At 31.5% G+C, this 129910-nt stretch overlaps 4 protein-coding genes across 32 annotated transcripts; 2 read left to right on the plus strand and 2 right to left on the minus strand.

The window, feature by feature from the left end:
* The first annotated feature begins 4239 nt into the window (after nucleotides 1-4239).
* LOC148627575 (uncharacterized) lies at nucleotides 4240-42004 on the plus strand. Of its 7 annotated transcripts, XM_088575022.1 has the most exons (18): nucleotides 4240-4433; nucleotides 10254-10356; nucleotides 11640-11716; nucleotides 13204-13338; nucleotides 14845-14916; nucleotides 15527-15738; nucleotides 16104-16170; nucleotides 18768-18845; nucleotides 19813-19914; nucleotides 21088-21124; nucleotides 21830-22900; nucleotides 25792-25811; nucleotides 27029-27107; nucleotides 28150-28181; nucleotides 30969-31091; nucleotides 32466-32492; nucleotides 37007-37061; nucleotides 37600-42004. In XM_088575022.1, exons 1-18 carry the CDS (start codon nucleotides 4320-4322, stop codon nucleotides 37668-37670), a joined length of 2475 nt encoding a protein of 824 aa, XP_088431148.1. In that variant the 5' UTR covers nucleotides 4240-4319; the 3' UTR covers nucleotides 37671-42004. The 7 variants fall into 7 exon arrangements, with proteins under 7 accessions (XP_088431148.1, XP_088431197.1, XP_088431166.1 ...); XM_088575071.1 differs by lacking the exons at nucleotides 30969-31091; nucleotides 32466-32492 and adding an exon at nucleotides 28981-29017; XM_088575040.1 differs by lacking the exons at nucleotides 30969-31091; nucleotides 32466-32492 and adding an exon at nucleotides 29205-29270.
* Nucleotides 42005-47821: 5817 nt separating this feature from the next.
* On the minus strand, nucleotides 47822-50100 carry LOC148627576 (uncharacterized). Its single transcript, XM_088575263.1, has one exon. The coding sequence runs from the start codon at nucleotides 49986-49988 to the stop codon at nucleotides 47958-47960; it is 2031 nt and encodes a 676-aa protein (XP_088431389.1). The 5' UTR covers nucleotides 49989-50100; the 3' UTR covers nucleotides 47822-47957.
* A 5411-nt stretch (nucleotides 50101-55511) lies between these two features.
* LOC148627577 (protein DENND6A-like) lies at nucleotides 55512-73186 on the minus strand. 3 transcript variants are annotated; one of them, XM_088575279.1, is made up of 20 exons: nucleotides 72994-73186; nucleotides 69447-69485; nucleotides 68684-68726; nucleotides 68148-68257; nucleotides 67712-67792; nucleotides 67167-67272; nucleotides 66754-66833; nucleotides 66102-66164; nucleotides 65090-65145; nucleotides 64753-64813; nucleotides 63600-63661; nucleotides 62487-62582; nucleotides 61959-62053; nucleotides 61388-61450; nucleotides 61107-61171; nucleotides 60699-60788; nucleotides 60120-60173; nucleotides 59165-59377; nucleotides 58398-58472; nucleotides 55512-58022 (listed from the first exon to the last, which is right to left on the minus strand). In XM_088575279.1, exons 1-20 carry the CDS (start codon nucleotides 73174-73176, stop codon nucleotides 57903-57905), a joined length of 1755 nt encoding a protein of 584 aa, XP_088431405.1. In that variant the 5' UTR covers nucleotides 73177-73186; the 3' UTR covers nucleotides 55512-57902. The 3 variants fall into 3 exon arrangements, with proteins under 3 accessions (XP_088431405.1, XP_088431417.1, XP_088431412.1); XM_088575291.1 differs by having other exon boundaries at nucleotides 57757-58022; nucleotides 60081-60173; XM_088575286.1 differs by lacking the exons at nucleotides 55512-58022; nucleotides 58398-58472 and having other exon boundaries at nucleotides 59251-59377; nucleotides 60009-60173.
* Nucleotides 73187-73333: 147 nt separating this feature from the next.
* On the plus strand, nucleotides 73334-120058 carry LOC148627578 (uncharacterized). 21 transcript variants are annotated; one of them, XM_088575080.1, is made up of 33 exons: nucleotides 73334-73399; nucleotides 75043-75261; nucleotides 84161-84317; nucleotides 87556-87622; nucleotides 88903-88990; nucleotides 89573-89668; nucleotides 90944-91015; nucleotides 91313-91390; nucleotides 91797-91859; nucleotides 92557-92694; nucleotides 93396-93506; nucleotides 93938-93995; nucleotides 94542-94664; nucleotides 95076-95135; nucleotides 95616-95657; nucleotides 96612-96674; nucleotides 97145-97207; nucleotides 97700-97765; nucleotides 98052-98069; nucleotides 99099-99161; nucleotides 99545-99703; nucleotides 100243-100305; nucleotides 107320-107445; nucleotides 108146-108208; nucleotides 108634-108696; nucleotides 109598-109660; nucleotides 110944-111006; nucleotides 111820-111975; nucleotides 112685-112760; nucleotides 113229-113502; nucleotides 117444-117476; nucleotides 118451-118585; nucleotides 119493-119741. In XM_088575080.1, exons 2-33 carry the CDS (start codon nucleotides 75073-75075, stop codon nucleotides 119589-119591), a joined length of 2988 nt encoding a protein of 995 aa, XP_088431206.1. In that variant the 5' UTR covers nucleotides 73334-73399; nucleotides 75043-75072; the 3' UTR covers nucleotides 119592-119741. The 21 variants fall into 21 exon arrangements, with proteins under 21 accessions (XP_088431206.1, XP_088431272.1, XP_088431214.1 ...); XM_088575146.1 differs by having other exon boundaries at nucleotides 113229-113388; XM_088575088.1 differs by having other exon boundaries at nucleotides 111820-111963.
* Nucleotides 120059-129910: the final 9852 nt, after the last annotated feature.

Here is a 129910-nt window from a genome sequence, read left to right on the forward strand (position 1 = left end):
TCAAAATTTGTCATGGTAACTGATTATTATTTTTTCAATTCTATGAGAGCTACAGATATTATGACAAAATATTACTATGAGAATTATTATCATTTTTGTTAATCTTTATAATTTATACTTATTGACTGGGTAAGGGGGAAAATAAACTTACTATTCCCCCGAATATACAGTCAGTAAGTCGTGTATTATTATATAGAAAGAGACAATAGACACAAATTTATACCCAAGACTGAAAGAGACAACATACTAGATCTCAAGAAAATACATTCAGAGTAACAAAAATAAATGGACTCCACTAAAAACTGGGAGCATGTACCAGGTTCCAGTAGGGTTAGCGTCCTCTGCTTTTCTAGAAACACCCACCGAGTTACTGACAAAGAGTCAAGTCCGGAGTAGACGAAGGATGAAAACTATAACACGTTGAACAAATCAGTTTTCATAAACAACACTTGAATCCATGACCGAAATTTTATTCCAAAGTTAAATTGGCCTCAAACGCAGTTTAACCATCCCCGTTCCAACGTATCAAAAGTTTTTTGTTGGTCAAGAAATATCATTAGTCCTTCCTCCTTGTCTCACCAACAAAGTCAAGTATGTCTTGAATTTGTCTATTTGTGTCTGTAATATTTCTTCCTGTTCCGTCATTGTAAATTAGCTTAGGAATAACGGATCTGAGTCTTTCTGCAAGTACTTTTGGGATAACCTTATTATCACTGTTTAGTAGAGCTAAAGGGTGCCACTTACAGATTTCGTCCTTGTTACCGTTTTTATACAGAAAAGTTATTATTACTATATAGATAGCAGTGATTTACCGAATGTTCCAGATGTAATTTTTTTCGACAATTCAGACTGAAAAATAAAGTCGCTATTTCACTCTCGCACTTTCTCCCTCCAAAACGGCACAACACGAAAATCAACCCGCCGTTTACAAAATTTTAAATTCATGTTGAAAATAGCAACGAAAAATGGAGAAAATCTATATCATAAATAGGATAATCAATCGTGAATAATCAAAATACTCGTACCAAAAAAAAGAGAACACATTAAGATTTAGATTTAACTCGTGCACGGAACAAGTTCCGCCCACTCGTTAAATCTAGGCGTTCTTCTGTACTCGTGATCATATTTTGGTTATTCACCCTTTCCAGTTAATTATCCTATTATAATTCCTTTGTTTTGGGAATCACATGGGCGGTTGTTATCGAATATTTCTTGCAGTAGTGACATAAATTCATGTTTTATAACATTCCAGTTTAAAAGATAGAACTCCGAGATTATTCCGTCTTCCATGGTTGATTTGTTTGGTTTAATGTTATTATAACCTTTTCAACTCCATCTTGTCCTCTCTTTATTCAACAGAGTATGTAAGTCTCGTTCTAGTTTCATTTTCTTTACCTGAATTTACGACGTAGAACATATGGAAGACCGATCTGCATTTGATTGTTTACTTCCGGGTACTCGGAACGCTGTATAACAATGCAAAATCTTCTATTTTATGTTTTTTTCTTAATACTTTTATCACGTAGAAATAGATATTTGTCATTTTTTATCGATATTTTTTACACAAAAAGATATTTTTCCCTCAACACTGACCCAACGCTCTCTAAATGACAAGTTTCTATGCTTTTAAATGGTAGACTTTGACTCATTCTCGTGAAATCACAGTGTCACATGACGAGACTTACATACCCTATAAGACATGTATGCATGTGGCCATGGTTTTCGCTCAACTCGTTTTCGTTGTAATAAATCAGCATAAAATTTAACTTGTTACTTTAGAATAGAACCAGTGTTATATTTATAGGTATTATCTGAACACTTGACTCTTTCATGTAAAATTTCTTGCCCTCATTTCTTTTCAAAATCGAAGAAGAACAGAATGGGCCTTTCACCCACTTCAATCTGCTGTGCCATTCACATTGATTAATGTAATAGTTTTTAACGGATTTTCTATAAGAATATTTTTTCTCATTTTCACTATCTGGGTCAGAACAATTAGATATTGTAATTGGTTTTCTATCATGTTTATTTCCCCTTTATTTTTGCTTAAACGATTCTGTCTTATACTTATATCAGATCTTACAGCAACATTCCTTGTTTAATGTCTGCATTTCTCTTGTCCTTGATTAATTGGCACAACAAATTAGAATTAATAAGGTACAACATGATCGGGGCGAATCTTGAGTCTTTAGGATTAAAGGGGGCGGTTCAGAAATATCAATAGGCTTTCATTTCTCATAAAAATAAGCTAACGGTGAGGAAGGATTTATATATATAGTTTAACTCCTTGCGGCGAGCAAACTTCCTTTCTGGAGAAAGCCCACGAAAGCTTGTTGATTATTTGATGATTTCAAAAACAATGAGAACTGAAGATGTATTTTGGTATCTTTCGATTTATTATGATCATCAGGTTGTATAGGCATAATCAGACATAAATATACAATGTAATTATATAAATTAGTTTGAGATAAATACTGTAATCTGATTGGTTAAAATAATTGTTATATCTCAATAGATAAAAATATTGACACGCCTCTATTCAGTTAATTTTAGAGCTACTTTGCTCGTGTTTAAAGATAAAAATATGTTTTAAAATTAATTTATAAGAATTGGCAACAATAAAAATTTTGTCTATTGAAAAATAACATAAATTTTCCATGAGCATATTTTGTTTGTTGCACTTCGCGCTATCAACAATATGCACATGGAAAATTTGTTATTTTTCAATAGACAAAATTTTTATTATTGCCAATACTTACATATAGCTGTTCTATTATAGCGAAGCGGTGTGAGCTCTACCGTTATTACGTGTGCGTTCTAAATTTCCCTTCAGGTTCCCCAATATACTAATGAAAAAAAAGTATTAAAAAAAGTAATGTCCCGGAAGTAACAAAAAGTGACTGTCCTTACGGAGAAAATTCATCATTTCCTTCAGTCAAACAAATAAAAAAATATTGGTTATGATTACGTTTCAGTAAAAATAGATTCATCTTTTCTGATAGTTTTCAAGTCTGTTCTAATTTGTTTTACTCATTTAAGAAGTGAATGTTATGTTTATATAAACTTCCGGAAAAACCACGTGGATGTACGTACGTCTACCTCCGCTGTTCCACTGTTGCTGTCGTCAAGAACCTAACCCACCTCGGAAAAAGTATAACTCCGATTATTTTATCAAAATCGAAGCATAGCATTTCTAAGATAGGAAAGGCAATCATGTTCTTGTTTGGAATTTGCAGCTGTCGTCTGAATTTTGTTTACGTCACATGATATGTGTAAAATATTCCCACCATCCGTGGAGAACTGTAATGTTTCCGGTATCTGTACAGATTGATCTGACAGGCCAAAACTAAAATTGATGTTGCTATAGATGCCCTTAAGGGATAAGAAATGTAAAGCATTGCGAAGTGCTATAAATTTATTGACCATATTGAGAGCGAGGGGAAAGGGGGGTATGGGGTTGGAATTTTTGGAAAAAAAAATTGTTCCAAGTTATTCATTTATATTGAAAAAAAAACTCCCCCATCAATTAACAAGACATATCTTCAAATAGAAATATTGATTTTGCTTGCTGGTTAAATATAAATAAAAATATTGCACTTGCGAAGCAAAAATTTTCTTCCGGGTCACCCCCCAACTTTGTAATGTCCATTACTATTTTTACGAGTCTCGCAGACGGTAAATATATAGTAAAGCTCATGGTGTTCGCTGGTTTAGGCATAGCTGCGAAATCGTAGCTCTTGATCTTTGTTTTTTTTTTATTTTGCTATCTAACGTTAAGAAAATACAAAAAAATAGTTAGAGCTACGTTTCGCAGCTAGTTTAGGCAATGCCTATCCCATATTGAAGACCTTGCTTTAACTTGTAACTTTATAGACCTTAGCTAGAAATTCTAATGCAAATAGTATTCCATAACAACAGTGTTCTAGGATTCCTATTTCCCGTTACCCGGGGCAAGTGAAATTTGGGGCAGGGAAAGTTAGGTACTTAGTTACACTTTCCCGTGGCAAGTTGAAAAATTCATATGCTGTAAGGATTTGTTTTGTTCAGAAAGCTGTCCTTGACGGTGGGAAAGTTGATTTCATGTAGATTTTTCCCCAAGGAAACCTCAGTTTCTGAAAAATCCTAGAACACTGAACAATTTGTATTTTAAAAGGTAGCAGGCCGGGTGCAGTATGCGTAGGTAGAAATAACGAAAAACAGAAACTGGTTATTTACTGATCACGTGACTCTGAATTTTAGCTTCCTTGTTTGTTTTATGAGAAGAAAACGTCCGGTTGTGTATTGGCAAAATGTTAAATTAAGTGTGACACATTTGGACAATGGGTGATCGAACGGAGCAGCTACTGAGAGCTCTTGAAAAGTTTATTCGTCATGTCGACAAACTGTCAGAGGAAGACGACCCTGCAGGAAACGGTTTTCATCGAGAATATAGGGTAACAATCATTGTTGTTTCATAGAAAGTTGAAACTTATTAATAAATGTATGCCTGGTAATTTATATATCATGACTTAAGTACAAATTTATTTTCATGACATTTGCTACACTTTACAATGTGCTTTTATCATTCTATTCAGCAGAAAATGGATTGTGAATGTGTAACATTTTGAGTTGTGCCCCTTTGTTTTAGCCCTAGGCAGGTGGACTAACATTGGTTTAATGTATATCATTACTCATCATTAGCTTTGCCAAAAAACGCACACATAAATAAAACTTAAATGACTAGCCTTTGATAAATTATTTTGAACATGAATTAAAGGCCATTTGTTTCAAAAGCTGAAAATAAGGTTAATTTGTAAGGAAATCTTGTTGACACAAGGGACTTTAAGAGAACAACAAATCTAATAAAATGCAACTTTTCAGAACTCTCAAGTCATTTTATACATGATATTTTATCTGTATCAGTTAAAAAAAGAGCATTACCTGAAGAATGCATCCAATGCACTGAAATAAAGTGCTATTTTGTCAAACTATTTTTCTAAAGTAATCGAAAGTAATCGATGATTACATCATATTTTTTTGCTGTAATCAATACAATTACAATTACATGTTATCGAAAAGTTAGTCGATTACAGATTACTGTAAATTACTTTGAAAAATGTAATCAATTACAATCGATAACGATTACATATTACGATTACCCCATCCCTGATGACTACATGCTATAATGAAACCAAAAAGTTAGGGGTTTTTGTCAATTTTTAGGATCTCTGTAATATATGTGCCATTGATTTCAGAAAAGTGCACCACAGGGGCTTGCTCCTGTATCAAATTATTACTTGATTATTAGTGAATGAATTGTTCTGAAATTGTATAAAAAGGTACAATACCAGCAAAGGAAGGCTTGGATTGATTTTAGAGGTTAAGATGTACTGTTTTTAGAATAAGGGAACAAAAAGGGGCCCGAAACAAGCATTTTCCTAATGTTCAGACAATAAGGAAGATTTTGATTGATTTTGGAGGTTTCGACTTCAATCATTTAGGAATAAAGGTCCAATAAATTGTTATCAAGTTCTTATCCTGTGTCAAATATCAAATTATAATCAAAATTCAAAGCTGTGTGAAACTTGAATGGTGTGTCCATTCTTGCATCAATTGTTCAGGGTTCAACCTCTGCATTTGTATTAAGCTACATCCTGCAAAGCATTTTATTGACATTGAAAGCATCAGGAGTCCTTTTGAGTGAAGCTGGAAGTAACAGTTGGTTTTCTACAAATGTATGTGTACATGTGTGTATTGTCCTCCCACCTACTGTTAAAGTTATTAAGTGTGAGCAGCTTTAATTTGAAGTGTTCATGTCTGGGGACATGGTAATTTAGCATCACAGGTGTTACATTTTTAAGCTCAACTGGCCATAGGCCATTTGAGCTATTGCCATCACTTAGTATCTGTTGTTGCCATTGTCTTAGCTAACAATTTTTCTAAACTTTTCTCCTTTGAAACTACTGGACCAATAAGAACCAAACTTGGTATGAATGTTTCTTAGGGTCTTATGCACAGAACTGATAGGGAGATTTGTTGAAAAACTTGGCCGCAGTTACTTTTAGAACATATGGGTTAGACAGAAGTTTTTCTAGTATATCTCCTAAACCGTAAGGTTTAGCCAAATTATTTTAGTTACCAAAGTGATCCTTATGAATAGGCCTACAAAACTACAAAAGTCTGCAATGGATCAAAGATCTCGGAAGACTCCTTATTAGAGTTATGTTTAAATGAAATTATCCTTATGATAAGGCCTACAAACATCAGGATTGAATTAAAGATGTTGGTTGACTCCTTATTAGAGTTATTGCGCTTGAATGGTGAAAAATGATGTTTTAAGCAGTTTTCAGGCAATATCTTGAAAACTATGATAGATAGAAAGAAACTTTCAATGATGAAATGATCCTTACAATATGCCCTACCTAAGATTTCTATTGAGTCCAAATTTTTGTTCAACTCCTTGTTATAGTTATTGCTCTTGAAAGGCAAACATAGAACCAGGTGAGTGATTTAGGCTCCTTGGAGCCTCTTGCTTACATGTATCAGGAACATATTTAGTATCACGTCACAGTTTTGTGTAAACCACTGCCTCAGTTGTACTACTTTGATAATGTTACTTATAACTATTTCTCTTATACAAAAATGCAAATCTGTAACGTTACCTGTTCTTTCAGCTGAAAGTCTTCATCATAACCTTATATTCATAGCTGAATCCCTTTTATTCTTGTCTGTCTGAGGTAAATTGGTTTCTGCTCTGTAACTTGAACATTTTGTTTATAAAACATCTTATTTTGACATTGTTGTGTATGTATGGTCTTTGTATATTTGGATTTACAGTTTTGAAGTTAGTGCCCTTTACTTGAAGAAAAAAATACTTTTGATCATTTACTTGCTTCAGATATGTACATGTATGTGACCTTGCTTGCTACAAGTACTTATTTTTAATTATCTCTTAATCAAAATGAATATTCAGATTATATTTACAGCCAGTAATATAGTTACAGTAACTTCAGCGAATAGAGTTGGTCTTCCCTTGAATGAATGACCATTACCTGAAGAACTGCCTTAGTTAGTTAACTGGACACTGAACTTCGTATCATCTCAATTTAAGTTTGATAGAAAGTTTAAATCCCTTGGTCATTAGGACACATGACCCTGTTAATTGTCTATATGTACATGTAGTGATAAAAACATGATGTTTTTGTACGCCAATGTGTTACAAATTATGTATACCGGTGTCCGTCGTTTACACTTTGCACAATAACTGAAAAATCCTGCCATCACTTTTTGTGAAACTTTGGTGAATTGTTTCTTTCTATTGATGTGAGCTCCCTTTTAATTTTTAGAAATTTCCAATTTTTTCTTTTGTGAGTTATGGGTCTTTATTTGTTAAAAAATGGAGAGATTTAATGTTTTGGGACTGTAATTCAAAAACCCTTTCTGCAGTGTCAATGAAACTCTTGTGAATTGTTTATTTATATTGATAGAGTTATGGGATGGGACTTTGTTCATAAGAAAAGGGGGAATTTCACAATTTTTGGACTGACTCGGATATGGTTGTACCAATTATCATGAGAGCTAGGAAAATATTTATTACTTTTGATGTTTCTTTAATTGTTATGAATTTCTGATTTTATTCATAAAAAAGGGAGATTTGCCACAATTGCAGAATAACTTTAATACTTCGCAAGCAATTTGCATGAAACCTGGTTGAATTATTTTTGGTTGCTTTTTTCATTTCATCTTTTAATTTCTTGTTTCCTATATTCAGAGCTGTATCAACCTGGAATTTTGTGTCCATATTTGACCAGTGTGTATAGGGTTCAACCTCTGCAGGCGTATTTACAGTACCTGAATTGATCTGTGCAACTATAATTGCCATCAGTCATTGATCACTGATCCGTTTCCGATCAGTCATCAATTTGATAAACAGTTGATCGTATCATGTGACCTTTGAGTGATAAATATATTTGGCGAATTCCATTGTTTCATTTGTCAATTTTTACACATATTTACTTAATGCAGTAGATATCAATCAATTACTTTTATTTTACATATTTTTGAGAAACAAATCATGGAAACTTCATTTTATCACTATTATACCACAGGCTAGCCATTTATGTTATGTTTGCCATGAGAGATAGCAAGGGGTTAAATAACAAAATAAATTGCTAGTCTGGGGTGTAGCAATGATAAAATAGAGTTTCGGTGATTTGTTTCAATTCAAATAAGACTAGTTTCTTCATATTGTAGAATAGATGCAGCCTATGTGTTGCATGAAATGTTGGTCATGTGTTTATCACTTTTTTACCATGGCTGTGGTCTAAAGTTCTTGAAGGCACATCATATTAGAATGACTTTAACAAAATACGATGTGTGGATTTAATATGTCAAATTTAAGATAAATATAATATGGAATTATATTGGATTCATTACAATGAAAATTCTCAAATTTACAAAACCGGATCATCCATCATTTTACATAACAAAACTGTGACCAGATTGGTCCTGGGTCTTTCAGCGTTTAACATTGACACTTTCTTGAGGATTTCTGATTTTCTTCAAGTAGCCCATTGATGAGAGTTTTGTTCTTCAATTTACTCCACAATCATTCTGCCTGATATAATGGCAGTTAATGCTCACAATCCCAGTTTTTACCTATTTCCTACTGCATTTACTTGTAAACTTCCTGCAGAATGCTCCTTTGAAAATCATGGATACAACCTTAAAAGCACCTCAATGAAAACTTACTGTAAGGTTAAGTATATGTATTAAATGGACCATGCATCTGAATTAAGTAGTAGTCTTTATAAAAGTCAGACTGCAGGTTTTTCATGCATGACAACAAGCCATGGAATTCACTTTTATTTCTATTTCTGAAACTGTCACATACCACATAAACCGTCATAGTTTGTCATTTGGTTCAGGTTGTTGCACTTTTGAGTTAAAATTATCAAGATTGTGTATAAATTTAGCACTTTGCAAGAGTTATTGGGTTTGATTTGGTTGATTATAATTGGAGATGAATATATGTTTTTTCTCAAATATATAGTTTCTTAGAAAACTATCTTTATGTAAAAATTTATAATATATAGACTGAAAAAGCATCATTTATTCCTTGAGTTTTTCTGCACCATGAATCATCTGTACCATAGACAGTGTCTAAACTTTATATGGACTGGTACTTAAATTGCCAGTATTGTCAAGATTTATCTGAAGTGAATACTATTGTTACAGGAAATGGGATGCTCCTTTCTATTTCCAACCAGGAAGTTCATTTGTACTAATTTACTTACGCACAGCAATAATGGCCTAAGATCTTTATTAACTGGTATTCTTTAACACATACTGTTACTACTATAATACAATTTAATTACTTTGTGTTCGAGAACTACCACTACTATTAAACCAGTCTCCCTTATGTAACTGAGAACTACCTCTAGTAACCTGTCTCCCTTATGTAACTGAGAACTACCACTATTAACCAGTCTCCCTTATGTATCTGAGAACTACCACTAGTATTAAACCAGTCTCCCTTATGTATCTGAGAACTACCACTAGTATTAAACCAGTCTCCCTTATGTATCTGAGAACTACCACTAGTATTAAACCAGTCTCCCTTATGTATCTGAGAACTACCACTAGTATTAAACCAGTATCCCTTATGTATTTGAAAACTACCACTAGTAACCAGTCTCCCTTGTGTATTTGAGAACTACCACTAGTATTAAACCAGTATCCCTTATGTATCTGAGAACTACCACTTGTATTAAACCATGCTCAATATTTTTTTATGATTGTTTATTTAGATATCCTTGTTACTGTTGTTCAGAAGTTCTATTGAAGTCAGGGCGATGTTCCATTTTGAAATTTTTTTCTCTTATCTTTTTCTCCTGTATGTCTTGTGTGTATGTATCAGTTATTTTTGACCAAATAAATACAATGTATGTTATAGTGTACCAGCCTAATCAAATTTTTTTTTATAATTTCTTATGAATAGTCTCTTTTCTTATTTGTTGTTCAGAATCTGAAAACTGAGATATTTGATTTTGAATAGGCTTGTTAAGTCTCTCTGTAATATATCTGTAATACATCTCTTCAAATTTTCGTTCACTCTCTGTTCTGCATTACAGATACTGCAGCTGGATAGTGAACAAACATTTGATAGTAATGATATTTAATCAATGAACATTTATATTACAGACTTTTAGCAAGTTTTGAATTAAATATAAGCTAAGATTCTCTATTGTTTGTTATTTTGAAACTCTTTTCAGGACCTTAGAGAGATAGCAATAAATAATAGAGAAACAATACCAGCAAAACATGGTAAATTACCACACAACATAAGGAAAAATAGATACAAGGACATTGTGCCATGTAAGTATCCTGAGTACATGTATTATGAATGAACAACTTGTTTAACAATGTTACCATTTAAATTTACAATACATGTATAGGCTTTGTTCTGGTAGAGTACATTTATGATAATGAAAAATCCTTTAAAATATTTTATAAGTTTTGTAGCACATGTATATAAAAAAAACACAATACATGTATTGTAAATTTTGTTGCATACATGTACATTTTATGTGTTCAACATACATGCATGTTTAAAAACAGCAACAGGAAGTCAACTTAGTCTTATATATACTTGGTTTATGTGATTTTATTGGGGAGGCATTTCATATTAATGCAATTTTATGGGGGGGGGGGTTGGACATTACATATATATTGGGTAATGTGATTACATGTATACCCCCTGCAAACAAAGTTTAGGGGGTACAATGTATATATTTTTCATCGTATCTGTTTGTCCATACTATTTTCTAAGCAGCTTGCAGTGTTGTTGTAAAACTTAAAGGGATGTAACCACATGGACATGTGCATACTGACAGGAATATATGTTTTGACTGAAATTGTAATAATGACAACTGTTGGACTCAGACATTTATTCAGCAGAACTTGTTCTCATTTGTTGTCCACAACTTCTCCTCATCAACTTGCAAGATTGTTATGAAAATTGATGGATGTAAAATTACCATGTTCGGATGTGCACATTATCAGGAATTTATGTTTGGGAAAAAAATTGTAGAAATGACAGCTGTTTGAACTTAAGTGGTTTTTTTTCAGAAAAATTTGGTCTACGACTCCTTAAATATTGTATCCAGTATAAATTGTATGTCCGGATTGTTCCCTAGATTTACTGGGTTCAACAGGCTGCTGCAGGGGTATTAGTGCTGTTTGTGTCTACTTTTACCTGGGGACATTTCATATATATATTTTTATTTTAATTTTATTTTATGGTTTATGTGATTTTGTTCTTGGAAAGTGTAGTTGCATATCAATTTAGTCTCTCATGTATTTTCTAAGTGTTATTAACAATTACATTTATTCGATACATTTCACAGGGTATTGATTTTTCATGCCAGTTTCAGATGTCTGTATTAAAAGGAAGTTTATGTAATGAAACATATGATATCATATATAGACTTCCTTACTCCATTCATCCAGAATCTGTGGTCATTAGGCCTTAACAAATACAGAATGATACAGGTGAACTGTTGTGTATACCTATGACTTACGTGTTTGTAAAACTCATTTGTCATGTACATGTATGTATATTGAAAATGATCATTTTTGAAAATTCATTTTTTTTGTAGTTGATGAGACCAGAGTGATACTTAATGAAATTCCAGGTCTGGATGGGTCAGATTACATCAATGCTAACTATATACTGGTAATTTCATTTTTAAAATACATGTATCTAGAGGCCTGTTCTCCATATTTTGGTAAGCAAAAGCACATGTTTTGTTTATTTAGGTTCAAAATGCGTAGAAATTACTACAGAACTAATTGGATGATTCTGAGATGTTTCAAGTTCATTTAAAGTTTGGTAAAGACAGTGTTAAGGGTTTTATGTGTTTGATTTACACAGACTTTTAACTTCTTTCAATGTTTTGTGTCGACATGTTTTAGGTTACTCCAGGTTGTTTTTGATGAAAACTCTTCAATCTTATGGCTTTTTAGCCCTACCCCAGATTATGACAGCTATATTTAAATGTGGAGAAAATAAATTGCCTGGAGAGAATCTTTGATTTTTGACATATTAACTTGATCACCTATTGCCACCCTCTTTTTGCTGATGGATTAAAAGTGGATGACTTGCCACTGTATATGTTTTTTTTTAATCCTGATCATTTACACATTAGATCATTAGCATTAGTAATTGTCAACTGTACTTTCAGTTCCTGTTGTTAAAATTTATGTTCTTTTTTTTTCTTATTTTTTTCATTTCCTGAGTTTTAGATAATACATAGCAGTCCTATTCATTAATAACTGAATTTGGTATTTACAATGGAATATCACAGTCCTGTTTATAGAAAGATTGTTCCTCTTTTAATTTCAATTCCATATTCCTGATTTCCTAGTATTTTATGTATTTTAGACTAGAATGAAATATTTTCTTAAATTTGGTTTGTTGATATATCTTATCTTGTGAGGCTACATATATTAGAACCATAGATTCAGGACAGATCCAAAGATTTCAAAAAGAAGGGGTCCAAAATGAAGAAGATTGCAGGCTATTATTTGTTCATAATTTTGCCCAAATTTTTCGAAATTAACAAAATTTATAAAAAACAAAGTTCAACCCCCAGACTCCCCCATCCCACCTCCTATACACACACTAGATCTGCCACTGTTGTTTCATACAGAGTATATATGTCATAGGTGAGAAAGTTGACTCAGACTGGTTAATTTTTAGTAAAATAATTGTTACCAGTACATGTAGTTGAATTTTTTATGGCACATTCTGTCAAATGATTTAATTTCTGAAGTAAATATCCCTGATTTGATAAAAAATTATACTCCTAATCTTACCAAATTGTTTTTGATGATTTACTTCTGTTATTTCGATACTGAAATAAAATTAAGAGATTGATCATAGTTCAGTCAGTATAGTTTCGCTTTTTACTTTTTGACCTTGAAGATGCTCTTCCATGGAAATGCAAGTCACCTGATCACAATTCTGTTTCCTGATCGGTCAAATACTGATAACTTAGTGGCGTTCGAAAAAACTGTATCGAAAATTGAAATTGCATGCCATGTGTTATTTTCTGAATGAAATGTAGAAAATTATAAGTAAAAAGAAATAATTTTACTGTGTCAGCTATCTTTTTTTTTAAAGATAGGAGTTGTTTTTATATGCTGTAAGTCTCTATTTAGGATGCCCACCAGAGAGAGGGATATGTTGCTTCCCAGGGACCTCTCCCCCACACACTGGAAGACTTTTGGAGGATGATTGAAGACTTAAACGTCAAGGTTGTTATGATGGCATGTAAAGAGATAGAGTCAGGAAAGGTATTTAATTTAGGTCCTACATTAATGTATTTTAGAGACTTGATTTTCTTGGCTTTATGGTGGAATTCCTTTTTAGCTCAGCTGGCCATAGGCCAGGTGAGCTATTGCCATCAATAGGCATCTGTCATCGTTAACAATTTCTTCAAACATCTTTTCCTCTGAAACAACTGAATGGATTTGGATGAAACTTATGATGGTTGTTTCTTAGAGTATTCTGCACAAAATGACTTTTGATTTTTGACCTGTTAAAAAAAATGGCCGTCTTTACTAAAAATAGAACATGGGGTCAGACAGCAGAGTTTTGCATATATCTCCAAGACAGTTAAATTCAACCAAATTTTGACAAGAATGGAAGTTTTAGCATGATGAGATCTATCTGTGGTCAAATTTTGGTGAAATCTGTTGACCTATGTTGGTGTTATTGCCCTTTTTGGATGTTTTTTGCTGTTTTTGATGCTATTACCTTAAAAAAAACCTTCTCAGAAACTATTCTACAAAATTCAATGAAATTTGACATTTTTCTTTTATAGGGTATCCTTAACACAATGACAGTTTGGATTTTTGATCGGTTGAAAAACATGGCTGACATTTCTTAAAATAGAAAAATGGGGTCAGACAGCAGATTTTTGCAAAATCCGTTAAGGTTTAGCCAATAGCTTTCAATTGCTGAAATGATCCTTATTATAAGGCTTACAAAAGTCTCCAGTGAATCAAATGGAGTCAAAATTGTCGGACAACTCCTTGTTAAAGTTATTGCCCTTGAAAGGCAAAAATTAAACCAGGTGAGCAATTCAGCTCCTTGGAGCCTGTTTTTTAAATTCTGGGTTTACCATTATGACTCTTTTATTACTGTAAACTGGTACTTATCTTTGATTTTGCCAAATTCTTCTTTGTTTAATCAGGTCTGATAATGTGGTATCTGTTTCCCAATATTGAATCTTATATTCCTTCTTCCACATTTATTTGTAACTTCTTTTATCTGTTTTTTTTACTATCTGATGTTTTCTGTAATATTTAAAAATATCTGTCATATCCAATGACAACATCATGTCCTAATTATTGTTTTGGACAGATTACAAATTAACAGATTAACAGATTTGCAGGAGTTTAAAAGTATAACGCATCCTATAAGACTTGTTTTTAATTTCTGACATAACTTATTTTTTTTATTATTTATTATTTTATGCTATTTATTAATATAGCGAGTTAACTAATTACAATTACTTGAAGTTCTTTACAATATAATAATACAAAAATAAAATACAAACATGAATATACATGTACTACATAATGTCAAAAATAATAACGACAAAATTTACTCACTGATATAAAAGTTCATAAAAAGTCATCATTATTAAATAATTTTACCAGTAATAACCTTGATTTTGCATATTTAGGCAAAATTTCTTCAAAATTTCTTTTTTACTTACGTGGTTTAAACTAAAATTACACTTAGATTAAAGATAAAAATTTATTTCTGCATATATAAACATTGTTTTTTTGTAGAAAAAATGTGCTAAGTATTGGGTTGATAAAGGTACAGAGATGGCCGAGTTTGGTCCTTACCAAATTGATTGTGTAAGTACTAGCCTGTCGTTTCATAAAAAAAATCTCAAACTGAGATTTCCCTCAAATCGTTGACTTTTTACTCAACCTACAATTTCAAGCAATCTGATTGGTGAAAATTTTAGTTGAGTTAAGATTTGAGTAAAATCTCAGTTTTTTTATGAAAGCAAGCCCTGGTATGATATTGTGAATATTTTACATTTTAAAGGATCTTTTTGCCTTATACTGTTGAAAGTATATTTCATTGAAAATTCTAACTCATTGTACTTAAAATAAAAGGTAACAGACAAATTCACAAAAAGTGGAAAGAGTATAATGAAGAAAATGATAGAATATAAAACAAGGTATACATGAATCTGGAATTATTTTTGAATTTGGAAAATGACCAAAAAACTTTTGTAAAACTAACCCTTACCCAGGGGGTTTGTCATGCTGGCATGGCTAAGGAGTAAGTTTAGTTGGATAGCAAAAAATTGTTTTAAAATGTTACTTCAATGACTGGACTTTGAAAAACCTGAAACAGTTTTCCCTATAGACTTAATTTCATGTTAATTCTCTTTCACTGGTTAGCTGTATAAAATACAGAATAGAATGTTGTAATGGTGTGATATTCTGTTTGTAGATTGCTGAAGAAGCTTTAGCAGATGACTGTATAGAGCGCCATCTAAGATTGATGACGTCAAATGGAACTCAAGATGTATTTCAGTACCATTATACAGGTTGGCCGGATCATGGAATACCTGATGATATTGATGTAATATTAGCTATGATAAAACGTATGCGCGATATTAGAGTGAATGATAAAGACCATGCTCCTGTTGTTGTTCATTGCAGGTATGTATAAATATATGTATAGGTAGTAATAAGGGCAAGACTGAGGTTATATTTCAGGTGATGATAAGAATTTTGGTAAGATGGGTGTCACTGCAGGTATGGATGAATAAATGTATGAAATTGGGGGCTAGGTGGGGCAATATTGCAGTTGTGAATAAAAAAATGATATTAGGGAAATACTTAGCAATTATCGGTTTCATAGCTATATAGGTAGGAGGTTAGGTTTATCTGTGGATTGCATTGCAGGTGTGTTAAAAAATGTGTTAAGCAATGAATCCAAAAGTGAGAAATGTGATGGCCAATCACTTCAAATGCATCACTTCTAGTAATTTTAGCAGTATTTAAGGTTTCAATTTTCTTTATAGTGCTGGTTGTGGAAGGACAGGAACTATCTGTGCAATAGATTATGCCTGGGAAATACTGAAAAGTGGTGTAAGTATGAATCATTGATTGTCTTGAATGATTTGATTCTTTAACAAGGAAAATTATCAACCTGGTTTTTTATAGTATGTGATAAGTTTGTATTATTCTGTCATAACAAAAAGTGGTATTTACTGAAAACTTCAAAACCATGATTTAGAGAATCTACGAACTTGTGTTTCTTTCCTGGTCCATGAAAATTGGTATCCACAAATTAAGTACTTTTACAGTAGTTCACTATACTGGCCAAGTATTAAAAACTGGGTTAGTGTACCCTTACTTAGAATTTGTTTATATATATTTATAATTATACCCCCACTCCTAATGAGAAGGGATATACTGTTTTACCCTTGTCAATGTTTCCATGTGGCTGTGGGTCTGTGTTTCCATAACAACTTTTTCCATCACAGCTTTCCCTGCAACTACTCATCATTCACAACGTCTTGAAATTCTAATGCAATCTTCATGTAGGTATGCCATATAGTTGGATAAATTTTCAAATATATTCGAAAACATCTTCCAGTTTACCAAAGACTTTGTTAATTTTTTAGCTCACCTGGCCAAAGGCCATGTGAGCGATTGCTATCACTTGGCATCCATCTTCGTCATCATCGTTGTCCATTTACAATTTTTCAAAAATCTTCTCCTCTGAAACTACTGTGCGGAATTATATGAAAATACGCTCATATGTTTCTTAGGGTATCTTACACAAAAGTTGTGTTTAGATTTTTGATCCATCAAAAAACATGGCTGCCATTACTAAAAATAGAACATAAGGGTCAGACAGCAGATTTTTGCATATATCTCCAAAAGCATTATGTTTAGACAAATTCTGACAAGGTAAAAGTATTCAGCATGAGGAGATCTATCTGTGGTCAAGTTTTAGTGAAAATCTATTGACATATGTTGGAGTTATTGCCCTTTTTGGACATTTTTTGCTGTTTTTGATGTTATTATTTTCAAAAATCTTCTTTTCAAAAACTACAGTACAGAAATCAATGAAAGTCAGTAATTTTGATTTGTAGAGTATCCTTAACAAAATGACATTTTGGGATTTATAATCGGTTAAAAAACATGGCCGCCTTTACTAAAAATAGAACATAGGGGTCGTACAGTAGTTTTTTGCATATGTCTCCAAAACCATTAGGTTTGGTCAATATTTTTTAATTACTGAAATATCCTTATTATAAGGCCTACAAAAGTCTTCAGGGATCAAACTTGTCAGACGACTCCTTGTAAGGTTATTGCCCCTGAGAGGTGAAAATGACTTTTTTACAGTTTTCAGCCTATATCTTGAAAACTACGATAGATAGAATAAAACATTCAATTGCTGAAATGATTCTTTTTATATGGCCTACAAAAGTCTCCAGGGATCAAAGTTGTCATGCGACTCCATATAAGAGTTATTGCCCTTGAAAGGCAAAAAAATATGTTTTTTGTAGTTTTCAGTCAATATTTTGAAAATTATAATAGATAGATTGAAACTTTTGATTGATGAAATGATCCTCATGATAAGTCCTACCAAAGTCTTCATGGAGTCAAAATTGTCAGACAATGTCTTGCTAGAGTTATTGCCCTTGAAAAGCAAACATTTAACCATGTGAGCGATTCACGCTTCTGGGAGCCTCTTGTTACTTTATATTTTTTTAAGTTGAAATTTTTTTTGCTTTTCTCAGCAACTACTCATCACAGCGGCTTGAAATTCCAACACTTTCTTCCTGTAGGTATGCCATATGACGGTATTCATTTTCAGTAAAATTCAACAACAACTTACTGTTTACCAAGGACTTTTGTTTATTTTCCTTATATAGTGATTGGAAGCAGGGGTATCACTACTGAGCCATGGCTTATATACTTTGAAAGTCTCATTGTTCATGGGATACCAATTTATTGTGGTTTTCTGTTTGTTTCACAATCAATGAAACTTTGTTGCCAACGAAAAAGGAATGATCTATTCATTTGTATGATGGACATGTCGAATCCATGAATTCAAGATTCTATGAATTTACATTTCTTCCCTAACTTACAAATAAAGTACTCATACAGTACTGTGGAATGGTCATGAAAGAAATGTTAGATTGATTACCCCTGGTACATCATTTTTACCGAAGCAATATCGAAGGGAAAAGTTGGCATCAAGGAGTAATAAATTTACTGTCTACCAAATGAAGTCAACAAATGTTTTATTATACTGAACCATAGTGATATCTTCATGAGATCTTGATTGTTGAATGTTGTCTGATTGCACTGTATCCAAATAAATGTTAATCAAGGATAATCCCAAGAACATTAATAAGCCAGTGAGAATCGGAAGAAAAAATCCATTAACTTTGATAACAGCACTTTTGTCCTGGTCAGTAGTAAAAAATCTGTTGTCAGGGTGAACAGAACTACCAAGGTCTTTTGGAGTACCAGTAATTAATTAAAATATTACACTTAAAAGCAGAAATATCAAAAATTGAAAATAATGCTTAAAATTTAACTCATTGTACTCATATTACATTAGCTGTTTTCTATTGCACTACTGAGTTATATTATAGATATTCCTGCTTTTCAAATACCAGTATTTTAATATGACTTAAACAGTTATTTCATGTTCTTTATTGCAGCAACTTACTTCTGACTTTAGTCTTTTTGAGATAGTAAAGACTATGAGAGAACAAAGACAGTCTATGATACAAACACCTGTAAGTTCTGTATACAGCTTTGTTTAATATAGGGTTCATAGGTCTTAGTCTAGTTTCATTTTCCTTAACAGGATTCCATATGTAGAACATATTGAAATCCAAAAGCTGATCTGCATTTTTTTGTTAGCTTCCATGATCTCTGAACAATGCATTACTATGCAAAATCATCTATTTATTACTTATCTCAACATTTTATCATGTAGAGATTGATATTTGCTTTGCTGCATTTTATTGATATTTTTACACAGAAAGATGTTTTGCACTACACTCTATAAATGACAAGTTTCCATGCAACCACAGAGTCACATGACAAGATTTTCATGCCCTATTAGATATTACTGTTGCTATTTAGAAAGAGTAATCAAGAGAACCAAGATTCTAGTGGAAACTAAAAGAATGTAATCCAGGGACATAGACCAGACATGGAAAACAGACAAACAGAACAAAGAACATAAAATAACCAAATTAATACTTATAAAGCAACTACTGGTACAGAAAATCAGGAACTTTGACACCACTAAAAACTGGGAGATGGACCAGGTGCCGTGGTAGGACAAGTGTTCTCTGCTTTTCTAGAAAGCTGCTTATAAGAATCAAGTTTTGGGTAGATGAAAGAGGAAAGAAAAACTATGACAAGTTGAACAATTCAGTTCTCATGGTGCAGATAGATACACTGTAATGTTTCACGAGTTCCTGTTGACAGGTTCATGATCGAGAAATAACAGAAATTTGATGTATTGCCATTCTATTTCTAAGTTTTGTAGGAATAAACTGTAGTTTAAAATCAAGAATAGATTACCATCCCTCAACCTTGTCTTAAGCTTTTAATGACTTGAAAGAGCACAATATATCTGTGAATGAAAAACAAGCAATAAACCTGCAAAAAATATTTCAAAAATACATAGCTTGTCTGTTGATTTTTCAATTTGAAGATCAGGAATACACACATGTATTTTTTACTTTTCAGGAACAGTATGAAATGGCCCATTTAGCCGTGAAGGAGTTATTCCAGAAACACATTGAGATAATGAATGAAAGTGATTATGCTAATGTCGTCATTCAAGGAGATGTAAGTTTAATTGTGTCTAATCCCTGACCAAGGTTGTACAGGTTTAAAGGGGGAGTCTAGGTTGTACAGGTTTAATGGGGGAGTCTAGGTTGTACAGGTTTAATGGGGGAGTCTAGGTTGTACAGGTTTAAAGGGGGAGTCTAGGTTGTACAGGTTTAATGGGGGAGTCTAGGTTGTACAGGTTTAAAGGGGGAGTCTAGGTTGTACAGGTTTAATGGGGGAGTCTAGGTTGTACAGGTTTAATGGGGGAGTTTATTCTTTTCCAGTTTTTATTAGTTTACTGTCAATTCCGGAGAAAAGACTTGGGTAGTACAAGTAAAGTACTCAGATGTGAATGAAAATTTTAACTAATCTATGTAACAATATGAGCTTTTAGTGCTGAAATGATAAACTTTCCAGCATTTGCCTGTCTCTTGAGGTACAAGTGTACTGATTTTACAGTCATTTGTGAGAAGCAAATGTAAACCAAGAGAATTTGTCTTATTTTTGTTCTGGGCATCTGACACTTCTATATTCATCATTTAGTTTGTAGAATTTATTGATTTCCTATAAATTCTGTCATATTAATTTTATACCTGCCAAATGTACCTGAGCTCAGCTAAGAACTCTTTGTGCTGCTCTTGTAAATCGGAATTTTTGAATTTTCAAACATCCAGCAATATAGCTTGATTGTAAAATCTATTGTGTGGAGAAGTTTAGGGAATGAATTGTGAAACCCAATTTTAAAATGCAAATAACATGACAAATTGGCATTTAAAAAAGATCTCTAATGCAGTGTCTATCTTTTGTGTATGGTGCCATCTCTGAACCAGAAATGTGTCAAGTGGAAATCTCTAAGCCAGGAATGTTTCACTTGAATATATGTTTCGAGTGGAAATATTCTTCATTTCTGTTAAAATAAAAAAAAAAAAAAAACATTCTGGAATGATGCTACTATGTTTTCTAAGAAAACCCGTACACAAAACTGCTTTTTAAAGTAGTTGTATGCTTTTGTTTTCAAATGATTTTTACATCAAATAATGAAAATAAGTCGACGTGTTTGCTATTTGTCTAAATGAGATTTAGCTAAAATATTTAAGAAAGTGTAAAAAAGTATTAGATTACTTGAACTACGCATTTATCAGGACCAAATGATGCATTTAATTGCTCAAATCCTTTGCATTTGTTTTGTAGGCTGAATATTCCAATGCTGAAGAGATAGAAAATGCTGGTAGGACTTCAAATTATTTGATAGCAATCTTCTAAAACGCCCCTCCATCAGACAGGTTAAAAAAACTTTTCATTAACATTTTGTGTACACCATAAAAAAGGACAAAACAGTAATTCAAATAAGATTGATATAATTAAGAACAAAACCAAGTTAGTGGTAGTCTGCAACAGTAAAAGGAGGATAAAATTTTAAATTTCAAATACATGTACATGTATATGATTGGATAGTTTTATCAGCTTTCTTTGTCAATATCACATCTGGAAGCTGCATGCCAAAAAATGTTCCTTATATGCTTTGCTACACCATAACTTGTGGTCTTCAGTATATCATAGATTAAATTCTGTTTTAAAATCTTTACATGAGGTTTTATTAATTTGAAGAATTTATGTTGTTGTTTTATTTTCTTTCTTACCATATGATTAAATTTTATACCTCATCTTTTGATTGACATAAAATGATATACAACCATTTGTCTGTCTGTCTGTCTGTCTGTTTGTCAGTTCCCACACTTTACAATAACTGAAAAACAGGTATTTGCACAAAATTTTAGGGAGCCCTTTGTCTTGATGGCAGGAGGATCTTCTTTAATTCCTCATTTATATTAGAATTATGGGACTTAGAATCAACAAAACGGGATAGATGTACCATTTGTTTTAGCATGGTTATTTATTCATATATTTTACCAATGAATTTTCCTTTTAACAGATGACACTTATTCTGAAGCTCAATCAACAGATTTGAAAAAACTTCAGTTAGATGCTTTAGATACAATACGGAACTATGACGAATCTCCTGAAGAGTCAGGATCTCAGGACAAAATGGAGGAACCACCCTCTATGGTAAAGATAGAAGAAAGTAAAGCTCAAGTTCGGCCAAAAGTTCAAACTGAGAAAATTCAAAAAGAAGCTAAAAATGATTTAAAACAGAAAGTTGACTTTCTGCAACAAAAAAATGGAACTGATCCAGTTCAAAGTTATGACAATGTGTTCACTGGAACCAATTATGAGAATGTGAATGAAAAGGGAAACAAGAATAGTGAGACAACACAAAATGATTCAAAATTACGCAATTCTTTTGAACAAAAACAACCGCATACTGTGTCAGGTCCGAAGTTTGCCGAGTCAGCACCTGCTTCTAAGGAAAGACCAAAATCTTCAGCAGCTACACAAAATTCATCATTACCACCAACAGTGCCAAGGACAACCCTTGAACAACAGAGTGCACCTATTAGTGGTCCACAGTTCATAACTGCCAAACCACACCCTCCTGTAAATGAACCTATTAGTGCACAAAGTGGACCAAAGTTTGTTGATTCATCTCCAATTCAACAACCAAAGCAGCAACCTAAAGCTACATTACATCAGCAGCCACCAATGGAAGGAAGGTTTGTGTCTGTGATTAATGTTGCTGGTGGTGGTTCTTCTACTATTTCTCAAGGCAATAAAAGTAATCAAGCAAATAAACTTCCAAATAGTGATCAATATGAACTGGCTAAAAATGTAGAGCCAAGCAGGAATTCATTACAGAATGTGACACTTAATTCTGATGCTTCAGCAGTCTATGCTGTTCCTGGTAAATCTACTGAACAACTTAATTCAGGTCAAGCAGGGGCTGTGTACTCAGAGGTTAGCAAAGGGGGTCGATATCAGCCCATGCAAGAAGTCTCCCCTAGAGAACGTGCATATGAAAGTATAGCACCAACGTCTCAGCTTGTTAAACCTGCTCCAAAGTCTAAACATTATGAAGAGGTAGCCTTTGACATGGATTATTCAACAGGTATGTTTTATTTTGAAAATTGTTTCCATTAAATAAAATGCATGATTTTTTTTTATTTAATGTGAAAAAAAGATATCATGTAATTCTCATTAAAATACAAATATATTTGTTACAAATATTTACAAAAAACTAACAATTTTTTATTTTTTCATTTAAGGAATGACTGTTATATTTTTTTTTGGTCTATGAAGAAATAACCTCAATCATGTGGTGCACACTAAATGAGGTTATTTCAAACAGACCGAAAAAATAAAACAGTCATTCCTTATAATTCATTTTTTTTTTCATGTAGTCAAGATTTTATAATAACCCTTACACCATCACCTGACTAGGATGCAATAGGGTTGTTTAATCATTATATAAAACAAATGTAATCCTAACCACAACATAGTATTATTTTTCACTCCTCTCACCCTCCTCACTACTGCTCTCTCTGCAACATTCAGTAGTGAGTACTTTCTCACCAATCAAAAATTACCTCTGTAAATTGTTTTATGATACAAAATATTCTAATACAAGTTGACTTATTACATTTATAATAATATATACAATAAATGGACACAGCAAATTTGAAAAAAAAATATCTTTAATAGGGGCCCATGATTGTAACATTTTATTTTCTCTATTGTGCTTTTTCGCAAAACAGAGCTTTTAACTATAGATATTTGAAATTTTCTTTTTTTAATCTCGTTACATGTTGGCATTTTTCCTCCCAATTTACATTTGAAAATGAAATTTTTGGCAATTACCAAAAGTAAATTCAATAAACTACTACAGTCGACTCCACTTCATCGCATAATTGCATATTTCGGTTATTAGCATAATTTTCTCCTGCACAAAACCATTTCCTATTATTCAATTAGGGAAAAAATCGCTTATTTGCATAGGCCTTGGAGGTGCATTTCGGTTTATTGCATAGAGAATTTTGCCTCGCCCAGGTAAAGACAGGTTTTCCCAAATTCTATTTTAAGCCTTTGGGTCATAAATATGTCAATCATATTTATTGTTGTAAAAACTAGATTATCATCAATCAGGAGGTGGTAATAATGGATTAAAAAATCATGGACATAAAAGACAATATAAATGATTTCTAATTACATTAAAACAGAGCTGAACAGTTTTGAGTAAGCTTGGGTTACTAGGCATAAATATCATACGAAAATTAAAAGTCATTCATTCAGTACAATGTCTAATGAAATTCAACTACCCTAAGGTGCCCCATACTATCCACTCTTCATAGGAATATATCGAGGTCAATGACGCGTATAATACACAACTATCAGTGTACAATGAACAGAGGAATAAAAACACACAGACCATTTCAAAAGCCCAAAAACTGCAAACATTGATGATTATTACACTGAATCCTGCCTGAAATATGAAATATGGGATTTGCTTTCATAGAAAGTTCAGGAAATTACTTGACTATTTATAGATGAGAAACACGTGGTTTTACTTATAAATACACACGACGTAAAGAAGGTCAATAAACAAGACAAACACAATATATATTATTATTTATTGATAAAAGAACAATACAATGAGAAGGTCTATAACAATTAAATACCAGATCAGAAATGTTGAACAGTGATATCCCTGGTTGATCCACAGTATCGTCGTCTTACCTGAACTCGCACTTCCGGTAAAATCGTAATTTCGGTTATAAGAATAGCCCGGTTATTTGCATAATTTTTACTGGCAAATAGGCTATGCAATTAAGCGGAATCTACTGTACTTATAATTCAATTTTAGATTCAAGATCTAATAAGTAAATTATCAAAAAGGGTTCATGCCGTCACAGTCACATACAAAATTTGGTCTATGAGATGATGGACAAATTTTATTATCCAGTTAGAAAGCTTGTTATCTATTAAATTAAATTATTTGTAGATAAAATGTAACCTCTTGCTTTTCAGTGAACATAAATTCCTATACAAGTTCATATATAACCCTTGCTTATTTATAGCATATATCCATTTTGCTCCAGTACCTGATAGTTTCTAACTCTGGCCTCTTTCATGATTCTAAAAAGGTATCAGCAGTTGCCAATAACAATAAGAAATTTTAGCCAAATTGTGCTAAAATAGCTTATTTCATGAGACATTTTATGTAGAAAATATAGGGTGCATTTGTGAACTCTTCAATATTTATGCAAAAATAGACTTCTGTACCATCATGACTTCTGACAACAAATTTTATTGTTCATAGCTTGTGCTGTATATTTTTGGATTAGAAAACTACCCCTGATCCTGTCATTTTTGTGTAAAATTTTTTTAAAACTGTGTAGAAGTAGAGTTTTGTGCCATCCTTGTGACTAAATTATGACACAACAGCTTGTATTATCTTTATTCGGATAGTATTTTATCTTTAAGTTAGGCAGATAGAAAATTTCACTTAAGTATGTCATATCGGTATCATAGCACATGGTTCTATTCTCAGTCTGCATAGAACTTGATTCATATTTTGACTATATGGTCTCTGGAGTGAGTATTAGGGTTATTCTTTAGTGAGCTTTTCTCACAGTTGTTCCAGTTAATGTTATTTTTCAGAAAAAAACATTTGGACCTACATTTTAAAGACATGTGGTTTATGGTGAATAAATTAAGTAGAAGTTTAGTGATCTGCATTAAATTTTAATACAAGCTTCCCTTTCACAAAATAAAGGCTGTGATATATTTTCGAGTTTGTGACCTAAACCATTAAGAGAAAATTGACCAATATGACTGGACTTCTTAGATATCACAAAGTTAAAAAGGTGTTAAATGAAAAAAAAAATACAATAATTTCTGGATAAGAGTCAGAATGAAAAAAAGTACCAATGTATTTTATTATTATTATTATTTTCTAATAAAGTTAATATGAATTTATTTGTATTATATTTTAACTTACAGTTGGTGATGTTCCTGTTAGGGTAAGTATTACTTTTGTTGCTCTAATTTTGTAAACCTTTTAACACTCACACATTAGGGGAGACTTCCATAAAATCGATAAAAAGTTTAGAATCTTCCACATAAGATGTGTTTGAGATTGTTTAAACTTACTAAATTTTCTGTGAAAAATACCAAATATTTGAATTTGTGTATACAAAATTTGCTTTTACATATACATGAGACTGTGTCAATGGGGGAGAATCTCCCACATGAACTGGTCCCACATGAAAGGTTTAAAGGTATGATTTCTTCTCTTCAAAAAGTGTACTTCTCTTCCAAAAGTGGAAGATATGTGATGGAGATATTCCAATGTATGTATGGCATTTGTCTTCTGTAAATGTCCACATCTCAGAATGACGGTTTGATGTCAGATGAATATAATTTTGATAACCTATCAGTGAAAGGAGAATAAAGGATGAAACCTTAGGATAATGATGGATGGATCAATCTATAATTATTTTGAATAAACACTGGTTTTTACCCGACATGAAAGTTAAATTGAAGAAGAACTTGCTACTTTTCAGTCCAGTGGGGGATCTACAAGGGGTTGCAGGGTGTTGGCACCCTTTCTTCCCCTTTTTATTGGAAAATTTGTCATTTTCATGTGTAAAATTAACAAAAAATGGCAAATAATGTCCTAGCAGCTTCTTTTACTGAGGAACATCGGCTCGCTCCAGCCATGCAGTCTGTTTTATTTTCAAACTTTTAAACTTGTCCCAACCTTTCCTTCTTTGAAAGGAGAGGACCTTTTGACTAAGGATTCACATTTTTGCCCTTGTCATACTTTAATTCACTTCTACAAAACATTTTCATTTTTACAATGATAGAATTTAACTTGAAGGTATGTAGGTCAAATTTGAAAGTTGCTGTTTTATTGTTCAGGCCTATTCAATGGCTATTTCTTACTGTGCATTTCCTTGTGTATGTTTAGGAAAAAATACAAGTCAATGTGAGAAAAAGTGTCTATTTCAGTCAGCCATTTCATAGGGTGTCTTTATACAACAAAGAAATATTGTAAATACAACCTGAAAATAGTACAAGATTAGATACTTGTCAAAGCTCTGCTATATTTATAAGAATTAACAAGGGTACATGAAGGTTTGTAAAATACTGAGGTTTAATGAATTGGCATACAATGCTGTCAGGGGATATTGAACACTGATGTGGTTTAATGATACTTATTTGTCTTTATATTCAGGATGATGGACCTCCTTTACCTAAAAGAGAATACAATGAACCAGAAACACATTCCGACACTACTAAAAGTAGTGTTACAGGTAGGTATAAAGTTTAAGGTTAAATTTATAAAATGCATCAATCTGACCAAATGTAATCAAAATATTATAGATGAACTGCAGAAAAGTTAATGGGTTTAATGAACATGAGCATCACCCAAACAAACTTACAGGTTGTGTAAGTACTCATAATCATCATCAAGATAAAGAACATCATTGTTTGTTTTTTATATGACAGTCTTTCTAGACAGGATGTATTCTGCTAAACTGTCGTCTGCCCATCCATCTGTCAGTCATTGACATATTGCTCAACAACTCATAACTGTTTTTTCCAATTTTCATGAAATTTGTTGACCTGTTTCTGTCTACAGATTTAAGTTCCCCATTTGGTAGGTAAATTTTTGAGTTATGGAATATTATTCATACAAAAAAAGGAGCTGACATCTGAATTTTGGACAATAACTCACAACTGTTACAGGTTAAAACCTTGTGAGAGAAACTCCTCCTTAACTGCTTGAGGATTTTGATGAAATTTAACAGGAAGGCTGGGCATCATATGTAAATATGCATGTGGTATATACCTATTGTGTTATACACTTATTGTTGGAGGACCCCGAAGGGGAATTACTCTTTCTTCACCAACTCAAGGGATTTTGATGAAATTTTATAAGAAGCTTAGGCATCATATGTAGATTTGCAGGAATATATGCTGTTAGAGGACTCCATATGAGATTATTGAACTATAGGGTTTAACATTGAACTCCATTCCAGAGGGGGTATTCTCTTTCTGAGCTTGTACACAGTATTTCTAGTTAAGATTGTACTATGATATGTAAAGGGACTTTATTCATAAAAATGATTATTTTGTTTCAGACTAGATAAATGGTATGAAGTGACTGTCTTGTGTAAAATGACAATATATTACTCTATCCACAAATAATCTATTGACAAAATAATTACATTTTCTTATTTTTAAAAGATGCGAGTTAGCATGTCCTATTTGACATTTAGTTTAAAAAATCTTAGATGTTAAAATTGATCCATTAGTAATTCATTTAAGCCATATTTGTTCTTATATTGACAGATAAATTGAAAAACAAGATTACAAGTACTCTGGTAAGTAGTGAAGATAAAGGTACCTGTATACTGTAAGCCAGGAAATTCAATGGCAGTTTTATTTATGCAATTTTCACAGTAAGACCTGTAATGCAAATTAATGTTGTTGCAAAGTATCTCTTTCATTAAAACTGAGCCAGTGTAGATTTTCTGGTTTACAGTTGGTCAAAAGGTCATAGCAAAATACCAATATGGACCTTTTGTGTGAAGTCGATTGATTGTATTTTAAAGAGTAATTTATATGTTTTAGAAGAGAGCAGGTTTATAAATTAAGTAGTCACAGTTTTAGTCCCCTACCAGCTTAAGTCGAAGGGGACTTTAGATTTGCACTCTGTCTGTCAGTCCGTAAAAAAAAAATTTTTCTGCACACTATGGCACATCCTCAATCTCTGAATTTTGATAATAGCAATAACTGCTAATAATATACTAAGTCAATATTTCAGTTTAGATCTAGTCCTTAATTATGATTTTGTTTTGTTTTTTTTTTTGTTGTTTTTTTTTAAAGAAGATTTTGGTCTTAAATATGCTTATACTTTTCTATGGCTGTTAATTTTATTTTTAATTCAGGAACCAAATTGATTAAGAATTAGTTGTTTTTCCTGTGCATAACCAGTCAGTACAAAATCTGCAAGAAATCAGTGTTTAATTCAGCATTAATTGAACTTTATCTTAACTAACTTCCTTCTGAATTTCTGACAAAATGAGGTTTGATAAGAATACCATACATGATTACATTCATTTTGATATGTCTTATGGTCAAAGAGGGTTGATAATTGGTAGGATATAATACCATTTACAGACCCATAGCAAGAAATATCCTGAAAAGGGTACAAATGGTAAAAATGTCACGCTTTATTCTCCCTATATATAATATATCAAAGATAATAGTGCAGGATGTATTTCTGTCTCCTTGTTTTCAGAGGGGGATATGTAGAACTCCCTCAGTGTCTTGGGTACGGTTATATTTATTATTCTGGGCACTGGCTAAGTGATAGGATACTAACAGCATGTTTTCCAATACAGAATCTTGGAGCTAATGCAATAGGGATAACAAATTTGGTGAGCTGTTGCTGTATGCTGTCAAACCTTGTAATAAGAACTTATAAGTTTGCATGATAATTATAAGACTTTTTCTCTTCTGTTATGCCATACTACAAGTTATTTGCATGAATGAGTAAACTGGTAGTACAATGCATTGAATTTATTCTGTAAATGTGCATATGATTTTTTTAAAATATTGCATGAAAATGCATTTTGAAGGAATTGTTTCATTCACTCATACTGGTAAAGTATACACGAACAGAATTTTATGACAATGTACCAGTGGTGGATCCAGGGGGAGGTTGCAGGGGGTTCGCACCCACCTACCCATCCACCCATCCACCTACCCATCCACCCACCCCCCCTTTTCGAAAATTTGTCATTTTCATGTGTAAACTTGGCAAAAAGTGGCAAATAATGTCCTAGCACCCCCCTTTTTCTGAGGAACCATGACTGGCACCCCTTCTTTTCAAAGTGTCTGGATCTGCCCCTGTTTACACTGATGACTGAACTTTGGACATGGAAACAATCTGTCAATTTTAATGATGGGCAATGCACTTGAACTTTGGATTTGAAAATCTCATTTCTGTTTCAGTTATTATCCTTGTTAAAAAAGTATACTTATGTGTATTTTTCCTTCTTTTTCTTAGAAATGGGAGACATAGAAATACTGACATTTATAATTTGAACTTTTTTTTCCCAAAAAATTTATGGAACTGTACAAATGTTTTTACCATACTTGTTTTTCTGCAATGCTAACTAGTTTGAGGTTGAAAGAATTAAAGTATGTGAATCATTTCTAGTCTCCATTGGTTTGTCTGTCTATCTGTCTGTTAATGTTGCATGTGGCTAAATTGTTTGATTGATTGATTGTTAGGGTTTAACGTCCGACCAGCAATATTTCAGCTATATTCAGACGATGAACATGAAATGGATGATAAAATGAACATGAAATGATGATGAAATGAAAAATGGGAAGGGACACAAGGATAATAGGGTTGACAAATTTTGATTGCCACTAGAAAAAGGGAAGGATGGGTAAGGTCGGGCAATTTAGCCTCCTGTGGTGGAGCGCAAAGGTTCCTACTTCTATCCAATACCACAGCAGGGTTCTTTAACGTGAGAGGAACGTGGCATCTTTCCCAACACGGTGCACCACTATGGTTTAATGGTCAGGTTTTCTGTATTATAGGCTGACAACCCCAGAATGTAACACACCAGGGGTACCCCATTCCACCACCTGGGGCACACAACCCATTAGCTCTGTGGCAGAGCGCTTTAGTCACCTTTTACGACATGCTTAGCGCTGCTGCAGGCCTATTCTTTTGACACCCAGATCTGCACGGGGCTAAATTGTTTGAAAAAGATTTTACTATAATGATAATAGATAAAATGATATGAGATAATTTCTGGTACAACACTCATTTTTTGAAATAGATAGCAGAGTTGATTGGTAATTAGTTAACAACAAAATCTGCAATTTGTGTTCTGGGGTACGTTTTTCAATCCATATGATAACTTGACCCCCATGAAATACATAATGTATTGACTAGGCTTCGAATTATTAGTGTAGCAGAGTAACCCATTCCACCTACATAATCTAATGAATTATCATTTTTGTAGCAGAGAAAATTATACCACTGACAATACCTTTTTCTGTATAAGGTTATGAATTACCAGTGTAGCAGAGTAACTCATTCCACGGACATTATCTTTTCTGTATAAGGTTATGAATTATCATTGTAGCTGAATAAACCATTCCACCGTAAGTCGCTTTTCCACGGTAAACATGAGCGAGTAGTAGGAGAGGTGTATCATGATGTTGTCCAACAGAGTAAATATGCTCTTGGACAACTCAAAAATCCAGAGGTTTGTTGTGTTAGCTTTGAAGTGTGGCTAGTGATTAATGTATAATGTTTATATACAAAGTCTGAAGCTTTTTTAACGGATGATGTGTAATGGTATACTTTAATAAATATTTGGAAGAATAATTTTATATAATGGATGCATGTTAATGAGTCTTAGCTGTCACTGTGAAAGTACTTTAATCTGTTGATACCAATTTTCGTGGATTAGGGAAGAAACACAAGTTCATGGATTCTTGAATTTGTTGTTTTGAGGTTTTCAGGATACATATCAAGGAAATCTCCTTTTTGTTGGGAACCAAATTTTTTGGTTTGGCCTATCCACGAAAACCACGAAAATTGGATCCCCACGAACCATAGTACTTTCACAGTATATCAGCAACTGTTATAACTGATTGCATGTAGAATTTATTACAATGCACTTTTATAACTTTTAATCATAATCATTAAAAAATTGGTACATTAACCTTTTTTATTAACAGTTTACCGGAAGAATTTGTATCTTATTCATTCATAGGAAGATAAAGGTCTTTTAAATATTTTGGTTTAATATAAACAATGTAGTATAATTTGTACTTATATGAATGAGGAGTTAAATTTTGCTATATACTTGTGGTTGCCTTGCCATGCAAATTAGTAAGTTAGACATTTTATACTGAAGATTATTTTGCATTAAATTAGTACAGTTGAAGAAAGTTTTAGGTATTGGTCTACCTAGATGCTAGTTTCAGGAATCATTTAATGTTCTTAAAGCTACCCTTCCTCAGTTTTTTTTAAAGGTTTTTGAAAGTATAGAAAAAATAATTTATTCTGTGTCCTAATTACATGAATCTAAATAAAATAGAATATTGCTTTTGTATTTAGTATCACATTTTATTAGGACATGAATTGAAGTCAATAGAAATCATTTCTTGTAGTACAATATACTGTCTGGAGTGTTGATAAAAACATATGACTTTTGTGATCATTTATTGGAAGACATGTTACTGATGGTGGATAGACATTTTTTGAATTGTTATCAAATACTAGAACATACTGGTATAAGATCTAGCTGCTACCTATATATTCTTATGACAAAAGAATGTTTTTTTTGGGGTAAATTTCCTATTTTATTTTTTTTAAGTTTAGACTGAGAATGAAAAGCTAGCATGTTAACTATAACACTGGATAGAATAATTTTTTATTTGGTAGGCAACGGTGACATGACGAGTTGGAAATGTTTCTCTTCTTATAATATCGGCCAGAACTATAGCTCTAAATTGAAAAACTTGACCAGAATTGAAAAGAGGGTATTTTAAGATTAATATTGCTGGTGGTTGATTCTCATAGATTTATAGAATAATAAGTTTGGTTTACTGGAAATCTTTTAATGTTTCAGATGGGAAGTTGGACTAGACAAAGAACGGTTAATTCACATTTAAATTTTTTTTTTAGAATAGCCTATAGCTTTTACTACACTTAGAACATGTTAAGACTATACAAGTTCAGAGTATGTTTATTTTTATCTTAGAGTAAGAAGTAGCAATTGGAGTAATTGTTCAACTTAAATTTATCTCAAATGTATTATCCATCAATAAAAAAAATAGTTCGCTTTTGGTTTTCCATTTTAGGTTCTTTTCAGAAATATTTTGAAACAAGAACATTTTTATATGTAAGACAATGAATTACCAATGTCAATTTGTTTTTGATACTGACTTAAATCACTGTTAATGCTTCCCCAATTGTCTGAACAATGGTAAAATTACTATGAAAAACAAAGTTTCATATATTTCATTCTTAAAAATCCGTTAATTTACCATTTTTCTTTACTCTAAGGATTAAAAATGATGAACCTGTTTGTCATTTTCTATCAATTTTAAGATTTTGAAATGTGTATAGACGCAAATAACTCAATGAGATTTTTTTAACATCAGGCAAATGGTCGCTCACATTTATTTACTCTATTTAAAATAAAATTTTTATTTATTTTTTATCAAAAAATCATGAGGGTTAAAAAAAGTCATGTAAATCTACTGAACACTTGTATTGTTTTACAGTAGCACACAATAATCAAACTCAAGTAATCAGTTAAATAGATTTTAAGAAAGTATCTTGTAAGCAGTACTTTCTTTGATAAATTAATTATAAACAAAATGACAACAATAAAATGTAAGTGTGTTAAAATGAAACTTGGACATCTATTGCTAAATTAACTGACTTTTATCAGCATTACTGACGCTTTCTTGACACTAAGTTTGCTTTAAATTTTTGGATTTATATAGGCTGTCCATGGTCATAATTAATCTTTATCAATGACAAGCAAGGCATTCTATCATTGTGCATGCAACTGTTGGCTTTGAACTAATCAAGTTTTTTTTTAAAGAATTTAGACTATGAACTTCTATTTATGTTTATTTTGAGCTGATATTGACTTTGAAGAGAGGTTATTACTGACTTTCTTTTAAATGGCTGTGGTGATTTTTTTTCTCTAGTTATTATTCACATATTGTCTGCAGTAGAGGGTGATATGCCGAAGTTACACATGAGGTGGGTATATCAACGGAGACATAGTCGAGGGTGATATATTTTCTTAGTGTGTTACTCAGTGTATCACCTTCTGCTGTAGGTAGTGTGTGTTATTCTGTCGCAGTGTCTATTGAGTTCCCTGAATTGGCATCACATGGCACCCATGATGCTTAACCATGGCAATGTAACCGATTGAGCTTACAACCTCACATTTCAGTGGATAATATATAATATTTATATTAAATCAAAACAGTTTTTTGAATTTCATTTGTTGGATAATTGTAAATAGTTTACTTGTTGAACCGATTAAATAATTCATTGATATATGAAACATAGTACAGTGATCACACAGTTTACAATGCATGTTATGGGTGTTCCAATGACAGTAAATATTGTGGGAATCTAAACATACTACATTATTTTTGAATTATTAATGGGGTAAAGTATCTTATGCATTATGGAATTAAATATTTTAACAAATAGACTGAAAAGCAAGAAAATATGTCGGCTATCTTTTTTAAGGATAGTACTTGTATTATATACAATACCATTTTAATACATCATACTTTTATGAACATATGCATAACCTTTAAGAAACTAATGTGAAATTAAACTCTTATGTAAATGTTGCAGTTCATCAGATATAGTAAAAGTCAAACTGGAATGAAATTTACAAGTATTTTAAAGAGTAATCAAGGGAACCAAGGTTATAGCGGTAATCAAAAGAATGTAATCCAGGGACAAAGACCAGACATGGAAAACAGACATACACAACAAAGAATATAGAGTAACTAAAATCATACATACAACAAAAGCAAATGAGCAACTGGGACTTTACTAAAAACTGGGAGCATGGACCAGGTGCACCGGTAGGGTAAGCGTCCTCAGCTTTTCTAGAAACACCCGCCGAGTTGCTCATAAAAATTCAAGTCTGGGGTAGACAAACGAGGAAATTCATTCAAATGAATCAACAATAGCAGAAGAACAAAGATATTCATTTTATCTTAAATGAAAAGGGAAGGGATGTGAATACGGGCAGGGAAAGGGATGTGAATACAGACAAGGGAAGGGATGTGAATACGGACAAGGAAAGGTTGTCAAGCGGGAGACATATTGTAATAAGGGTGATATATTGGAGTGATATATCATGATGATATATCAAAACTACCAATAATTTTTAAGGGGCGGAGCTAGAAAGGAATAGACCAAAGTAACACATATTGCTTATCCAATAGAAATTTGTGTTTTTGTATGAAGTATAATATTATTACATGTATACCCGAACTCAACTATGGGAATCACTTTGTTCATCCATCCATTATTCTTTGCACCAAAATTTTGTCACAAAAGTCTCAGATCCCAATGAACAGATTAATTTCAAATTATACCTAGTAAAACAATGTTTCTTCAGTTCGTCTTCTTGTTGAAAGTAATCTGCAGAAACAAAGTAGAATTGGTATGGTGATTTAAGGTTTTATTATGGGATATTGTTTTTATTGATACAGGAAATGCACATTCCTTTTTGTCAGCTTTTTTTATTTTGATTGCTCACCTTGGTCAATATTTATTTGGCTGTTGGCCCCAACACCCTCTACAGACAATCTGCTTTTCCAGAGGCTTGTGTGCTACAACCACTTTAAAGTTGCCCATTGAAATGCTATGGAGAAAATTATCTTGGCATATTTCTTTGCTACCCATTTTTTTACTTTTTGTTCTGCTTGATCAAAATATACAGCCTGCAGATTTCTGACTTTCCAAGCAAGTGTTTCTGGCTACTTAGAGCTGATAGATCTTGGAATATTTAAAAAAAAAAAAATTATATGATTATTTGCCATTGGTGGACAAGTGATATGAAGTCATATGATTATAATTAAATTGCTGAAACATACAAACTTGACATATTTAATGGGTACTGCTTACATATTCTTGCTTGATTGGACTCAGCTTGTAGAAAGTATTACTGAATTTGGAAAGTGGAATTAAAGTGCTTAAAAATGGTGCATTTTTATATCTGCATTTCCTTTTATTTCTTTTAAGCTCACCTGGCCAAAGGCCAGGTGAGCTATTTCCATCAATCGGCATCCGTCGTCTTTTACAATTTTTCAAAACTCTTCTTATCTGACACTACCTGTTACTTGACCAATTAGAACCAAACTTGGTATAAATGTTCCTTGGGATATCCTGCATAGAACTTGTGTGGGGATTTTTGATCCATTAAAAAAATGGATAATGTTACTGAAAATATAACAGGGGTCAGACAGAAGTTTTTTGCATATATCTCCAAAACCGTTAGGTTTAGCAAAATTCTGAAAGAAGGTAAAAGTGTTCAGCTTGATGAGATCTATCTTTGTGGTCAAATTTTCATATTAATCTGTTATGTCATGTTGGAGTTATTGCCATTTTTTCACGTGTTTTTACCCTTTTTAATGTTTTTTTCTTCCAAAAATCTCCTCTAACATTACTGGACCAATCAGAACCAAATTTATTATGAATGTTCCTAAGTTAATTCTGCATAGACCTGATGTTGGGATTTTTGATCCATTGAAAACCATGGCCACTGTTGCTAAAAATAGAATATAGGGATCAGACAGAAGTTTCTCAAATGTATCTCCACAACAGTTAGATTTAGCCAAAATCTTCCAATGGCCAAAATGATCCGTATTATAAGGCCTACAAAAGTGTGCATTGAATCTTGAATCTCCTTGTTAGAGTTATTGTCCTTGAAAGGTGAAAAATGATGTTTTTTTTTACAGTTTTCAGCCAATATCTTGAATTCTGTGATAGATAGAAGGAAACTTTCAATTACTGAAATAATCCTTATGATAAGGCCTACAAAAGTCTGCTGGGATCAAAGATGTCAGACAACTCCTGGTTAGAATAATTGTCCATAAAAAGCAAAAAGTGATTTTTTAGCAGTATTTAGCCAGTGTCTTGGAAACTGTAATAATAATAATAAAAAAGATACTTTCAATTGATGAAATGATTCTTATGATATGTCCTACGAAAGTGTGAGTCAAACTTGTCGAACAACTTCTTGTTAGAGTTATTGCCCTTGAAAGGCAAAAACTTAACCAGGTGAGCGATTCAGGCTCCTGGGAGCCTCTTGTTTGTATAATGATACCTATTAGTTCAAGTATTCACCTCAAGAAATTAATGAATATAGTGTTTTTTTTCTGTATATTGTGAGTGTTTTTTGTTGGTAGTAAAAATCATCAAATCCTTGATAGCATATACAGTATTAACCATTAAATGTGTTTCCATATATAATTCTTACAGAGACAGGTTTTCTATTATTATTTATTCCTTGATAAAGTTCTTTTAAAGATGCTTTACCATGAAAAGATGTTAAATAAAAGTTTTTTTAGTAGTGTTTATAATCATTCTAATAACATAAAATTTATCTGTATATTTTAGTTCAGCACTAAGAACACATCTGATCACACAGATCCTAAATCAAATTCAGCACCAGGTAAGAGGTTATTATGTAACAGGATCTGGAAACTGTATATTATTAAACTTTAGGATAACTAATTACTTATGGCTTAAACAACCTGTGCCGCATATACAGGACCTTGACACTGTCCTTAAAAAAATTTATTCCTTTTGTATGTTGAAAGTGGTCTTTAAATATTATTTGTTGACTCGAAAATAGAATTTTGATGACTTTGTACACTTTTTATCATATACGCCCATAGTTGGTGTATTTTACAGAAATTTTTTTATAGTCAGCAGTTACTTTTTTACATTTGGCCGAGGGAATTTTGGACTGCTAAAAAAATGACTTTAATGTGTATTGGTTTTGGCCAATTTCAAGTGTAAGTAATTATAGGAGTAGGTATACTATATGTAATAAAATAAGTAAACTTTCCTAAGCCATGGATGCATGGCTTTTCATCCTCATTGTAACAGGGGGAAGGTATTACTACATTCCAAAAATTATTCAGATTCAAATTACACCTTGTTTGAAGGATTTTTTCTCTTGGTTATCAAGTTACCTATTCTTTCAGGTTTCAATCAACGTATAGAAAAGAAAGTGAAAGGACCTAGACAAATGCCATGGAGCAAGACAAAACTCTAAAGTTTACAAGACAAAAACAGAGAAATCCTTTTCATGGTCATCTACATACTGTTTACAAATGCCAAAGGGGAACTAATTTCAAACCATTTAAACCTACAAATTAACAAATGATTTTATTTCTGTGATGTTAGAATGTTAAATATATTTAACCATGTGCTGTTGTTATCTCCCTTTAAATTATTTTTTGACTTCAAAGTAGAACTGTTGTGATTACCTAGTCATAAAAGAAAAAAAATGTTTGCCAAAGTCTTGAATCTTATTTAGAAAGATATTTACTATAAAGTGAGGACAATAATTATTGTACTGTTCTCTACAGTCTATGTACTCAGCAAAATAACTATGGTTCCTTGGGTACCAACTTGCATGGTTTTCTTGGAGTAAAACCACACAGTTTAAGTAGTACTCCAGCTAAGAATCATGCAAAATGTGATTCATGGTTGGAAAGCCTACATATATTTATTTTTGATATTTTGTTTTATATGTTACAGTAAACAGAAATTAACTTGTGGTTTTTCATATAACCGCTGTTCATCGGAGATAAAAATTATAAAGAGTGTTTTATAGAATTCAACATTTAGGGAGATAACTCTGAAAATGACACTAAAATACAATAGAAACTATTGCATTTTCAATGTGGATTATCTCCTAAGAGCAGGCAGATTGGAATGAATGATTATGCATTTCATTATTTAGACTCACAAAACAACTTAATATCAAAAATAAAAATGTGTAGCCTTTCTGAGGGTGTATCACATATTTCAGAATTTGCATGGTTCTTATGAAGACTACTAAGAAATTTTATTACTGCAAACAGCAAAGAAGTGTCATATCCACATAATTAAAATATCACTCACTTATACATTCAGACAGAAATAGAGAAAATGTTTACTTAACATATAAGTGCTATTACATACAGACTCTATTTCAGGCAGGTAATTTCTTCACTCAAGATGATGTCATAATCTAAATTTTACTATCAGGCTGGAGAAATAATTTAATTCAATGCTTGACTGAAGGAGATAAATTTGTAGACTAGTATGAAAATATGTAACTTATGTAGCAGGAAATTGTGGCTAAAAAGTAACCATTAACTGAGAATAATTTAATTTCAGAAGTTACAAGGTTTCTGATTGGATCAAAAATTTTGTTCATCATCTCATAGACCAAATTTTATAACAACTGTAATGTCATCAAACTTTTTTAAATGATTTACTCATTGAATTTTGGTACTTAAATTAAATTATAAGGAATGACTGGTAAATTTTTTTAGGTCTATTTGAAATAACCTCATTGCCTTGGATGCACCATTTAAAATAATATGCTATGCAGGTTATTTAGTGTGCACCACATGATTGAGGTTATTTCTTCTTAGATCGAAAAAAATAACAGTCATTCTTTAAATGGTAGAAATTAATTTCCGTTGAAGAATGACAATGGTATATACTAAAAAACGTATACTCCGTAGACATTTTACAAACTCAGTGATCTTTTGTTTGCCAATTGTATTGAAGTGTTTAATTTCCTGGTTAGAAGTATAATGAACAAAATAGCAATATTCATATGTAGCTGCATAATAATGAAATGATCTTTAGCTTTATTTGCTTGTAAATGTCTTTGTATTCTTTTGTTTAAAGTTCTGTGATATTTCATCTGATCTTGCTCATTGAAATTCTAAATTAAATAATAATGCTTGAAAAAAATAAGATTGTCTTTGTTACTATGGATGTTTTTGGTAGAATTTACTTTATACGATAAACTTGATTAAATGTGACAGATTTTGTTCATTGAAACTTCAAAAATGATGTGATTATATCTGTTATGTGGTATGATTGAAAAGTAATCTCTGCTGAATCTTATTCAAAATAAAGCAAATTGTTAATTATGAAGTGAAATGAAAATGCAAGAATTTTTACTGATGGGTCAAATTGCCTTGGTAGTGATATTATAAAGTCAGAAATTTTTAATTATTATGAAATGAACATTAAAGCCAAAAGTGTGATTTTTAATATCAGGTATTAGTTTTATAATGCCAGTTTTTCTATTGGATTTAAGTCCTCTACTATTTTTGCAGCAAGTAAACATCGTAAAAATTACAGAAATTAATGTATTAGTGGGTAAATGGTATTTTTGCCGGTACATGTACCAGTACTCAACATGATTTTTCATTACTATAAATACTACTTGTACTATCCTAAGTTAATTTTATGCATTTACAATTATCACCTTACTATCTTACTATAGTATCTGTTTTTTATAACTATTCAAGGTCTTCCAAGGTCAACACTTCTCAGGTGAAGGTTTGCATCCATTCCATTTGTATTGGATCACAATACATTGATTTTATGGTTAGCATGTACATTTACTACATTATGATAAACAAAAAGTGCATAATTTAGGTTCTGATTGAAATGTATTTACTGGTAGTAGGGCATAAACAATGCTGCTGGTCTCAAATTTTCTTGCTAAATTACTGGTACTTTTGATATGACTTTAAGCGTCTTCCTTTTATGACAAGTTTAAAAATATTGTCATTAGAGTTATTTCATAGTAATGTATATTTAGATATGGAGAGCAAAGAGTAATGATGCATCATTTTGTTGGTTTGTCTGTGGTGTGGACACACAAAGTCTGATAGTTCATTTTCATTTGTTGTGACATGCATCATTAATTTGATCCTCTATCCTACATAATAACATGTAAATGAACTGTCCTGTACTACCATACATCATGTACTAAGTTACAGCCCTAGATTAATCCTACGAGGAGGAATGACCCAGCCAGCGAAAGCTATATTTTTATAAAGCCTAGCTGGCCAAGTGGTCTAGGGCACTGGACTTAGTGCAGGCGGTGTTTATATTGTTTATATATAAAAACAATATATTTTTATATGCAATATATATAAAAAAAATATACAATATATTTTTTATTTTAGACTAAGAAAGTGTCAAATTTTTAATTTTGAAGGTCATAAAACAAAGCCAATTGATATGCCACCCTTCATGTACCCCATGTATTCTTAACCTATCTGTGAGACAACTATGGTCAAATTACTTTTTTTACAGTAAATTCATGCCATAAACAAAGATAAGTTGCAATTAAGCAAACCCAACCATTTTATCAGATGAAAACTATGTTCTACATGTATCTAACAAAACAAAATTCATGTACTGAAGCTATTTATTTTATTCTTATTTTTGTGGGATGTAGTTTGTATGCACAGAAAAATTTGATCAAAACCATGATATTGTTAGTAGTTTTTTATAGCTTTAATTTGTGTGTCTTTGATATTTTTGTGATTTGTAGATGAAATTTTAAGCACTATTCTTTGAATCAAATTATTTTCATGAACAATCAAGTTTAGCTAAATTTTAAGCAAGAGAAAGTCATGAGAACAATCCCCTTCATTATAGAATACACTTTAAGTGAAATTTGCAAAAATAAATGGCAACAAAAATTGAATTGATATTCTGAAACATAAAGGTAAGTTGGTTGACAGTAAGTGGCTAATTTATGAAATGGTGCAGGCTATAGGATTTAGCTATGACACTATTCAAAGCTGTTTGGTATACAAATACTTAGGTACATATACCTTGTATATACAATTGTGTTCTAATAAATGTTCTTCCAAATATTTTGTATCGTTATAAAAGGTCTTGTATCATTGGCCTTCACAACTACCCTATGACAAACTCCTTCATTGGAATCCAAATTCGATCATTTACATTTTGTCATTAAGGACAACCCAACTGTACATTTTATGATACTAAAGCTTATTTTCTGGGGTACTTGCAGTAGGTAGCTCCATTTAATTTTTTTATGAGCTGTCTAGAATCAGATTTGAATTATAAAGTCTGTGGTAAAAATGATCCCAGACCCTCTTTTTCTAACCAAAATGGGTACCAAATAACAAAATATGAAAGTAGGAAAGTTACTTGTCAGTAGCTTATAATTTTATTATAGTTTTATCTAGAGGTCATTAATTTTTTATTATAGAGGGCACAGGCAGTTCTCATATTATGTTCACATGTACCTGTTATTATAGTGCACAATGTGTGTGTAGTAAATAAAAGTACCTGCATCATATTTTATATTATATATTCCACATTAACAAACTGATAAAAAAGCTCTTATTACAATCTAACACAGCCAAATAATGACATACTTGTAATTGATCCTCAATGTATACACATTCCATATTATCAGCATACTATCAAATTGCTATGGTTTATGGACACAGTGTTTTGACAAATTGTTATTTATATTCTTATACACGTATTATGTATTTGATAAGTGCTTGTTTAAACATATCTTTTATTAAAAAAGTTATTTTGTTAGTTTCCGTCTATGGCTTTTATTTTGCTTAGTGCCAGTTTCTACATTGAAGAACCAAACATTTGTTAAATAAGGTAATAAAACCCTGCCATTTTAAAGGTTTCATTAATTCACATTAGAATTTGAGACAAAAGGACAAAAGTCATGTGTTAAATTTATCCCAAGCTCAGACATTACAATAGGAAAACATTCTGACATAAAATCTTACAGTAGATTTTACAATGACTGCAGATTCTTAGGCTTTTATTCTTCTAAAATCAATAATGACTTGTTCTGTGTTGTAAATATCAGATGGTTGTCAATAATGAATTGTACTGTGTTGTGAATATCAGGTAGTTGTCATTTCAATTGAATTTGTAGCACTTTCTGCATGTTTCACATTTCACGATTTTTTTCAGATTCTTATAAAAAATTATCTCTATTTCTTAAAGTAAACTTAGGACATTTTATTTATATACATGTACCAGTATGTACTTTTTTGAAATGTGTCAAGAGTTTAAATCAAATAAGTATTTCAATGGTAAACATGAATGTCACTTAGTTCCTGTGCACATGAGTGGATCTCACTATAAACTGCTTGATAATTCTTTAATGTCTAAAGAGCAGTATCTTATGGTGTAGATAGTTTGTATGAAATTAATTGAATCTCCATGCTTGTTCAGTGTTAAAACCACTTGACTACAGATGAGTTCAAAGAAAATTGCATTTAACCTTTATAAAACTGTTCCATGTCAGGATTTTTTTCAGGTTGTCTTGTTCCTTTGTTTTCATACAACTTTAAATAACATTGTGGTTGTATAATGTTTTGGAGGTTTCCTTGTCATAGGGTGCGTATTTGGTGTCGGCACAATACTTTGAGTATAATCACCTTATTCTATGAAATTGGAACCACAAGGCTTCAAACCATAGAAGAAAAGTTTGGATCGTTTTTTGAGGTTGAACTGTTTAGGAATTAACAATACTCGTAAGTCGATAGCATATGAGAACCCTTTTCCCAGGTCAGCTATAAAACCAAGAATCCTTACCTTACCAGTACACCAAATTAGTGCTCCCAGTTTTTTTTGGTGGAGTTGGGGTTGCTCATGTCTGTTTTGTGTTGTTTCAGTCTCTGTTTCTCTGCCCCATAATTATGAAAATACAATGTTGTTTAAACTGGTGTCTTCTTATGTCATCCCAGTAATGCATTGTTTCATTTATTGAACTGTAGATAGTTTTGATCCCAATATTTTTCCAGCATTTGACCAAGGTACTACACCTAGTTTGTGAACAAGTCAACCTTGTAGGGCTCTAAGATTTAATTCATTGGCCTTCAAAACTACTGAAACATTTCAAATTGAGATACAAACCATTTTGAATAACTATTTAATGTGAACATATTAACATATCTATAAATAAACAACCAAACAAATATCTTTAGTACAGTATTAGAAATAAGTTCATGTGCACTTGCCTACTAAAATTGAAAATGAAGAGCAACTAATTATAGTAACTTTTCCTTTGAAAAAAATCAAAGTTTCACATATGGGCAACCAATGGCAAAAAAAATGTATACTGTTACTGAAGAAAACAAATTTAATTTTATAACAAGAATAAAAATTATCAACAATGAAATTTCTGATCAAGGTTTTAAACAACAAAATTAAAAATTCCCCATGGTATTCAGCCAAACCTGCACAGTAAGGGCATGTGTGGACACTACATCTAAGCTTGATACATCTATGAAACGTGATTGTGCTTAATTTTTTGACACCGTATAAGTTTGTTAGGTATTAGAACAAAAAAATGCTACATTGATGGAATATTATGTGATACCCTGCAACATAATTATGAATAAAGGGGGATGGCAAAATGTTCAAAATGGCCTAACTTGAATACTACAGTTTGGAATTTGCTTAAAATTGAACTTATTCAGTATTTTATGGTACTTAACAACTGTGCAAATTAAAAAAAAACTCATTGATCCGTTTTCTAGTTATCTATAATCTGTAAGGGGACAATTGGACACGCAACTGCTCAGAGGGTATCATATAATACCCTGCCACTTTTTGCAGTGGGGTATGGAAATTGGAACTTAGAACTATAACAAATTTAGTTCCTTTTTTTTACTAGATAGCTATATGTAAACAATCCTCTTAAAACAAATTAAAAATAATGTTTTAACATCATTTCAAACCCATTTGCTGATTTTTTAGACATATTTCTATTTGGATTTTCAAGATATGACAGATACCTTAAATCACATCATTAATTAAACTTAAATATAAGATGCAAAAAATATTTTTAATATGATAAACATTCCCTTGGATTCAAACTAAGTACCCATACTTTTTATCAGAGTCAGTGGCAAACTAAATGAAAACTATAAATACATTCAATTACAGATATCCGGCTTGCAATGGTAATATCATCTAAAACTACTTACTGAAAATTTTATCAAAATTCATTAAGAGGTTAAGGAGGAGTTCGAGCCATAAATTTCTCTCCCTATATGTAAAATGGTGAAGAATGTGTAACACTTAATTTGTATCATTCCCTGAAAGTTTCATAAATATTCATCAAGTGTTCTAGAAAAAAATCAAATACTCAGCTGCACAAAAGCACATTGTATGTCTATCCCACTTTTTTGGCATTTAAACTACCATGGCTCTGAAACAAACAAGAGGTTCCCAGGAGCCTGAATCGCTCACCTGGTTCAAGTGTCTTTCAAGGGCCATAGATTTAACAAGGAGTTGTCCAACAATTTTGACTCAAGAAGACTTTGGTAGGGCTTATCATAAGGATAATTAAATGAATATTTGTTTCTATCTATTATAGTTTTCAAGATATTGGCTGAAAACTAAAAAAAAAATAAAAAAAATAAATCATTTTTTGTCTTTCAAGGGCAATAACTCTTACAAGGAGTTGCCTGACAACTTTGATCCCAGAACACTTTTGAGGCCTTATAATAAGGATCATTTCAGCAATAGAAGGAGTTTGGATAAGCCTTACGGTTTTGGAGATATATGTGAAAAACTACTGTCTGACCTCTATGTTCTATTTTTAGAAATGGTGGCCATGTCTTTCAACGGATCAAAAATTCCCATATCAATTCTATGCAAGGAACATGCATACCAAGTTTGGTCTCAATTGGTCAAGTAGTCTCTGAGGAGAAGATTTTTGAAAGAAATAACAAATGTTGAAAAATGGCAATAACTCCAACATGGCTTAACAGATTAAAATGAAAATTAGACCACATAGATCTCATCATGCTGAACACTTTTACCTTATGTCAGAATTTGACTAAACCTAACGGTTTTGGAGATATATGCGGAAAACTACTGTCTGACCCCTATGTTCTATTTTTAGTAACAGTGGCTATGTTTTTTGACAAATCAAAAATCCCCACATCAGTTCTATGCAGGATTCCCCATTCATACCAAGTTTGGTTCCAATTGGTCATGTAGTGTCAGAGGAGAAAAGTTTTGAAAATTGTTAACGACGATGACAACAGACACCAAGTGATATCAATAGCTCACATGGCCTTCGACCAGGTGAACTGAAAATATGATAACGATGAATAAATAGGTGCACCATTACCACTATGAAAATAATAAAATTCACCCAAAACACATTAATCCTACAATGTTTTGATTGGCAAACAAACAGAATGACAACAGAAAAATAGAAAGAGGTATACCATAGCATGCCTGTCACAAAGCAAGCATAAAAAAGTTCACAAAATTAAGAGAACAGAAATACCAAATGGAAATTACCTGTATATATTCTTCTCTAATTTTTAAAAATCAGTGTGAACAATAATCTTACACACATATTGCAAATGAATTGAAAAATATAAATAAATATCTATACTATATTAAAAAAGAAAAAAATATAATAGCATGCTTGAATTGTACTTTGAAAGTAGCAAATGTTGCATAATAAGTATAAATTTACACACCACAGATTTACAACGTTTGCTATTTACACTCATGTAGTTAATTTGAGTTAATAAATCTTTGAAAAACAAATTCTTAGAAATGCAATTTTTCAAAATAATTTAATTTTTCTAGTGCAGATCTTTTTCTATAGTACTGGTACATACTACTCTGGGAAATAATTTTAAAACTTTATGTCAACAAACAAAAACAAAAATTCCTATTAGGCTTAAATGTAATTTCAATTATGCATATTTCTAGAGCTATTTGCATATCCTGGTAAATAAGTCATGTGATGTCAACTCATTTGAATACCTAAAGTTGTCAACTGACCATTACAAAAACATGCTTTCTTATCCTGATATGACATCTAGATGTTCAAACTACTTGAAGTGACCTAGATTTGTTCATTAGCATATCCATATGGATTTTGTTTTTATTTATACCAAATATTTAAATACATGTAGTTTTTCCAACATTCAAACAGAAAACCTAAATTTAAAAATTGCATTAAGTCAAGTGGGATTTTCTTAAATAGGTGTGTTGAAATAAAATTCTAAAAACATTTTTCAGAGTTTGTATGTACTATAGAAAAGGATCATCAGTAGAAAATGAAATTATTTTGAAAAATAAATGTTTAAGAATTATTTTTTCAAAGATTTATAAATCTAAAAAATTGAAAATTACTATAGTATAGAATGAGTTTTAAAACAGTAATGTTACCTTAACACAGTACATGTATACATAATTTTAGTACTTAGAGACATCATAACCTTGTTTAAATCTTGAAACAAAAAAAACTCTTGATGAAATATGAAGATATTTTTCTACCTTTTCTCAAAATTAAACAAAAGGTTGCTATCTTTCTTGAAGATAAACATTCAACCAAGAATACAAGGTACTTAAAACCATCAAAGTGTTTTAGTAGTTATATATGCAGTATAAAGGAATATTAAATATAATGAGTTCATAAGACAAAGCATACAGCCCCTCTCTTTAATTTTTTGTTTTAATATTTGTAATTTCTTGTTGCTATTTTTTATACAAAACTTCTATTTGACCAGTTCTTAATATGCCAACCAAAATTATTGAAGAAAAAGAAGTTTTAAGATTCACCATAACCTAACAAATATGGGCTCAATTTCACCACAATTTTCCCTCTGACAACAGACAAACCTGTGTATCTAGAAAAATTTTAAGGCATAGCATGTACTTGTTATGAGAAAGTTAGATTGATTTTATGTAAAGTTAAATCAAAAACTTACCCGACTTTTGCTGTGCATTTTTTCTAATCTGCAGTGGATGACAAAATAAACAAACATCCCAGTTTCACTTATTTACAGTCAACTCATTTACAGTTTATATCACTTATTGTGTATTGGTGTCTATTGTCCTTCTATTGAATAGAACATCTCTGCAGAACTGATTAAAAATGCACAGCAAAATCAAGCCAAGATTTGATGACTAAAGCAGACTATGAATTTGAACTTTCATTTTCTAGGTCCAGAGTAATCAAGGGAATAATGATTCTAGTGGAAATCAAAAGAATGTAAACCAGGGACAAAGACCCGACATGGAAAACAAACAAACACAACAAAGAACATAAAGTAACTAAAATAATTGATACAAAGTAACAAAAGTAAATGAGTAACTCTGACTCCACTAACTAGGAGCATGGACCATCATGCCAAGGTGAAAAAATCATCCCAAACAGGTATGTCCGTGGTCAGTGTGAATATTATAGAGAAAGGTGATGATGAATCTTAATTCTATTAAGTACTTAGGCAAACTGAAGATATACTTTGATGCTGAGAAGTGTTTAATTTTTTCCATTTACTTTTCTCCATCAATCTACATGTATATGACATTACTTTTTGTGTCTATAAGTCAAAACAAATCTATTTATTTTCTCTAAAAACTGAACACAAGTATACTAATTCAAATGTCTATAAATGAACACAAATCTATTGGGCTTATTACTTTTCCCATTTTAGTACCATATGAAATATTCTTTGTATTACCACCATTTACATTTAATACTTCAATAGTAATAATCATGCAGACTGAACATAGCTATCTTGCATCCACAGTCATTCAGCACAACCAAAATGTCTATATCTTTCTTATAAGCAATCCCTCTTGGACTGGAAATCTCATTAGCATCTGATAGTATAATCCTATTGAGCTTCCCTTCAGGAGTAAGTTGGTGGATGTTGTTTGAGTTGAACCCTGCCACATAGATGTTTCCTTCAGTATCTGTTGTAATACCAGAAACTCCTTTCAGATTTTCATGTGAATATTCAAAAACGGGTTGAAAGTCATAAGTCATGCACATCAGATTGTCACTATTTCGATTGGAAAACATAATGCGTCCAATGTCATCAACATGGATGTAATTGGGTCTGACAGCCTTGAATTCTCTGATAAGATTGCCATTCAACCCATATACACATATCAAATCTTTTCCTGTTGAATTTTCTGCTCTTTGTGAGGACACTATTGTGTTGCTATAAAAAGATAGGCCAGACTGTGGACTATTTATTTGTATCCATCTGGTAACAGCGCGCGAGTTCAAACAAACATCTGCTAATAACTTATTCTTTGGGAAGGAAACAACACATCTCCCTGGAAGGGTTCCAGCAACATCCCAAGGGCATAAAGATTTATCTGAGGAACTGATAGTCTGTTTAAGCTTAACCTTTCCATAGTAACCATCTTCAGTTACATCAAAGAATATGTACAGTCTACACCTGTGGTATTCTACCAAGAGAATGTAATCATCATGAATGGTAACTCCACTGAACTTGCTGCCTCCTGAAAGGGCTGTCTGAAGATCTAAATCATTTCTAGGCTCAACATTTGTTTCTAATAAGGTCTTGCATACACAGCTTTCAGATTCTTCAGTAGCTACAATTTTACCTAATGCAGAAAGTTGACTGGTTATGTTCTCAACTGCTTCATCTACTTCAAACTTCACTTTTGTATATTTGACTTCCACATTTTCCATCAAAAAGTGTTCAAGTTCTTCCTTTTGAGACTTCATGTTGTTGTAATCATAGAGCAGTTGTACATCAGAATTACACTGAAGTCCAGCTTTTAACATATTTTGACAATGGATCACCATTTTTCTCTTTTCTTCGAAGGTTTCCATGTCCTTGCTCAACTTTGCCAAATTTTCTCCACAACTGAATGCAAACCTATCTAAACATTTCTGCTCAAGTTTAGCAAGTTGTTCCTCAATGGATTTTCTTACTTCTTTAATTTTTCCTTTTCCACTACATTCCTCTGCCTGACTAGCACAAAGGAGCTGATCACGAGCATCAGTAGCCTTTTCAAACGATCTATTTAACATGCCAAATGTATTCAATAAATGCAGGTAGGAATCCCCATCTCTTAGCTTTTTTGCTGCTTCATCGATAGCTTCAACTTCATTGCATTTCCTATGTTCTAGGGTAACACAGTGTAAGCAACATGGTTTTTGATGATCCTTGCAGTAAAGTTCTATCTTCTTCATGTGTTCACTACAGGTGCTATATTGAGAACCAAGCTTCAGGTGTAAATCAGACACTTTGTCTATATCAATAAGCTCATGGTCAACAAATGCTTTGAATGCTTTGTGGTATTTTGAGCACTCATCACAAAAGGCTTCTCGACATTCAACACAGTATACCTTGGCATTGGTTTCTTTATTTCCATCCAGCTTTTTACATGGACCACAATATGATTTTCCTTTCTGCATTTTCTGTGCATCAATAAGACTCATAATGATGTGATTAAAAGGAAGCTTCTTAGCAAAGTCTTCAGCATTTCTTATGTTATCGGGAACTTTCATTTTTGCTCTACACACAGGACATGTCACAGTTCTTGGGATATGATCTTTGAAAGCATTGTCCAAGTAACTCTGAATGCATAACAGGCAAAATGTGTGTAGACAGCAAGAAAAATATTTCGGTGTTTTCATTGTATCCAGGCAAATCGAACATACTGTCAAATCATTTACTGTTTCTGATAAATCCCTGTGCCAAGAGGAAGAGGAAGAGGAAGGCGCACAACTTGAATTTGCAGACGCCATTTTGCCTTCTTGTCAGAGAAAGTTAGTACAGGGGAGTGAAGTAGGAAGTAATGTTAAATACTAGGACAATTCGCCACAATAAAGACGTCCTAGAATTCCTTGTCAAATTGGTATATAGAACTACTTAAGTGAATTTTACATAATTACGATAGTCGCTCATTGTTTAATTTGACTAATCATTGCAGGTTAATTTTCATCTTCTTGTACTGTAGACATATGAATCTCTTTCATGCAAGTCCCAAAAGTGTAGTCAAGGACATTTTAAACCTCTTCAGTCAGTCCTGTACACAAGAAAACTGAGATTTGTAAAGTTTGATTTCTAGAGTGTAAAAGATATTTCCATATAAATAGAATAATAATATTATTGTATCATGACCCTTTAATGAAAATGTGTTTGAACAATAAATAATTTGAATTTGAATATATTCATGGCACACTAGATTAAGGAACTGATAAATACTTGTCATTTAATCTGATGATGTCATTTTTAGAACAAAGAATTTTTTTTCGAATGGGTCTACTTGTTTGTTTATAAGCAAACACTTCAAGAGTTTTTGCACCATGAACCTGATCAGGGATTAAACTGAATGTAGTTGTTTAAGGAGACAGTGTATAATAACTTATGATACTGTGGAAACTTGTTTCATTATTAAGGAGGTCCTGCACTGTCTATCATAGTAGACCTCGGTGTGATATAAATATCCCAAAGAAACAGCTTGGATATTTTAAGAGAGATTAGTATGCAGAAAAAAATCTTCAATTTCCACCATCTCTTATCAGAATCTTTTGGGCATGTTGTTAATATCATGATCATTTCTATCTATAAAACATGCATTACTCAAAGAATTTATTTTAATGGATGCATGCATGCATTCCTATAAATCATTTTATCCTGAAAGTGTGAAACTTGGTATTGATTGTGTGGAGAATGTCTTTAACCAAAGAAAAGACTGACAAAACTTGAGTTTCACATTTATTACAAAGGATTATAACATTACAAATGTCAAATATCATTTAATCAAAGGCAGTAAGTCTCATAGATGTTTTCACATTTTATATTTTAAAATACAATCTAGAAAAGACAGAAAAATACAAATTTTATTTCATGAACAATCATCATAACAGAATGGTTAACATTATGATTTTTAGCTACCTTAAACTCAGCTAAATTTTATAACTCTTAGGCAATTAGATATTCAAAATTTAATTTTTTTTCATTAATTGACATGAACTATAGTGTGTCAGAATGTCAAAAAATCAACAAGGTGACTATTTAACAAAAACAAAAAAATAATGGCTTACTTCAAAGACGTAAAAGAAGATAAAAGTATAAACACTTACACTCATATTGAATCTTAAGGTTTACAGCATTTTGTGTTTAAATTGTACTAACAACAAAAAATGTATATCAGAAATAAATGTCATATATTAAAAATAAGTTATCGTATTTCATGTCAATTCAGAACTACTTCATTTACATGTAATCCAGCAGTCTAAGATTCCCATTTTCCATCAAATGGCACAATTGAAATACTATGATAATAAACTGTTTATCTTATTTTCACTAAAAAGTTACATTTAAATGCAATTTTTATTTTGAATCTGAGAAAACTAAAGCATGCCTAAGTTTCAATACTTATACTAAACTGTAGTCTTGTGTTTTTAAATGTAGCAGCCCTAAAGAATATTGTTACACACGTATTGTACAATAATGTTAACATGTAATTCCTAAAATTTCAAACTGCAAAATATACATTTGAAACTATCCATCCCTAAATGGGTATTCTATCAAAAATTCATCATCTATATTTTGATATACACTGAAACCTTTCTAAAACAAATCCTAAAGAATCTGAAAACCTGTCAAAACCAGACATTTTCTTAAGTTCCTAAGTATATGTCAATTTCAATGCATTTTGAACCCAAGTAAACAGAAAAACTGAACAAATTATTCACTCCAAGGGTGATTCAGGTAAGACAGGTGTCACTGTATTATACCATGCCCTAACTGAACAAATTATTCACTCCAAAGGTGATTCAGGTAAGACAGGTGTCACTGTATTATACCATGTCCTAACTGAACAAATTATTCACTCCCAGTGTGATTCAGGTAAGACAGGTGTCACTGTATGATAACCATGCCCTAACTGAACAAATTATTCACTCCTAGAGTGATTCAGGTAAGACAGGTGTCACTGTATTATAACCATGCCCTAAATATCAATGGAGGTGGACAAATACTACAAGTTGTAGCAAGTCACATAGTTTACTTTTGAGTTGGTCTTCCCTTGATTAAATTACCATTATGAACTTCTACCAGAAGTACTAACTGCACAATTGATAAAAAAATTTAAACTTTCTATCAGGTACAGAGTATCTGACCTAAGGAATTATATAGACAATAACAGAGCACTGACTTAACACAAAACTGACATATGGATAAGGCTTAGAGCCGTGGGAAAATCCGAGGCTATGCCAAGCATTTCCCTGGCTCAAACTGAATTTGTATATATTAAATTTTTTGTCAATTCAGTGCACTGTTATTGTTTTTATACTGCAACAAAATCATGAAAAAATGATATATCAAGCAAGGAAAACAATGTTTCTTATTCGAAGCGGACAACATCATGGCAATTTCAAAACAATGAAACATTTGTGACATCACAACAGAAAGTTATACTCAGTCAGTGACCATATCTCAATTGTAAATATACAGTTGAAGCATTTTGACTGCTCAAATAGAACAGTTCCAGTATAAAGAAAGTTACTAGGTAATGGCCATTCAATCAAGAGAAGACAAACTCTGTTTTCTGGGTTAAACTATTTTACTGGCTGTGAGGCTAAAAAACATGCAACACTAATCATTACCATATAAGTAAGATGTGAAGTACCCGAAACATGTTCCTGAGTTCCATCAATGACACATTAAAAGATAAATATACTGGCCTCTAATTAAAATAGATAATATTCAGGAAGATAATCATCATGTACATAAATATTACTTAAAGAATTTATGTATTTTTGTACTTGCTCATTAATTAAATAAGCAATGAACATTAACCATTTACTATATTTCATAATAATATGGGTATCCATATGAACAGTAAGTCAGTAAGCACAGGGTGGATCCAAATATTTCGACAAGGGTGTTCATTTTTGTTAATTTTTGTCAAAAGTTTGCAAACAATGAACAAAATTTTCCAACAATAGGGGGTTCATAGCCCCACAACCCTCTGGATCCGCCTCCGGTAAGAATAAAAAGAAGCAATAAAATAGAACTCCTCCTTGAATTAAGGGGCCACAATCTCTCTGTAAAGTAAGTAGCTTCTCAATCCTTAATGCTACTTAAACTCTTTTAACCCACAAAATCAGAATCAAAGTTGTTTATGTTGAGATTTAAAAGTTGTTGTATGATCTAAAATATTGAAAAAAGGCAAGTTTAAAAATATCAAGAAATAAAAAAACACTACAATACTTAATAACAATGACCTTCAAGGGTTAACAAATATATCCACCAATCAATAAAAAAATACAGGAGTTTATTACAAATAACAACTAAACGTGATACAACCAAAGAATTTTGGCAAGTTCTAAAATACTGATTACTTGATTTTTATGCACAGTAAACAAACAAGCAATTAAAGACTGTATCAGTGAAAATCTTCATACAACATTCTAAGTATTTTTTTTCATTTTAAACTTTTTCTTCTCAGCATTATCTTTATCATCTGAACTTTTTTCAACACTTTTAGCAAATAAGTTGGTGCATACTTGAAAGTTAGATATAGCAAGTGATTACAATTCTCTTCAATTATAATAAATTAATTTCTTAAATATATGGTACATGTATTTCTTTAAATAGCAAATATGTGATATTATCTTTAGGCTCTAAAAAGCCTAAATCACTCACCCAGAAAAATTTAAGATTGGTTGGAATTCAATTTTATCAAGACAAAAGTAAATAAACTTACACAGGCCCTTCACTACATCATTTATGTCAAGTAAAAAGCAAAGAAATATTCAAAATATGTTTTTCCCATAATTGTTTCAATGGCAAATTTTAGTGGGAAAGGCCACTTGATTATCCACAATAAGTGGGTAAGTTGTATGAAATGGGCATTTAGGTCAACAAATTAATTAAGTTTCAAATCATTGGCACCTAATTTCAGAACAGTTGTTTTTTCTTTTTAAATGGCCACCTGATAGTTTATGAAGGCAATTTTATTCAATCAAAAATAAAAAAGAACCATAAGTGGATGCTTTGAAATGCTCTCTTATTCAACATTCCTGTAAATCTTGGTTAAAAATGGTTGAGGGGTTTAACATTGTTAAGAAAATGTTGAAAGTTTGTGGACAACAAATGCAAAATGATAACATAAGCTAACTTCAAACTTTGGTCTGATGAGCTGAAAATGCAGAAGGAATATTGCACAACAATGGATTGCTATATAGCAAAAATAAAATTTACCAGAGACTAAATCCAGTTTTAAGTTGTACAGAAATATTCCTGAAGAACAACTACAACAGACATTATAATTTTTAAGAGATTCATGTATTTATCATATGAACCAATTACATTATTTGAAACAATTTTGATGAATTGAATAAGAAAGAGAAAAGTACGCTTACACATTTTTCAAATTACCCTTGACAATTAAATTTTAAACTGAGTCATTTATCAAATATATTACAGATAACTGAGTAACTTAATAGAAAATAATGTTATATACTGAGATCATCTCATGACTAGATATTATTCTCATTAACATTATTACATTAAACCTCAAATCTCTGACTATGGCTAAGATTATTGCATTATCAACCTTTGCATAATAGCTAGAGATATGCCTTAGGAGATGCTATAGGTAAAGCATTGGAAATCCTTCCTTTCCTAAAATAAGACTATCCTAGCTAATTAAAAAGAAAATATCTTTTAAAGCTGTTAATTAAAAAGAAATGTATAAAAATCAAATATATTATCATAGGGAAAAAATGCAAAAAACTTTTTGATTTTGAATGACTATAAAAATGAAATTAACTTCCATACATAACAAAACTAAAACTTAAACCATTAAAATCTTCCTCCTATACTTACTGAATGTGTAAATCACAGCAAATTTGTCTTTTGTTAAAAGAAGTCTCAAGTCATTCACCAAAAACTCATTGCTGCATATCTAAGGCTAAAAACAATTTTCTGGGAGAATTAACCCCGTTAAGCATGATTATATAACAGATTCATGATACATTTATCCTTTATATGATACTTAAGATTTGATATAAATGATATCCATGGTGGGTTAAAATGAGCCTACAAGATGAATATCACTTGTAACCTGAGGATTCCAATGAAACTTTACACAATGAGCGTTTAAATAAGGATGTTACACATAACTGCAAGCATTTTAGTGATATTCTTTCTTTTTGTTGAAGGAAGAAATTGTACGTGATAATATAAGAACCTCCCCCCCCAAAAAAAAAAAAAAAAAAAAAACACTTTAAATTCTCGATTCCATAACTAAATACTAGAAAACATCAATGTATCAAGGAATGATTAAGAAAATAATCAGATGATGTTAAATTTTAAGTAACAATATGTTTACATTTTGCTGAAATGAGGATCTAAACAAAATTTAAAGACAATATAAAAACACTAACAATATTAACACTAAATTAGTGATAATTTTGAATTTGTTGTTGCTTTATTTATATTAGACACACAACAGCAAAAAGAACAAGTCATCAAATTATTTCTAACTCATAAACATTACTAAGTACATTTTAAGTACAATAGGAATGCCTGCATTGAAACAATTCTCCATTCAAAATTTAAATCAAGAAGAAAAAAAAACAACTCTCCATTCAAAAAGAAATATTCAAATTTGTACTACAGCAATAGGATAGTTCTATATCATATTAGCATTCTAATATGAGGTTCTTGAAAGCTCTTTAGACCACAGCCATGATAAGCAAAAGGCTCCCAGGAGCCTGAATCGCCCACCTGGTTGAATTTTGCCTTCCAAAGGCAATAAATTCAACAAAAAATTGTCCAACAATTTTGACTCAAGAAGTCTTTGGTAAGAGGCTTATCATAAGGATCATTTCAACAATTGAAAGTTTCTTCTAATCTACCACTGTTTTCAAGATATTGACTGAAAACTGTTTAAAAAAAAGTCATTTTCCCCTATCAAGGGCAATAACTCTTACAAGGAGTCAGGTCTTACTAACCACTTCCAGTTCAAATGGCCACCCTCAGGAATTCACAGTAAAACATTGAAAATTACTTGTTTAACATGTAAAGTAATAAAAACTTTAGAGTAGTTAGTGAGACATCATCTGACAACTTTTATCCCTGAAGACTTTTGTAGTCCTAATAATAAGGATCATTTCAGCTACTGAAAGAATTTGGCTAAACCTAACGGTTTTGGAGATATATGTGAAAAACACCTGTCTGACCCCTACACTGTATGTTCTATTTTTAGTAATGGCTGCCATGTTTTTTGATGGATCAAAAACCCCACAACAGTTCTATGCATGATACCCCAAGGAACATTCGTACCAAGTTTGGTTCTAATTCATAAAATAATGTCAGAGGAGATGATTTTTGAAAAAAATAACATTAAAAATACCAAAAATCGTTGAAAAAGGGCAATATCTCCAACATGACTCTACAGCTTAAAACCAAAATTTGATCACAGATAGATCTCATCATGCCTAACACGTTAACTCACATCAGAATTTAGCTAAACCTAACAGTTTTGGAGATATATGCAAAAATCTGCCGTCTGATCCCTATGTTCAATTTTTAGTAATGGCGGCCATGTTTTTCGACAAATCAAAAATCCCCATATCAATTCTATACAGGATACCCCAAGGAACATTCATACCAAATTTGGTTTCAATTGGTCAAGTAGTGTCAGAGGAGAAGATTTTTGAAAGAAATAACATTAAAAATAGCAAAAATCGTTGAAAAAGGGCAATGACTCCAACATGGCTTAAAGGATTAAAACCAAAATTTAACCAGAGACAAATCCTATCATGCTGAACACTTCTATCCAGCCAGAATTTAGTTAAACCTAACGGTTTTTGAGATATATATGAAAAACTACTGTCTGACCCCTATCTTCTATTTTTAGTAATGGCAGCCATGTTTTTCAACAAATCAAAAATCCCCACATCAGTTCTATGCAGGATACCCAAAGAAACATTAATGCCAAGTTTGGTTCTAATCAGTCAAGTAGTTTCCGAAAAGGAGAGTTTTGTATAATTGTTAACGTCGACGATGGACGCCAAGTAATGGCCAGGAGAGCTTAAAATGTGATAAATTCATGACCAACATTTCCTGCAACACATGGGCTGTGTCTATTACAAAATATGAAGAAACTAGTCCTATTAGAATCAAAATAAATCACAGATACTTCATTTTACCATTGTTTTACTACGAGCTTGCCATTTGTTGTTATATAACCTGTTGCTATCGCTTAGGGGATAATACAATGATAAAATGAAGTTTCTTGGATTTTTATTTCTTAAATCATCTATATCATCTATATAACCAAGTTTATATTACATAATTAAATGACAATGTAATACAATGAGGAATGCTGATTATGTCCATCTGTTAATGATGATGTACTTTTGTACTATACTTTGTTGGCTCAATACTATTGTGATTTTCATGATTTTACCCAACAAGAAAATTCACTACTGACAAAATGAACATCAGTTTGTCAATTAATCTGTTGGTATGTATGAATAGATGTACTCTCAATAAAACCAATTTATTGTAACCATGATCTTTATATGCCTTGATCTTCACATAAATCTGAACACGGTACCAGATACGTCATGCTGAAAGATCTTGATGTGGGTCATATACCACTTTGGAGACAGTTTCACTGCTAGAAATTTTAACTATCAGCTACGTAGAACGGATTGTAGATCCTCTGGTAATGATGATATGATTCCTTGTAAATGTTTCTGTAATTTGCTTACATTTTCACTGTTAACAACCAGATTGTTATTGGTGGCAAATGCCTGAAAAAAAGTATGGGTTTAACATACCTTGTATTTTTTAATGAATAGATACTTTGTTAAAGTCATATAAAAAATAAGCAATAAATTTTCTGATGAATACCACAAGTATAGTAAAATTTCTACATGGGGAATTGTCTTGGCAATCATATGTGTGAAATTTTATCATTAGTAAATTCATGCTTTTAGCAAAATCACAACATATCACAAGCAATCAAAACTGTGAAATATAAGTATCATAGTATCACTATCAAAAAAAAAAAAAAATACACAACAAAAACAATCAATCATGCATTGCAAATTCTTGCATGCTGTACACATGTTAGTGTGAAATAAAAAGTATCATAACATAACTAATTTTAGGAAATAGAAACTTACAATTTTTTCTCTAATTCTTAGAATCAGATCTACAATTTCTACTTCTTGCTTGTCTTTTATCCATTCAATCAGGTTCTACAAAATAATAGAATGATCTACAATTTTTTCATAATAAGGATAAAATTTTATGATTGTTGAAATATTTGCAGTTTTATGTTTTCTATGTCATAAAAAGTCAAGTATTGACACAATTTATCTGTCAATGATTTAAATCACGTTGGTCATTAATGTGGCTTTGATTTTTTATTTTATTTTGAAGAAATGTCATTGTTCTGTTACTGTGGATTTTATTACATATGATGTCTTGACCTTCCAGTGTTTACACTTATTGAAGAATTTTTGAAGTTCTCTTCAGTATTTATTTTTTTATAAAGGTTGAACCATGATGCATTTGTTGGGTTTCACCATATCTATTGCTTTTTCTGCTGTAATCTAAAAGAATAGAACAGTGAGTCTTACCAAATAGAAGCAGAGTCTGCTCATCCTTCCGTAGCATCTGATTTACCCTCACTTTTAGTTGGGTTTGTGACGTTTGTTTCTGTATGTATGATTTGTTCTTCATCTGTTGCTTTTCTGATGTTCTTGCTTGTGTTTTGTCCACAGAGTTCCCCACTCAAAACTAGCACATTAATACTTACTACATTTCTTGTAGTATTTCAGATATGGTTTGTAGCTTTATTTTATAAGTTAACATTCCTATTTCAACCCAAGTTGATTACTCAGTTATAGACCAAAATATTTTCAATATTTTCATAAATACTACTCACTGCTTCACATATGGCCTCTAAGTGGAGCACTTGTAGTTTTTGATTGACCTCATGTTGTCTGAATTTGTACCAGCCTTCAAAGTTACTGCTCCTAAAAAATCTCTGGTACAGTCCTTGCCAGTCTCCTTTAATGCCTGATGTCAACTGGGGACCTGAATGTTCTACAGTTCTAAGGAACTCATCAATGTCAAAAGGTCGTAATACTGGTGGACTCTAAGAAGAAGAAAACAATGCAGGCGTCGAATTCACAAAAAGTTGTGTTGAGTAAAGTTAATCATAAGTAATAACATCACAAAACATCACTAAAATAGCACTGTGACGTCATAATTTATGATCAATTTCATACTTACAACTTTTTGTGAATCATAACAATATTTTATAGTAAGTTCTATAGTGCTATTTCAAATTTATTATATTTATATCATTTTTTTTAATTTATATTTGCACCATTGAATAATATTGTGTCAAGTTCCCTTTACTTTTTTGTTTTTGCAAACTTTCTTAATAATTTCTTGACATTACCATAATAATATTTTTTGCAAACTTTCTTAGCAATTTCTTTACATATTACAATAATAATATTCAAACATGATGTAATAATATAGGGTAGTTGTAAGATCAATGGAGAATACTGTTCTCATTAGTATTACATATTGCATGAGCTTATGAGTGCAATATGTTTACAATAAGGGATAATATTCCCCACTATTCATGCAATAACCTTTTTATTGAATAGCAAAGCTTACAAATTGGTTAAAAATGCATAGATGTAGATTGAAATTGATGTCATGAATTTGATGCTGTATTTGCACCAGTACAATATGAGAATTTATTACATGCTTACTTTTGGTTGCTGTCTGTGAATAATATTGTGATGCTATACAAAAATAAATTTTATCATCCATATCTGTTTCACAATGTTTGTTTTTTTCAAACTTAGAAGAAAAGTTCTTACTTTATGTGGAGATATGTTTCTTTGAAGTGGCATTAGACTTGCCATATATCTTTCCTGAAACAAGAAGATAATCAAGCATGAAAACTTCAATAAAAGGCTCATCAAACACTTTTTATTGTTAGTATTTTTAAACAATTCAATATGAAAAATAAACTTAGTAAAAATTTAAATACACCAACTGAACAACAGAAAAAACAATAGGCTAATAGCCTAGATTGTACCAATTTTAAAATTGATGTATTCTGCATGTGTATATATGTCTTAAATATTATCACTAAGGAAAAGCACTGCATTTTGGATATAACAAATATTACAACCATTCAATATCACATGAATATAACTTTTACTTTTAGTGGTAGAATATTGTAACATTCTGCAGTTTTCATTAGTTCTTAAACCTACAACATGTTTAGATGTATATTCACTCAATCAATACTCTATAATAGAAATCAATAGAATATATTGACCTCAGATTTTGTCCTTGGTAGATAATCTGAGTGGTCCACACCTTCATAAAAAATCTATTGTTGATAAGTATTTACAGAAGGTTTCTTGAGCAAAGACTTGTAAATTGTTTACCAATGGAATAATAAAGCTCTGTGTGATCTCAAGGAAATATCTTCTCATTATAGCATTCTGTGCTTCTACTGGCCTCTTTGTCTGTATACCCTGATAATTTGATATCAATTCAACATTAAAATGTTTTCAATAGCACAAGAAGACATGTATTGCTAAAAGCTAAAGCATTTTAATGGCACAAAAAGATAATTTGAACCAAATGACTGGAGACTGAAGAATTTTCTCACGTTTTTAAACTAAAAAATTAAAAGCTATTTGTTGACTTTTTTTGCCAAGCGAAACCTAAATAAATATAAATTATTATTTTGTTATATGGTTATCGTTGTTGCAGTACCCTTAACTAATACATGATTGAAACTCAAATTATATGTTATATCTTTCGGAAAAGAATCATGACTAAATGTTTACCTTTATCAACCTTTTAAGTATTGCCTTGTCCTTTGCCAAGAAGGGTTTATATCTCGTGTAAACACCTGCAAAAAAGGATAACGAAATTACTCCAAGTTTTCAAAATGCTATTTACAAGTTGATATGTACAAAATATATAGCTTTTAGATATATATTGTGAAATCTGAATCATAGTCCAAGTTTTAAAATTAAATGACTAAGCTTTTAATGCAGTACAACTTTAATACTATATCATATCCACTATATTGAAAAGAAAGAGCAGTAAATTTCTATGAACATACCTGGCTTTGAGTCAAGAGTCTTTAAACTACTGGCTTTTTTTAGTTTGTTAAAACCTTTAGGTGCTGAAAATTAAAGTAATTAAATGACACCTTGAAAAACATCATCTAATGTAGAAAGCTGATGATATACATACTACTATCTATTATTATCTCTATACATATTATTCTTATTGAATTTGTACATTAGAAGTATGCTGATGTGCTTCTGATAGTGGTTCCATCAGCCTTTTTTTTTTTTTTTTTGGGGGGGGGGTTCAAAAGGTTGAAAAAGACAATTATATACCACAGAAACATTCCCTGAAGAATTCAAAGACAATCATTTTGTTTTCCAGAAAAAAAAACAATGACATAACTACTATGTTAACCAATGTAAACTAGATGGTAGCTATATTCATATGAGATGACACAAATACACAAAGAATATGTGATAAAAGTTGCAATGAGGATTAAATTCCTTATTTCCAATTCTATTAAAGTATAAGGATTAAACATGTTTTCATAAGATGTTTATTCCCTGAATTTATGGACAATTTTTTTAAAGTATTGTGTCTGACACAGAAAAAATACTTACTCTGAGTGATCATTTCTCCTATCCTTATGATATGTGGCCAATGTTGAAGTGTCTTGGCAAAGAATGGGTTGGTCACTCCTAGTATCACTGAGGGACTAAAAGGTAAACATACTTAGATCACAAATGTAATTGGTATAGTCTTTATTTTCACTTTTGATTTTTAATGTCCAATTAAATTATAAATGTTAGTAAATGTTCTGTTAATTTACTACCATGCAATATGATTGATGTTAAAGTCATTATCGAGATGTTCAATTGTATTGTAAAGTCATTGTATCTTTTTATCAACATATCAAGTAAGGACATCTTTTCTTAAACATTTCAACAAATTTTGATAAACTTATAAGATGTTTGGGAATCATTAATAGATGCAACTGAAGTAGCATAATATTTGGGAAAATCTTGCCAAGGGAGATAATCTAGTGTATTGATTTTACATGTAGGTAGATAAAAGTGATGTCAAATTTTTAGCTTTAAATGAAAGTTTAATTTGTAAAATACCCCCACTCATATATTTATGATTCTTACGGAGCTTGAGTTTTCGTTGTGTATTCCTTGAATTCGCTGTCATGAATGGTGAAGTATGGTCTGAAGTCTGAGCAGTACTTTAAAGGACTTATCAAACTGAAAAGTAGAATGGAATTAAAATAAAACTAGAGTAAATTAAAATTTTGTCAATGAGAGAATATCACTTTAGAAAAAACATGTTCCTATAATGCATCAACAAAGAGCAATTGAAACAAACAGTTTTTACATAATCAATATTGAAAAATCAAAATAATTTCTTTTAATAATCTATTTCTTTGAACATTTTAATCCCAAATTTGTATGAACAAAGCATGCAAAGAAAAGTTTCATATCTTTACACTCACACATGAAAATCCTTGTTAGTAAAAAATGTAAAAAATATTTCCCCCAAAAAAATGATAATAAAGTTAAATTAATGTTCACCTCCTGAAAAAAGTTAACAACTCTATATATTCACACGGATATTATACATGTTTGTTTGTTTGTTTGTTTGTTGGGGTTTAACGTCCGAGGAGCAATATTTCAGCTATATTCAGACAATGAACATGAAATGGATGATAAAATGAACATAAAATGATAAAAAAAAGGATGGGTCACAAGGATAATAGGGTCGACAAATTTTGATTGCCACTAGAAAAAGGGGGGATGGGTAAGGTCGGGTAATTTAGCCTCCTGTGGCGGAGCGCAAAGGTTCCTACTCCTATCGAATACCACAGCAGGGTTCTTTAACGTGCGAGGAACGTGGCATCTTTCCCAACACGGTGCATCACTATGGTTTGCGGTCAGGTTTTCCGTATTATAGCCTGATAACCCCAGCATATAACATGCCAGGGTACCCCATTCCACCACCTGGGGCACACATCCCAGTGGCTCTGTGGGCAGAGCGCCTAGCCCCCGGCTAGGTTTCTGAGCACTATTTAGTCGCCTTTTACGACAAGCTTAGCGCTGCGGCAGGCCTATTCTTTTAACACCCGGACCTGCACGGGGCTATTATACATGTATACTCTCAACAAATGATTTAAATATACTGAATACCTTATACAAAAAATGTCATTTATTTTTATCCTCCCTTATGACATGACACATAACATGTCTATCTTGATTAAATCTGACCTGATAAGAGATTGAACAGTTGATGATGTGACTGAAGGAGAAGCTGCCATTACTACCAGTGGCTGAAATGAGAAACAAAGTATAGATCCAATAAAGCATTCTAATAAAATAATGACAATATTATACTATAAAACATTTAACAGCCTCAATGTCTCAAATTATTTTTCCATGCTGAAGAAGTGAAGAAAGATTCATTACACTGCTATTAAGTTATAAATGCTATTTTTAAATACAAACATGAATCTACAGTGAAACGTATTAAAACCCTAAAAAAACCTGGCTAAACAAGACACTTTTTTGAAGTCCCTTTATATAAGTTTGAATGTATTTTGCACTCCTGTAACCCCAATGCCCATCTAAACCAAACAAATGATATAGACCAAAATAAATTTAGTTAAGGCAGGTTTCAGTGTATTACATTTCACATTCTGCCTTTCCCATTTCAGTAACTTACCTCCACTGTTAAGACTAATTCACACTTTCCCATTTCAGTAACTTACCTCCCCTGTTAAGACTATGGTCTCACTAACCACTTCTAACGTTTCTATTACTTTACATGTTAAACAAGTAATTTTCAAAGTTTCACTCAGAATTCCCAGGACAAATGACATCTTAAAGTTGCATACCGTTACAAAGCTTGGAAAATAAGGCTTCAAAAATCATTATGCTAATGGTACGATGATTGTAGAAATCCTTCACAAAATGTATTTGAATAAATAATACTAAAAATCCACATTTTTACCTGTTCTGCTAACTGACAGCATGGAGGCAAATTACTCACACATGAAAACAGTATTCATACACTTTTGTAGTTAATTTCATATATGATTTTAAAGTACACATTCTCAGCTTTATTTTGACTACTCTTAATCATAATACACACAAATAATGCACTTACAATGCATATGTCTAGGTTCAGTGTGTTTTTGGTACTACATAGAGGGGTGGCCATTTGACCCGGAAGTGGTAAGCGAGACATAATTCACTTTCCCATTCCAGTAACTTACCTTCCCTGTTAAGACTAATTCACTTTCCCATTTTAGTAACTTACCTCCCCCCCTGTTAAGACTAATTCACTTTCCCATTTTAGTAACTTAACCCCCCCCCCCCCCCTATTAAGACTAATTCACAATTTCCTATTTTAGTAACTTACCTCCCCTGTTAAGACTAATTCCCACATCATCTGTATATGAGGTAAAATGGACTGGAAAGCACTGAAGAGGACAACACAAACAAATGTAAATATAACAAAGACTTCTAATTTAACAGCAGTTAATCATGGCATTGAAATCAGGTACATGTAGTATACATTCTTATTTGTACTACATGTACAACATTCCTAGAAAACTTAGTGCCTATTGAAACATCAGTAAGGTCAAATCAAAGGTTTTCACCAATTAATCAGATAATTGTCCCTTTTCATTCATTATAAAATAATAAATTTCTACTTAGAGAAAAGTCCTTGAGAGCTAAACTGGGAAAGATCTTACCTAAATACATCCACTTCACACAGTGATGGAAGAATTACATGAGCAGGCAACATTGGCTAAAAAAAAAACATTATATAAAGAGTTTATTGTCTTTCTATTCATTATTCAGATGAAATAAATGACCATAAACTAGATTTTTTTACATAGTCATTCACACCAATCTAATAAACCATATGTAAAGATGAATGTAAGTCAAGGCCACTTTATTGTTCACTTTAAATAAGAAATTTAAAGTGTGCTATTTGCTATGCATTTACATTTAAATATAGTAGTTGGCCTTGCCATAAGATTAACTTCATTAAATCAGTTTCTTTCAAACTATTATGCTTTTCAAGTTAGAAAAAAAGAAACTGTGCAAGGAATATAACTGTAAGTTGTCTTATAACTCCAATCTTAAGAAAATCTTTTGTGAAGGTCTTCAGGTAGGAGGAGCCCATTTATACTTCTTATCTGTTATAGTTATGGCGATATAAATTGTTGTGATAAAATATTACCTATGTGTTCTTAAAATAGCAACAGCAGCCACGTTTTACACAGATCAATGAATTAGCACACAATTTCAAAGAAGACACAATAGGAATAACTGAGCCAAAATCTGGTTACAATTCATTCAGAGTTTCAAAGGAGTAGAATTTGCTAAAAGTTTATGACAATGATGAGGAAAGACACTAAGTGATGAAATAAGTTTAAAATTTAAGCTATTCTAAAACAAAAACGTAAAAAGTTCCAAATAACTTCTTTTTATCATAAACAATAATGTTATAATAAAAAAATTTAATTTCAGAAGTTCCTGATTGGATCAAAAATTTTGTTTATCATCTCGTGCACTAAATTTTGTAATGTGACTGTGACATTGTCAACTTTCTTTGCTAATTTATTCCTTAAATTTTGATACTATAATTAAATTAAAAGGAATGACTGTCATATTTTTTTCTGTCTATTTGAAATATCACAACAGTCATTAATAAATTAAACAACAAAGGAATTGTCACCATATAAAATAACCACTTACCACTACGGGAGTTTTACTAACAACTTGACCTACAACCTTATCAGATCTAGAAGGGATTCGCACCTACAACAAAAGCACACCAACATCAGCATGCAACATGCAACAACACATTCAATAGCAAGTAAAATAAGAAAATAACTCATAAGAACTATAACCAGATTTGAAATAAAGAGCTAGCTAAGTAATATATAACTTAACTTTACACTAACCCCTGTTAAATAAGGAAATGCTTATTTAACTTAACACTATACATGTCTATAGGCATTCATTGCACCAGACTGTTAAATATTGTACACATATCTTTGAAGTGGTTCTGGAAATTAATTTGGTCAGTATGACAGACCATCTGTGGCTTCTATGAGTTGTAAAGCACCATTGATAACTTGACAGATTTTTCTTTGAAATCAATAATACTATATTTCCTTTGAAAAGTGTATGACACCAGAGCTGGAAGTAAACACAAGACTGGAAAAAGACTATCAATCAACTTAACAAAAACCATAAATAACATCAGAACAAAAACTCACAAATGTATTACTATATATATATTGTAAGCTTTGGATTGTCTTGAGGTGTCTGATTGGACAGAGATATAAAACATCTAACCTACACACACAAATAATAAAAAAAAAGTACAGTGGGGAGGGCCTACCTGTAATACTGTCCCAAATATAGGTAGATTGACTGTTTCACCAGCATTAGGAGCTGGCCACTGATCTATGTCATGGCAAGCTGTAAAAAAATTCATAAGCAATGTAATTGAGTAGTAGACATGCATGCACTGTTGCTTACAGCTTCTAAAATGAAAGCAAATAATAAAATAAAAATTTAAATGCAAAAGTCATACAGTGTTATCCTCCTTTTTAAAAAAAATGAGAATAATATTGGTTTGTTTGATTATTTTCTAACATAATAATTAAACTTTTTTATATCTCTAACATATAATTTAACTGATGTATATATTAAGATATATATCTGTTTGGTGTCATCCTGGTTTGCCCACTTTTAATTAATGGTTTAAATAAACATCTGTTTTTCATCAAATATAGACCTGCCATAAGTTACCTGCTTCTAGACTAGGTTCTCCATTATCAAAGTACTCTGGAGCTATGATGGAGATCAATTCAGAAAATAAGGCAACAAACGGGAATCTAGATATGAGCACAACTGACTGAAAAAAAATACCATCAAATTATTTTAAACACTGACATTATTAGTGTGAAATTTTTTATCCTAGAACAGTATCTGATATATAAAAAGAGAAGAAATTGGAAGCAGGATTGTGTCAAAAAAACAATATTTCTCCCCAACAGTGGAAAAAAAACAGCCAAAGGGTTCAATTGATAGTGAGGAATTTCCCAAAGTCTGTCTTAAAACTGGTTCAGAATAAAACCATCAATCTCTATTCCTAATCTAGCAAATATGTTTTTTTCATATTTTTTTTCATTTGTACATATAATCAGAGAAAAGGTACAAGGAGTATTTTTTGTTACTGTAAATTATGTACATAGAAATACCAGCATGTTTCATATCCATATAAAATCAAAAATCTTATGTAAATGAGTTGCATGTTATATATATGAGATAAAAAATTTTATAGTAACTTTTACCTTTTGAAAATATCCCCTCCTGATTGATTTATCTTTGGTCTGACGGAAAAAGACAAACCCATGAAAATGAGCATGATCTCCCTGAAAAAGGAACATAATATTCTTGTATGATGTGAGCTTATGAGAAAATAAAGATCAGGTATAGATATCAATTGAAAGAGATTAAGCAACATAGTGCAATACAGTTTTCTTCTACTGAAAAAAAAGGAAACAAATTTATTTACTTACAAAACTGAAAAAAAAGAATGAATATGATAAAATGCAACAAATACACCTGTATATAACCTAAATCAAAAAACTTTCACAGATCACAAAAAGGTCTTCATTAATCAAACAAAAGTAAGAATAATGAAAGACTTTTCCTCATTTATTTTTATTGTTCTATTGTTATATTTTGAAATCTGGCAAAATCTTTTGAAAATAAAAGCATGTTTACCTGTATTGAAACAGGTAACTCTTTGTTGATAGCCGTAAAAGCCCTACTGCCTGGTTTTCTACCAGGTGACTGGCGGATTCTAAAATTAAACTGTGTATCACCCATACATCCTAGTAAAATAGAAAATGGTGTACATGTACAGAGAAAAAAAATGTAACATAAATTTTACATGTTTTTTTTTTCATAATATCTGAAAAGCATGTGTTTGTATGTGTTTTGCCTGTGTTAATAGTTTTAGGACTAACAAATTACTTTATAAAGAACATGTAGAAGAAAAATAGTACATGTATTGTGATGTAAGGTTTCCATACACAAAGAAAATATGGTTTTTGTTTGATTTTGGAAAACATTTTTTCGTGTGTTTTCAATTTACACATGAACACAAAAAATTCCATGTTGGTCCTAAACATCTATTTCCATTTGTTTAAAAACATGTGTGAACATATGTTGCAATTTTTCCTCTACCCTATGTGCACACAATTGTACTCTTTCAAGTTTCACTTAGTTGCATGAGATATAATTATGGAAAAACAAACCTGAATTTGAATCAGGGAATGACAGGTAGCAAATGTTGGCTTTCTGAAAGTTTCAATGCAATTAATTTACTATTACAGAGAGAAAAAAATAGCCAAAAAAAAACAACATCAAACATTAAATCAAACATATTATGCTTGAAATAATCCTAGAAAGGCATGAACATTTGTAGTAAAATAGCATTAAATGATTTATACCAATTACATTTGAGATGATCAGTAGTAAACATCAAATTTAATGAAAACAAAACAGTACAATATAAAACAATAATAATAATTACAAATCAGTATTCTTTACACTATTATTTCTTTAATCTCAGTGCTTGATTTCATAAAGAATGTCAAATGTAAACTGACTGAAAACTCTGATAAATGTATTAGATATAACAAGCAATATTAGTACATGTAACGACATACTATAAGTACATGTACATTTTTTGTATACTTGACTGAAAATTGAGTTGTAACTGATACAATGTACTTATTTCAAGTTCTTTACAGAGTAACAGCAGATCTACTAAAGTACATGTGCAGTTAAACTCAAACTGTTTGACACTTTTTACTGGTTTTTTTCCCAATACCAACATGTATTTAGGAATAAAAATTGTTACAAGCATTTATATATTTATACTGCATCTTAAAAATGAAAATATAATTTCCTATGCTGACAGAAATGTATAGGTAATAAATAAATTATATACAATTACATGTATACATGTATTAACTCTTTAAAAGTGACAGGTGACAGCCTATAAATTAGATGTACCTCTGCATCTGTTAGCTTGATGTGACTTGGATAAATAAGCTGAAAGCATAAAATAGAATTATTTTGTAACTTATTCATGTTTATTAACATAATTTGTGAAACCAACTCATGGACAAAAATGAAAATATCAAACAGATAGAGCACTACAACAGAATGAAGATTTTTCATTTAGCTTCAGCTGGTTAAAAGATAATACAGAAGAATGGAAATGGTTTGAATTGTGGCTCAGATGGTGTTCATGCCTTCAAATTAACAAGAATTTAACCATTTGCCCTAATAACACTATGACTTTAAAACTGATTTTTCATTAATGCCCTTGAAATTCCTGATTTCAAACTCATGTCCCTTTTAAAAATTTCATGTTTTATCTAAACAGATAAAGAAAACTTTATGACAATTACATGTGACTAATCACTGTAAAGCAATTACCAGATTAATCATTAATCTGACAATTTATGATTACAAAAAGATACTGATCAGATCAATCAGTATTTTCTAGACAGTCACTTATCAGTAGATGATGAATTTCAAGATGTGAGATTTTATGTACATGTATGTCTTTACCTGTGCATTTAAAAAAGATGCAGGTAAACAATTAGTGCATTAAATCACACAAGTATAAATAAAAATGTGAAGTCAGTTTCATAGTCTGCATAGATAAATTATTCGCATGTCAAAGGTCAATATAATATTTCTTATTTTTAAATATTACATATACTGTATACTTCCACCTTAAAGTGGATGTCAAATACAAATTGCCAATTTTTCACCAAATAGACATAAAAAGCATAGATATATGTAAACTGAATTTACCAGAAAGTCAAGGGTAAGACATGCATCTTAAATTGTTGGTATAAGATGCCATGTCAGCCGAGATCCAAGTTGAGCATTTTTACTGGGATATTATTTCAGTGAGATTACTTTAAGTGGTATTGTTAAGTTTGAATATATCATAATGATGTGTAACTTTTTCATGAGTTATATTATTTTTATTCAATTCTGTGTCAACTGCTCTGTTGGAAACCCTTAGATTGTAAACATGTCAAGCGTGAGTACCCAGGTGTGAAATTAATCTGATGAATCGGTCATAATAACAACTGGTAATTAATAAGAAATATAACTGGTATTTTAATTTACAAACAAAAGTTGCTACCCTCTAATCTTAATGCATATAGTCATTTACATGTAGGTCACACTTTTAATTATTTTTAGTCTGTTCCATGTGTTACAGAATACTTTAAGTGGGAAAAATTTGCATAAAAAAGGACCGATCTCTAAATGGTTTTACAAGTAAATTTGGTAAACATGTCTTCTAGAGTTTGTTAATATATTTCATATAACACTGTCATATTCATTCATAGAATCTATTATCTTCAGTTGACTGTTTGAATGACAGCTTTCTTTTCCAAAGACTTGTAAATGCTGTTTAACCCAAATTATGATTGAATTGAATCAAAATATGTATATTGTAATCAAATCATTTTACAACGAAAGGGCCCAAGCTCGGGTTGGAAAAACAATGGGTTTGAAAGTCCAAAGGTCTACAAAACAAATGTCCAACCGTAAATAATCAATTGATTAAAATATATCTTTTTCATATTAACAATGCTGTGTACATAGTGTATCTGTAAAATATAAGATAGACACTATGATCTAATGAAATGAATTGTACATTAACATTTTTCTTGAAAAATCCTTACATATGTCAAAGTGGATGATAAGTCGAGGCTGTCGACTTGCTAAAAAATATTGACTTTAAGTCCGAGAAAATAGGGAACTGTGTCTTTTCTTTAAAAGATCTTGAATTATACTCAATACAGTCAAAAATATAATCAGATTAGTGAATGAAAAACAATGACTTTTGACAAAAATATATATGTGTACTTGCCATTGTACAAATTTGAAAAGTAGTGGTCATTCTGAAGTGGAATATATTTAACATAACCCTTTGAGTGCCAAGGCTTTTCCTTTATTTTGCCAAGGAAGAATTTGAAGATTCAAATTCAACTGTCCGGCTTATAATGATGTCAGCAATAACCTAACATCACAAGAAAGGGCACAACGGCAGGGTGATCGAACACCGAAAGAAATAGACATAGAATATTTATCATTTGGATGTTTTCGAATATATTTTATACTGTCAAGTTGTCAACTTAGTACATATATGCACTGACGTACTCACGTACATAAAATTCACGAGAAGTGTTTTCAACTTTTCAATTTTCTGAATAAATCTTATTTACCATGTTAAACCTTTCAAATACTTTAACCTGTAGTTAGCACACAATATGATTTCATAAGCCACTATATTTACACTGATATTTATTTGAAAAAAGATATAATAAGCTGTTAAAACATCTAAGAAGAAGTAAGTTGAATTTCACATCCATTTCCTTATATAAATACAGTTTAAAACGTTCGTACTATAAAGGTAAACAACCTAATTATTTTATTACAAATCCTACGAGAGAGTTTACTCATTACTTTCATGTATCCAAACTAATGGGACTATGCATGAAATGACACCTTCTGCATTCCAAAGCTCGAAATATAGGAGCAGTTTCTTTTTCTTTCTCTATGATGTAGCTTGCAATGTTGTGTTTGGTTAAATGGTTTGTTTATGTTAGCAGTTATAAAGTTAATAATCTAATTTTGATTTTATATTTTATTTCATGTTAGTGGGAGGGATGAATCTTGCATAGTACAATTCTCTCAGAATCTCGTTTTTTATCTTGAACTTTATGAATTAAGCTTATTATTTGGGACATTGTAAGGAATCCTAAAAACATTGTAAAACCTCTAGGAAATAAATAAATGACCTTTATGCCAATGTTCTCTTTTCCCTAATTAGTGAATACTTGGCGCTAGTATATGAGTTTCATAAACATATGTTCAGCTGAGAAAATGGTCCGTGCAATCGATGTCAACTTAGAGTGAAATCATTGCGCAATTGAATATTTGCGATTCTATCAATAATAAATACATGTACATAATGTATCGTTGAAATTATATGTTTATAAAGTTTAAAATTTATCATTATTTATTTTCTGTTCCTTTTTTTTTTGTTATTTCTTTTACACGTTTTTCTATTTTTCCCTGTACGAAATATATGAAGAATGCATGTTGATTTTCATAGATTGCACTGAAGGTAAACACAAAGAGATGCACTTAAAATATAAATATTTGATCAATAGATAATGACGAATAGAAATAAGAACAAAATTTGCAAGGAATTTTTATCGCTTGTTTTAATATGTACAGTCCACCCTGTTAAGCACCCCACGCATCATCAGGTTGAGAAGTTTGACATCAATGACATTATTGCAGAACAAACGACTTGCTGAATGTGTAGACAACAATTGCTAAGCCTATATATAGGCTTTTTGCAAAATACGGGAGTATGAAAAGCCCATTTATAGGCTCTTTGGCATAGTAAAGGTTAAAAAGATTGGAAACAAGAGGGACTGGTTGTTTCCAGGACCCGGTACACATAACATATGACTGATATCTAGACCCTCCTTCATCAGTTAGATTGATCTCTAGTTACCTCCATTGCTTGTCCCAGCTCAAGATCAAATGTAACCACACAAGCACAGTAAAGCCAGTTTGAGAATCTATCCCATGGTAAAAGGGTGGGTGACTGTGGGCCATCGTCAGGGGATTTTTCTTTTGTGTAGGAGAAGGCTTCTCTTCTTTCGGCCATCTCCAACAAGTGTCCTTCACCTTCCATTTGAATAATCTCAAACCATAACAGAAATCAAATTGAAAAATCATGTAACATTTGATATTCCATTTTATAAAAAAGAAAATAAATAAAGATATCAAAGTAATTTACCGTTCTTTCATTACTAATATCACGTTTTGGACAACAAATTGTTTAATCTATTTGGAGATTAAATCACTAAAATTTGATCAAGATGGCTGTCTCCTGAAAAGGAAAGGCGAAATGAATGGTAAGATTGTAGATTTTGAAGAAATTGTTGGTCTTATTATGCATAGTAATCGAAACATTTCAACTTCAGTTTAACAAAAATTGTTAAGTACTTTGCTGTGAATGCAAAGCCATCTTCACAAAAAGCGAAACAATTCACAGTGGTATCGTAATTTTTGGCTAAGAAACTCAACAAGTGTCAGTTTCGTGTTCCAGTGATGAACTAATTTTTAAAAAATATTTAAAAAATATGCAAGTCCCATTTGTGTTATTGATAAATTTTATAGAGAAATGCTAGTTATGATTTCACAGATCACAGTTGACTCCTAAATACTACCAAAACTTGTAATATTGAAAGGCACCTAAAATAATACAACTTGTTCATAAATTATGAGCAGTCACTGTTGCCTTTTACTATGTTATCTATTGAAAAAGGAACAACCTAACATTGGCAATGGTTACAACTTACATGATTTGGTTATTGTCAATTACCTATGTAAAGTTCAACTGATACAAATAAATTTTCTTCAATTTTAATTTTTATATCATCATTGATAACAACATACTGAATTTGTTAATAGTCTTAATTTAAGACCAGTTGAAATAAACTGCAACATTTCACACACCCATTGAAAGCCATTAAACTTGTCAATTCTGTTTCTATTTTCAAGTTGGAAATGTGTAACCCGTACCTGTATCAACTTTTCCCCATACCCAAATGCTCTTTTTCCGATTTCTTCATCATTTTTAGGAATTTTATACTGAAACTTGGTCTTAATGTTCTGATTGATGTTTTAAATCAACTGAAGTTAAAACTTGTTGAAAACATTAATGATATTTTCAAATTCAGTCGATTTTATGTTCTCAAAAGTCCCAAAATGTGTAACCGGTAGTTACCTTACACAAACTAATAATAGAAGTCTAGTATCAGAGGTTACAACTTCACTTTAAGACTTTGGATAACGTTTTGAAAGATTTAATATTGATTTAAACAAGAAATGTCAAACAGAGTTTGAATTCCATACCGTACTTTAGCTTGAAAATTGTATGAATAACAAAAATACCAGACTTTGATTTTGGGTATGGGAATTTTGGGTCACACACTTTGGTACTTTTGAAAACTGACTATCAAATTGCAGAAAAAAATTAAAATCATTGATTTTATCCTAGCCATTATACCATTTTGTAAATGTGTACTATATATCTGCTGGAAAAATCACATAATAATGAAGAAATCGGCAAAAGAGTATTTTGGCAAGGGGAAAAGTTGGTACAGGTACAGGTTACACATTTTGGTGTGTACCAATTTTCAGTAAGTTTCTGATTCTGTTTTCAGGAAATATATGTTTGTTGCACTTCTTTGCAACTTAAAACATGGTTTTTTTAGGTAATTATACAAATGTAATGGTTGTACATGTCTACATATAGTCCATGTATATTGTACAGCTGGTTTAAATAAAGAAATAAGATGGGTAATTTTCAAATCCAACAGAGTGAACAACAGCATCAGCAAGGTTAATGAAAAGATTTGTAACTAAGAATGATGACTGCTAGATTTATTTTAAGTGGAAAACAATTAATCTTGTGCATTGCACAATTGCCTTTTCAATGGAAAGAACTAATGGTTCTTTCATGCACATAAAACAATTTGTTTTCAATTTTTAGGATAGAGGGAGAGGTTAGATCAAGTCAGCCATGTCTGCAGTGGCAATATTGTCCTGTCAGCCTAATTCACACCCATTCCAAGAAAGACATATTTCACTCCATGAACCAATTAAGATTGGCAGATCTGTAGCTAGAGCAAGGCCCGCAGCTAATAATGGCATATTTGATTGCAAAGTCCTGTCAAGAAATCATGCCATGCTGTGGTATGAAAATGGCACTGTGAGTAAATCTTATAATTCATGTGCATCTCGAATATTTCCTTGTACATGTATATGCTAAGGCATAACTAGAAGACTCGTTTATTTCTTATTTTGTGAATGATGATTCCACAGATTAATGTATTTTCTTGTTGCACCATCACTAATAATGAAAGCTATTTTATACATGCTATTTTTTTTTAAAAACATGTACTTAAATTGCTATGGAAAGCGTTAACATGCTGCTACTACTGATACAGAATATGGAGAAGTGTTTCTTGCTTTCAGTTTGTATCTGCAGTTGTTAACTGTGTCAATAAAAATGTAATACTTAATTGTGTTTGTAATAACAAAAATCACAAAATTATTCCCTCGTGCAAAAAATGTCTGGATATATACAAAGTACCCTGTCTTTCTGTCAACATTATTTTCAGCACAATGAAATTTGATTAAAAATATAGTAACATGTATCTAGATGATCATGACTGAAGAAAATTATTACATATCATAGATGTGCGCTTCCAATTTTAGAGAAATTTGACTAGGTAATATTTTCAAATATTTTTACTGCCTCAATTGTCTCTTGGTAGTGTGATTGTCTCTTGCCTTTAATCTCAAGCCAGGTCACTCCATTGACTTTAAATTTGGCAGTTACTGCTTCTTCATCAAGCACTTGGAATTCGAGGGAATAGAATGAGGACTGGTTGGCTTAAAGTCAGAATAATGTGAGTAGGGTAGCATACCTACCTGCAAGCTGTTGCTTCTATGAGCTAGTGCAATAAAGATCCTGTTCGGTGTGTCTGACTTCTTTAAAGCAGGGTCAATTTGATAGGTCAATCTCTCTTGTCCTGAAGTGCATGAAATGTTTCCCATAAGACGTTATACCATAATCAGTCAATCAAAAAGTCTTATTTAAATGTCTCAGACTTAGCTATTTTTCACCACTTTTTGTTGTTGACAGTACTGTGTAATCATTGTTGCCGGCATTATCTTTATTAAATTAATTTTGTTTCTGTTGAATAACTTTAAATATAGTGAGCTGAATGTCATGAAAATTTGATATTTTGTGGAGGCCTTCACATCTTTAAAAAGTATGCTAAAATTTACTCTATCATTTACTGTTTTTGAGATTATTGGGATCCATGAAAGCATCATGAAAGCAAAATCTTTTTTTTTTTTAATTGAATTGTGCTATTTTGTATCCAAACCAGTTGTTGTGTCCATAATGAAATGTAATTCCATCTATTTAAGTGTGTAAAAAAAATATTGTGTCCACATTTGCCCCAAAGCGAACATATTTCAAATGGCTATGGTTGTATTATGGTGTGTTTGGCAAAGCTTTTTCATGTTGATGTAAATGTACATATTGAAAATGTGCACCTAATATTATGGACCAAGTTGATAAACTATTTAATAATTTTTCTCTGTTGAACTAAGCCATTTGTTTTAGCAGTATATGCAGTCAGACATAGATTCATACTTTAGATAATTGTAACCCATATTACAATTTTTTTTACTTGCTTAGTTTTTATGCATACATGTATATTGAAGATATCTAACAGCTGTTAAAAATATGATGGTTACACAGGTCCAGAAGTATATGAGTGTTGTTTTAATATTTAACAATATCTTTTTACAGGAAATAAAGAAATAAGAAAAATTCTATATTACCCTACATGTACATGTATTTAGCATTGGTTGAAAAATTCTTTAATTCTGATAAATCATCCTTAAAGAATTTCTAATCAATACCTTCCATAAATAGGTGGTATTGATTTAAACTTTACAGGAATCTTTTCAGCTTTAGTGATAAAAGGTTTGGATAAAAGTGTCAAAAATTTCTTCTTCCTTGTTTCCATAGGTATTTAATATGTAGAGTTTGTTGTAATGTGGACTTGGTAACTGAAACATATTTTTTTTTGGTGGAGCTCTTTGTTTGACAGTTCTAGAATTTGTATATCTATATTGCATTTTTTTCCCCATTGCTACATTGGAAGGAGACATACAAATACCAGTGTCCATGCATCCCCTGGACACACTTGTGGAAGCAACTCCTGGGAAACCACTTGACAGATTTTGTTCAAATTTTGTAGGATTGTTAGTCACCTTTTGTAGTTGATTATATTGTGCTGCAATTTGTATTTGACAAATAGTACAGGAGTTATTAGACTTTTGCATTACATGTTTTTTGCGGCAGGAGGGGACACATGACTATGAGTTACTTGTTCAGGTTTTAAGGGGACAAAGGACTATAAGCCATTAATGCCAATTTAGAGTAAAATTGACCCTTTTGAACTCTGAGATTTATTTGATCTGAAGCAATGGCTTTAAATTTTGAAGTAAATTAAAATTTCAGAAATTCAACTGTAGTTTAACAGTTCAACACTAGTCTTCTGATTTATTAGATATCATCATAAATGTATATTGATAATTTGGAAATGATTATAGTGTTGTCAAATTTAGGCTTAAACTTCATAGATATAATGTACCTGTCATATGATGTTTTCATTTTTATTTTATTATTCAAGGAAAAATACATGTATATAATACTTTGTAAGTTTTAAAATTGGTCATATTTTGGTCTCTGGTCTACATTTTAAAATATTTATCTGAAATACTGACTATCTATGGTTTAATGGGTACATTTAAATTAAGGTATGTTGATAAATTTGTAAGAGGATGATTTAATTGTATTAAGACATATAATAAGTTTAAAGACTGTCCTTGAATGTAATAGTTTTTAAGAAGAGACGTATGCTTAAGTTTTCTTACGTAATATTCTAAAATGTTTATGGTATAAACTTGAGATGAAGATTTCATGTTTATATTTTGAGTAAGCTTCCTGAATCAGTATTGGGGCTAAAGTTAGGAAGTTCAAATTAAACTACATATACATGTACTTGCCAGCAGAGATATTTTATTTCTTCAGAGTATTTATTCTTCTGAATCAAGGATGACAGAAATTAAAAATACCATTTGTTTATTTAATTATACTGACCCTGCATACATGCATAGAAGTCTGTCCTTAACCAATGGCAATATTGGGAGTGCATCAGATTTTCATGTACACTGAGAATGTAGCAGCTTCCTCATTTTTACATATTTCTAAACTTGTTAGTGCTGAAAGTTAAAATTTTATTATTTTGGATATTACATTGATTCTTTATCATTATGTCAATATATCTAATGAAAAAAAAACTTCCTATTACTTGATTTGTCATTATTGTGCACATACATGTACATGTAATAATTTGTCATTATTGTGCACATACATGTACATGTAATAATTTGTCATTATTGTGCGAATACATATAATCATTTGTCATTATTGTGCACATTCATGTAACAAGAATATGAAGTTGTAAGTTTGGTTGATGATAAATTAAGTTCTGTTCTTATTGACTCTGCACGCAGGTGATAGATTAGTAACAGTTGTGTAACCCTCCAGATAACCAGGTGTAAGGAGTCTGTATAATGGAATACCACAGATACTCTATTTTAGGGGAATCTGAATATTTCTGGTAGCTTAGCTATAACTTATTACTGGTATTCTTCATATGTTGAAAGGAGGCAGTATATTTATTGCAGTTATTCTGTCTATTACGTGAATCCCTTGGTTGATCAAACTTTTTGAATATTTTTGTCATATTTGCACAATATATACATGTAAAACTACACAGGTTTTGGTGAAAAATATGTTTAAAGGTGTGTACTGTCTGATTCACTTTCAATTATTTAACTCCCTGTATCTGCCTTTAGTTCAGCAATTACCAATTTGTTGCTTTGTAGAACCACATGCTGGCATAAACCTCCTCCCAAAATCTTTTGGCTCTGAATCAAAGAAATTACAATGGACATTCTGTATTTGATGTCAAGGTCTTGCTGTCTCTTTAAATAAAATTCTTTTTTTAAACCTCAGATGTAATTAAAGAATTCTTCACACTATGAGACATACTAAATATTATGATTCATCAGATAATGTTTCATAGGTTTATGCTTCAGTTATCCTTTTTCAAAATATGGAATGAGATAAATGTATATACTGTGTGTATGTAGCAGTATTTAAAATTTGTATCAAATGATGTTTGTACCTAGGTTGATCATCTCTAGAAGCCATGAATGTGATTTCTTCAATAGTTGTACAGAAATTATTTGTCATGAATATTACTCCTATATAAATATGATGGCACCTGTTTTCCAGGTAGAAATAAGCTTTCAGTACCCCCACAAAAAAGAAAACTAAGTTAGGGGTTTATAGGATTAAGCCTGTCTGTCTGTCCACATATCATGCAAGTGCAACTCTTCGTAAACTCCTAAACTGCTCAAAGCATTTTGGTGAAATTTTTTAGGCTAGTTGGGCATCATATGAAGATATAATTGTTGTCCAATGCTTACAGAGAGATATATATATAATCTGAATTCAGGGTTTAACATTTAAATCCATTTTAAGAGAGGTATTCTCATTGTGAGCTTGTAAGTTTACAATATACAAAGAATAGTGAAAAGATTTTAAAGGGATGTTGAAGATTCATTTAGTTTGTTACTTTGTAAATCAAAAATGTTTTTTTATATGATATAAGATCATGGATCATGAATCTTAGTGGAAAAGTAAGTACAGGGCGAATTTTGTCAGTACAGTGAAACTTCTCCAAACCGGACCCACAGAAAACCGGTCTTCCCTTCAAACCGGCCGAATTCAAAAGTCCTGGCCGATATACCTTAAAACCTGTGTGTTTTTTCTTCAATAGATCGGCCACCCCCTAAAACCGTACACCGGCCAGTTTCTCACAGTTTAAGTTACATATTTCAAATAAAAACAACCTCTCAATTCCGGCCGCCTGGTTATTGTTCACCTGTAATAAATGTGTCAGCAAAACTGTCAATGATTACATAATTAATAATTCATTCACTTCATCAGTGGACAGATGATAATTGAAGGGGACAGTAGTTTAAACAACAAATTTAATCCAAACATTACATTTTGTCACTGGTTGGCTGTTACTTGGTATGTACACATGCCAGGTAGCCGGGGTCATTTAATAGTACGATCTTTACGATCTTTTTACTGTCAATTAATGTGACCTGTGCCCAAGCCAAAACAACATAGGGGTGAAATTATTAGACTTTGTTGATAGTAATGTACGAAAACAATACAAATAATAAATTACCATCAATAGCCTTTTGATCTTTTAATACTTATTCTTTCAAAACCAAGAACATTATTTTATCAGCAGTACCATTTGTAAAATCAAATCATTTACAAATGATGCAAGCTTTGAAATGAGATAAAAAGTCCAAAAGTTTTGAACTGGCATTGAATTGACAAGGTGTAAGGTTATAGAACACATTTATGGAAACAGCTCTTAGAATGCAGTGCTATTTTTCATGAAACCGGCCACCCCTATAAACCGGCCATTTTTTCTTGTCCCAGTGGTGGCCGGTTTGGAGAAGTTTCACTGTATTACCATAATATGAAGCATTTGATACCATAACAAAAAATCCTGTAGAAGGAATCATCATGCCTGATGACTTATTTTTCTATTCTCTGATACCTCGACCATCTTGTACTTCTATAATCAGATTGACCTATAATAGTGATATCTGATAGTATGCTCCCCTCTTTTGATTCATTCTTAGAAGTGTTTTTACTTGGAGGAGCTACAAAGCAAACAGAATGTATTCTATTGAAGATAAGATCTAATACTAGTCTCTGTTAGGTGGTTGTTTTCATTGTTGAATACAAAGTAACATAAAGACAATTAGAAACATATAAAATAACATATAGTGACTGATTATGATGCATGTGGTTCCCTTTAAATAGATACGAATTTAGCAAATTTCAGTTAAATTAATGTAATGTTTAATATTGTTGGTTTGTTTTTTTTTTACTTTTGCTAAGGGTGAAAATGTAACAAATTTTGTTAACCAGTTCAATGCTTTCTTTAGTGTCTAGACATCAAAATGTTATGCAATACCAGAAACAAGCTCAGTTTCAGTTAAAATACTACTCTGTAAATTCTTCACTTTCCATCCTAAGAACACAGACTATACTTGGCAGTGCACTTTTTTGGCAGTGTATTCTCATAATCATTGACTGTGGGACATCTTAGTAAATTTGCACTAATAGGCATTATTTTGTTGACCTACTCTATGAAAGTTTTATATTATCATCCATACCCAGTGTAAATAGTACAAGTGAAAATCACTTTACACCTAATTGCTCTGAAATGGCTGTTGAATTCCTGTAGAGCATATTTCATGAACTAAAAACTGTTCATATTGTCTGCCATTGTGTTAAAAGTGGGGAAACTAATCAATTTCTACAGTGGTCAGTGATGGTGACAGATGTATTGATTCCTGAGTGGAAATTGATTCTTTAGTCTTGTTTAACAGGAAAAAAAAACAGAAAATGACTGCAGTTCACCTGTCCTTATTTTGTGGTATATTATCTACCTCAGACACAATGGTATTTATATGTCCCAGTTCTTGAAATAGTTTAGTATTCCTCATAGAAAGCAGTTTATACCTTGAATTTTCGTTCTGAGTTAACAAGTTTTCTTCTCATATCCCAAATTTGTATGGGTCAAGGTTAGAAAACCTTGACCACTCAAAGTACATATTGCATTAAGTGCACTCTTCAGTAAGGTTAGGGTATTAAATGTTTATTGTTTCAACCACTACAATGCCAATTTTTAGATTAATATGTACCATATAGCTACTGTTTTAATGGTACCTGGGATATTTTATGTTTGTTATGAAAATATTACTTAAATATTAATGAATATTAAGTTGGAAGCAAATCTATTATCAAAATCTCAACTCCTGATATTAAAGTTAGATGATGTAACACAGGAATTATAATTTCAGTTCCAAGTACATGTACACAGCTTCTTCAGATGTGTATTTACAACATCCTATCTTGTCTATGTTTGAAATCAGTGTATGAATATATTCTGTTCAAACAAAATTTGACAAATAACAATAATGAAATGGTGACAATGCATGCAGCTATATCTAGCAAGTTCTGTTTTCTCTACATAAGCTTAATGTACTAGACAGCAGGTATCCATTCCTGACGTCATTAAAAGTAATTTTAGCAAAGTGAACTTTCATGAAACATCTTGATGTTCTGATAATTTGGTACATACTGTAGCATATGGTAGATGTAACCTCATGATTATGTTAGAGCACAGACAAAGTTTATCTTCAAGATTATAAATCCCTTAATTGCTGATCTTTACAAAAAAACTACTTATACTCCCTGAAATCACTTCTCAACTTACTAAGCTGTAAATAAGAGGTTTTAAAAAAGTATGGATAACCTGTACCATGGATTTCCCCCTCAGGTTTGTTAGTTATTTACTTACCGGTACATGTATCATTTTCAGACATGCACACATACAATGACAATACATTGTATTATTTATGCTTAACTAAATCAGTTTTCATTAAAAATCAAGGTATTCTATGACATTACTTCAAAAGTACATGTACTTGTATGTTTTGCTAACAATTTATGCTGATGATACATGTATGGTTACTTATATTGATATAGGTTTAGAAGATAAACAAAACTGTTGAGGAAAATCTGTAGACATATATGCTTAGTAAGCTAAGAAGCTTTTCTGAAATTATTATTTACAGTAGGAATTTCCTATAGATGTACATCATAGAAGTTACAATCTAACAGGTATTGTTTGGTCATATGGTGTAGTAGGGTGTTTTCATGAATATTTTAATTACACAGACCTTTAGGCTTTTCACGAAGAACAATTGCTCAGTGTGCATTCTAACTGAAATTAGATATGGCTCTAACATATTTGCACTGCACACCACTGTTCTATAATTACCTTGGGAGAACACCACATGTACTTGTGATGAGACAACATCTTTCAAGAAATTTAGGGATAAAAATAGGTAGTCACCCAGTAGCTCATGAAAACTAGATTTTGAACTAGGCTACCAAACTTTTGGGGACAACTTAGTTGAACATATAGTAAATATTTAACAAGAATATGGTCTGGGATATCTGCTTGTATTTCCTTATTTTTACCCCTGATTAATTCATATAACATACTGCAAACATGGCAACTGATACATAAGTTGTCAACAGTATTTGTTTAATATTTCTACATTTTAATTTTTAATTTGTGTGAAGAAAAGCACATGATTAGAATAATTAATGCCCCATTGACAATATATTTTTACTTTTTTGTTTTCAAAACAATGTAGATTTGTATAAATAATCTACTTGGAGAAGAAGCGAAGCTGACATAATTTTGCAATCAAGTCCATAATTACTTTTGGAAGAGTTGAACCTTTTTCAAGATATGTTGTGTTCATACATTCATAATTGTATTGGTGTTAGCCAGATTGAAATTGAATAAGAGCTAAACCTTGTATCAGTTTTGAAGAGTTCAATACTCTTACATGATTTGTTTCACCTCTGTTTTGAATGGTTTTTTTTCTTCCTTGATGTGCCATTAGCATCTTGGCAGTCTATTTCTGGCACAAGTACATGATTGAAGTTAAGTATAAGCTGCAGGAGAGTTTCTTCCATACCTAATTATATCTTCACTTAGGATTAATTAATCAATATGCCATAGTCTTTTGTCCCCTTTATTACTTCATTAGAAGCATACACTGACATGATCAGTAATTCCTGTAAAACTCAGAAACATGCTCATGAAAAGTACTTCATTTGTACATGTAGCATGTTTTGATTTTTAAAACACTTTCAACATTATGATGATAAAACTAGTATATAATTGTATATGCATTATAGTACATTTTTTGTACTTGTAATTTAAAACAGGAGTGAAGGAATCATTTAATTTTATACCAGTCTTGGTTTCTTTATAGGGTCTGAAGTACCAATCATATATAAATAAAACTTTATGTTCTTATTTTTCTTTTTTCAGTTCTACCTCCAAGATACAAAAAGCAGCAATGGAACATTTATCAACAATCAGCGCCTCTGTAAAGGAGGAGAGGAAAGTCCTCCTCGAGAGGTGTACTCTGGGGACCACATACAGTTTGGTGTCGATGTCATGGAGAACAACAGAAGGGGTGAAAAAAGTAAGTAAATATACGGGATACCAAAGCTGGTGCATCATTTTTATCAATCAGTTTGTAGATCCATAGATTACAGAGGCTCCAAAGGAATATAGGGGGATATTTGAAAATAAGTCATGAAGTGTTCGCTGAAAAATTATCAAAATTATTACTTAATTGAAATTTGGACTGATTTTAGATCTGCCAATTCTTACTATGTTAGTGTAAGTCTTCTGATTTTGGTCATTAAAATACGCAGTGTGAATTAGGAAGACAATCTTCAATTTCCGATTTTTTAGTGAAAAAAAATTTTATATCCAGATTTTTTTCATCGCCAGGACCGTTTCTGGTTTTAAAATTAGTAAAATCAGCTTTGTGTTCTTTTTGGCATTTGCCAATAATGTATTTTACGTTACAAAATGAATGTCATGGTTTTCCATTGACCTCATGTGGAAGTCCAGAGGTCCAGTTTACCATTGGAATCACTGTAGTGAAGGCTGTAATCTTCTTATCAGTCTCAGGTAGAGATGGATAGATCTAGTGTACAATGTCTTAAATAGATTAGAATGAAGGGGTGCTGTTCCCACCCTTAAAGCCCTGCACCTTCTGCTCCCCAGAGTACCTCTGTGTCCCTCTTCATAATTTCTAAGTGCCCCGATGAAATTTTGATAAACAGTGTCACCAATGACATCGCTGTGTGACATAAACATAGCAGATGACTTCCTTTTTCATTCAAGTGCCATACATGTACATGTCTATACTCTTAGTGTAATAAAACAATTTGACAAATCTGAGAATTTGTGCATGTGGTATGCTAGCACATCTTGTGCTGAAGTGCCCTCTTCCTGTGCCCCAGCTATAACTCTGGGTATGTTATGAAAATAATTAAATTTTAGTTAAATAACCCATTTCTTGAGGGCAGAGGATGGTAAACTGTTTCAGTCATTCTGTGTACATGTTCTATCAACATGTTGCTGAAGTATTACCTCAGGGGATGTTAGTTACATCAAATTAAATGTGCAAGATTAAATGAAACATAAATGGATACCTGTTGTTAGTGAAGCATATCAAATGTTATTAGACTGCCATAATTATTATGCTCCTCAAGGAAAAATTGTAGTATTTATTTTCCTATAGCCAACAATACTAAATTTTTCAAGTTTTTCAGTAATTTCTAATTAAAACTAGGATTCGAAAAACATTTTTTGTTGTAATACTTTCATCTAGAGATCAAAAAATCACCATGGGAATAGAAGTTGACTATCTTTTTTTTCAACCACCATCAAAAGTTTGAAGGTACCAGAAGTTTTGCATTTTTTTGGTTTCGCACTCATTTGTAATATGCAGTCTTCTTAAAATTTCATAAACTATGCATTTTGAACGATAAAAAAAATTAACTTAATTTTTTTAAAAACTTTAATCTTTCAAGAATCTTAGAGAGAAAAATCATCTTTACAAACTTTGTCAGTACACCAATCTGTTCTTTCAAAGTTCTACTTCCTTTCATCTGAATAGGGTACAAGATTGGTCAACCTAATGCAGGGAAATAAATACTACTCTTTTCCCTCAAGGCTTTAGGGATGTTTAAATATATTTAGTAACATTAACGAAGAAAATTACCCTCACAGTTTTAGGTGATCCAGTTTGTTAAGATTTTATTACTTCCAGTACTTCCCTTAAAAATACTTGTAATGGACATACTTTATTTCGTTTAATACAGTGTTAAATCATTTGCTTTGCCTATTGGACAGTTTAGAAAATAACAACATCTTCACAATACCAATTACTGTAAACGTATTACTTTTCATGGTGTACTAATACATGGAGGAAGTCATTGTTTGTTATATAGGCACAAGTAATTTGTGAAAAATCTATCAAATTATAGATATTATGTGTGGATGGAAGAATCCTAATAGCTGCCAGAAAAAAAAAATGAAAAGTTTATATGATTCATATGATTGAAATAAACAAAGGCATTCTATAATTGGAATAGGGGTGCTTGGAGGATGGTTAAGGAATGAGGAACATACATGTAACTATATGATATGTAATATAAAAAAACCTTGTAAGATACAGACAAATATTTATTACCTTGTTCATTACAATATGTCCTTAATATGATAAACAATTTACTTACATTCTTATATTGATCATTAGTAATTCAGCAGTAAGCCTGTCAAATAGGCTATACAGTGTATTTGCATGAAAATGCATTGAACATGCAACAGAAAATTACTGCTTCTCTAAGCTGTTTATAATGGGAAAAACAATGAGGATATTCTGTAGCTATGTACTTTAGATTTCTTTCCTCAAAATAGAAAACAATATTCATGACAAAGTTATATAATATGGGTAAAACCCATGCATCTTGTTTATGATTCTATCAATAAGTGTATGAAGTTGCATTAATCATCGTAAGATATGGTATAAACTACTGCAGTTTTTTCTTAATTATGTCTTCTTTAATACGTGTTCCATCTTCATACAAAGAAGAATGGCCTATTTCAGTAGTATGTCAATTTATGTTTGTTCCATCTTCATATAAAGTAGAATGGCATATTTTAGTAGTATGTCAATGGATTTTTGTTGAAATTATAAGGACATTGTGTATGTTAAGAGTCCTTACCTCTTAAAAATGATGTTGGGGTACCCAATTCTTGCATGAGAATTTTTGTCCAGAATTAAACAGTGATGGTGAACTGGTTAAGGTGCAAACCTAAAATGAAAGTTGGATTTGGCAACATGGGGACCCGAAATTCCTGATGAAAGTAGCATGATGCTAGATAATGAGAATATACTGTAGCACCATGATAAATACTGTTCCTGGGAAACCTCTAGTCTAGTTTGCATTAGTTATATTCTTTTTTCCCCAACATGTAAATACTGTTCGTTGTGTTTCTTTCATATATTTATCAAACATGATTTTCTGGTCTTGAGGTGTGCTAGATAAGATAGTTCCATAATAAAGTATGGGACTATGAGTATGGAAACTGGAGGCTGTGTTGACAGGAATATTTTAGTAAAACTGCAACACTTTAATCTCATTTTCATGAAATGATTTTGAAATCTGATAAAATAATAATGAAAAGTAAGTTTTTACTAAAGATCCAACATACATACTGAACATCCTACCAATTTTATGTTTAGAATTATAAATTCTTTTATATTTAATAGCTCAAGCATTCACAGTGAAATAAAATCAGTTTTAATAGAAGTTAAAATAACCATAACATTATAATTGAATTACTTCTTCATTTTTCAGTTACTCATGGGTGTATCATAGCTACAATTACACTTTTTCATCCGGATGGCAGGGAAGCAAAGAATATGTAAGTACAAAATATATATATAAAATGGTTATTTCTTGTTTGATTTGTTCTTAGACTATCAGTTGATGATTTAATTTTCATTTCACCCTATAGTTTTAATTTTGTACAATTTCTGCGCTAATGGAATGTGAATTATTCGTCTATTTTAATTACTGTTGTTTGATAGAAAATGGGCATATGGTGGAGGATCCCGAGTTTTAGGTAAGGGGGGGGGGTCCCAAAAAAAATTTCTTGACAGGATCACCGGTGAGGATCAAGAAGTGAGTGTTTTTCATGATTTAACACACACAATTTTTCAACCATTTTTTTCCTAAGCCCCCCCCCCCCTGGATCCACCACTGGCATAGGTGAGGAGTTAAGATTAGTGGTGGTCTGCAGTCAGGAATCATCAATTTCCTACCTTTAAGATTTCCTTTACCTAAGTCCTGGGCCTTTAATCCCTTTCAACCACCTTCAACCTTATTGAGGATTTTAGGTTTTATTCAAGTGGACCATTGATTTCAAATTTGGAAAAGTTCAAGACCTTCCACTCTTGAAAGTAAACTTTTACCCTTGATAGGTTATGCATTTATGTGAATAAATTCTCAAGGAAACTCTATCTTTGCTTTCCCATGAAGTTACTTGATTTCAACTGTGAACAAAGTTTTCTTACACTGTACATTTTCTTTTTAAACTGATATCAGGGCCAAACTTGTAAAACTATGTCATTGACAGTTTAGGTGTACAAACTTGTGTACAATCACATGGCTGTAAAGTGTTGATTCAAAGACTGTTTACATTCTGTAATCCTGTTATGGCTAATGATGTTGTTGAATCTTGACACTGTACTTGAAAAAAAAGAAATTTGTTGAAAACATGCAAGGATATCTATTTCTTACTTACACTACATCGTTGTTCTAAACTTGTATGTTCAAATGTATCATATACTTGTAGATGATACGATCATTTACACATCAGAGTGTACTTTGTATAATTACAATAATTGTACTTAATTTAGACTTAAATGGATATAGTAGGCATTCAATGGATAGCTGAACAAATAATGTGTACATGTACATGTATATATGATTTTATAATGTGACATTAAAAGTTTGAGGGAGAATACAATACAATGGGCTGTAGACCGAGTGTTATCTGGGTAGAAAGGTAAATAATTTTAATTTGGCAAATAAAATTCTCCTGCTTTCAAGTGTTTACTTAATTGATATGTATCATAATTGACGGAAGTAGTTTATCATTTAGTTCTTGTGCCATAAGTTTCATGTCATGTTTCTTTATAGCTTTGCTGATGGACATTTTGCCAACACTGTTACGCCCGGTTTTACTATACAGTCTCAGGAACTTTATCAATTGTCCCAGTATTTACAGGTAACAATATGGTTTTTATGTGTACCCTTAAACATTACAAAGGAAGAAATGATATCTAGTAGATTCAGACCTGATTATATGAGAAACTAAAATTTTCAACTTTTAAGATGTTTGCGAGCTTTGAATTTGATACTAAATTAAATTGTGGTTTAAAGTTTTTTCTTCTTACGTAATAGTAGAATAGTGTTTACTTTCGTGAAACATTATTATGAATTCCTGAATGTTTCTGTGATTTTAATGTGAAAGGATGAAGAAATAACTAAAAGCATCATTCATGAAAGGAGAGTTCAGATTTTATCACTGCCCAGCAGTTGTTTTAAAAAGTTGTTTAACAATAAGTGCTTTAGAGTTTTCATAGATCTTTTGCATGGTAATGATACAAAAAGTTAAGTTTCCAAAGTTTTTTCTCATCATTAAAAAAATCGATTGTTTGACTACAGTTTAAGCATGACAAGTATGGTAAAATTCCTCTCCATATATGGGTCAATGTTATTCTTTAATCTTCATCTATACTGTAGATCCAACCAAACTAGCTAGGCTCATTAGTGCAAAGTGTGATGTTTAATATTATATATTCTTAAGGAGGCCTTACATAGAGAGAAGATGTTAGAACAGAAAATGAGTAACTTACAACAGTTACTCAATAGTACACAGGAAGCTTCAGAAGATGGCTGGCAGGTACTGAATAATGGCTAAAATGTGGCTGTGTTTTTTTTACTTTATAGGCTAGTTAGATTTGATTCAAAATATCCTGAGCCACTGATATTAACTTGTAATATAGTTTTTGTGATAGTCATTTTTCAGTTGTTAAATAATTCAGTTGTAGGAGAACTATGTATTGGGCATCTATAAAGTAACCATTGATTAGAAGTATAATGATGTCATATAGTGGATTCTTGTCAATGGTATTTGTCGGAAAAGAATATGCAATGAACAGTAATTATGATTTTAAGAGAAAATACCAAATGTTATTATACCCCTGCTAATGTTTGAACAAAAATTGCAGAAATGATGGCTGATAAACTTATGCATTTTCATCAAAATTCGGTCTCACATGTTGTCTGCAACTCCTCCTCAACAATTTCCAGGAATATTATGAGAATAAGGTGTTAAATTACTATATTGGGAAGTGCATACTGTCAGGAATTTATGTTTTGGCAAAAATTGTAGAAGTGACGGCTGTTGAACTTACGCATTTTTCAGCAAAACTTGGTCGCATGCGTTGTCCACAGCTCCTCCTCAACAACTTGCAAGATTGTAGTGAAACTCAATGGAGTGTTAGATTACCATAATGAGATGTGCTTATTGTCAGGACTTCGTGTTTGGAGGAAAATTGTAGAAATGATGGCTGTTTTTCAGCAAAACTTGGTCTCATGTGTTTCCACAACTCCTCCTAAACAACTGGCAGATTATTATGAAACTTAATGAGGTGTTTAATTACCATATGGGGATGTACATATTTTCACGAATTTATGTTTAAAGGAAATTTACAGTTGTATTCTGTCATTGTATTGTGAACAACAACAAAAATAGTACTGATTGTGGTATGGAGTTGTATGTTTTCAAAATGGCAGCAAAGTTTTTTTTTGTAGAAAGTGTTTAAGTCTATTCACCATAAAAATGTGTCCAATATAAATCATGTATCCACATTGGTCCCTAAATTAACGGGGTTCAACAGGCTGCGGGGGTAGTAGTCCAGTTAGGGACAATTTCTATGTAATGTTTAGGTGGGATATATTAATTAGGTGCCTGTTTAAGTGTATAGTCAAAAGAATGAGAAAATATTGTAGATAGAGAAAACTGGGGGATTTCAATAACAATGTATTGTTTATATGAATAAGATGGGAGATGAGTTCCAATGTAATAACTGTAACAGGTTTATGATAATTCACTGTATTGTCATAGTCACTTTTCATAACCAAATCGAAAACTTTCATCCATCATTCATTTCAGGCTTTAATTGATGAAGATAGACTTTTATCCAGACTTGAGGTGCTAGAAAATCAACTACATACATACTCCAAGGTATTAAAAAAAAATTTGTACGACATTTTATAATGCGACTTATACATTAAAAAAAATGGTAATTTGTTATATTTAAAGTTTTCATCCTTGTTACCTTTTTCTTGGATTGGCTGAAAAATGCATTTTGAGAAATAAAACTTCTTTGTATCATTCTTATTTCCTTGAATAATTAAAACTTTTTGGATGATAAAAAAGATAATTCTATGGCTGTATTTTATAAGATATAAGTGACACACTTTCATCTCGTCTGTAGGCTGAAAAATACCTGAAACATGATGATTTAACATTGTATTACAGAATCATTCAGAAGATGCTTTAAGACAAGAGGTTGTGACCTTACAAGAAGAGAAATTACAATATGAGACCACAGCTAAGGTTTGTCTAAAAATGTAGCTATCATAATCTAATGGACAGTTTTAGGATGAGTGAGCCAGCCAATTTTACTTGGGATATCTGAATGGCTGTTATGTTATTCCAGAAAATTGTTAACTGAAAAAGGAAATTAAAAAGGGTTTTTATTACCTTTTGTTTTGTTTCAAAATATAATAGTTATACCCCAGTCAGAAGAAGTGGGTGTACAGTTTTACTCTTCTCATATCTCATACTACTGTTTGTGTGCAGGGGTATCACTGGTGGGCATTAGCTCACAGATTTCTTTTTTCACAACATGTCAAAATAACTTGGATGTTTGAATGTATGATACTAAATAAACTGATTCAGCCCAAAAGATTTAAAGGTATTTATCAATAGGTTAATAATGACATGTCTGTTTTCTTTTAAGGAATCATTGAGAAAAGTTCTACAAGAAAAACTAGAAGCCATTAGAAAGTTATCTGATTTAGAGGTAAGAGATGGAAGAAAGTTATTAAATCTAGGGTACTAACAACAGCATGACATAGAATTTGTTGCAATGAAAAGATATGATTTATTTTTAAAGATAACTTAACTTTTAACTTCAAACAGCTTAATGCCACAATGAACAAAAAATTTGAATAAGGAAATTAGAATTTCATATTATGAAATAAAGCACAATGGTCGACACTAAGCTATCTGATATATGTAAAAAAAAAAAAAAAAACAGTTCATCAATTCCCGACTTGCAGACCAACATTTTGTCAACATTTATCTCCCTTTGTAGCAGGTATCTATTCAGAACACGTAAGGTTTTCCATCCGATATCAACAATACTTAAGAAAATATCAAAAGTCAAAAGGGAATTTCTCGTTCTACTGACCCTGCCATAAATTTTCTTTACCCGGGATACAAATGAAAATCATCCTTATGTAACCTACCAACAAAATGAAACACCCTGTAAATTTTAGAAATACCGTTGTGTTTGTCTGCTGGGGATTCCGTTTTCATTCGAATTACCTCTTTTTTCTGCACCCGAATCCGAACATCGATTAGAGAGACTTCAAAATTATACCTGCTCTTATGGGAGGTAACTCTGCAAAAACAGGATAAAATTTGGCTGTATCTCGAGGTCCGCAAGTAGGGAATACTGTTTTAAAAGTGTAAAACATCTGTTTGTTCTCTTCCAGAGATCATTACATAATACAGAAGAAGAATGTGGTCATCTGAAAGACATGTGTGAAAAATCTCAAGAGGAGTTACAACACTTAGCAGAGAAATATCAGGACCAATTGAAAGAAGTGGCCAATTTACAGGGACAGCTACAGGTACATTTATCTGAGATTTCTGTGAATATTTAGACATATAAATGATATAATTGACTGTATATCTCTTGATGAACTGTACATGAATAATGATGTGACCTAATACTTAATTGGTAGTTGTTACTAATAGTAACTTATTGTCATTCATCCAAGTCCTAATCTACTACTATGAATAATTAACTTCGAGTTTATGTATTAAAAAACTGTTGTTGTTGTTTTTTTTTTTTTTTATGTAAGTAGCTAGTAATACTTGTATTAAATTACTGTTGTAAATTTTGATTGTTTATTTAAAGAAAAGTTTAAGCAGCATAAAGTTGAAAAAGGAAAATTGTTTTATACGTTTGTCTTTTTGCTGATGTGATATGGTATTACTGCTGTCTGTCAGTCCATCTTTCCACATCTATTGTGAGGGCAACTCCTCCTTCACCACTGAATGGATTTTAGTGAAATTTTAGAGTAAGGTTAGGTATTAGATGTAGTTTGCACATAGGAAGAAGTTGTATGCCCACGATGGGAGACAATTCAATTAAATATGTTTAATGTCCAAGTGAATTGGAATGTTTTCTATTTTTATTACCTTTCTCGCATCAATTTCTGATTTTTGTTCACTGGAAGAGAATGGGCTTTGGACCCCAAAAATGATTTTTGCTGAAATATTGGACTGTATTTTATAACTCTAAATAGTTATGTTTTATGAATTTTAGGATGCTGAAAGGTGTCATGTAGAAGAAACAGAGAAACATGAGAAAGAAAAAGCTGATCTCATGTCCAAAATAGAGGATTTGATGAAAGAAGAAAGCATACTCTCAGCAAAGGTGAGAATTAATGTTAAAGTTGATTTTATGAATAAAGATGCTTATAAAATTAGATATATCCTCAAATGGGTTATTTTAGGTTTCTTGTCACTGTGAGCAGGTGCAATTTTGGTGTGGAAAAGTTGTTCATAGTGCTTGAAATCTATAAATTGAAATGAAAAGCCTAGAACACATTAAATTTGCCAAGCAAATCTCTTTATTTATGCCAACTTTGCTACCCCACTTGCACAGCGAGGATATTTAGTGGTAGTTTTAAATATGTGTTGTGAAATGTACTTAAAAACCTATAAGTTCCTTTTTTTTTATTCTTCATTGATATGGATGAATATTAAATACTTAGAAAATATGGTGTCAAATAGATATTTTAAATGCTCCCAGAAGTGTTGTTTAAGATGTTCAATTCTTTCATTTTTTTATTTTAACTTATACAGATGGAAGCTTTACAGTCAGACAATGATATAGCAAGAGAAGAAATAGCATCACTCAAAGGTACTGTCATAAGAAGTACTGTGAATTCAGATACCATTATAATGTTAAGTGATGAGAATTTTCTGACTGGGTTTTTATTCCAATGATTGAAGTACACATTTGGTAGTTTTTACAGCAGGAAAGATTAATAATCATGCAACTTAAATAAACATACACAAGTCATGTAATCAAGGGAGACCATTCAAAAAAGTTTTTGAAGAGACTATTGAAATGTTATTCTGTCAAAATTAACAATGAAAAAATAAAAAAAAATTGATCAGTGAAAAAGAGAGAATCTCTAATTTTTTATTTGGGGGAGTACATTAATATGTGTAATTTTCACACACGCACATATATGCACACACATTAACTGAGATATGGGATATTGCCCTTTATTCATTTAATGAAATGTGTCCTGTGTTTGTAACTTTACTTTTTTTATATTCCCACAAATCATATCCAAGCAGCACTCTAGAGCATTTTATTTTATCATTCTTTGTTTTCTTGAAAATTTATTATTTATTCAAATTAATGTTAAAAATATATATCTTTTTCTCCATTTTACAGAAAAACTAGAACATATGAAAGAACCAAACAATCATGAAAAAGATCAGGATGAAAAAACAGATGATGATGAAAGTGAAGACAAAATTACAGAGGAAAAGAAGATGATAGACTCAGATACATCAGGTATTCAAATTAGGATATTTGTTTTAACCATTTAAATGTGGTCAATTTTAAATTTAACCATTAATTGTGTAAAAATAGTTGAATGAAAAATTACAAACTTTGGTATGTATAAAGATTCATAAGTTATGTTCAGGTGTGCATCAAGGCTATTGCAACTACTGCAGTCCATCTGTGTAATTTGATTTTAGAATTCAAATTCAAAAATATAACAGTGTTGTTGACGTTACTGTCACATGATAGGATGAGGTCTGTCAGAGGATAGATAATCATATTATTTTTATCCTATCAGAAAACATGCTATGTCCAAAATTTAATTTTAAAGTATTCTTTAATAAGCTTTATGGTAAGGCCATGTATAGCCTTGAATTATTCTCCTAATGTTATAAGCTCATAATATTTGTTGAATTTTAGATGAATCTTCAAAAATTATACCAACAAGTTTTAAAGATCTTGGTCCTGAAGAATCTGAAAGTAAGTTAAGAATTTTAGAATATCGGCTCACAGTAAATTTTTATTTGTTGTTTTTATAATCCTGTTCTTTAAAAGATGTACTGTTTAAAACCCAATATAATTCTTTTATGCCATTGTTAGTAAAAATATATCATATCATTTACAATAGAAGAAATGCAAGAGATTGTTTTAGTTGGTTGTCAAATTAAAGGCGAGGATCTAAAACTACAATTTATCTGCTATTAATATTTTCTTATGACCGAGCCTTATCTTATGCAGATAAATTTTGAGCTGTCCCTTTCAGTAATTTCAGATAAAAGTGATCGTGTCATGATCTGATTTTAATCATACATGATTTCAAATTCAGATTCAACTATTTTAATTAACTTTTTAACAGTAAACATGTATTTACTGTAGGTTTTGTCAGTTTCAGCTTCATGTGGAATAATTGTAAAATCAGGTCTGTTTAATTGAATAACATAATTTTTTTTCTGTTTGCAGACAAACTAAAGGGGTTACAACATGAAATAGAGAAGTATAAAGGTAACAAAATGTTCAGATTTTCCAATGTTTTAATTTCAAATTCTATATAAAAAAAAAAACATGGTAAAAAACCTGAATTGGCTATTATGATTGAAACTTATTATGTGTATTATGCACACATTTTTACATAGAAATCATTTCCAGAACTTGGGGGTGCGGATTATACATCAATACATAAGAATTTGCCACGAAATTATAGATTTTGGTATGTGAAAAGACATTGCGTAATGTAAACAAACAAACCAGAAGTAAAGTGTTACTGACAGAAATTTTATCTAATCATCAAATACATCTTTAAGTATTAAATTTTTAGTGATATTTTCTTCAAATCATGTTCAAATGACTTAGTAACATGTTTCAAACAAATATTTCTTATAAAGCAAGGTTAGAAATTAATATGAAACAACTAAAGACCAAAAAGTATCTAATTCCTTTTTTGTCAAACCCACCTTATCAAATGCTTTTACAGCTGAAAATGATTATTCTGATACTTATTTTGATTGTTTCTGACAATTTTCTTCCTTAAAAGTATGTTTTTCAATGAAATATTGTGAAATTTGAGTTACAACCAAAACAGGAAATGTCCAATTTTCCTGACTTTCAATTTTAATTTCGAAGCATTTTCATACATCCTGTGTCAATTTTATGATGCTTCGAAATTAAAATTATCCAATTTATGTAGCTACTGATGTTTACATGATGTTTTAGTCTGCATAGAAGTTTCTTTCTTTCACATTTTCATAGGAAATACTGCATCATGGTAAATGAATTGACCGATCAAGTGCAAAATATCGATTTTTTTTTTGTCTTACAAAATTTTACTGCAGCCTAAATTGAAAAAACTTTTTTTTCACACATTTAGATCTCAGAATTGCACTGCGCACTATACACACCAAAATACGGTACTAGAATACAATTACTGTTGTATTATAAAATATCTTACTGATATTACAGCTAAGCTTGAAGAATCTGAATCTAAACTGAAGGAGAGTGGATATAAAGTTGAACAACTGCAGAGTAAGTTTTATTTAATGCACTCTGCTGGAAAGGAAATGCACTTCTGTTTTATGATGCTTGAAGTAATGAATTCAGACTCCCGTTTGTTCTCCTTAATGGAAGGTACAATTTTATTCACTTATACTATTAAGTAGTTTCATTTTGCTTACGAGAAGGTCTTTCTTCAGTAAAATCTATACTGTTAAAGCACTTTTATTCGTGAATACCAATTTTTTGTGGATTAGAGAAGAAACACAAGTTAGTGGATTCTTAATTTCGTGGTTTTGAGGTTTTCATTGTACACATCAATTGAAATCTGCTTTTCGATGGGAACCAAATTTTGTGGTTTGGTCTACCAATGACAACCATGAAATTGGTACTCAATGAACTATAGTACTTTTACAGTATTTATTTTTATTCGTGTTGGATAAAGTTTACACATATCAATCACATCCTATGTCGTCAAGACTCATTTTCATTTCAACTTTCAGAAGAACTTGAAATAGCCCAGCTTGATACTAGACAATATGTTGCTAAGATCTCATCACTGGAAGGTAACTAGATGTTTAGTAGACTTGTGTATCTATTGTAGGTCCATGTTGGTATACTTTTGAATTTGCATTGTCTGTTTACTGTTTTTTTTATCTTTTTCAATTGCTGGTTTGGTCTTGTTCATTACTTCTTTACTCATATTTATATTGGATATGATAATCATCTTTTCTACTTCATCTGGAAAAAAATGTATTGTTGGTCAAATATTCTGAGAGCTAAATTTTATGCAAACCAGAACATTGTAAGATTAAACAGTTAATAAACTATGTTACGTTTTCGGCAGTTTTATGAAGGAATACATAGGAAAATAGATTTTTTGTTATAAATATAATTTTTCTAATTTTTAGCAATAAAATTGAGTAAGCCCTGCCACTTTTTTTTAACTTTGATATCCCCAAAGTATTGTTTAGTTCTCAGTGTTTGTTGCCTGTTCTGTTTATAATGCATGTATTTACTGGCACTGATTTGGGTTATCTCCCCTTTTGTTTATGCAGAAAAGCTTAAGCTGTCTGATTTGCATATGAACCAAATGATGGAGAACACCATGGCTGACTTGAAATGTAAGTTTCTGCTTCGTTTTTCTTGTTTTCTGCATTGGTATTGTATTTATTTTTAAGTTTTCCAGTTCATGTGTTGTTAGGTAGTGCTTAGGCTTTTTAGAAATGTAGATATTACTACTTGTTAGTTTTCAATGAAAGATCTGTCAATGCTTTAACTTGGCTCTTCTATGCTTCAAATGTTTGAACTTGTGAGTAAACAGATGCAGTTGTTTCATTACATTTAAATATTAATAATGTTAAAAAGAGAACTTTAAAATATTTAAAAAAAAAACATGATATTTTTAAGGTGTGAATGTAGATGATGGTAAGTTATGGTGGTCATACCATTCTGTAATCAAGACCTCATTTGCACAATCTTTTGACTTATTATAAACCTTACCTTAGTTAGTTACCATCTTAATAATAGGTTTATGGATGAAGTTAATTTTAGGAGAAACAATTTTATAATGGACTTTGTTTTCGAAAATCTTATTTTATAAAGCTTATAGACTAAACAGTCTTTGTAACTTTTCTAAGAAAATTTACTTAATTTAATGTTTGCTTATTATGCTTATTTAACCATTATTTTGCAATTTATAACATTTTCAAGTTTTCACTTATGCATACAAGTTTTTTTTTATTCAAGATTCATTTATTTTGATTATTTGGTTATTGGTTTCTTTGACATTAATCTTTATTTGATTGCAACAAAAAGTTTAGAAGTGGCAAAATTCTTTTTTTAATTTTCACATGTTTAAAGTTAAGTTTCTGGTTATCTGAATTACACATTATTCCTTCACACATGGATTTATTTATTTGTCTTACATTATCATTAAAATGTTTTGTTAAAATATTTGTTTAAACAACAGACTTTAAAAAAAAACTATTTCTTATATGTCAAAAATAAAATCAGGTTTGATTCATATGTGGTTAATGTTTTGTTTAAAAAATACTCAAATGGTCTGTTCTTGCAAGAAAGGATCTTTTTTTGTAAGCAACAATAGACTTCAGGTATAGTTCACCATATTTTTTGATATTATGTCATCGATGTATAGTTAAAGAACTACATCTCATATTATTAACTGCAAATATTTTTGCTTGTAAAATTAAGGAACTATAAATATTTAAAAAAAATCACATTTTTGAAAGTCAGGTTGCAATTATATGAGCAATAACTGGAACTATTCACATAAGGTAGATTTGTTCAGATTACTTTGCACTGTTAAACAATATAATTTATCTTTCTGTCTCAATTAATCAAGAACCAAATACTGAACTTAGAAATTTTTCATTCTTCCATAAATCTAGAGATATTTGCGGTGTAACCTCTAACAAGATTTTACTTCCCTTTCAGTGCAACTAAAAGAATCACACAAACAGGCTGATGGAAGTAACACACTAATTAAAACTTTACAAGGTGATCACAGTTTCCATCACTTCACAACTAATTCTTTATTGTTTTATATTTCCATGTACATGTACTGGTATATACTCAATATATTTTATACATCATTTATTGTAAAATTGCAAGATATAAGCCATTATTTGCTATTTACCCAAAATTACTATAAATGAAGTTTTAGTTTCAGACAAAAGTGTTAGATAAGTTACACTAAATGTTTTGTATATTTCTGTAAAACAACATGTAAACTTTTAGAATATTTTACCTTTGTTTCATGGCCCATTACCATCTATTTAGAACTCTAGTAAGTCATGGTACATGTATAAGAAGACTTAATACTTTCTGTCAGAACCAAATCCTTGGTCTGAATAGAATAACAGTCCCTTTTTTATCTACAGATCGAGTTGTGAGTTTGGAGTCTGAGCTAGCAAACCTGAAGACTACTGAAAAGGCAGAGGTGACTTTAATTGGATCAGCATTTGATGAAGCACTCAGTAATCACTTAGATGAATCAGACACAACAGACTCTGGTCTTGAAGATGATGACAACCTTAAAGGTAAATTTTCATGCAGAATATCTGCCAATTTTTACTAAGTATTATTCTTTTACTGAGTCATCTCTTATTAAGTACATGAATGTATCTTCTTTCCAAAGTTATATGTATCAACAGATAAGGTTTAGAATTAATGTCAAGTCAGTATGAAGTAAGGGTTTGATGTATCAGTTGTGAAATAAGATTCTGTTAAACTGTTTGTTTCAATTATTGAAATACTGGACTTATGTATTTTGAATAAAAACAATGCTTCGTCTCTCTCTGCAGAAATTTTATTGTATGAATTATTTTCACTCTTGAAATGTCACATCCATTTCAAAATATTGCCATTTCTGTTAATTGTACTGTGTAGGAAATATATTGTAAATTGATAGCATAGTGGGTATATGAGTTTATTTCCATTATTCTAAATTAATGGAATTTTATAACTTTTCCTATAAATCAAGAACATAGTGAATCAATGAGCAGGTTTTTAAGAGAGTAGATCTCATTTAATTTTATGTTAGATGACATAAAATGCATTGTTATTTATATATTTTCAGAACTCTTAAGGGATGCTAGACAATTACAGAAAAAGGCTGAAGATGAACTGAAGAAATGCAAAGGTAAGAAACTGTTAAGGGATACTACATTCACTTTGTCCATTTGTTTGATTACTTATCAAAAAGAATTTTAGATGTATGTGCAAATGATAGTATTATATTTGGTAAGTAGCACTGATGTTATTGTATTTTTCCTTTGTATTTTTGTTTCTGCCTGATCCTAACCCCCAGCAGGGGTGTACTTTTTCAGTGGTTTTTCAGATTTTACCCTTCTGTCTCTTTATTTTACTGTATATTTCCTTCAGATTTAGTCAATTTTCACTTCACTGTTAGTTATGATGTCTCATCCCTGTGTATGATAATATTGATTTCATTGACATAATATGTGTAAATCTAAATTTTGTAGTACTCCCTGCTTAAAAGTGGACAATATATATTGACCATGTTATTTGTCTGTATGTCAGTTCTTCTGTGTGTTCTCACGAATTTCTATAAAACTTGCACTTACCCTTCAGCAAATTTAGCCATTGTGCATCTTTTATTTTTGCATTTCCGTCCTAATGACTTGTGGTGCAATCTTTTTTTCTTGGTAGTGGGAGGGATGGGTGAGTACACAGTTTTTATAGTTTTCTAAACTTTAAATCACATAACTTATTATTTGGTATTTGTCTTATGTGAATTGTCATCATTCACATCTTACATTCTTGGTAGTCTTTTACCTAAATTATCTGTGAAAATATACATACTCAAATATGTTTGCATCAATGATATTTAAACTTCAAGAAAGTGTATATATCCTTAGAAAGAAGCTCCCTTTAATTCATTGAAAAATTCTGATTTTTTTCGCTTGCAAGATTTTTTTTTATTAAAAAGGTTGGTGTTTTCATGTTCTGCACAATATATTTTAATATGCTTGCACCAATTGCAATGAGACAATAGGAAAGTGTATATATCCTTAGTGTTAAACTTCCTTCATTTTGTTGCTTATTTTTGTTTTTAAGTTATGGAAATTTATTATATTATACTTGCTGCAAACAAAGTTTGGGGATGTGTAGCCTATCTGTTTGTCTCTCTGTCCATACATATGTGCACATTTCTTGTAGGACTAACTCCTCCTAAACTGCTCAAGGGATTTGATGACATTTTATAGGAAGGTTGAGCATCATATGGGGAGGTGTCTAAAGGGAGATGATTAAAATTAAATGTTTTACATGTTTAAGCCTAGTAAGCATACTTCTTTCTAAACTGCTTTAGGGATTTTTATGAAATTTTTAAGGAAGGTTGGGTATCATATGTAGATGAGAATGAAGGAACATAATTATTGTTGGACTCATGGCTTTTACATGTTTACAACACCTCTTAAACCACTCAAAATATGCTTATTTATATTTAATAAGTTGAAGTGCTGGAATCTGTATTATTCAGGCAAAATTGAAAAATAATAAACTGTGTTCAGAAAAACACTGACAATGTGGCCCATAGTTCATGGTCTATTGAATATGCATTGTCAGTTCATTTGTCTTAGAAGTGTCAGAGGATGCGGAAAAGCGATTTTCCATTTTCCTCTTTTGTCTACCCTGACCTTGACTTTTTATGTGCAACTTGGTGGATTTTTATAGAAAGGCAGAGGATGCTTTCCCGACCAGTGAACCTGGACCATGCTCCCATTTTTTTTATTGGAGTCTGAGTAGCTCATTTACTTTTGTTACTATGTATGTATTATTTTAGTCATTTTATGTTCTTTGTTGTGTATGTCTGTTTTCCCTGTCTGGTCTTTGTCCCTGGATTACATTCTTTTGATATCTGCTAGAACCTTAATTCCCTTGGTTACTCTTCCAAAATTACAAAAGAATATTATGAGTAAAGTGAGTATTTCCCTTTGATGACGAATTTGCAATGAATTTCATATAATTTATACCTCAAATTTTTAATAAAGAAATAAATGACATTTTGGTAAATTTTTGAATAAGATTTCCTGGAAAGATTTGTTTTTTTTTAACATGAATCACCATCTGCTTGATTCTTACAGAGAAAAGCACTTGCTTCCATGTAATTGGAACTAAAATGTTTTAAAAGACAACTGTGAAGTTCTTAGCCTATACCAGTGACCTAGTCTGAGGAGAATTTTAGTCTTGTTACATTCAACTGAATATGTATGAAATGTATAGTCGTGGAATCACATGGGTTGTTTCCAAATAGTAGTTGAGATTGTTGTAGATCATTGTTGTATTACAATATAAGAATGTAATAATTACTATACTTTTTGAAAATATTGACAGATAAACATTTTCTAATGGATTAATTTGATTTTGTAAGAAGTTTGATAATTCAACAATGCGTAGGTCTGAATAATAGTGTATGAAGCTTGGTATCATTTTGTTCATATGTTTTCAGTGATAGTAGCTTCCATTTTCAATTTATTTTCCTCCTGATGTTTAATTTAAGGAGGATTACGGCGGTACTCATTCTTCCTTTATTACTGGACATAAATCTAATGTATTCTAATTGAAGTCAAATATACCTTATATACAAATGGTCTTTAAATCTCCTCCTGTTTGCTAAATCTAATGTAGAACTGGATCACATTTCTAGTTACAAAAGTATTGTTAGTTAAATTAATCTCATTGTAAATATTGAACTATTTATTCCTTCTTTTCAAATTAAAAAGGTAATATATGGGCTCGGGTGTCAAAAACATTTTGTTATAAATAGAAATAAGTGTTTACTCTTGCCGTATTTCACATGATTGACAATTGATAGACATTAAAAGAGAAAAATGTTGAATAAACACTCATTGATAAACCAGAAATTTAAATCCTCACCTATTCTATTTAAACTATGGGTAAGGACCCAATTACGTATCAATGGTAGACTTAAGATATACATGTATGAGAATATTGGTAAATATAACTGGACTTCATACAGTGGGACAGCTGTCACCTTAGACATACCTGTAAAATTACCTGTCTTGATTGACAGGTATGAAATGGATGTTGTGTGTAATTAGGATGTAAGAAATGTCATGGATGTGTTAGATTTGACCAATTTGTAGCTATGACATGGATATTTATGTTTTGTGAAAATTTAAGTTTTGTCCTGTGGAATTATAAAGAAATAACTTAGCATAGTTTATACAAGTATGAAAAGGAAATACGAAAGTATTGATTATGATGATGGTAGGTTTCTTACGTCTTCTTATGAAATATATCTTATTAAATAAAAATACACATCTCATCTTATCTCATCTCCTTTATAATTTCTTTTACAAAATCATATATTGTTATGTGCATTATACCTAAACACTTAGTTCAAAAAAGGTTTGCTTTTCTCCTGTTTTAGACTCAAGTCTTGTTATTTTTATGTTTTTTCATTATTTTATATTTACAATTATTATAAAATTATATTATATTTTTTCTATTTTTTTTGCTATGATGCACTTCATAAAGTTCATAATATCACTCAGAAAACTGTACTTTTAAACTTGGGTGAATAGAATCCACCCAATTATATATTGTCTATATTGATTATTTATAATCTATTATAATATATTGTTACTTCATACCTTGTCCAATTATCAACAGGAAATATTTCTGAATATCAATATCTCTTTAAGTTAACAAATTTTATTCTCTTAATTTTTGCTGAGTTAAGATTGAACAATAGACATATGTCAACACTCAGTAACTTTATCTGATATATAGAGTTGGTGGTCTGTGATGTTTTAGTGGATATATTACTGATGTCAATCATAATATTATGGTCCATACCTGTAATAAACTTCTAAAAATTAGAAGATAAGCATAGAAAGAAATTAAACATTAGATATTAGTAACTTTAGTGACTAGTTGTGCTGATGTATTATTCAAGTCTACTGTAACTTAAAAAGAATTGTTGAAGGTTGGATATTTATCAAGTGAACTTTAAATTTGTCTACCCCGGACTTGACTTTTTATGAGCAACTCGGTGGGTGTTTCTAGAAAAGCAGAGGACGCTTACCCTACCGGTGCACCTGGTCCATGCTACCAGTTTTTAGTGGAGTCCGAGTTGCTCATTTACTTTTGTTACTTTGTATGTATGATTTTAGTTAATTTATGTTCTTTGTTGTATATGTCTGTTTTCCATGTCTGGTCTTTGTTCCTGGATTACATTCTTTTGATTACCGCTATAACCTTGGTTCCCTTGATTACTCTTCCACAATGGGGGCCTGTACTTATGAAATGGCTCTATAAAACTATGGAGAATTTGGACTCTTGGACAATCCCATACTTTTGTATGCCAGTCGTAGCCTATACATGTATGTAATAATTCAAAAGTGTCAGCATCATGAATATGTATATCAAAATATAAAACTTATTGAAATTCTTACTTTATATTAATTCACAATAAGCCTGTACCTATAATATGTATGAAAAGTGACTAAGTGTTTGATTGCAGCATGTTACAAGTGTGGGTGTATATAATGATAAAGGTTTATGGAGTAAATGTGTAGAATTTCCTTTTAAGTCATATCTAAGTGTAATCTTTTGAAAATAAGGACAAAACATGTCTTTAAAATTTATAAAACCCTACCTTTTGTGTGCTTAGTGAAGGATGCTTAATTCATGCACAAGAGAATACTTTAAATAGAAAATACTTTATTTGGTGTGTAAAGTTTTATAAAGATTATCAGCCAAACCATTTACCTTATATATATGTTGCCAACTTGAACAGCACTATTTTTTTTTGGTAAGTAAGTGTTCTCTATTGTACTTAAGTAAAATGCATAATCAAGGTTTTGTTTTTCATCAAGCTTATTTAGTTGTGGAACCATAGCTCTTAGAACCTAAGAGCTACAGTTTTACAGTCACATGATTTTATTGCTTCTAAACAGACATATCATAGATTTATACTGTAGTTAAAAAATTTTATACCATACATCACAATGACATGTACAATGAATGATTGTTATGGTCCATAACTTCATTTTTGTGGTTTGACCTATTAAATTATCCTTTCTTTTAAACCAGGTATATCTGGAGGTTTTCTCTCTGCATGGTCACATGAAGCCAATTCTAATCTTAATTTTCAAATTTTTTTTCGATTTCAATTGTGAGTGGATAGGAAGAAAACAAATTTATGTCCACCTGTATATGGATTTTCAGTAGATGTGTTTTTTTTCTACATTCATCCTCTTGTCTGCTGAATTATACACCTCAGGTTTGAATACATCTAGAATTGCATATTTATTATAATGGGGTATATTGCACTTACTATCCAGCAGTTGCATCCTCTGTAAAAAGTGAAGGGGTATATACAAATCACCTTCTCTATCTTTCTGTCTGTCCACATATCCTATAACCCTTCTATAAATGATTTTGTCATGGAGGGGGCACATGTATCTCATGCTTCAACATTGCTGTTCATATTGGTTTATGTCCCTGCTGTCTTGTTAAATGTTATTTTATAACCTGAAAGTCATTCTGAGCAGAGATGAAAATGAAAAACTATCAAAAAAAGTATAATTTTCTAGAACTGCCTATCCCTATACCTTCAGGACCATGATGACAAATACATGCAGATGTTGTATAAATATTATTTATGATCATGCTTTCATAATACCATAACAACTGTCCTACAATACAGAATTTACTGAGGTCATGTATTATTTATCACTGTGTGTTTTAAGGGATTTTAGTATCTTATCTGATATCTTTTGGTTACTTCTAGTCTGATTGATTTTGATGTCATATCTTTTTATGTTCATTGATCAATAGTATAAATTTGACCTGAATACCTGATATTTATACTATAAAATTAAGTTTAATTAAGGTCATGTAGGAGAGCCAGGAGAACAAATCTGAGAGGATTTATGATAAGACATTTTTTAAATGTTGGATAAAGCACGAAGAAGGATAAAAATCAGATAGCATTTAAGAAAATTCATTTTGGTATACCCACTTAGTTTTGTGATTGAATGTCTGACCTTTTGTTCATGAAATGAGATCTGGACAGAGCCAATGGCCACAGATAGTTGGTTTATGTAGGCTGATCAACTTGTATTGAATGGTGTTTGAATGTCTGACCTTTTGTTCATGAAATGAGATCTGGACAGAGCCAATGGCCACAGATAGTTGGTTTATGTAGGCTGATCAACTTGTATTGAATGCTTCAGAACACCTTTGAATTTTTGAAAGGCATTCCAGGACTAAAATCAAGGATAATATACTTTATTTCTGTCTTGTTAATTTTAATTACATTTAGTATTACACATCTGTGTATTGGGTTGCATTGTCAAAATCATTGCTGTGCTTGTATAAATATTACAAAACAAAGGAGTATGTTCAGAAAATATCAAAATCAGTCCAAAAACTAAGAGTTTCAAATAAATTAGAAAATTACATAATTCACTAGTTGAATATGTGCATTCATTAGAAACAAAGTTTTATTGCTGTTAATGTGTGTGTTGCACTAAAATTGTAGAAGCAAATAAAGCAAAATTAGAAAATTTAGCTGAATTGTGTTAAAATGTAGAGTGCATTTGTTGAACTCTTTGATATTCATACAAAAAACAGTCTTCTGTGCCATCGGAACTCCTAACTTAAGATTTTGTTATTCATAGCTTTCCCTCTATATTTTTGAATTAAAAAAACTATCCCTTATTCTTTCATTGTTTTTAATATTTTTTGAAAACTGTGTAGAAGTGGAGTTGTGTGCCCTCCTTGTGACTGAAGTAGAACACAACAGCTTGTATTTTCTGTATGTTAGTATTGAGATACTACTTTAGCTTTAAAATACACAAATAGAAAATTTCAAGTAGTTAGTTGAAACATTGGCAAAATAGTAGGCCTAAAACTAGTGTTAGTGAATTTACCCTTTTAAACTGCAAATTATGCTCTGTGGATTGTAAATTATTTCTCCATACTTCATATGTTAAGAAATCATGAAAGTTGAGGATTTTACAGATTGTTTTCATAATGTACGGCCAAAAAATACAGATAGTCATTTTAGTAGCATAAACAGGTCTGACCATCCTTTTCAGTATTAGCGGTGTAGCCAAAGGACAAAGGTACTAAATCTTGTATTACATGTGTTTTACAGATGACTTAGATGAAACAAGAGCAAGAGTACAGAAAAGTGCTGATGAAGCCAACTTACTGAAATCTAAACTTACAGAAGTACAAAAACATGCTGAAGAAAAGTCTGAAATGGTTATAGATTTACAAGGTAAACACTTGTTTACTACTAACTATCTACCAGCATTTTTTTTTTCAATCAAACTATAATAAGTGTTTTCAGGAATTCAATGCTGAATTTAAGGAAAAATATACATTGTGAGTTTAACTATTAATACCAAAGTTTCAACAGTTTTATAGGGGCATTATAAAATAGAACTCAGTCTGTTACATATAAAATACCCTATTTCTACCTGAATTGGGCAAATAAAATTTAAGACAGGGTTCGTGTGAAGTTCATGTCAGGTGTATTTCACATGAAATCACGTCAATTTAAAGATAAGTTCACATCAGTTTCACATAAAGCTCTTTTCTCATAAATTTCATGTGAATAATATTTGCTTGTGATAATGCCAGGATTGTAATATAACTTAATCATTGCATGAATCCTCTTATTTCTTCTATCATTAGGCAGTAACATGAGCTACCCTTGATTGTGTTTAAGAAATAATCTTGTATCTGAGTTTAGAAAAAATGCATTTTCATTTGTTTGACCTTTAAAGATAAACTATAACTTTTATACACATATAAGGATTGCTTACTTTTTGAGCATGATTTATTTCCCAGCATGAATAATTGCTCAGTGCTCTCAAAAACATAATGATAATTAGTACATGTATTAGAAACTGTACATTTAATTATTAAGATGTAAGTTTGGGACATATGTAAACCAACTCCTGGATAATTTTCAGAACAACTACAGAAAGCTGAATCCACTACAAAGGAAGTTAAACAACAGATATTAGATCTTCGAGGTAGGGGTTAATATTCAGGACCTAACATGCATGTCAAAATTAAAACTGATAGGTTCACATAATTGGCACCGTTGATTTGTTTCATCTAAGCTAACCAAATATCTTAGTCAAAATTGCTCTTTTAAAAATGAAATACTTCTAGCTTTATACATTTATTGTATTTGTATATCAATAGATTTAATAGAAAACTTGAGAAAGCATTTTCTCAAAACATTTATAGCTATGTCTACATTGTTACAGTATACTTCATATCAAACGAATGCCACCCAGAATTGACAAGCTTTTAACATAATCTATAAGTTTTATTCTGTCTAAGAGTAACTTTCTAAAACAGTCAGTATGAAAAGATCCAAGTTTTAACCCTTGCATGTGTACACCTGTAATATACACTATAATTAACCCATTGCATGGTCCTTCTTTAACAGACCAGTTATTAGAGGAACAAACACATGCTAAAGCCAATCAGGAGGAGGTTGCACTGACTAAAAGTGAGTCACATCTGTATAAATAGGGCTCAGAGCTATAACCCTTTATATGGACAAATGCATTGTTAGATGATTATTGTAAATATGAGCATAGACCATTTCTAATACTCATTACAGTATATTCACAAATATTTAGTTGCTTACAATTACACTAATTCAATCAAAATGATTAAATCTTGCATGTCACTTCCATTTCCTAGAATCTACAAACATACATTAGGGGAGTGACATAGAAAATTTATTTCAAACAGGTTGACAATTACTTTACACACTGTGTATCACAAATCTTCTTGACCCAATAATGTGTTGTCAAATGACAATGGTGTTAATAGAGCCAACTTGAACATTGAAATATTTTTATTGTTTTAAAAGTATAGGCAATAGAAATTGGCTTTCTATCAATGTTATTGTTAATGCCATGTAACTTTTGATAGCCTTGAGTGATTTCAATGAAACATGCACAGATGGAAGCATTACTGACAAATAAAGAACGTTTTTGTATTTTAGGTCAAGAGGTCAATTGTCAGGGTCATTGTTACCCAATTTAATTAGCAGGATAGCGGACCTTAAACACTTTCTCTTATTTAAGTTGCCTATATTTTGTACTACCAGTAAATATATTAATTGTTATTGTTCCTTATGTCTTGACCATTTTTTTTCTTTTTAGAGACATATCATTTTGAGAAATAATAATTTACTGTAGAATATGTATTTATGCAAAAAATCTTAGACCATGCTACATAAATTGTTTGGTGTGGTGCATCACGCTGGTATTGTAAGTTATAGATTTCTATTTGATCATTCAGTATATGGATTCTTGAGATTTTATCTTTGGCTGTGGTCCTTTCATAATTTCAGATAATAAAAAAAATAAAATGTGATGAATGTTATTTTTCTTTTTCAGAACAACTTGAACAAGAAAAAGTCAAACATAAAGAAACAAGAAAGGAATTAGAAGAAACAAAACGTAAGATTTTTTTATTCCCTTACTGGACATTATATAGTAATCAGGTTGTCCCTTCATCCATCTGTTTATTTGATTGATGGAAGAAACAGAACATACAAATTATGATTTCCCTTAACATGGTGATACATAGTGGTCTGTTCATCCTTCAGTAGGAAGGAAGAAAATGTAAGATTTATTTTAGCACTATGTTGTATTTTAAGATAGTCCAGTATGGGAATGTGTAGTAAACTGCTTTGTTCCCTTGAATTTAAATGACTTGGTGGTGGGTTATTCTAATTGCAGTATAAGATCACTAGTATTACTATAGTAATCTAATTGTGTGATTCAAACATTTTTAACATTTGTTATAGTTTTTTTTTTCAGACTACTGGTATTTGGGTTGAACACAACCTGGACCATAGGCTGATAAAAAAAATTAAGTCTTTACTGGACAACCAACCAATCATGAAAAATGACCCCATTATCATTTCTTTTAAACTATACAAAAAAATAATTACCATTTTTTTTTATTAAAAAACACAAAAACTTAGTTTGAATAATTATCCAAATGTTATGAAGATATTAAATAAGACTAAAAATAGATTAATGTATATTTTAAATTTTTTCTACTATCAGTCAGTGTCTGCAAAATATTTAAAGCTTTTGCTATCAACATCAACCTTTGAAAGTATTGATGTTTGCTTTTGTGCTTTTTATTTTTTCATTATGTGTCATTGTTTCAAGTAAAAATCTTTTTTTTAATTGAGTTCAGTAAAGTTATCAATTTTGTCCTGATGTATTTATGTGGTCTAGATTCTCAAAGCTGGCAGCACTTCAACCATACAGGTGTATGCATATGGTCCAAACTAATGTGTACAGTCCAGATGCCTGTTTCATTTGGGGCCATTCTCATAAAATTCATCAACATTTAGGTGTGTGTTAACAATCAGCTTTCTCTTAGGTCAGTACAAAGAAGAGGTCGGTTATTATCCAGTCCTTAATTTTTTTATTTAATTTTTTTTTAAATATATTCTGAAACTGGTAAATAAATGATTCTTTTCAACTTAAAAACATAGTTTCATAATAACTCATATTAGTAATAAGGGTAGTTTGCAAATCAAAAAGGAAATATTTGACCTATTTTTCTTTTTTAGGGAGCTTGGATAATAACCACATTAATTTGAATTGGCCTTGTGTGTGGTAGATTTTGATATTTCATGCTGAATATTTATCATGGGGTTTCAGATATATTTTTGCATGAAAATGTAGCTTATTTACTTTGCATTCCTTGTATATTTTATTAGGAATATTATCTGAAACACAACAAACAGCAAAACAAAATCACAACGAATCAGAACAACTTAAAAGTAAGTGTTCAGCATCCTCTATGCAGTTGTGCATTGTGTTTAAGCAAGAGCCTTGCAATTTACCCTTTTCCTTATGAATTGTCAAATGTTATAGTTTATATAGAACATTTTGCAGAGATAAATGAATTGAAAAAAAAGCAATTTTAGTTACTGATAATGATAAGTCCTAATATGAATGAAAATATAAAATGATTACACATAGTTTTTCTTTTTTTTTATTCAGTAAAGTTTCAAAAGATTTCTGTTCATAATTTACATTAGCATGCTATGAATGCATTTAATTTTTTGTGTTCTTTTTTTAAGTTTATCTGAAATTCTATATTTTTACATGCATGAAATATTTATTTATTTCAAAGTTGCTTTTAAAATTCAGCAATTTTGTTTTGTATCTCCGGCATGTAACACTTAGTGTGAGGATTGATCTACAGTTTATAAAAGCATGATTTAATCATCTAGGAGGGGTGTCTTCTCACATTCAATTATTGTCTTAACTTTCTATAACTTTTTATTTTTTCTGAGTCTGTGTTGTATACTTTTCTTCCCTAAATGCCATGAAATTGCAAAGAAATTTAAATTCAACTAATTCTACAATTGCAATGTATTCTATTATTATTGAGTACAGATTTTAGAAATGTTTTCTTTGTATATTTTATGGTGAAGAGGTTTGGTTTCCTATCTTTCATTTTCCTGTTAGTCTCTTTGCTTACGCATGTCTATGGTACGGCTGAATGTCTGCAATGGCTTATCACTACCCACATGGCCTGCCTTCTCTGTTGTGGACGGTTAATATCAGTCTTATTTTATGCCATGCAGACAAAGTCCGTCATCTTCAGGACCGTCTAGATTTGGACCGGAAAGAGCGTACCAGAGATTCCCATCATGCTCGGCTGTCCCACTCGCTGTCTCATTCTGACTCACATTCGAGTCCACATACTAGCCCCAATGTAAAACACCGAGGTAATATCATTGGTAAATGTCATTTTATTGTTACAAGTTGTCATATCTCATTGGGAAAGGGGGGGGTAGAGAAGGTTACTAGAATTTTATTCCATATTGTGTTAAGCCAAGTCCTTGATTGGGAGCATAAAGATATATATTATGCATGTTTGAGTGAAGTTTTAGTTGTTTGCATTTTCCGATCTTTACCATAATTGTCGGATACCACTCTTATCCAATAGTTACAGTGATAAACTTTATGTACAAATGTTTTTCTCTGGTTAAATCTATTAAAAATAATTTAAGCTCATAAACAATAAAATATCACAAATGTGCAATTTCTTTGTACATTATAGTACACATGCTTTCAGCAAATAATTAGTGTAAATATAGTAAGCTAATAGAGTCCAAAGCAGAGTACTAATGAATGTGCCAATTGGTCTTTGGACTGGATTACCGGTCCTGGGCTTATTTGTGTATTACCATGTGAAGAATCTGTTGTAAATCCTTGTTTTGTGTTGTGGTACTCCCTTTCAGCATTAGCTTCTCACTTTGTCCCATATCAAAGTTTGCTTAAAATTTACTTTTGTCTCATATCAAACTATGTTCAGAGTTTTACATGTGATTAAGCTATAGTTTATCTTGGATTCCTGGGTTTATTAAATGCCTGTTCAAAGTGATTGTTTTAACTGAGGAAAAAAATGAACAAATCATCAATTAATTTGGTGTTTTACTCTTTCAGCTGATTTTGCTGCCTTAAAAGATGAGTGTGCTTGTTTACGGAAGAGGATACAAGCTATTGAAGCTGAAATGAAAATGTAAGAAAAAAGTGACTGTGTAGGAAATGAAATGAAAAACTACCTTATCTATATATTTATGATATTTTTGCAATAACCAAATAAAAAAGCACAATAAAAGAAAACACATTAATAATTTCTGGCAAAGCTACTATCTGAGGAATGATGACTATGTCAGAATTTTGCCCAACTATTTGACAATACGTAAGGCATAGAAGCCTTGGGTGACAACAATAGAAGGTAGACAGATCCATCTGAATTTACAGTTATTATTGAAAATATTTCTTAAATATTGACAGCTATATATTGTAACATAGATGGAACATTAAAGGTTCACTTTAAATGCTAGCACCTAATTTTAAACATGCGGCACATACCTATTAAAGTGTTGCTTATTTTACACCTTATTTTGTTTCTTGTGTGTATTAATGATAAACATTCTTGTCTTCCTTGATGAATTCACTAAAATGTGCTATCTTTTTTAATCAGGTCAAGAAAGGAAAATCTTCAGTTGTCTTCTGAATACAACAAACTTCAAGAATCTTATAAACAGTTAGAGGCCTTGAAACAGAAACTTGAAACAAAAGAAGCTGTGTGGAAATCAAACATGACAGACTCACAAAAAGAAACTGACCTTGCCAAACAGGAGGTGAGGCGAGGTCCTAGGGGGAGACAACCCATCATGGGAGGTCGCCTTAAAACATCTGGAGTTACGAGACCCACTCTGAAAAGTCTTCCTTCTGATCCTAGGTTGTCGTTGAAGGTATCAGTGTACACTGTTGTCGCTGTCAGCTTTCGTCTTTTAGATAGTGCGGTGGTCCGTCTTTAGTTTCCCCATCTTTAGCTTTTATCGTTGTGCTGCAGGTGCTTGTTTTTATTGTTGATTTTTAATTATTTTTTAACTTTCCTCAACCTTGTTCCAAACAGCAGTGTGACAGTGGGGCTTTTTACCATTTGTGAATGAATAAAAATATGAAAGTGAAATATTTCTCACTTGAGTGTATGGTTTTACATTCTTTATAGAGGGGTTGCATGCTTTCCGTGTTGTCCTTTCCTGTTAACTTTATTCACAACTAAACCAGGGGTCCTTTATTTTTATTGGTGTTAGAACAAAAACATTTTCAGTGCTTAATTTAAAGAATAAATCTCAAGCTTTATCGAAGAAGTTTTATTGACAATTTTACCATTGCTGAAGACAAGATTTTTATATTTCATTATAAAATTGCAGTGAAAAGTGTGTGAACTGAACCCTGAGAAAACCAAATTTCACTCTAAACCGAACTTATTTCAAAGTCCTGAATAATTTCCTACTCAAACTGTAGTAATTTTACTTCTCTAAACCAAATCCTGTCGATTCCGAATTCCATACTCTTTCTGCATCCCTTCCCTTAATTGATAAGTATTTTTTACCTGTATAAACCATCCCCTGCCAGTCAAGAGTTAATTATTTCATTAATTGATCCTTGACACCTTTGAAGCCAATTTATAGCTTGGGGCTGATTGATCACTCACCTGTAATTAGTGAACTGTCATTAGGTATGTACATTATGGGTGTTTGGATTAATTAATTAATCAAAACATTAATTAAAAGTAAAATTGATTTTTTTTTATCTAAATTAGCTGAAGGAGTATCGTAAAGTAGAAATGTTTATTTTTAGGACGTGCGGTTGATTGATTACACATGCATATTTCAGGTTTATCTCTCTACCTTGCTACACAGTTAAAATAGCATTTCAATATTTCATTTATTCTTCTTACATGTCTTAACTGTCATTTATTGCCAATTCAGTTTACAAAACTGAAAATCTTAAAAAGTGGCTGGAAAATCTTTTTACTTTTCCACCAGCATATCTGTCTGCTAAATATTATATTAGAATCTTTTGTAATATTCTTGTTTCATCAGCAACAAATTGATAATACCATCTTCATAAAAACATCTTAAGGCAGTATTTTTTTGTCATAACAATATAAACAAAACAGAAGAATTTTGGTCTATTTGCAGTATAAAATTACTGCCCATTATGGCTTGAAAAAGACCATCTGTGTGGTTGTAAGAGACACCGAGAAAACTGAATTTCTGTAAACAAACAAAACCTCCAGCCCCCTTGCTGTTCAGTTTGGACACCTGTAAACGAACAAAACCTTCAGTCCCCTCGCTGTTCAGTTTGGACACCTGTAATCAAAACCTTCAGTCCTCTCGCTGTTCAGTTCGGACACTTGTAAACGAAACCTTCAGTCCTCTCGCTGTTCAGTTTGGACACTTGTAAACGAAACCTTCAGTCCTCTTGCTGTTCAGTTTGGACACTTGTAAACGAAACCTTCAGTCCTCTTGCTGTTCAGTTTGGACACCTGTAAACGAAACCTTCAGTCCTCTCGCTGTTCAGTTTGGACACCTGTAAACGAAACCTTCAGTCCTCTTGCTGTTCAGTTTGGACACTTGTAAACGAAACCTTCAGTCCCCTCGCTGTTCAGTTTGGACACATGTAAACGAAACCTTCAGTCCTCTCGCTGTTCAGTTTGGACACCTGTAATCAAAACCTTCAGTCCTCTCGCTGTTCAGTTTGGACACTTGTAAACGAAACCTTCAGTCCTCTCGCTGTTCAGTTTGGACACCTGTAAACGAAACCTTCAGTCCTCTTGCTGTTCAGTTTGGACACTTGTAATCAAAACCTTCAGTCCTCTTGCTGTTCAGTTTGGACACTTGTAATCAAAACCTTCAGTCCTCTCGCTGTTCAGTTTGGACACTTGTAATCAAAACCTTCAGTCCTCTTGCTGTTCAGTTTGGACACCTGTAAACGAAACCTTCAGTCCTCTCGCTGTTCAGTTCGGACACTTGTAAACGAAACCTTCAGTCCTCTTGCTGTTCAGTTTGGACACCTGTAAACGAAACCTTCAGTCCTCTCGCTGTTCAGTTTGGACACCTGTAAACGAAACCTTCAGTCCTCTCGCTGTTCAGTTTGGACACTTGTAAACGAAACCTTCAGTCCCCTCGCTGTTCAGTTTGGACACCTGTAAACGAAACCTTCAGTCCTCTCGCTGTTCAGTTCGGACACTTGTAATCAAAACCTTCAGTCCTCTCGCTGTTCAGTTTGGACACTTGTAAACGAAACCTTCAGTCCTCTTGCTGTTCAGTTTGGACACCTGTAAACGAAACCTTCAGTCCTCTTGCTGTTCAGTTCGGACACTTGTAAACGAAACCTTCAGTCCTCTTGCTGTTCAGTTTGGACACCTGTAAACGAAACCTTCAGTCCTCTCGCTGTTCAGTTTGGACACCTGTAAACGAAACCTTCAGTCCTCTTGCTGTTCAGTTTGGACACTTGTAAACGAAACCTTCAGTCCCCTCGCTGTTCAGTTTGGACACATGTAAACGAAACCTTCAGTCCTCTCGCTGTTCAGTTTGGACACCTGTAATCAAAACCTTCAGTCCTCTCGCTGTTCAGTTTGGACACTTGTAAACGAAACCTTCAGTCCTCTCGCTGTTCAGTTTGGACACCTGTAAACGAAACCTTCAGTCCTCTTGCTGTTCAGTTTGGACACTTGTAATCAAAACCTTCAGTCCTCTTGCTGTTCAGTTTGGACACTTGTAATCAAAACCTTCAGTCCTCTCGCTGTTCAGTTTGGACACTTGTAATCAAAACCTTCAGTCCTCTTGCTGTTCAGTTTGGACACCTGTAAACGAAACCTTCAGTCCTCTCGCTGTTCAGTTCGGACACTTGTAAACGAAACCTTCAGTCCTCTTGCTGTTCAGTTTGGACACCTGTAAACGAAACCTTCAGTCCTCTCGCTGTTCAGTTTGGACACCTGTAAACGAAACCTTCAGTCCTCTTGCTGTTCAGTTTGGACACTTGTAAACGAAACCTTCAGTCCCCTCGCTGTTCAGTTTGGACACATGTAAACGAAACCTTCAGTCCTCTCGCTGTTCAGTTTGGACACCTGTAATCAAAACCTTCAGTCCTCTCGCTGTTCAGTTCGGACACTTGTAAACGAAACCTTCAGTCCTCTTGCTGTTCAGTTCGGACACTTGTAAACGAAACCTTCAGTCCTCTTGCTGTTCAGTTTGAACACCTGTAAACGAAACCTTCAGTCCTCTTGCTGTTCAGTTTGGACACTTGTAAACGAAACCTTCAGTCCTCTTGCTGTTCAGTTTGGACACTTGTAAACGAAACCTTCAGTCCTCTTGCTGTTCAGTTTGGACACCTGTAAACGAAACCTTCAGTCCTCTTGCTGTTCAGTTTGGACACCTGTAAACGAAACCTTCAGTCCTCTCGCTGTTCAGTTTGAACACCTGTAAACGAAACCTTCAGTCCCCTCGCTGTTCAGTTTGGACACCTGTAAACGAAACCTTCAGTCCTCTCGCTGTTCAGTTTGGACAAGTTTCACAGTATTTCCCTTTGTACCAAACTGGGTTTCTGAGTTTACTGTTTTCATACTTGCATATTTTATTTTTGCAAATTAAACAAAATGGAAAGACTATGCTTAACAACATTATTTTCTCTAATTTAAAAAATTACCATTTCTTTTTTATTTCCTTGGGAGTGAAACTTCTGAATTTGTTTTTCTTTACTTTTAATTTACTTAACATAATATACTTCTGTTCCTGTTATCTAATTCCATTGATTAATGAAGAAATAATAATAAAAAAAACCCAGTAAGATAAGATTTAACAGCTATGGTAATATTTTCTCTTCACTGTTTTGTTAATAGAAGTTGACAGAAGAAATAATTGGTGACATACATGTAAGTTAGTTCCCATCCTGAGCATGTTTTAGTTTGATGTTTTAGTATTTATCCAGACCTGTAGCGTGCAGAAGGGACATATTCAGTTGGTGTTAGCTATTATGTTTTGCGATTGTCTTGCCTTTCGTTGTCCTAAACATTTTATTGTACATAATTATGTTTAAGTAATAATACTGAACATTAGTACCATTGTTTGATAACACATCTTTAGGAATTACAACTCTTGCTTGGTTCAATAACTGGTTTTTTTTATAATGTTTTAGTTATTACAGACCTGATTTTTTTATATATTTTTCTCTCTTTAAAGCAGTGTCCTCTCTTTCCATTTGGATTTTTGTCATTCAAAGTTGTTTAATTCCAATTTTACCAATTTATTTGCTTATTTGTTGGCTTCATAAAATCAGGTGTGTCGTTAGTTACTTTGAATCCTTGGCATCGTTTAGACTTGGACATTTGTTTTAATTCTTCATTATTTCAACTATTCATTGATTCAGTATCTTTGATCTATAAAATATTGTTATTTAAATGGTCTTAACTATGATTCCCAAGAATAATAAACAATGTATGAGTATGTTATATTTCACTTCTTTCATCTGTTTTATTCAATGCTCGCCGTTATAAGTTTGATTAAAAAAACTAATTGTAAATCCTAATTGAGTTATTAGAAATATTGTTTTATGTATTAAAGGTATGACTTAATAGACCTGACTGTTTATGGTTGTTGTTCAAATGAATTTATGATAATTTTTTTTTCCGTCAAAGAAAATAGAATTAATAACAAATTACATGACAAAAACAATTATATCATTTAATAGTAGTCTAAATTTACAAACTTTCTGTGCATATACTCTGTCATGTATGTCCACAGTAATAAAAATTTCAATAAATTCCAAACTTACAATATAAATAAAGCTCCAATTGATACCATGGAAACATTACTAAACTCAGCTAAAACATTTTTGATATATCTTCAGCTGTCTGAAGCACATGAGGAGATAGCCAGTCTTAAACAACAATGTGATACATACTCTACAAAGAATGGAGCACTAAAAAGTGAAATAGCCAATATGGCTAATGAGTTAAAACAACTGGCAGATAGAAGCAAAGTGGTAAGAAAAATTTTTATATCCAATGTTAATTACCTTAGTGGTATAAGGGTAGTATGCTCACTTTAAGTGTGGGAGGTTGTAAGTTTGATCCATTTCCAAGTCACACCAATGACTAAAATTATTAGTAACTGCTTTTCCACCAAGCTTATGGTATTTAGTGGGTAGAGTGACACGTGGTTAGCTCAGGTATGATAATATGGCTGAGTCAGGTGACATGCCTATCTATGGGCTGTTGCTTCTGTTAGCTAGCACAATAAGACCTATCTCAGCATGTCGGATTGTAGTACAAAGCAGGGTCTGTTTGATTGGTTTAACATTCTTGTTATGAATCGCAGGAAATATTTGCTAAAGGACATAATCACATTATCAATATTTTCAATATTCAATGGCAGATGGGATCAATGTCTTCTTGGTGCATTTTCAAGGAAGTCATTTTTGTGGTAGCTTCTCAAGTGAATATGTTGTGTTAAAACAAGAGGATTCTTGATAGCCATTACTTCCAAACAAAGTTAATCGTTCAAATCTAATACATGTGTCTATTGCAAATATGTTTTTACAAAATCTCTGATGAATAACCAAGTAAATAGGGGGAAATGTCCATGAGTCAACCATCCGTGTAGTCATATACAAATGAAACAACTGGTGTGCATCTTTTAGCCTTTAATAAAACTCAAACTAATTAGCTTACTCTTGCCAGCACCAATAACATAATTCTTAATTAAACAACTTTATGAATTTTAATTAAGCTATTCACTAAAAAAGTAATATACTTTTTCAACGTATATAAATTCAAATAAAAGAATAGTCTTGTGCTGTATTTAGGATAGAGGAGGCATGAGGCATGTGACCGTGCTCTCAAAGGTTCTTTTATTATTGTCACTGTCATGGCTTTCTATTTATTTTTCAGCTATCATTCTGCTCAAGTATACCATTGCTGATGTTACTGTTTGCCATACTGGTAGCATTATATCCTTCATTAGCACAGATCACAGGAACAACAATATAATCATCATCTAAATCATCAAGGGGAGTAACTCTTATTAGCAAGGGAAATAACTCTGCATGTTTCATGATCTTCTGAATGTTTTGAATATTTCTATGTATATGGAGCTCATTTGTAAATAATACATATGTATATGAGTCTGAGAGGGAGAATATTTGTGTAAATTTTCATAAGTTTATTTGATAGAAGGGTGAGAATAGGGAACGTTTGTATATGATGTTGTGAATGTTGTTTTTTTTCCATATATGTGATAAATGTAATGGAATGTATGTGAAGTGTGTATTTTATTATTTGTATTAATATTTTATATTTAAAGTGCTGTATTTAATTAATTTATGATTGTTTTGTAGTTATACATAGTTGTTTTGTTCTTTTTTAATTCGTTACACATCTGTATAAATTTCAAATTTGTTTTGCATTTAGCAATAACAAACGTGAATCCAAAATGCTGATACTAATTACAGTGCTACTTGAATTTGAAGCTTTTTTTTCACATATATTTACATATCCTGTATACCACTGTTGTAGCTTGTTTGACATGTTGAATGTTTGATTCTGTTTGTATAGTCAGTGCTGTTACATGTATTGCTTTTTTTCTTTGAAATTGATTCAGTCATCCTTTGAAGTTTGATATTTATTATAGAATTTGTCAAAATGAAAATGCATTATCTTGAACACTTCTTTACTAGTATAGCATAATATATGATTTTTAAATATATCATTTTGAAAACAGTCTGTTATATAGGACTTTCATGAGCTCTTTCATTTGCAAAAAAAATCTTTTTAAATGGTTTTCATAGTATCATGTGGAGTAGTTATCCTATAAATAAGGTCATTTTGAAAATGATATGTGCCATTCATACATGCAATCTGGTTTATGTAAGAGCATGTTTTTCTGAAGGTTAGAATAATTGTTGAGTATAATGTGGCTGTGATATATAGATGAATGTTGGGTTTTTTTAATGAGGAAAATTGTAATATTTTCATGTCAATGTTTTCTCTATTTGCCATTAGAATTTTACAGGGAAATGTTAAAAAGGTCTATTTTTGGGATAAAGAAATTGGTTTAACTGTGAATTTTGTTTATTTAATTATATAAGGAAAATTGTAAAATATAGCATATTTATGATGTGGAAGGGTTTGGTCTAAAATATTTATTTGATATATTTAATGGTGAAGGAAGATACATAAATGACAATTCAATTTGTTAAGTTGCAATTTCCTTGAAGCATTTTAAGGGATTAAAGTGTTGTGTCCCTTGAAAATTCAGTGTACTCTGTCATCTGCAGCATTCTGATATTCAGATTGGCAATGATATTGTATATACAACTAATGTGTCAGTAAAAGTCTTTATCTCCCCATGAGTTGTTGATACATGTATTTCTGATAAAGAAATAAGGAAAAGCTCAATATGTTGTATAGGATTACATGTCATCAATTAAATTTTTTGGATCATCTTATTAACTTTATCTAGTACATACAGAAAACATCTTCAATCATCAGCATATTTGAATAACTAACAAAATAAGCCTTCTTTTTTTTATTTATTTATTAATTTTTTTTTTTTTTTTTTTCAAAAGTGTTTCTTTATTGTTCTCTTTTTTTTTACAAAAGTGTTTCGGTTTTGTTTTGGTTTTTTTTTTTTTTTTTTTTTTTTTTTCAAAAGATTTTTTTTTTTTTTTTTGGAATTTTTTTTTTTTAAGAAAGAATTTTTTCTCTCACCTAAACATGAGAGGTATTACTGACACACTACTTGTATGTACTCGCGCTATAGTTGCACTCAGGTCATTGTAGATATGTTACTGTTTTGAATGTTGTTATGTTGAGTAAGTCTACTTATTTCTGAAGCTTGAAAGTTTCATTGTTAGCTAGTTAACTTTGTTTTTTTTTTTTATAACTGTTGCTTGACTAAATATTAACTTTGGCATTTTCTGGTATGAAACTATCTTGAATTGTTGATATTAATTATTATAAAATGAGTGTATTTACTGTAATGATTTTGAATCTCATGAATGAGAAGGCTGTTAAAATGGTACTTCCAAAAAAAACTGCTGTTTACTACGCTCTTTATGGAAAATTTCTTTCTTGCTGATTTCATCTAAGGGCAGATGATTTATTCTTATGTTTGTTTTTGCTTTTTCCTATTCATGTTTACAGCAAGTCATAGGGAATCCTAAATATTATTTTGAAGTATTACTTGTATTAATGTATAAAATGGCATGATTGAAAGGCTATTTGAAACTGATAGTTTTTATAATGAGGATTTTGTGTTTGTTTATCAATAGGTATGTAATTATTATAATAACATCACATTTCATTTAACTCAAAGTCAAGTTTTCATGCCATATATTTATTTTGGCAATATATCTACCGTATCAAGTCCCTAGGTACAGATTACTCATAATTTATTCCTATATAACTGTCTCTCCATTCATTCTTATTGAAGTGTTCAAAGGTTTTATTAGCATTTTTGTAGTATAGAAGTGGACATGCATACACATATACATATTAACATACATGTAATAGTACCTTCATACTTATGATTTATGTTTGGAAAAAGTTTGGTCTGTACTTAGCTTTGGTGGAAATGTTCAGATTTGTTTTGATTCTTTATATTGTTCCCTTTATTTCCTGATAAATTCTTTGAATGTTCTATTATATGTATAAGAGAAGACTTTCCCTTGACATCAAGATATGACAATAATAGTGGTGTAAAACTTTAAATATTATCCCAATAAAAAAAGACATCAGGATATTACAATTGTGTATGAGTTTGACATAGCATTCATTAAAGCATTGCTTTGTTTTTTCATTCAAACATTCTTTAGGTCTTGCTAAAACCTTGTAAGGGAACAATTTCAAGCTTTTTTTTTTATTTCATTTGTCCAAGAACATCCTTTCCTACCTATTTTGCTTTGACAGATTTATATTGTTAATTCCATTGTTTTATGATATGAATCTTTCAATGCTTTGTTTTGTCATCTGACTGAAGAAAATCATTACCATATTATCTAGATTCATCATTGGTGTGGTAGAAGTTATGTTATACATCTATTACTAGTATGGTCAAGGCTTGTATATATCATTGGATATATAATCAAAATGTAATGATTTCTATATGCATTTTAGTTAGTATTATTTGTAGATTCAATTTATGTTCAATTTTCATACAACGTCAAAAATTGTCAAGTTGTTCCTTGCAGCAAATTGAACTTAGTCCATAAACTTGTCTAACAATTATTTTATTATTGAGATGAAACGTTTACTACACTTACATATTCAATGAGTTATGCAAGCCTTTGTCTTTTGGATCTATTTCCACAGTGTACTAGATGTATTACTTAGGGAGAAGATTGGATGGTATGGTGTTACTTTCGGGCCACCATAGTTTCTTCCATAAGGTGAAGGGGCTTCTATTGGTGGCAGGCACTTTGTTATATCTGCTTCAGAATCCTCATAGCATTTCTCTGAAGGTTCACAGTCTGTTGTGAAGTATTACAAGTCATTATAGTCTAGGGAAGCCTTCTAATATTGAGTTTATTTTAGTTTAGATTGGGATACATGTTCTATTAGTGTATCATTTTAGGCTAGTTACCTTTGATACAGAATTAAAGTTTAAACATACTTTCTAGTGAAAATTACCTTAAGGTTTGGTAGGCTAGAAATGATTTAACCAGATGAATATATTTATATATATTTTAAAAGTGTCATCACATCTAGTTATATTCTACTTCATTTGACATAAAAGTTTGAAATACCCTTTGTTAATATATGTATTCTATGGAATTTTAAAACTTGTTTCTATGTCCTTAGAATTTGGAATGAGAAAAAAAATAAAATTGTAAGCTATAGGAAAAAGCCAGACTGAGGACCTTTTTGACAATTTCGATGAGAAATACAAGAGAGGTTTCACAGGAGTAAAGAGGTGTGGATTAGAGATAAGACATGTGTGAGAACACAGATTGACTTGCAAATGCTTTAAAAGGGTGATGTTTTATCATGCACTAAAGAAACAGAATTTGTTGTGTTAAATAAGATTTTTACCGTAAGATTTCAAGTCTGGTTAATCCCACTGAAAAAAAAAAAAACAACAGGGACTGGGGGATGCAAATAATACTTGATGTTCCTCATCCAATCATGAGAATTGTCCATACTAATTTAAATACATGTATTTGATAATTCTAAAATTAAAATGAAATATAAGCCCAAAAATGGTAAGGATGGTTCAGGCCATATCAACATTTAATCTTGAACAACCATAGATTTCTTTATCATTGGGATTAATGTTATGAACCTGAATGTTGAACAACAACCTTTGAGCACTCGTGTAAAGGGGAACATTTATTATGTCAGAAACATCTTATTATAGGTTAATCAGATAACACATTATTCTAGCAGTAATCCAGTGCAATAAATCACTGAATAAATGTCAAGACAAAGTAACCCTGAACATTGAAAAGACCAACAGTAGTATTTAATACATGTTTGTTGTCTTGTAATTTTTTCTACTCTTCTGGACAATTACAACTTCTCTTCTTTTTTTCAGGCAAACATCTATTTTATTTTGGTGCATGATGAAATATTCATCTTATAATTATAATGATTTGCAGGCTTATTATGTTGGCTGTTAGCTAGAATGCTTTTTCTGTTGTGAAGCCTTGTAAACAGAAAGAAGTATGTATTTAAAGAAAATTTGTTCTTACACATTGTAAAATTCACATTTTGTTAATAAAAGTTTATAAAATAAACCTATGCAGAATGCACAGTGTTGTTATTGTTTTCTTTTCCTAATTGATTATTTATTACTGGCTGCAGTCATTTCATGGTTTTTTGTTCTAGACCTTTGGCAGCAAGACCTACATTGTAATGGTATATATTACTTGTGTATATCTTGTTCCATAGTAGCTTAATATGTTGTTAATTATTTATCTCCCTTTGTTTTTATTATCCTTTCTATTCGTGTGGTTACACTACTTAGGAACCTTTCAGTTCTTGCATACAAGTCCAGCATACACTATTTTTATTTGTCCTCAGTGTATCACCCTCACTAGTTTTTGAAACAAAAACAAAAATTGAAAATATACGTACTGTGGAAGAGCTATTGTTATGCCCCCTGCAAACGAAGTTTGGGGAGGTATATAGGTTTCACCCTGTCTGTCCGCACTATATTCTAGGCAGCTTGCATCAATGTTATGAAACATTGTGGGATGTAATATAACAACATGAAGATGTGCATACTGTCAGGAATTAATGCTTTGACAAAAATTGTAGAAATGAGGGCGGTTGAACTTAAACATTTTTCAGCAAAATTTGAACTAATGCATTTTCCTCAACTCCTCCTCGACGACTTGCATGATCATTATGAACCTTAATTGTTGTTAGATTTTAGAAGTGGCGGCTGTTTGAACTTGGTCTGGTGCGTTTTCCTCAACTCCTCATCAACGACTTGCATGATTGTAGTGAAACTCAGTAGAGTGTTAGATTACCAAATATAGATGTGGATGTTGCCAGGAATTTATGTTTGGGCAAACGTAGAATGACGGCTATTGGACTGCAAAACTGGGTTTCGTGTTGTCCGCAGCACTTCCTTGCATGATTAGTATGATACTTGATCGGTGTTAAATTACCATATTTGGGTGTGCATATTGTCAGGAATTTGTTTTTAAAGTAAATTTGCATTCGTATCCTGTTGTGTTGTCAACATCAACAACAACAAAAAAATAGTACCGATTGTAGTTTGGAGTTGGGTGTTTTATAAATGGCAGCAATGTTGTGTGTAAAATGTGCTTAATCTTTCCACCATAAAAATGTGTCCAGTATGAATCGTGAATCTACATTGGTTCCCAAATGTACAGGGTTCAACAGGCTGCGGGGGTATTGGTCCTGTTTGGGTCAATGTCTAGTTTGTAAGGTTAGAGTCTTTTGTGCTTTCTGTTCAGTCTTAACTACTAAATCAAATAACTCAGCAGAATGTCCTTTGATCCTCAAATGAAATCAACAAATTCAGCACGAAATTAAAGTACTATCACGCCACCTGAAGATGAATATCTTTTACAGGAAAGTTATTATTTCTACACTTGTTTTATGCGTCTCTTTGTTTTAAAAGCCATTTTTGTGTAGAGTTTAGAAAGTATAGCTAACTGTTTACTTATACTATTATAAAAAATGCGATATCAGGCCTAGGATAAAATTGCATATAATACTATCATAGCCTAAACTAATATGATGCGATTCTGATATCAAAACGGGGTATGCCATTATAATGATAATTATTCTTTATATGATTGGTTATCTTACAGTTCAATTTGAAAAAAAAAAACAAACATTTTTTTTTATTTATGTATACATTTACATTTATTTCACACGAGGATAGTTATTGGAAGTAACTATGAAAAGGTATCTGCATCCACTAAAAAATCAGTGCATTGATATATGTATACTATCTAACTAGGGATAATCAGATATAAGTATAAAGAGACACATACAGCAAAGCATAGATTTATACATCGATACATGTATGCACTTTTCACTGAAATAAGTCCAATTGACGTCAAGTTAATTCTCATTTTAAAATTGAATTTCAATAAATCACATTTTGTTAAATAAAACTGTAATTCTTCCTCCTACGATTAAATCGGAAACTGCCCCGGAGAACATCTATATTTACCTACAAATACATGGATGAATAACACTTATTGTGTATTTGATCATTCCGATAATATCTCTTTTGGACGTTGTATCAGCCTATCCGTGTGGACAGTTCAGTGACAATTTATTCTTCCAGAAAACCCTTTAACTCGAAATATGCAATAGCCTGGTTCTACTATTACACGAAGTTATTCAAGTGATTAGCTTTTTATAAAAGATATAAAAAGTTATAGAAGATATAAAAAGTTGGATATCTGTAAGGATTACATTGTCTTCGGTTAGGCCAGCTCAAATAAAAGTGCAGTCTGGAACACTAAGCAATACCAGGATGTACTTTAATAGAGATAGGAAGTATGTTGTTAATAATGGGTGTTTCTGAGGTGAGTGAATTATTACTATATCATTTACGTCCGGAAACTCCTCTATATTTGTCTCAAATCTTCTCTGAACGACAAATATCTTACAATGAGTCTGTTTGCAGAGTGCTCCTCACGCCCATTATTAACTATAACGCCTTCAACATTATCCCTTACAATTGGACGTAAGTGTGTATTTTTTACAGTTAATCCTATAAATTTTTGTACGACAAATGTATTTAAAGCAAAATAGGGAAAAAACGAAAAAGAACTGATAAATACGATATAAGATTGGTTACAACTTTCTATGGTAACTTAAGCTACCCCCAAAAAAACAGAAAAAATGCATTTCAAGCTTCATTTTGATTTTCTTTTTGTTTGACTGCTATGGTAACAAATATTCTCTTAAGCTTCACCGAAAAATAATGGAATAAATGCATTTCAAATTTCATTTAATTTTCTATTTTGACAGACGTGCTATGGTGACAAGCTACAATAACAGACCTTATTTGGGATACCGTTTGCCGTCAAATTCTTAATGGTATACATTATACCTATGGGTATACTACTGTCCGTCTGTCCAGACATCGAATGGGTATATTAGTTATGAAACTAAGTTCCATTTTAAGGATAGCTCAACCAATTAAGCATTAAGCATGCAAAAACTGAGAATCAGTGATTCATGCTTAAGTTAGCTCTCACACTAGAATACTTTCATTTGCTTTGTAACAAGCTTTTTGATTGGTTGATTCTCTTCGAGCAGAACAGGTTATTTTGTATAATCGGGTTTGGTACTGTGGCGTCATTAACGTCGATTGATTAGCAATCTGCGATTCAAATAGTCTCTTTCTGAATAACGTTTTGAATAGGAAACTATTCTTGATATTTAGGTGGAATACAATGAGGGATGTTTCGAATTTGAACCCGTTTATAAATGCAAGCTGTCGCAAACCAGGCTATGTCGTATAACTTGTTTAAAAATAATTATTAGAAGCATTCCAGAAACATAGCCAACAAAGTTTACTCAATATTGACTCTCAGAGATTAGTTAGAATATACTACGGAAAAGTACAGCTACTAGTAATTTTCCCGCAAATTTGTGCACCATTTTTCACTATAATTAGTCAAAACTTATCTCACCATATAAACATTCAAAGGAAAAACATTACAGGAATTGTCCAAAGTACTATTTAATACACCAAGGATACTGTCCCTGCTTCAGATTAACTATTAAATACATACATTTAATGAATTACCCCTGCATAATTCTTATACGAAACCATACTAAACTTTTGAGACCGAAACAAAAAGGGAAAGCGGTATCATTTCCTATAGCATATCTAAGTTTATTTATAAAACGATTAAACCAAGTTATTGTTTTATATGACTTACATTCTATACCATCATTTCTTTTTATTACACAAAAGTAGCATGATGACGCTTTCTTAACTGATTCTTCGATCTTGCAAGATTTAACTTGATCCCTTACTAGGGAGAACTTTTACACTGCTTCGCCCATTGGTCACATCGACGCCCGCTCCGAAATGTATCGGGGAGATGCACTAATGTATGTGTTTTGTGTCTATCCCGAGGAATAACCTTCGCATTAAGAAGTAGTATTCGATCACTGTCTGCATTTTTTGTAAATGCAACATGTAACGTGTGTTTTATTGTTTTACATAAATAAATAACAACACTTTTTGCCAACTCCCACTGCTAATAAACTTACCTAGGAGAAAGCTGACGCAGCATTGTTGCGAAAGTGCGATTTTGAAATGCAGTAAAACTTGAATCCTTTCTTGTACGACGGTGACCTGAAACCGAATGGCCATCTGTTCAATTAGTTGTATTGCATGTATTGGCAATAGGCATATCAACAGAATCAATCCATCTTCAATATCTACACGAAATTTTCTACCTCTCCCCTTTTGAAAATGATTTACATGGACTGTAACAGTCAAATCAAGACTCAAAAGACCACGTGAAAAACCATACCTATATATATACAGTACTGTCCCGTACTACCATACACCGTGTACTAAGTTACAGCTTTAGATTAAACTGTATGATCTCAGCCAAGAATGAAACCAAGCACCATGCAGTAATAAGCCAGTAATCATTTAAAAAAAAAGTCTGAATGAGAGCTAAATAATGTGGTCTCCTTATTGTATTTCAATGTCGAAGGTCAGTGGCAGATCCATAGGGGGTGCAGGTGTTGCCCCCCCCCCACTTTATTGGAAAATATATCATCTGACAAAAAAATGGTAAATAATGTTCCAGCACCCCCTTTTTCGGAGGAACCCCGGCTGGCACACCTCATTTTCAAAGTGTTTGGATCCGCCCCTGAGTGTTTTGCTGAATGCACATTTTATTTAATTCGTCTATTTGCATCACACGCGTCACTGATTTGGTATTCCGAAAGTTCAATTTTTGACAAATATTTAACCACAATTATTTACAAATAAACACTTGGAGAATGTATCAGCTTCCCTTTGTCAAGAGTGATAATGTGGGTATCCGTCAAAACAATCCATATCTGGAATGACACAGGGGGAAAATCATAAAAAAAAGTCTGAAGATTATACGAAGAAAGTGTTGACACGACATATTTTTTCCACACTGAACATCCTAATTTTGAAAAGTTGAACAGAAAACATTAATTATAAAGAAGATATAATTATAATAATAATAATAAAAACATGTGAAAGTGTACCTAGTGGGCTTCCAACGGGGGTCCCAGTAATCCAGATATAATCACAATATTTTGCGGATATAATCGGTAAATATATCAGTAAATCAGAAAATAGTTTCTTCCTTAGTAGTCAAATACAGTTCTAGATAATCAAATAATAATGAAATATTTGGTCTAGTAATCACTAAAATATCACTAAAAGAATCAAATATTCACGCAATCTAAAATGTTAAATGGTTACAAAATCAAGAAATACAAAAACCTTGTTGCAGCGTTCTTTGTGTTGTTCATAGCTCACATTCCAGGAGCGGATCAAGAAATTTTGAAAAGGGGGGTCCAGAAGAAAAGTGGTTCCCCGTCTTTTATTTGCTTATTTTGCCCTAATTTTCACGAAATTAACAAAATTGTCCAACAGAAGTGGGGTTTCGACCCCCAGACCCCTACCTAGACCCACCACTGCTTTTGTTGGCAAAAATTGGTATGAAGTGACAGTATGATTTTAGAAGCTATAAGATCCATGAACAGGTATACTTCCGACTTACACAATAATTGAAGATGACGAACAATATGCCTACGTAACAGAAATGCTTTCCTTTGATTAATGGTCGTATTCTACGTATGGTTAA

Source organism: Perna viridis, chromosome 1, assembly GCF_037379345.1.
Source record: "Perna viridis isolate PV_CMFRI_1.1 ecotype Kerala chromosome 1, ASM3737934v1, whole genome shotgun sequence".
NCBI lineage: Eukaryota > Metazoa > Mollusca > Bivalvia > Mytilida > Mytilidae > Perna > Perna viridis.

Bases quoted from the DNA above. Each gene is read 5' to 3' on its own strand.
- LOC148627578 (XM_088575080.1), top strand. From the start codon at position 75,073: ATGTCTGCAGTGGCAATATTGTCCTGTCAGCCTAATTCACACCCATTC. The intron at 91,016-91,312 runs GTATTAAAAAAA...ATTGTATTACAG, and splicing joins AACTACATACATACTCCAAG to AATCATTCAGAAGATGCTTT. The intron at 118,586-119,492 runs GTAAGAAAAATT...TTTATTTTTCAG, and splicing joins TGGCAGATAGAAGCAAAGTG to CTATCATTCTGCTCAAGTAT.
- LOC148627577 (XM_088575291.1), bottom strand. From the start codon at position 73,176: ATGGAAGGTGAAGGACACTTGTTGGAGATGGCCGAAAGAAGAGAAGCC. The intron at 58,473-59,164 runs GTGAGTAGTATT...ATTATTTTGTAG, and splicing joins TAGAGGCCATATGTGAAGCA to AACCTGATTGAATGGATAAA. The intron at 58,023-58,397 runs GTAAGTTTCTAT...ACTTTTTTTCAG, and splicing joins TAAGAATTAGAGAAAAAATT to GCATTTGCCACCAATAACAA.
- LOC148627576 (XM_088575263.1), bottom strand. From the start codon at position 49,988: ATGGCGTCTGCAAATTCAAGTTGTGCGCCTTCCTCTTCCTCTTCCTCT.
- LOC148627575 (XM_088575022.1), top strand. From the start codon at position 4,320: ATGGGTGATCGAACGGAGCAGCTACTGAGAGCTCTTGAAAAGTTTATT. The intron at 13,339-14,844 runs GTATTTAATTTA...GTTTTTTTGTAG, and splicing joins AAGAGATAGAGTCAGGAAAG to AAAAAATGTGCTAAGTATTG. The intron at 37,062-37,599 runs GTAAGAGGTTAT...CTATTCTTTCAG, and splicing joins TAAATCAAATTCAGCACCAG to GTTTCAATCAACGTATAGAA.